Source organism: Seriola dumerili, unplaced genomic scaffold (genome assembly GCF_002260705.1).
Source record: "Seriola dumerili isolate Sdu_G_001 unplaced genomic scaffold, Sdu_1.0 BDQW01000189.1, whole genome shotgun sequence".
Taxonomy (NCBI): domain Eukaryota; kingdom Metazoa; phylum Chordata; class Actinopteri; order Carangiformes; family Carangidae; genus Seriola; species Seriola dumerili.
Window position 1 is genome coordinate 1487321 of NW_019174444.1, and position 144179 is coordinate 1631499.

Here is a 144179-nt window from a genome sequence, read left to right on the forward strand (position 1 = left end):
TTATAATGGAAATCAAATGAGAGAAGACAGAATATGAATTTACTTTTACTGGTCTTCAGATTTCAACGAACAATACATTCTTCACAGCTGCGTATTAAGTAAATTACACCCGTGTGTCTTCACTTCTGAGTCAAGTGAAAATGAATCCTCAGGCGATTTCTATGTTTTTAATTATTTATTCTTTTATGAAAGTTCAAGGAACAATTAGTTCAAAACAGCACAGTCTAAACATCACTTTAAAATTGTAATCAAAAGCCTGGAATCTTATTGTCTCATTATTGGAGTATTTCCTGTGGTTTCTGGTGTTGCATGCAGATTTCTCATTTAAACCCCACCATGGACTGTCTCGCACGGCAATGACTCAACTAACTAAGATTTTATGACAGTGAATGAACTTTAGCAAATGGCTTGTAGGGTAAATTTAATGGCCCACACGTCACAGACGGTATACTTGGCAACCACTCAAACATGAAAAACATGATAAAAACATGATAAAAATGGTTGATTTAACAGCGTCCTTTGACTCCAGCGCTCTCTGTACATAACCACCGTCCTATAGCCTATATCCCACTATAGAACGCGTAGTAAGGTCGATCTTCGCCTTTGTCTAGTCACCCCTGACACATGAGTTGTTAGTTCTTTTAGAACTATAGAGTTATCCATTTCTGAAGAAATAATGCATTGAGATCTGGCTGTGTGTGTGTGTGTGTTGTGCCTGTGTGTTTTAGTGTTTGTGAGTGTGAAAGTGTGTAGTTGTGTGTGTGTGTTGTTGTGTTGTGTTGTGTGTGCTGCATATTTGTTTTGGACCTTATACTGTGTGTGTGTGTGTGTGTGTGTGTGTGTGCGCATATGTTTGGTTGTGTGTAACACAAATGACTTTAAGCCAATGTAATGCTCCTCAAGAACATGATTGTGTGTCTGGTTATGTAGTCCGTGGGTGTGTATGTGTATATGTGTATATGTGTGTTTGTGTGTGTTATTTGTGGTTATGAGTGTCACAGCAAGTAAACATAATGTCAGCCAGCAATGATGTCTGTGATGTCATCCACTCTAGCTGCGAACTTTCTGCCACATACACACTAATGTAAAGAAGGTTCTGAACATTTTGACTTTTGAATGGAGTTTCTATCTGAAAATATGAAAGTGTAGAAAGGGTGGAAAATGCATGAAAAGTTGTGGAAAACTGGAGATTCCTAGCATTCATCTTAATGGAAAAAAATGTCAGAATGTTGAATATTTTGGAAAGTATGAAATATATCAAAAACTGAATACACCTGATAATCATAGTCCTTATTGAGTTGAACATTTTAATGTTTGAATGGAGTTTCTATGCTGAAGCATCAAGGAGATACGATTCAAAAAACATTGGAGTAATAAAGTGTTTTTGAAGTGAAGAAGAATAGTCCCACCTAATAAAATAATTCAGCATTCTCTGCAGGCTGTAATGTAAACAGTGGTGCTGATGCTAGTGAATTTTAAGTTTAATACAGTTGATCAGAAAAAAAACAAACAACAAAACAAAGTTCTTTAATCCCCTTTTATTGAAAAGGTTCTTTTTTTCTTTTAAACTGAAATCATTTTTAATAAAGAGAACATGCATAAAAATACATCTCTTCTCTCACAGCAACAGAAAACTTGCATTGATGTACACACTCCCTTTAATATTTACATACATGAGTTGTGGTTCCTAAAGCCACAAAGACACTAAGAAAGACACAAAGTCTGACCTTTGACCTGTGGGGATTTACACAAAAGAATATTTAACCTTTAGAATTTTACACCTGATTTGATAACACACGTTGTTCACTTTAGTTGATCTTATTGCTGATAAATAAATCATTACAGTGCTTTTTGCCTTTTTTTCCCTTGTTTTATATAAAACTCTGATTCATATTAAGCCAAAAAAAATGTGAGGGCCACTAAACTGCTTCAAACTGATTGTCAAGAGACTGAACATCCAAAAGTCCATTTGTTTAAATCAGTTCAGCTTCAGAGCTAAAACAGATGACATGGCACTTTAATACCCAGGCCTCATACATAAAAAAAAAGCAACCACAAAGGCCAGTATTGCACAGGAACCCAAAAAATTGCATATTTCAGTAAAAGTATTCGAGGGCAGTGAAGCCACAGTTCATGCACAAAAGGAAACAGGTCATTTAATATACAGGGAAATGAAGTAAAACTAAGAAAATGAATAAAACTTTTAGAAGCCAGTGTGAAAAACCCAAAATTCATTTGCACAGTGAGCGAGTGTTTTTTACTCTTGATGATTTTTTTTTTTTTTTGATTGTCATCTTGAGGGAAATTCAACAATAAAAAGATTCACAAATTTAGAAAAAAGAAAGAACAATAACACCTAAAGGATAAAATAAAATAAAAAGTGTGGTCCATTTTCGTAGTTACAAAAAATGAAATGTAATCTCTTGGACCATGCCCTAAAAATTAATTTCTCTCCATGTGTTACAGATTGTCTGACAGGTCACTGAAGGCAGCAGCTTGGCGACTCCAGTCTGTAACATGTGCTTGTTTTTTATTCACACTGATTTACTAAGATGCTGCTTGTCACAGCAGCTTCATCAGAAGGCTTTCCAACACTGGAGGTTAGTGTTTCAGCAGGAAAAACTGGGTTGGACCCTTTTTAAAAAAAAAAAAAAGAAAAAAAAAATCTTCAGAGAAGCGACTCCATATTTAACAGTAATACTCTGGAGTCTGAGGACCATTAAAAATCCTAAATTGGTGTTTTATTTGACAGTAAACGCGACAGAACATCATCTACCAGCTATATGACCAAACTGTCTATTGGTAGCTCTATGCTGTTTTTCCTCATATCAGTAGTCGGCCATTTTTATGACATTATTAGTACAATTAGGACAAAACAAAAACATATCTACTGTAACTGTACCGTCAGAGAGTATGGCTTTGTTTCCACAAGCTGCTCACACCACATGCAACTATTCTACACACTACCTACAAATACAAGCTTCAACAGAAGCTGAGAGGAAGCACTTTGCTGTTTGGTTTTGGCTTTTTTAAAGCCTCCTTTTTTTTTCCTGCTGGCATCAGGTGGGTTTTTGTTTCTTGGATCCCTGCTGAAGAACAAGGCTGAAGCTGGATTCTGATTGGTAGCCTCTGGTTTGCAAGTGTATGGGAAACTTAAGGGAGAAATTCTCTTTTTATGTTGTTTTTAAACTGTCAATGTCAAATAGGAAGTAGATGTCATATAAAAAGAGGGTTTTAAACCCAGTTGTTTAAAAGTATTTTATTGCCTAGACCACACGAGACCAGGTCTACATCAAAAAACCTGGACTAAATTGCCCATAAGAGCGCAAACACTGTTTCAAACCTGGTCTTCATAATTGTAGAATTTTCTTTTTTGTGTGAAAATGGGAAAAATCAGAAGTCAACTTCAGCTGAACTCAGACTGGTCTCATATAAATGAGAAAAACACTTCAGTTGACGGCCTCAACAAAACACCTACACACATTACACCAATAATAAACCAATTCTAATCATTCACATTGATAAACCATCATCAACCAGCAGAAATCTAACGACACAAACACCCATCAACGACTCAGACACTCGTCACTCAACTGAAATGTTTCCCCAGCCGATAAGAGAGCCAGCATTTCCTGCATGTTCTGTTTGAATAGGACATGATGATGATGATGATGATGATGGTGATGATGGTGATGATGATGAGGAACTCTGAGCTGGTGCACTACAGGAAGGCTGCCTGCAGGGGGCGCTGGTGGTGAGCAGGTGCCTGGACAGCAGAGGAGGAGGGGGAGGCGGAGGAGGAGGAAGTTTGGGGCATCATGACACTCCAACGAGGAGAGAAGGCGAGCTCACAGAAGCCTCCTCTGTTTTCACCTGGAAGAGAAGATATTCAGAGTTTAGCTTTAGGTTATTTCTGCAGAACTTCGTACATGTCCTGGTAGAAAATAATGGATAAAATGTTCCTTCAAATTAGTCGTTTCTTCCCTTAAAAACTGAAATAATTCCTTGTCACCGACACTCTCTCTTCAGCAGTTTGTTTTCTTAAATAATCCCTAACAAAACATGTTTTACAGATAGTTTTGTCACAAAAAATTCAGTTTATACAATCTCAACTTTAAGGTTGTGCAGTGTCTTTTCTCTACAGATTAAAAAGGAGAAGAGAACCTGCAGAGAAGGATGGAAAAAGTTGAGGAAGAGGGAGGGTCTAATTAAATTATTTGATGCACAATTTAATCAAATTAAATGATGTGACTCTTGGCTCAGTGTACACGTTACTCAACTGAGGGAAATAACATTGACTGATTCAAAGGGAATGTAATCTGAGAAGACATTTTCAGACTCGGTGAGTAAGATGATGAAGAAAGTGATGAAGGAGTCAAGTTAGCTGCTCACATTCCCTGTGAGTAATATATGAAACTTCACACTGAAATGTCTATCAATCCACACCATGCTAAAAAAATGATCTCCAGTGTAAATGGACCTTGAGCAGTTTTAATCACAGTCTCGTGCTCCTCCTCTTGCATGCACTACACATCCACCTCTGCAGCCAGGCTGTGTACATCATGACCGGATGCAAGTGTTAGTACAACACAACAGAGACTTTGTGAATGAAATCACTCCTCCATAGAGCCAAAAAAGGTGACTTTAACACTTAGTTTTTAAATATTTTTCATTATTGAAAGCAAGAAAAGGGTATCTGCTGATGTATTAGAGATGCTACTTTAGCCTCAAAGCCTCGGAGTGTGTTCGACAGCTGAGCCAACAGAAACAGAGGCATTAAGTAAGTAAGGACCACAGCTTTCAGCAGCTAACCTGGCAGATGTAGATGTTTCTTTTTAAGCTGCTCGTTATGTTACAGTTGATTAATTATCTATCCTGAAAGCTGACATTAGCTGTGCACCTTTTCTCTGGCTGATGTTCTTTTGATGGCACAAGATGCAACACAACGCATGTGTCCCAGTTTGTAGATATGGCAACATTAGCTAAAAGCTAAAATGGGTTTATGAAAATAAAGTCACTGATTTATGAATAGAGAATAAATCTTATTTGATTGGCTACATGCAGAAATCTTTTTTAATATCAGGATCAAATCAAAAAACAAACGGTTTCATCATGGTTTCAGAGCACTGCAAAGCCAGGGGACCGTACCTTTGACAGGCCAGGGGTGTGAGGAAGAGGAAGAGTAGGAGGAGGAGGGAAAAAAGGAAGAGGAGGGGGATGGAGAAGGAATGGAGAAAGAGGCTTCGCGAAGGGAGGAAATCCTGAGCTCGTTCTCCTGAGGAGACTCAGCAGGAGGAGAGAGGGAGTTACAGAGACAAGACGGAAACAGGGAGGTTCACTTTTAATGATCCACTTTAGTTTGTTTGGCTCTGCTTGTTAAGAGAAATGAGTGTGTAGCATCATCATCATCACCATCATCATCTCATCCAACACCTTAGTTATTGTCACCTGCTGAAATAAAAGCTTCATCAGGCTAAGCTCACCTGTAAGTTCGTCTTGGCCTTCCTCAAGACATCCCGTGTCCTCGACACTGTTAACACACACACACACACACACACACACACACACACACACACACACAGCAGCTGTGAGTCATCAGTTATACGTCCTTCAGTTAAACAGAACCTTTCAGATGTGCAGGACACAGGACCGTCTCATACTAACTACAGAGACACTCGAGGATCTCTGCTCTGGGTTGTAAAACATGAAACGAGCGGGAGGAAGGACGAGGAGAGAATTGAAACAAGTAGACAGAGGAAGATCACGCAAGAGAGTGAAACAGAGCTGCTGCAGATGACGATGATGAAAGATGATCATCATCACATCGCAGGATAATAAATCTTCCTCATAACTCCGATTGTCTGACTCTTGGATCAAAGTATCTCCAGTGAGTCATAGATTAAAAAAGAAAGAAAGCAATGCAAATAATGAAAGATGGTTTTATACAAGCTTCTGGAAATACTTAGGGACATGGGTGACTCACGTTGGCTGACTATAAAGTGCTCCATGCTATCTTTGGTGCGGTTGGAGCTCTTCACTCTCTCCATGGCGTCCTTTAGAGCCTGTTCTTGTTCTGAGAGCCTCAGACGGAGAGACACCACCTCCTCCCTCAGAGAATGGTCCTGCAAGCACACACACATACACACACATATAGTCAAGTACTGCATCAGAGCAGCTGCAAAAACTACAGTAAAAATGTCAGTTAGTCTAACATGAATCCCTACAGTATAAAGAAGTGGAATTATCTCACTCTATTAGCAGGTTTTTCCAAAATTTAAAGGAACAGTTCTACACTTTGGAAGAAACCCTTTTTTTTCTTTCCAATATATATAAATACTGTTTCTAAATGTTTTAAAATGAAATGATCTTTAAAAACATAAAAAAGTTTCGGCTTTTTTTCTGGTATTAAGGCCTATTACTGTCATGAGCCAATGATAGGAACTTTTACACACATGTTGTTTGTGCGCGCTAAAAGATCACATCCGTCTCTATCAATATCAAAATGATTACAACAGGAAGAGTTAAAAGGAAAAAAGTCAAGAGCCATATTATGAATCCACGAGTGATCTCTCCCCCTGTGTCAAAGAAAAGAGAAAAACTGAGCTTTCAGGTCAGTCCTGTACGTTCGATCGTTATCACTGAAAAGCAGATTTTCAGTTGGAAAAGATTGGGAACAACTCCTTTAGACTTAAGTCTTGTCTCATCATTCAGCTGCATCTTGCAGCCATGAAATATTATCCAGTGATAGTATACAGTATATAACAGTGTAAACTGCTCTCAGTAACATCAAGAAGTCGGACATTTAGACTTGTGGCGCTGGTCCTGACCTGTTTGGTTTCCTCAGAGTTTGGCAGAGCCGCCCTCCAGAACATCCGCAGCAGAGAGTCAGCCTCCTCCAGGATCTGTCGCAGGGTTTTAGTGTCAGACAGCAGCTTCCTCGCCGAAGCCGAGTCTGAGGGCTGCGACACAAAACACAACATGTTCACAAAATGACAATATGAGCCTTCGGAGTCACCGGACCTGGATTCCTGGACTTCTCACCTGGTGAAGACTGAACTCCTGCAGGGCCGAGACAATCAGGGAACGGAGGGCTACCTCCATCTTGGAGAGCAGAGCGCTACCCTCCAGGATCTGCTGCTGCAGAGCCTTGAAGTCATCAATGTGGCCAACGGCGTGGCGGCCGTGACGGCTGGCGAAGGAGCCGTCTGGAACTTGGCCCTGTAGTGCCGAGGCAGCTGGGAAGGATAAGAAGAGAATTAGGAATAAGAACAGGTGGGAGGTAAACCAGAGGGATTAGTTAACAAACATGAAAAAAGACTGTCACATGCAGATTTCTCACCATGATCAGTAGCTCCAGTCTCCTCTGCATGTTTCTGCACAGAGCGTAGAGGAGAGGAAGGACTGACGAGTCCAGTGTCTCTCACGGGTGGAGAGGGAACGTTGTCTATGGAGAAAGATTTCCATCAGTACTTCTTCATAAAACATCCTTTTCAGTTCCACAAATCTTTTAGTATTTTTTTCTTCAAGGTCTCATATAGTATAAAGGCAGATGTCCATGTCCTCTTTGATTATAGATCAGGTCTAGGTTCTATATTAATACTGTGAAAGTATCAAAGCTTCAGTCCTCAGAGAAATGCACACAGCCTGTATTCAGAAACTGAGCCTTAAAACCAGCTGTCAGGACTTCTGGAACTTTGTGATGTCACAACAAAGCAGGTACCGCCCTCAAGCCATGCCCACCTGGACCCACCATCCAACCTTGCAGGATTTGGTTTCTCTGAGTGTTTACCTGAAATCTGCTCTATTTCATTAGACCACTCAGAACAGTCAGCCAATCAGAAGAGAGGATCCTCCTTTCTTCTGATTGGCTCACCGACCTGTTGTTACTAGAGCTCCAGAGTGAAGCCTGAGAGAAGAGATGTAAAACTACAATGAGATAGTTTTTGGTTCTTAAAACCACAAATATATCTTCTTATGGATCAACACTTCAAATAAAACACTGGAGGAAAATATAGGACCTTTAGTTCTCATGTTGTGATCGGCTTTGTTCCATCTTATTTTCAGATCCACTTTGAGTGTCAGACTCACCGTTGAAGAGCTGCCTCCTGGTTCGGGGCTGTCCGCTCAGCTGCTGCTCCAGCTGAATGTGCAGCTCTCTGGGGTCAAAGGTGGCAGTGCTGTGTTCTGGCTGGACACTGTCACTGGCCTGACCTGCTGACAAACACACAATCAAAGATGAGTTACACAAAAAGTAATCAGTGTGTCTGGTGAGTGAACGTCTCCCACCATTTTAAAGAAGTAATTACAGGGCATTCCCAGGAAACTACATACCATGAATTCAGATTTTCTTATATTACACTGTATATTACACTGGCGGAGGAGGCATTCAAGTGCTCTCATGGTTTAGTGTCATGTCCCTGGATACAACCATAAAAAAACAGTTTTAGAGGCTCAAGGTGTCTCTGGAAGCGCCTCTTACCTGAGTGTGTCTTGGTGGTGACTACGCCCACCCTGTGGTACACCTGCAGCTCACACTGAAGAGAGTGGACCAGACTGCGGCTCTCACACAGCTGCTGCTGGAGGACGCTCACCTCATGCTGGAGTCTGTCAACACACAGTACACCATTGCTGTATACATGTATCTATTTATAAGAAGCATCACACGACCAAAACAATCAGCTCAATTGCACTTCTATACTTGTGAGGACCCTAATTAACTTGCACCCACAACCTTAACCTTAAAGAATGATTTAACCCCACCCTGAAGAGTCTGTTCCACCTCTGACCACAGTCGGCATCACTGATGGTTGGATGTGGTCAGCAGTAACCACATCCAAAAGTGATGTCCTCATGTACCGATAGACCCCACAATCAAGTCTTAACCCTCATACAGCCTTTTGAAGACGACCAGACTTTCTGAAACTGTCCTCAGGTTCCAAAAATGTCCTCAAAGGTCTTAAACTGGTCCTCAGAAAGATGGCAGCACACACACCTGTTGATGGTTTCCTGGTTCCTCTGTCGGTCCTGTTTCAGCTGCGCGATCTCCTGGTTGTGAGCTTCAGCCTCAGCTTGCAACTTCCTGCTCTGCCCCGCCCACCTCTCCACCTCTAGCTCCGCCTCCTTCAACCTGGCCCGCTCCAGGAGCGCCGCCTCCTTCAGCTGATCCACCTCCTTGCTTCCCTCTGCAGGGGACAGGTAAGCAGGTAATTTGACCTTGACCTGACCAACAACTGAGCCAAAAGCTCTGAATCCATATAATTACAATATTTATTTAAGTTTATTGTTGTGTTTTCTCCAGTTAGTGAACAGTTAGTGGTTGTACCTCTGGTGGCCTGCTTCAGCTGGTTTTGCAGACTGATGTTCTCCTCCTTCAGGAGTCTGATCTCACTGGAGAGCTGACCGACTGAGTCCAGACCCTGGATGTAGATGTTGGTAGGAGCACCTGGAGAGGAGGCAGACAGGGAGGAGAAAAAGGAGGGATAAAAATGAAGGAGGTGAAAAGTGAGAGCTTTTTCCTGGAAATATACTAACAAACTGACAGCTCCCTTCAAGGAAAATTATTGAGGAATTTTTTTTACTTGTTTTTCAACTGTTAATTAATATAGATAACATCTGAAAACCATGTCAGGATCCATATATTCCACGTTCTGTGACTGCAGTGTGTTGTTACCTTTCTCAGTGGCGGTGCGGGCCAGTCTGTCCTCCAGCTGCTGTCGGAGACGGTCGTTGGTCTGGATGGAGTCCTCCAGTCTCTGCCTCAGACTCCGTACCTCTCTCAGATGCTCCTTCATCAGGTCTGAACCTACAGACAGAAACACAGTTGAAAATCTGCTGTTAGAGATTACCGTTCTGTTCAACACCGTAGAATCTCACCAGAAATACCTAAACACATTTGAAATAGCACAGGAACTACTGTTTACTGCAGCTCAGATAAGCATTATGGTCTTCCTGTGGTTCAAACCTTTCCTACTAGTGGCTTTTCATGTGAAGCATGGGGTTTAGAGAACGTTCACCCATACTGATGCTTTAACTTTGTCTCTACCTGTGTGGCTGGCACCTGACTGGTACCCTGACGATCCTGACGACAGCTCAGCTCCAAGTCTCACGGGTCGGGTAACGTAGGCCGCATCCCACAATGCACTGCTCTCCAGCAGGCTGGCCCCGGCTTTCATGGCTAAGCTAGCATCCAGACTGCTGTTGCTCGCGGCGCTGCCGAAAGGAGAAGGCTGGTATCCGTGGAAGGAGAGAGGCAGGAAGGGAGAAGAGTCCGACTGCTGGTGGGCGAACGGGAATCCCTGAAGAGGTTTGGACTGGGGAGTGGAGAACCCTGCGGAGGATGAGATAATACAGTAATTAAAAAGAAACACTGATGAATAAACTGAACTGAGACGGATAAATACTGTGGATGTTCCCTCTGTTATAAAAAAAAAGTGTTAGTGAGAAACGAAGGAAGGGGAGAGTGACAGACTGAAAGAAGGATGAAGGGATTTCCTTTGACACAGGGAACAAGTTTGTCAATCAGTCAAACAAAATCTGTCTGGTTATCTGCGTTTCTCAAAGCTCCATCCCTCATCAGTGTTTTAAGATCACAGCAAATCCTTATCCAGCTGGAAGCTCTGGGTTCATTAGGCATCGAGTGGAGTCATTTAATGAGAGAGAAAGTACAGCGTGACAAAGATAAAGGCAAAGAGAGGAGGAGGGAGAGAAAGGAAGAGAGAAAAGAGAGAAGCGAGGGCCGATGGGGAGAAGTGCATTATCAAAGCTGGTCAGCTCTCACTCCATTTCACACTTTGTGTATGTACAGGCAGCAGCATCAACACGTGATCCTCATACTGATGGTGAGGTAGACATTTTTAAAACATTTTTAATAAGAAATTATTCAGTTGTTGCATTATTCCTTATTAGATGGAAGTTTGTAAATCCTTCCTTTACACTGTGGATCAATGTCACGTGTTTTCACTGAAAAACTGTGAAGAAACACCAGCACCATCTCAGACTAATCTCCACAGTGCTTCAGATATGCGAGCATGTTGTTTTTGGCTACAGTCAAATAGAATTAAACATGTCTGAAAGCTGTTGAAGCTTCTAGGACACCTCTCAATAAGGAATCTGACTGGATGACCCATCCTGAACGGATACGTAAGCCTAGGGTATTCCACCCTGGTACTTAAAGCTCCATATTTTCCTCTTCTCCTGTGTTTTATTTGAAGTGTTGATCCATAAGACGATATATTTGTGGTTTTAAGAGCCAAAAACCATCTCAATGTAGTTTTACATCTCCTCTCTCAGGCTTCTCTCTGGAGCTCCAGTGACAACAGGTCGGTGAGCCAATCAGGCTGACTGAGGCTGAGGCTGACTGTTTTTCTAAGTGATCCAATAAAAAATATAGCAGATTTCAGGTAAACACACAGGGGAACCAAATCCTGCAAGGTTGGATGGTGGGTCCAGGTGGGGGAATGGGACATGGCTGAGGGCTGTTACTGTATAGTTGTGACATCACAAAGTTCCAGAAGTCCTGACGGCTGGTTTTAAGGCTCAGTTTCTGAATACAGGCTGTGTGCATTTCTCTGAGGACTGAGGCTTTGATACTTTCACTGTATTAATATAGAACTTAGACCAGCTTTACGTATAATCAAACAACACATGGACATCTACCTTTATACTATATGGGACCTACATGCAATGAAAAATCTACAAACTGTAGCTCACAGTAAGCTGCACAGGATTCTCTGTCTTGTCAGATTCCTGCTTTATTTCTGTGAATGTGATGAAGTTTGAGTGTTTGCTGTGGAGAAGCTGGGGAAGACACTTTCCACTGACTCAGCTGTTCATTATATTCAGTGCCTGAGTGCAGAATAAAAGTTTCCTTCACTGATGATGGTTTGATTTTGTAGTATGTGAAAAGTCTCCATCTGGTTTGCTGCACAGTGTTACTGAACTTCAAACTGTTAGTTTCTCCCACACACACAAACTCATGCACATAGAGTCAGAGCGACGCACTCTCACTGTCTCCCAGCTGCCTCTGTAACATCTGCAGCTCCTGGTGCACCTCAGCCAGGGAGAAGCCCACTCCCCCGCTGCCTTGGTAACGGGTTCGCGGGGCGGTAGGATGGGGATGGTGGAAAGGCGAGGGTGCATTTTGGGTGGAGGAGGAGGAGGGGGGAAGGTGGAGGGGGGCAGAGGTGAAGACTGAGCCTGGAGCTGAGGGAAGAAGAAAAAGAAGGAAAGAGGAGAGGAAGTGTAAAACAAAAAGATGAAATGAAATGATGGGCAGAAACAGGAAGTTCTGCACGACGCAGCAGGTCAGAGGGATCGGGTGGAGATGAAATAACGAAGCAGAAAACTAATCAGCATCAAGGAAAATTCTAGGGTCTCAGTCTCAATCCCCTTCCTACCTGTCTGACTCTGCATGTCTGCAGGTTTGTGTGGCGAGCTGGGGCATTGCATGCTGGGACAGCTGAGACAGGACTGGGTACTGTGGGATGAGGTGATGGATGGAGGGACAGACGGACGGCGTGACATGGTGCTACTGTGAGAGTGGCAATCTGGGAATGAAAAGAGTCTGCTGTCACCACGGGACACGATGGATGGAATAGACTATACTGCTTCATGCAGCCGTGTACAGGTGAACACCTGAAGCTGGGTGTCACGCTCTCACCTGTGCCGACTCTGGTGGAAGTCTGTGTGTCCTCCTGACCGAGCTCGCTGGCGGCGTCCACATCAGAGCAGAGCTCCAGGTCCTCATTTGTGGATCCATGCTCATCAGACACATAGGAGATGCGATCTGATTGGTCGGTGGTGTCGGAGAGGGCGTGGCTGCTGCAGGGCGTGTCAGAACGATGAGAATGATGATGATGATGGTGATGCTGGTTTAGCTTTGAGCGGAGAGACTCAATGACTTTGTCCTTCTGCTGCAGCTCCTTGCTGAGCCTGTACACACACACACACACACACACACACACACACACACAAACACACACACATTAACACTTGTCCTAGTCTGTTTACTTTATTCCAGATCAAAAAGCCATTTTAATTTAGTTCATTTACAAAATCCATTTCATTATAGGTTTTTGTTTTCTATCCCAGGACCGACAGGATATATCTGTGTGGGGAAGGTGAAAGTGCAGCTATTGCCCCTCGCTTGTTACCACCACTGTGGTGCCCTTAAATAAGACCCTTAACCCCCAAATGCCCCAGTGCAGCTGCTCTGTGGATCAGACTGAGACTGGTTGAACTGGGCAGCTTCCAGGAGTGAATGTGAGGTATTTTAACACACCGGAATAAATAAAGGTTAAGAAAAGATTATGCATCAATAACTTTACATTAAGACAAAAAAAAAGATAAAATAATGGGTTTCTGTATTTAACAACAAAATAATGAAGTAAATGAACTATAAAACATAAAGAGCTGTCAGGAAACTTCATATGATCTCACAGAAGAATCTCTTGCATCAGAAAGGAGAGTCTGAGCTGCCTTGTGACTTCAAGGATAAAGAGCATTAATGAATAACGATGTACCAGGTGTGAGAGTCACCTGCCTGCTGATCTGGACTTGTCTGTATCGGCTTTGCTGACTGCATCATGTTGGGGAAGCCTCTTAGTGACTTAAACTACCGGTCAAAAGTTTCAGAACATTTTTCTAGCTGTTATTTTAATTTCCATAATTCAACGTCTCAGTATTTGTGAAATTAGAACAAGTAAATAATTGGAGATTTAAAAAAAAAAAAACAAGGAATCATGGAGCTTTGCTTTGATCTTAAACTTTTTCATTTACTTTTGCTGCTGCAGGAAAGATGGAAGTTCACCAGTTTATTCATCCCTGAAAAAAACCCTGTTTTCTATGAAGTTCACATGATTTTTCAGTTTTTGGTGACTACAGTGCATCACATCACACAGGTGAAAAACAAAAGGAGGGTGTAACCACACTTACACTGACATGATATGACTGAAGGACAGACGTGCAGAGAGGGAGGTGGAGGAGGGACAGCAGGACAAAACGACACACACACACATAATGACCCGGGTTGCGTATGCAGCGCGTCCCCTACAGCTGATTTAATTAACAGTGACATGTCGGTACACAGATGCTGAGTTGAAGGTCGTTCATCTAAATCAATGACGGGCTGATATACACACACACACACACACACACACACACGCAATAAACACAAATATTCACAGACGCACATTGACATAATCATTTCAATATTAACGTCAATCTCCAGTAATTTTCCATCTGTTGATGTGCACATCACATTCACAACGACAACATAATCTTCCCCCTGTATCGTGCAACTTAAAGTCCAGTAAAGTGCAAGCAGAACAAAACTTGAAGAAAATACGACGACATCAGTATCATGCCTGTGTGTTAAGTACAATGCTGGAGCTAGATGGCTTGGCTCCTTTATCTTAGCATAAATGCTGTATTCACGCACTGTGTGCATCCCATCTTTTTCTGATCTGTGATCGCTGTCGTTGAGTTTGTTCTATTTTGTCCAATCGTGTTTAATTGCTCCCCGTAAAAAACTTAAAAAACAACTTCTGTCTTTTAATAAAAGTGTGCTTAGCTGTGGACCTACATAGTAAGAGCAGGTGATGTGTTGCATAGCCTAAAAAGCTCATGTCAGGACATGGTTAGCCTAGCTTGGCATAGCTGGCTCTATCCAAAGAATCCAATCCAAATTAAAAAAATCAAAAAAATGTAGTTATGCTAAACCTTGTTTATTTAACTTAACAAACACAGGAAAATGTATTTGTAGTGTTTCATGCTGGAATGAGCAGTGCAGTGACTGCAGTGCAGCTTCTTGAAGGCTCGTTGTCAGTGAGGTTGCCAGGTTTGGTATCATCACGTCTGCACACTGCACACACCAAAGCCAAAACTTGTGCTTACCAACCATATCTGGCAGCCCTACGCTAAACCAGACACACTGCACAGAGGTAATGAGTGGATGGATACACTGTTGTTTGACAAAAAATAGTCCTAACATGTAACTCAGAACATGTAAAACATTTCACTTACTCACTAACTCTTGACAGACTCAAACTGTTTTTATGTTAAGCTAAGCTAGGACTCCAGATCCACAGTTAACGCACAGACCTGAGCCTTTTCAGATTTACTGTAAAGAGGTACTTTGTGAGGGGGTTTGGGGGTGGAGGTTTGTCTTACTTGTCGAGCTGTGTGAGCAGCGCCCTCCTCTCCCTGTCTGTGTGCTTCTTCAGCAGTAGCAGCTCTCTCTCCTGAGCCTTCCACTCCCACAGAGAGAAGGAGAACAGAGAGTCTCTGTACAGTGGGCTGCTCTTCGACAGCATGGCCTTCCACAGAGGAGCCATCACCCACCTTCAGGCCCACTCCCCTCTCCCCTGGCCAGTGGCGCTCTGTCCGGCTACTGACCGACCATGCCTCCCGTCCCTTCCAGTCTGCCCTCCTCCTCCTCCTCCTTTTCCTCTTGTTCAGACTCCTGGGTCGTTTAAACAGTTTAAACTTACACAGTCACAGTTTTTCTTTGCGGCAGTGTCTCCAGAAGAATCCGAGCGTGGCTCATTAGCTTATTGGCCGATGTCCTGACCCCTGAGTGTATTAGACAGCAGGTACAGTGGACAGGCAAGAGCGTGAGTGAGGGATAAACAGATGACTGAGTGTGAGGACGATCAGGTGAAAAGCAGAGTAAATCCCGATTAGGTTTAGGCTTCCCACGGAGATGGATTTTGGAGGCTCCCTTCACACACACACACACACACACACACACACACACACACACCTACACACAGATCCTGGGAGTGTACAGGCTAGGACTACAGGTGGTCATCCAAATGGATCCCAAATCAGATTTGAAGGTTGTTAAAATTCCAAAGACAAACATGTAGCTGGAGCCAAGTAATGATTTTTTTTTTTTTTTTTTTTTTTTACAATCTCTCAGCAGATTTAAAGGATTTGTGCATTTGCTCCAAATATTTTAGATCAGTCAAATGGTGAAGGCTGCCAGCTTAGATCAATAACAGCTCAAATAAAAAGCACAGTTTTGAGATTTTACCCCACCAGCATGTGATGAGATTAAGCGTGAGTTGAATTAAAAAATTAGTGATGGTTGCAGCTCTGTGGTGAACAAAAAAAAATGACTCAAAAGCCTGAGGAAAGCTGAAGCTGCACTCTGGATCTCTCTCTTTTTTTTTTGTCTAGCTCTGCTAAATGTTCCTTGCCCATCCCCAAATTAGTCTTTTTTGCAATGAAGTCTTGAATGGACACCTGAAAGGAAAGCCTCTTACTACCGTTTTGGACACAACCTCTCATCCCACCAGCAGCAGCGGTCCTGAGGGAGAGTCGCAGTGACGAAAGAGCAGGATGAGGAGGGAGGAGGGCGAATGAGAGATGTACGTATTAAAACGGATGTCCGGATCCCGAGGGCTCATGTGTTCACGCTCCACCAGCCATCAGAGAAAGAGAGAAACAGAAGCTTATGAATGAATGAACATCCACAAAGCAGCACTTCCTCTTTCTCCTGCTTGTCAGTGTGTTTTCACAACACATCTGTCCACCCGCACACACATGCAAGCTTCCTCTCTGGTGCAAGAGGGAGTTCACAAAACAGAGAGTGTGCTTCTTCCTTCCAAGATTTCCTGAGAAGAAGCTTCAAGATGATGCTCACAAAAGGAAAACTTCACATCCAGCTTCAGCTTGAGGAAAATCCAAAAAAACTGGTTGAGTAAGAAGACGGAACAGCAGACAAAGTCAAGTGAAAACCACACTGTCCTCTGTCCACAAACAAGGAAAAAAATCCAGGTTGATGGTGAGTAAACGTTACATAACAGCGATCAGAGCGCTGCTGGATGCTTAGCACCATGTGCTGCTCCTGATACAGAGAAGCAAACTGAGCGCTCTCTCAGTCTCAGGCTTCATCACTCTGCTGCCTCCCCTCACGTTCTCTCTCTCTCTCTCTCTCTCTCTGCGGTTAGCTGCTCCTGACCTATTTCCCTCCCCATTCGAGGTCTTAATAACTTAACCTGATTAGAGGCCATGTCAACATGGCCGAGCCCAACGCAGCCAGCAAAAGCCTCAGCAGCGTTACGCCATCAGCACAGTCACACTCACAATGCACACAGACATGTGGACATACACTTATCACTGATATGTGTATTTCATTTTACCATAGTGACATTCAGTTACCCCTTTTTTCCCCCCTTTTTTTAATGTATATATCATCATTATCTTTTTACCTTTATAATCTTATTTCCAATTTTCTATTCTTTGCTGTTACATTTCCATTCTTGAGAGAACAACTGTGACTTAACCGAATTTCCCACTGAGGATCAATAAAAGATTGATCGATAGTGATAGTATATTCTAAGTTTGTTAAACTCATCTCATTACACAATGTCTGACAGTAATTGAATAATTGACTGCAGAGCACAGTGCAGTGAGCTAATAGTTTTTGTTGTTGTTGTTGTTTTTATGGTACAAATTTATCACACTTGTAAAAGATGGATCTTGTTCCTCAGTATCTTCTGTCCTGGTGTAAATAAAGGTTGAATTGATGGATGATGATTAGTTTAATTCAGTGCTGTCCAGCTTTACAGCAGAAATAAACATGTTTACAGCCTGGTACAAAAAAACTGTTTTGGTGTCTATAGCTAGAGACATGAAAAATGTACAGCAGGTGCATTTTTACATGATTTACCTGTTTAATTTTTATTAAGGATTAAAGTTCTGCATAATTGATGGGGGTGAGTGACAGGAAGATGCTGTCACAGTTGGCTTGGTAGCTAGCTGTCTGCTCGGTGTCACCTCAGCAACGTTAGTGGTGTAATATCACGAGCTGGTTAATTGACTAACAGAACATGAGGAAGTCTGTGCTCCTGTTTTTTTAAGGTGAGTGAAATTCTGGTATCATATATATGTTAGCACTAATTAGCAGGTATCGGTGTCTGTGTTCACCACACCTGGCTTGTAAGCTTAGCTTCTTAACCAGCTAACTAGCCAGCAAATGAATTAGCCTTGGGTTAGCCTGCGAGCAAGACACCTAGCTGTGCTAACAATGCTAACAGGAGCGTATGCTTGCCATAGTTATTAAACAGAGACGTACCAATGTCTCAGCTCTGCACATGCTCCACCTCTTTGTCCTTTTTTGGATTAGACGGGAGTTAGGGGCAGACACTGCCAAGATGGCAACGGCAAGCAGCTGACTCTGTAGACATAGAGGTCTGACTATCTGATTCTATAAGTTGTGTACAGGTTCTCTTTATTACTGCCTACAATAATTAAACCCTGATCAGCTCATATTTGCCACCAACTTGTCTTTTCTATCAGGACACCTTGTCAGGCATTACCACCACTTGGTTGTCTGTACTTCTATGTATTTACATATACAATATGCCACACAGTCTCAGTGTGTATTAAGTTAATGTATAGGTTAATGCACAGGCTACAACCCTCCCTCCCCCCTCCAGAATCAGAGGGACAGGCTAAATCAGATGGCTGTCGCAGAAACCACACTCGATAATTCTCCTTCACATCTGGTCGGCCATCTGTGCTACAACAACATGATGTTAGATTACTGCAGGCCTCTCTCTCTCTCTCTCTCTCTCTGTCTGCCTCTGTGTTTCTCTATCTCACTGCATTGTTTGTTTAATGGGGTTTGACCCAGCACTCACCTTTTTCGACCCGACGACAGTGGTCGGTGTTAAAGGACCACAACCAGTGTTTTAGCTCATTTACTAATAAAAGATGTTTGCTTGTATACAGTGACTGTTAATCACCTGTCATCAGATTTATAAACTGCTTATTTCCACCTTTAAGGCAGCCATTTCAGTCTCTCCATCTCTGTCAGGTATGAAAATCAAAGAGCTGTGTTATGAAACAGAATTAAGTGTCGTGTTACATGTGACTAAACATCCAGGACGTCCATCACTCATCCAGAGGAGGCGAGTGCCTCAAGCTGTGCTTTAAGCCATAGCCTGTGTCACGTTTACCTCTAAGCTTCATGAAACTCTCTAATCAATGAGGCTGAAGAGGCTGTGTTTTACACATTCTGTGTACCAAACACTTTGTGTGATTATTCAGAGAAAGTGGGACAAAAGAAATTGCACCGTTTTGAGCATTACATACAGCATCAAACTCCAGTCACCTTAAATGTTTTTCAGGAGGTAGAACCTCAGCAGATAAAACTGAAACTCTGAGGGTTAAGTGAGAAAATGTGACTTTTTGTCATTTTGATCAGATTATCCTTTAACGATAAATAACTATGAAATGTAATCTGCCCATAACTATATTTCTTACATTTTAAAACTGTAAATTGATTTTTTTTTTGGCCACTTGGAGGTTGATGTGAAAACTAATTATTATATTGTCACAAAGTTGTCCCTTACTTACAAAGTTGGCTAACCACATACTAGCTAACCACTGACTTCACATATGCAGCAGCCACACACAGCAACACATAGTGATTTGATTCATTAATACAATAAAATATTGATTAGTGGAGCTTTTGACAACATGACATTTTCTCTAGTGTTGCCTCTTTAGCTCCACCACTAGTGTAACAATAAAATAAGATGTTGTTCATTCTGTGATACACAAAGACATACAGCAGCTTTAGACCCCTTTGTTCCTCTTGTATAACTCTGCCCTGATCTCACTTGTGCTGTCCTTTCTTTCCCCTCTCATGTGTCCCCTCATCATGTCTCTGCCTAATTAGCTGACCAATCAACTGCACAGTTACGGAACCACGCTCAAACATCAGCTGTGCCCTGCTGGTCACGACACCCTTCGGCTTGGATGAATGGGTGGTGGTGGTGGTGGGGAGGGTGGCCCAAATCGTGGCTCTGCCCTGCAGTGGTGTGATGTCAAAGGACTTTTGGGGGTTTCGCAATGCAGTGATAAGTCAGAGCAACTTCCCTTAACTTAACAAACCGCTGAAGGGGCCAGACGTCGAGCCAGCTGCGACCAACAGCGGGAAACGAGACTTGACGCAGGGTGTAAGAAAAATGATGAATAAAAGAAACTAAAAAAGGCTGCATGTGGGACAGAGAGCACAAAGATACAACATTGACTGACCTTTCTGTAGCCATTGGTTAGGTGTTGGGCATTGAAACGGTAAATGCCATACAGTATTTATACGGTACATGTATAAAGCAAACCGCTGGCACAGACACCAAGATGATAAACTATAAACAGATGTTGTGGTGAGCAGGACAAAAATGCAACATTCACAATAACTACTTGAAAACATAACATAAAGAGGCAACTGATGGTATCACTTGGGTACTTTTCTGTAGCCTTTCTAGAGCCTTGGCTGTTTGTACTGTATGAAGGTGATTGGTAGAGAAGACCACAACACAGATGTAATAATTAGCTTTAACTTTTCAAATGTAAAAACAATCACAAGAGGAACTAATTAATAAAATACGGAAGCAAACCAACCTCATGAACATTCATGAAAACCAGATTCAATATCCTGTGAATACAGCTACAGAATAAATTACTTTCTAATTTCTCTATCACGATCATGCCGCTTTTGTCATTTTTAATAATTATTTAATATTTCTTGATGAAATTTATCTAATCTTTAAACAATGAAAAATCATTAAATAACAATGTCTGTGAAAACAACATCAACTCAAATAGCCAGTGGTTGTAAGTTAGCAGTAATCATGCTAGATTTGCTCTTGACTAGCTACTGCTAGCTTGGCTAACCAAATTTACTTGTTTAAAATTTACTCCTCTATCAGTCCTCTCAAAACATCCATAAAGAGGAACATGCAGAGAGACATCTGGCCTGTCCGTGTCCTTCCGCTTCTGATCAGCCTCCCCGAACTTTTCCTCCCTCATTAATTAGCCAATTAGCTGTGCCATTTATTAGCCAGTGAGGTCTTCACTCATTATCGAGTGAGCATCTGATTATTCCGCCCTGAGGAACAGCATCACACACACCAATACTTTCCATTGACCAGCATCAAGCCTGCTGTTATACAAGACTCAACACAGACCACACGCACACGCACACACACACACACACACACACACACACACACACACACAGAGATAAGTGAATGAGCACTGACCGGATGGCGAGCAGCTCTGTCTTCTCATCTGGATCTTCAGGATGATCTCCTGATGTCATAATATCATTAGTTTTATATTCAGTTACACTTGAAATAAATCAGGCTATTGACTCCATATACTGGCTGTATGTAACAGCGTGTCATGAAATAAATAAAATCAGCTGACTCACGTCCACTGATCTTTGCGCTGACTCTCTGTGCCAGAGCGCTGCTCTGGGCCAGCTGGTCCCTGAAGCTCTGGCCCATGTAGTAGTCGATGTCGTTGGCTCTCAGCAGCTCCTCGAAGGCCTTGGTGGTGTCTCCCAGGTGCTGGGTGAGGATGTTGCACACGCCCCGACCCTCTCTCAGCCGCTGACGGAGGTGAGACAACTCCCTGGCCTGAGCCTGGATCAGAGTGTCGAATTTACTACAAAGAGAGGAAAAGAGAAATGACAGTTACTGTACATACAGTGACTCTGACAAGCTGTGAAATGACACATGAAAACTTTATTCATGTTTTTTTTAATATAATGGTAAATGGTAAATTATTCCAATGAACAACCACATTTTCTTAGTTTTCTTATGTCTAGTTTAGTTAGTGGATTGTCTAGTTTTGTAATGGTGCTTTATTGGCTGTTTTAAAACACATATAACCCCAAAACTGAGTCAGTCTCACCTCCTCCTTCAGCCGGGAAAGTGGAACATTTATTCTCTTAATTTCCTGCCTTCATCAACAATTCAGGACGAGAAGCTGTGTTTGATTCACAGGAACATTTTGCTTATACAGACCCTACAGATCCTGTAAAGACCCTGTTTACTTACACTGGGACATTTGCAAGGCATTATGCAGATGTGAGAAAACCAGAAGACAGTACAATCTGGTTTAATATACTCAGAAATGACTAACACCTTTTGATAGTAGATGTAAAAAGTGTAATTTTTTCTGGATGACTGGTCCCATTTTCTCAACAATTGAAAATCAGTAGAATTACCAATAAGCTGTGAGGCCCAGCTGGTGTTGCTGCCTCATCTCTGAACCGTGGGCTCAGGACTCCACGCGGAGTCACTTGTTGGAAGAGGAGACATTTTTCGGATTTGGTTTTAGGTCCAGATTCAGTTTCACAATGTCGGTGCTAAAGCTGCAGTGTAGCTACAGTTTGGTCGCACATGGCAAATGGGACAGCGTGTTCCCGACCTCGTGTTAGTTAATCCCCTTGGACTGTCGGGAAGCCGAGTTTACATAAAAACATCTGTGGATACGCCTGATGAACACAGACTGACACTGACGGAGAGCGACGGGACGTTTAATGCCTGCAGTGATTAATAGATCCACTGTACAGGCTGGACCATGTCAGTGAGAGGCTGAGAGGGGCTGTGAAGTTCTTCTTCTTCATTTAGGAATTGTAAATGTTTTAGCTCATTTATGTCGTATCATTTATACTGTAAAATCTCAAAAAAGTGGTTATTAAGTTATTCACTTATAACGAAGAGAGAAACATTTGAGACAGGCCTTTATTCCTTAATTCTTCTGTTTTATAAGCACATTTGATCATATTTCAATAAGATGTCTCTCTTGTTCTAAATGACTGTTGATGAAAACGCAACACTTATATTTATTTAGATATTGTTTTGATAAATTCATTTTATTTTCCACCTTTCATTCACTTGTTAATCACTCCTGGGCTATTCATAATCACTTCCTGCTGATGTTTCACATTAAAAGCCTTCAACTTGCTCATAATCCCTCCTTTCTGTGAAGGACCGACTTCGGTTTTCACTTTTTCTTGACTTTAAATGAAACTATGGAAAAATGCTCATTTATCTATCTAACAACTTTCTAAATAAATATGAGGATAAAAAGTCACTCACCCGGGCCATGTGGCAGACTTTCCGTCCTGGTCCACAGACTTCTTGCCTCCTTTCCTCAGCTGGTTCTCCAGAGCATCCACACGTGACACCAGCTCCTGCAGGCCCTTGTCTGGGTGAGGGTGACGAGGCGAAGCCAGTGGACCTCCGTCAGATGACTGCCAACCCTCATCATCCTCCGTGCCGCTCTGTGAGGGCGAGGCCTGGAAGGACCAGTTGACCTTGCGAGGTGTAGAGGGTCCGTAGTCGCTGGAGGTGGAGAGGGAGCGGAGGCGGCTCTGGAGCCCTCGGATCACTCCCTGAGAGCGGGACAGCTGCGAGCGAAGGTCCTCGACAAGACGCTGGAGAGACGACGCCTCGTCTCCATAACCGGAGTTCTGGGTGGTGGTTTTAGTGAAGGTGGAGCTGGTGCTGGTGGCGGTGGCAGGCCACCACTGGGACCCACAGTCGAGAGATGTACACATCTCCAGATCATCGAACTCTGTCAGGGACATACAGTAAAAAGTCTGAGTCATGATTTCTTTACTATCACAGACACTAATGAAGTGAAATACAACAGACCTACAATAATTCCTCCTTCGTGAAGGTTTAGTTTTTGTTTAAACTGTTTTATGGAGGTGTGTGACTTTTTTAAATCATGAAGTTTCTGGTGGTGCTGAAATGTTTTTAATATTTTATTCACAGTATTTATATCAGCGAGGTTCTGCTCACTAAAAAATGTGCTGTACACTACAAATGAAAATATATATTTGAGCTTTTGATCTGCTATTGCAAAATACAACAACAGGGTAATCACACACACACACACACACACACACACACACACACACACACACACACACATATATACATATATATATAGTTAGAATATTGGAAAATAAAACAATAATAATAACAATAAGTAAATAAAACACTATAGCACTTTGGCTGATGTCTAGAGGAAAGTATGGATGTAAACAGCTACATGTGTTAATGAGCTTCTGTGAGTCTTACTGTGAGAGGTTTATATATATATATATATAGTTAGAATATTGGAAAATAAAACAATAATAATAACAATAAGTAAATAAAACACTATAGCACTTTGGCTGATGTCTAGAGGAAAGTATGGATGTAAACAGCTACATGTGTTAATGAGCTTCTGTGAGTCTTACTGTGAGAGGTTGGCTTTGCTGCCCTCTGGTGTTCCTAAGACACCATTACAACTCTACAAGTTGCTGTTTCCAGAAAACGAATTGATATTATTTGATTTATTAACCCCAACCAAAAGATGAAATGTTTAGTTTCAGTTAGTTTTTGAAGAGCTCTCAGAGTTATGAAATACCTGGGCTGCTGGTGTCTTCCCTCTCAGCCTCGTTCTCGCTGCGGCCGCAGGTCTCGTAGCCCAGATCCTGCAGGTCCACCTGGATCTGCTTACTGTCCTGCTGTACCGTCGTCTCGGCTGCAGAGACACAGAAGAAGAAGTTTTTGAAAGTTGAGCCCACTAAAATATGGCATTTTTAAATCACTGACATATTCGTTTTGCTTATTTTTCAAAGGAAATAACACCATATATAAAACTTTCAGTCCACTCACTGAGCAGCTCCCTGTAGTCTTTGAGCTGCTCGGCCTGAGCCTGCACTGTGGCCTCGGACACCATCAGCCTCTCCTTCAGCTCTTTGCTCTTCTGCTGCAGACGGACCGTCCTCTCACTCCTCTCAGAAGACGCTGCGCCTTGCTGCAGCTCGCTGTCCATGTCATCACCCTGCATGATACAGGACCATTAATAAAGATTGTGATGAAAAATGAAGGACCATCAGTTTCATGGTCTAACAGCTCTTTAATAACAAAAATGTACCTGTACCTGTGAGGGGGTGTTGAGCAGGTGCAGGGGCTCGGGTCTGGTGGCTCTGGTCTTCTGCTCATCACTGGTTTGGATGTTGGTCTGCGACAGAGACGCCTCACTGTCCCAGGCTTCCCACATCTCCGAGCTTTCCTCCTCCTCTTCCTCTTCCCCTTCTATGGTCACATCCAGCTCCTCTTCCTCCTCATCCTCCTCCTCTTCGCCCCCCAACACTTTCTGGTCATCACTCTGTTTACCGTCAGGCTGCAGACCCTCAGTCAGCTGATGCTTTAAGTCTTCATTCTCTGCTTGCAGGCTGAACAGAGCTTTCCTTTAAAACGGAGAGAGGTGGAAGGATATAAATGAAGTTTTCATCAAACTGTTGAAAAGACATTCTTCTGGATTTTTCTTACTGTTGACAAATCCCACGAAAAGACCGTAACCAACAATGTATTAGTGTGTCTCTCAATCATTTTTGACTTCCGTCCTACTTTATTTGTCATTTGTGCAGTATAACATAACATCTGTACAATGACATGTTTAGACCAGACCCAGGGAAACTACTGCAGGTAAAAGGAATAATACACAATTACAATAACATAATATAAACTGTGGGAAGAGGAAGGTAATAATGAAGATAAAAACAGTAACAATAATAAAGAAAACTTCTATAGATGAGGAATAAATAATAGGTAAAAGAACTAGAGTATAAATAGATAAATAAATACTAAGGGGGACTATTTTCAGTGGTGGACTAAACCACAATTGGTGCTCTAGTAAGTATTTCTGGCAGCAGGACAGAGTGTGTGTGTGTGTGTGTGTGTGTGTGTGTGTGTGTGTTAGTATGTGAGACTGAGAGTAAATTCATTGTTGATTTGTTGACAATTAGAAAAATCTACAGAACATCGGCAGCCTTGTCCTATAAATAAATCTTTTCTTTGTTTTTCTTTTTTTTACCTCATCTGCGAGAGCGAGGAGAAGCCGGCCTTCTCCAGCTGAGCCTTCAGCTCTCCCAGCTCTCTCTCCACTGCCCTCTTCTGCTCCACCAGCTGTTTGACCTCCATCAGCCCCTGGCCTTCAAACAGCAGGTCCTGCGATAGAGCCTTTCCTGGACCTGCAGAACCCTGGTCAGACACAGTCAAAGTTTTTACTTGATATACAAGCAGAGAAAAATCACAGCTATGTTACTGAATGCTTTTGTTTTTTTTTATGGATTTATATGAGCTTGTGTAAATGGACCTGAGCTGCACACAGCAGTCACTGAGTGAGCGATAGGTTGCTTACAAGTGTATATATTATGCTATTTTTCATTTTATTTATTTATTTATTTTTAATTCTGGTTACTCTTTTCGCTGTTTAGTCTTTCGTTGTTCTTTTATTGTCATGAAAATAATTACTCACAATAACTAACCCACTATAATGTGTATGAAGTATTACATACATAAAAAACCAATTTCTAAAAGACGCTGTGCCCCAACACAGACATTTCAAAGTAAAAGCACAATAAATTGTTAAATAACAGAAAAAGTACCACACAGCAGATACTACTGTATTATTAGGTAAGGACAGTATTTAAGTTAATATTTAAAAACGAATGCTGGCAGAAAGACAGTTGTTACAGTGTCTTATTGTCTTAGTTTTTCAAACTTAAACTAATGGTGACAAGATTTAAATTCAAAGATTTTTTTTTCTTTTTTAAAGCTGCACAGTGGTAAAGATTCTTGCACATAATGTTGCTTCAGTATTTTATATGTCGCCTGTGGAAACCACAAACACAATCCAAACAGGCTGAAACTAATCAGAGCTTATCCAGACGTTCAGGTGAGTCGTGTTTATACCTGGGTGGTCGTCTCCTCTTCATCGATGCTCTCTGTGTACTCGCTGTTGAGATCTTCATCGTCGGCCTCGTCTTCCTCCTCTGTGCTCAGTTCTACAAGAAGAAAGGAGAAAAAAGTAAGAACTTTCACCTTAGAACAAATTCTTCTACATTTCTGTTCAGTTTTCTGTTCAACTCGTGACCTTGTGCAGTTCAGCAGCCGTCCCACTGAGAGTCACTGAGAAAACATCTGGTTGTCTCTGAAACAGCTGCTCAGACGGTCCAGCTGATTTACTGACATCCTTCACTTTCATGATGATGTTGGTCATTTTTAACACAACATCTGCTACACTGCTGAGCTTTAGACCACACGAGTTTGACTGTATGGACATATTAACAGCATCTATTAGCATCTATTAACCACCCAGTTTATTTACTGCGCTGTGACGTAATTTAACCTGCAACACAATGAACTGACACTTTGTGATCGGTGTCGAGCGATTTACACGTTCTTACACACCGATTCATGGCCGGGATTTAATCCAAGATATGAAGCCAATAAAAAGGTTTTATGGACAAAATGGTGGCTCATCCAGGAGTTTAACCAGAACAGGATTATGGGTAATCTGAGCCACATGGTGAGGTAAATCCTGGCCTTGACTTTTCGTGATTTAAAGTGAAAATGTGATGGAATGAATTAACGGCTGCCTCTCACTCGCATCACCGGTGTCCCATTTATAAATTTATACATTCATACTTTGTTTTATTGAATCATGTGACCCTCATGTGTTTGTCTCTGTGAGTTTTCGGAGACGTTTTCTTTCTACAATTACAGAAAAAAATTATGATTTTTAAATATTCTTCAGGATATTTATTTTATATGTGACTGTTTTAGGCAATAAATAAATAAATTAGAATAAAACAAGGGGATTTAATGTTTCTCTACCAGAATTACATTACTACCAGTGTGGAGAATTCTGTCCATTCAGACCATATGTAACCATATGTAGACCAAATATAATGAATTAAAGGTCGATGTTAAATGAATAAATATTATGTGAGTCTTAAGGAGACCAGTAAAACGTCTTGTCTCTAACATTCTGGCTCTGGTAAATCTGCAGACTGAAAACTAACCTCATGAGTGAAGTGTGAAGTATGTCATGTCATAATTGTGTAGTTTTGGTGCTTCAGTCAGACACACATCCACATGGCGAGGAGAGAAGGGTTGTGTTTTCCCCTCTATCTGTCTGTCTGTTTGTTTGTTTGTCTGTCTGCAGGTTTATAAAAAACTACTGAACCGGTTTGCACTGAACATGGTGGAGGGGTGGGTCATGGACCAGGGAAGAGCCCATTAAATTTTGGGGCAGATCTGGATCATTCACTAAGAGTTTGTATTTTTCTCTCTAAAGTCTAGTTTATGTTGTTTGACATTGGTTTCCATGGAAGTCTGTGCTCTCTGAGTGTACACTAATTATGTTAAGGAAGTGTATTCAGCGACTTGATCCTGTAAATATATGTGTTCATTCATGTAGTGGAGAAAAATGTACCATAAAGACGTCACTATAGAGGGGGGACAGTAATAAAACAACTTGGGGGCAGTGTGAAAATATACAAGTAAACAGTTATTTCAACTGTATGAACCATGAAACCCCCCTAAAATCATACATGCATGATGCTACATGTTTATTTAGTGTACTGTACTCTGCAAAGCAACAAATATGGATGAACTTTGTTTTAATGTTGGTAAAACCTCTCAGGCAGACACAAACTTTTTTCTTTTTTTACATTCTTCTGTTTTATGGGAAGAAGAAGAAGGAGAAAAAACATTCATACTTACTGTGCTCCAGTGTGACTATTGACTTTTATATTGTATTAATATTCATTAATATTGAACCACAGAATAACGGAACTGATGGCTGGCGAATTGCACAGAGTCTCATAAAGTCACAGAAGCAAATGTACATTTGAAACATGCGAGCTGTAAACAGGGTACACAGCATCAAAACAATAAAAACAAGGTGGACTCTGCTTCTATTTTCATATCGGTCAGTAAAACAAAAAAGTGTGCTGCGTTCAACTGCCAAACATTTTACAGCGTTCAGAAACAGGATCATTCATGCTGCTGATCATGCAGAGGCACACACACACACACACACACACACACACCCACACACACACACACACACACACACACACACACACACACACACACACACACACACACACACACACACACTAATATATTATGACTGATAATACAAAATAGACCTTAAGACAAAATATAAAACATAAATTGTGCAAAGTCACAATAACTGAACTGAGACATTAGCAAACCTATTCAATAAAATATTTTCAGCCACTTCCTGGTTAAACCGACCGTCACTCAGGACGACGCCCGGACTGAGGAGCTGAACAAGAAATGACTGAAAATGTTAATTTACAAAATTAATGAAAAAACAAAACTAATTCTTCACTTTTCAGACTAAAGTCCAGTTTAACTAATTGCATTTTGATTGATATCAAGAAATGAATTATTAATATTTCACTTTTTTGTGTGTACTTTTTATTCTATTATCTTTTTAGCGCCCTTCATCACGTCTCTTCTGCAAAGTGCCTTTTTTAGAGTTTATTATCAAAATATCTGAATTATACCAAACCAATTTACTGAGGCACAAACAATCTTTTTTTTTTTTTTTTAGAATTTCTTTTACTCATCAGCACTCCTGTTAGAAAACATGTCGGTGATGATGTTGGGATACTAAAATAGTTTGCACAGATAAAATGTGAGACTTTGTGCTTCTAAGTTTGTCAAGGCTGAGAGGAGATTGAACCGTAGGGCAGCCCAGATAAAAGAATAAACCTAACCCTAACCCTAAAACTGATTGTCTCATTAATGAAGCACACATTTCTTTCATCAGTGTTAAGAAGCATAATCTTGAAAAGAGTTTAGAAGACAAACGTCACTTCCACCACTGGTTACAATAAAAAACGTTGAGTGTTAGTATTTTCACCACAAAGTCCCATGGGTTAAACTTATGGTAAATTAGCTCAAAGACCACCAACACAGTGAGTCCCTCCCCCCGGACCCCCCCCCCCACAGCACAGTCGCCGCTCCCGGCTGCCGGGGGAGTCGCTGTTACAGATACTGTCCCATGCTTCTCTGATGCCCACCTCCAAACTCAGGCTGCCTGCTGTTGGGCCTGTCGCGGCCCAGGATGGGGCCTCTGGCTGGGAGACCCTCCTGCTGGACCAGGCTCTCCCTCAGCTCCTGAACCTCCTGGGTCAGTCGCTCGACCAGTGGGAGGCCTGAAGGATCCACCATCTGCCTCTGGAAGTCCTGTAGTACACAGGAACACACACACACAGACACACACACAGGGACATGAGTCTGGATTTATCAATGTTGGCCATTATACTGTAGTGTAGGTGATCCCTCTCTCTCACTGACCCTGATGAGCTCCTCCTTCACATGCAGCGTCCTGCTCAGGGAGTCCAGCCTGGCGGCCTGACTCCTGCTCAGCTGCTGGTTCTCCTTCTCCCTCCTCAGGGCCAGACGCAGCTCCTCCTGCACCGCCTGGAGCTCCACGGCCGAGTCTGTTCCAGAGTCGATCTTAGATCCGAGACCAGAGCTCAGCTGTCTGCGGAGCTCCTGGAGCCTGGACGTCTGCTCGGTCATCACCTCACTGAGGCGGCCCGCAGAGTCCTGGTGGGAGAGTATCGTCATTTCTTCTATATGTGACTATTTTACTGAGTCTAAGTGTTTGTACTGAGCTCCTCTGCTCTACCTGAATGTACTGGTCCCTGGAGCTGATGGCTGTGAGCAGACCCTGGACCTGGTCCTGGTGCTCCTGGGACTGACGGGTCCGGTCGGCGAGCACTTCCTGGAAGAGGCGGTCTTTGAGCTGGAGGCGGATTTTCAGCTCCTCCAGGACGTCGCTGGGAGCTGTCTGGATCTGAGCCAGCAGGGAGCAGCGCAGATCCTGCAGCCGAGAGAAGAAGAAGAAACGTGCAGAGATATACTCCCACATCACTGGCTGATGATATGATTAACTTATAACTGATATTAATATTTTAGTAAATGTACTTCCTGTTTGTTCCCGCCCCCTCTGTACCTGTGCCTCCTGTGTGCGAGTGTGCAGCGCCGCCTGCAGCTGGCTGATGATGGCGTCCCTCTCTCTCAGCACGCGGCTCTGCCTCTCCTCGCTCTCCTGCTGCTGCCGCTGAATGTTCCTCCAGGCGTCGCCCACCTGCTCCAGCTCCAGAGCTTTCCCTCGCACCAGCACCTCCAGGCTCTGACACACACACACACGCACACACACACACACACACACACACAGAGTGAGTGTTAGGAGCAGTCGACAGATCTAGGAGGTTAAATATGTGTGTGTGTGTGTGTGTGTGTGTGTGTGTGCGTGCACTCTTACAGTGATGGTCTCCTCGTTGTTGGCCAGGACGCAGCGCTGTCTCTCCAGGTCTCTCTCCTTCTCTCTGAGCAGCAGCTGAAGCCGACGAGTCTCCCCCTCTTTCTCCTCCACACAGCGGAACTTTTCATCCACCGCTCGCTGCAGAACGACCAAAAAAAGTGTCAATCATCACCGAGCCTGACAGTTTTGGTTCTGGACGGCTGGTAATCAATCTCAGCAATCGGGTCAACAAAGTGTGGCAAAAAAAACAAAACAAACATTATTATTCAACACAATAAAAGTAAAATGTTCATCAATATACGTTACTGAACAACAGCTGAAGTGTCCGTGGGCGCGTTTGTTTGTTTTACCTCCAGAGCTCGGTCTCGCTCCTTGATGCGCTGGCGGAGTTTCTGAAGCAGAGAGTCTCTCTTCTCCTTCGGATCCTCCAGCAGCTCACAGTAGTCCTGATTGGACGACAGAAAAATCCAGATTTACTCGGCTAAATGAGACAGGCTGACACGAGGGGCAGGGATCTCAAAGTGAGTCTGAGTTGAGTATCTACTGGTGATTAGAGGAACTGCAGCTTGCTCCACTCTCAGCTGTGTTTGCAGCATGTTTGGATTTGTGGTTTGAGTGCCTGTGATGTGACATAACTAATAGATGTTTGGTGTAGATCTGTGTTTACTGTACGCAGTGCGTTTGAGTGAGTCTGACCTCCACCAGCTGTTCTTTGGTCTGCAGCGACGTCTTCAACTCCCTGATGGTCTTCTCTCTCTCCTCCTTCTCCCTCTCTTTCTCTTCCTCATCCATTCTCAGCTGCTCCTCTCTCTCTTGCATGGCCGATCGAGCGTTCTCCAGAGCCAGCTGCAGCTCCTGAACGTCACACGCAAACACACACCGACATCACATACACGTCAGCATAGAGGTACGAAGAGCCGGGCGGCGAGATGGCGATCCTTTGCTTCTCTCACCTGGTTGTGCCTCTCCGTCTCCCTCCTGTGCTGCAGCGCCCCCTGCAGATCGTTCTCCAGCCTCTGCAGGGCGCGGCTCAGGTCCTCCTGCGCTCTGGCCGCCTGCCGCTGCGCCCGCTGGCCGGCCTGCAGCTCCAGCTGAGCCTGGAAGAGAGAGGCCTGCAGAGCCAGAACTTCACCCTGACCTCGAAGACTCTCCGCCCCTGACACCTGCGGGAGGAACCCCCGAGAGGGAGGAAGAGGAGAGGACAGAGAAATCAATTTGTGAGCGATGCGAGAGAGCTCCACTTTGGAGTCAGACTGTGTCAGTTGTGGAGGACAAACCTGCAGCTGCTGCAGCTGGTTGCGGTTGGCGAGCTCTTTGAGCGAACACAGCATCTTGTTCTGCTCCTCAATCACCGTATACAGCTCTGCAGCCTGCACACACACACACACACGCACACACACACACACACCACTGTTCAAGTCTGATACTGTGCATCCTTTTCATTTTCAGATTTCAGTCCTCCTCCAGTTTCCTTCCGTTCCCTGCTGTGTTCGACCTTTTCATCCCATGTCTAAATTTATTCCTTCCTGTCTCTGGTTCCTCCTTGACCTCCTTTATCCGCCCCTCTTCTCTTATCTCCTTATCAACCCATCCATCCATCCACCCCTCTCTACCTCTGCCTCCTTGGAGCTGACGTTATCACTGATGTTCTGGATGTTTCGCTCCTGCCGCTGGGCTTCCTCTCGGGTCGACCGCAGTTCCAGCTCCATCTCACCGAGGTGCTCCTGCAGCTTCTACACACACACACACACACACACACATACACATACACAAACACAATTGAAACACACACTTGACACACTAAATCTGGATTCAATTTTTCTGCTTTGATTCAACAGATGCAGATGGATGACGTGTAAGACTGTGGGTGGAAGGGGGAGGGGAGGGCGGGGAGGGGCTGATGTGTTTGTACCTGGTTCCTGGTCTCGCTCTCTCGGATCTTGGCCTGCAGCGAGCGGACCTGGTCCTGGGCCTTCTGCAGTTCACCGACACACTGGCCTGCAGCACTCTCATAGTGGCTCAGCTGACCCTGCTGCTCGTCAATCAGCCACTGAAACACACAGGAGGGGTCGCGTCATGTCAGTGCAGATAAATTATACAGGGGTTGTGGCAAAATCCTTAAATAAAAGTTTGGAAAAATTTTGATCAAACAGCCAAAACAATGAAATGACTAATCCAAACAACAGTTGGCGGATTAATCAGCGGTTTACAGTTGCAGCTGCAGATACACAGATACACAGTGTGTCATCCTCGCAGCTGTCTGTGTGGACGATTGTGTGAAAGTGGAAAGTGATGTCAGCTCACTGTTGGATGACTTCCTGGGGAAGCGGCTGTTGCCACGGCAGCGTGTTGTTGACTTCCTTGTTTTTGTTTTTATGGGACCCGTGTAACGACATGATGTAAGTCTGGTCCTATGGGACGTTATTAGTCGTATGTGCAGCCTCTTCTACAGCTGTTTCAGCCGCGATCCCAGAACCTCAGCGGGTCAAATTAACGAGCAGCGAAGGAGACGTATAAAAGAAATAAGAGCTAATGTTTTATTTTATGGATCCCATAACTTCCAAATAACCCCCTCGTTAGTGTCCTGAAAGGTTCTGGGCAATTTAGCGCTAATTATAAGGAAATAGAGAAAGTTTTTAACATAGTAATTCCAGCTCATGTATTCGGGTTTTTGAGAGGAAATCAGGAGATGAGTTCGGCCACTTTACACAGCATAGAAAGCAGTTGTTGATTTGAGATGATTTCCCTTGAGAAAACTACCCGAAGAAAATATTCATGCATTACTGGAAATTTGATTCTCCCCATTTGTTGAAGTGTGTGCTTATCTGGAGGACTGGTCTGGACGTGCACCAGACTTTTCCCTGTCATTAGTTTCCTTGCTCAGAATTTACAGCCTTTCAAGGACATCATTAAGAAACGGTGGGGCCTGTAAAATCAAGCAAGAGCAGATGGACAAAAAGCCTGTCCGATGGCATCACATCACCATCACATCCTGAAAAGATATAATCTAATTAGTTTTGAGAGCTTTATTCATCTTTGCTTTCTCAAATTACTTTATGAATGTTATCAATAGTTCAGCCCCAGAGTCTCTCTCCAGATATATCCATAGACGAGACAGTAACCGAGTAACTAGGAGCGTGGTGAATGGCAACTGCAAAAATCGTGAAACTAAATTTGGACACCTTGGATATCAGCTTCCTCCATAAAGTCCTGTCGACTCTGGAACACATCATCGACTGAAATCAAATTAACTCCAGATATAACCTGCTTTGCAACAAAGGTTAACTGCTGCTGAAAGCAAAGCAGAGCTGCACTCATTTCTAGGTAACTACATATCGTTAATTGTTTTTGTTTGACTGTTTGTAGCTCGTTGTGCTGTTGTTGTCTCTTTTTAGACTGTTCATCTGTATATTTGTAGCTAATTGTAGGATATTATCAATTGTGTTGTCTGTTTTGTGTTGTTTTTGCTGTTGTCTGTTTTAATTACATTATACAGGTAAAAGCCCAACCAGGGACAGGAGTCGAGAATTAGCAACAGCTATAAACTCTTTGTGCAACACATTAGTTTCACGCCCTATTTTGAAACTATGTTGCATTGCATTGTCTCTATCAAATAAATAAATAAACTAAAACTAAAACTCTACATTCATGCAGATACAACTTGTTGTGTTTTATTGTGTTGATGTCGACCACTGTAGTATGAACTTAATGTGAGCTCAAGCAGTCAGGAGATGAGACATGCAATTAACCTGCGTTATCACACTTTAATTAGATATTATCTGTTTTATAATCTGTGTTTTCATATCGTTTTCTACGGTGGCCCGGAGAGCTCAACGCACCGCAACTTAACACCTGGTAGAGCGCGTACCATGAAGGCATAGTCTAACTGCAGCAGCCCGGGTTCGAGCCAACCCCATGGCTCTCTCTCTCTCTCTCTCTCTCTCTCTCTCTCTCTCTCTCTCTCTGTCTTTGCATGTGTTTTCTGCAGTGCATTGAGCTCTCAGGGCCACCGTAGTTTTCTTATTATGTTTCTAAACTCTATTTTTTATGCGTCTTTTATTTTCTTTCAAGCACATTTATGACCTCTGTGTATGACAATGTGCTATACAAATAAATTGCCTTGCCACAGTGCAGACTAATTACACACACTAATTTTCTACTGTTGCCAAATCACGAAACAGACCTCGGGTCAGCAGTCAGAGAAAAGTCAAGAATCTGCTTTTAAACACTGTGGAGTCTTTCTCAGAGTATGAATGACATGAGTGTAACTTTCCTCATTCATACCAGTGAGAGGTCCATTATACATGCTGGTATATTTCCTTGTAATAGACTGTGACAGAGCCGCGCTCCGCTCCTGGCACAGTCAGCCACATTCAAACTAATCATTAACATAACAATAGACTAGTTATGAAGCTGGATCAGACTCAGGGCAGAGCCTTCACACGAGGGGCTGACCGCTGCAGCGCTTGGAGACTATTCCCATGACAACGGAAGCGTTGCTAGGATACCAATGAGGAAGGGTATTTATGCCCCCCCCCCTCCCCTCCTCGAGAGGGTAATCAAGGCGCTAGGCTGAGTGTGTTCAGCTTTGTCAGCGGTGAAGGAGATGAGTAAGACAGAAAATCCAGGGAGGTTTGAACTGCTTTGAGTCTGGACGGCAGACGCACACAAGCAGGGAATCAGCTGGTCGACCTTCTTAAGAAGTGGTTGTGGTGTTGAGTTTTTCCTCAGCTGGACTGAGCCTACGTCAGATTCTGCTGTGCTGTAAATGTGAGATTTGTGCCTTTGTGTTGTTTTTTTTTTTTACCAAGGATGCTTCTGATAACGTCATAACGAGTTAAGATCAGTGTCACTTTAAATCATCAAGAATTACTACAGGTTTTTTGCACTGTAATTTAGATTTATATAGCAATATAACAATTTTTGCCTGATTGATTTTTTTTCACCCGTTTTTCCCCTTTTTTTGTGTTCTGGTTAAAAAACACATCTTTCAGCCTCCACAAATCAGGTTTGTAATGCAGAGTTTCTGTTAAAATCTTTAGTCTTAAACCGAGGTTAACCCCAATGACATCGTTAAGTTTCCTCAGACTTGGTATTTACAGCTGTTTCTACAGTCTGAGCAGCATGACCGCAGCTGCACTGCGGCTGGTCAACTACCTGCTGGAAGCGGAAAGGCCTGCACTGAACATAATCATCCAGCCACTGCTCCTCCATCTCTGCCAGCTCCACCTGCAGGTCCTGCTGTGGACACGGGGTCACCACCTCCGGTATAGGCTGGTGGGGGTGGTACAGTTCAATGTCCGCTGCCCCCCCACCGGGTGACCTCAGCGGGATGGACAGGGCCAGCGAAAGGCCTTGTTCCAGTTTGGCTTTGACCAGAACTGGGAGTTTGCTGCCCCTTCGAGGCTTCACTGGCCGGTACTCCCAGCCCCTCAGGAGGCTCAGCATCATCTCAACCCCAGAGTGGGAGCTCTCGCTTGGGGGTTTGTCCCATGGAGTTTCCCTTCTCACTGGAGCATCCTCTGGATCTTTCTCTGGTTCAGTTTCTTCCCTCTCTTTGTGATTTGCAGGAGGACAACTCATGTCCACGGCGGTGTCCAGAGATTCTACAGAAGACGCTGGGCTGGGACTCGTCTGGTCACACATGGTCTTATCAGTGTCCAAATCAGCTGAAGGGGACTCAAAGGCAATGGTTGTAGCTTCAGATCCTCCAGAGGCTCTGGTGGGGTCCTCCACCCCCTGAGCACTGGCTGAGTAGCGAGTAGACGGGCCGCAGGACGTGCTCCTTCGCCCGACCCTGCGAGGCACCTTACACACCGCCTCGTAGTCAGAATCTGCTACACGCAGGGCCGCACAACCCCTGCACCTCCTTGGCTTCTGGCCGGAAAGGGAGTCTCCTCCTGGGCAGTGGTGGACATGGTGGTGTTGGTGGTGTTGGTGGTGTTGGTCCAGGGCGGGGTCTTCCTTATCAGCCCATGATTCATACACAGAGTAAGTCAGATCATCCTGGATCATATCAGAGTATCTCACATCCTGCAGGGCTGACAGATCCACCACAGGGGAGTCTTCAGACCCCACCTCTGTCCCAACAACCTCCACACTGGACCCGGCCGGAGCCGTGTTCCCATCCTCTGCGTTGTTCTTCCGGTACAGGCCTCCGATGCACTGCCTCAGCCGATCTTTCTCTAGCAGCAGCTTGTGGAGGCGCTCCAGAGACAGGGCCTCCACTCGGGCGATCACCGTGTCGAAGCGGTACATGCGGTCCAGCATAAAGGTGCACTTGGAGCAGGCGAACTCCCCGCGGCCGTCCCGGGTCAGCTCGTGGCCCAGAGCGTGGGACAGCAGCACCTGCAGGTTGAGCTTGGCCGCCGGGTGGAAAATCCACCGGCGTTGGTTGCCGCAGAGCTCGCGGGCACAGATCCTGCAGGCCTCCTTCATCTTCACCACGTCCAGCATCACAACAGCACGTGGTAGCAGAGTATCTCTCAGTGACACAGGGGCGCTTTAAAAGTCTTTGGTAGCATGTAAGAGGTGTGAGTTTCTTTAGGTTGGAGGATGAAATCACAGCTGGTCAGAGTAACTTTAAAGCGGTGATTTGTTTGGTTGGATTTTTGCACAGGTGTGGCCCAACAGTTCGCAGTTCCTTGTCATTACAAGTTTTGCACAGTGATGCTTTAATCTTAAATTTGAGGTTAAATTCAAATTAAACGTTTAAGATATGCACGTTTATTTCTGCTGCACATTTCGGAGGCTTTAATTAAATTGCATTAAACTGATTTCTGGGCATAAAGTGAGATTTGATGATGCAATGAATCACTGCAGAGAATATTCAGCTTTGATCAGAAGAAGTAAAACTGGGTTAGTTGATGATGGAGATCAGATGAAGAAGCAAATCTCGTCGGTTCACACTGACATTTCAACGCGATCAGCAGTGAAACAGATTTCCCCGCAGAGCGGATGTGAGAGGATCTCTCTGTCACGGGTTACATTTTCACTTCCTTGGTGGTAACACTGTGGGCATGTGTTGCCAGTTCGATCCCGTTTTTGTTTTTAGAAAAAAAAAAAAAAAAATCCCAGTCGTTTTTGTCTTCAGTGATTCCGGTGCAGAAACGATCAGCAGCTGATGTCACCGCTTTACTTCCAGGCTTTTAAATCAATGACGTCTATTTACATGACAGCATCTCCCCGCTGCAGCAGCTGCTCCCCCGTTATAATCCGACACGAACACGGAAAAAAACACAACAGCCGCTCTTTACTCGTCGACGGTTTGGATGTTTGTAGATTCACCGGAGTCTGTCCGTGTCCCCGCCCCGGTCTCTGTCCACCGGCGGCGGCTTCACCAGCGGAGGATGGAGGGAGAGGCTGTCAGACGTCCACCCGCTTTCAGACAACGAGGCAACGTTGACAGAAACCAAGATCCTCTACGTGCGAGAAGATGCCTCACTCCGACAATAGTGCAGTTTTAACTTTAACTCCAAGTGATTGGACTACAAGGATCCACTGAAAGCAGCTCAAGCAGCAAATATCATGTGTCTAAAACCATAAAAACGGTCTAATAGGTTTGATAATTTAAGTCACCATAAGTGTGTGAAAGTGTTATTAACTTTCTTATTAATTATCCCAATGATTCCTTGAAATCAGCAACCCTTAAAAGAGGACAAAAGTGTATGAAACACACAGAATATTATAATGCCAAATGTAGTCTTATTTCTATTATGGTTCATTATGACCCATGAGGTCTTATATTTATGAGGTCTTAATATTTGTAGTTGAAACTAAAGCGTGACGTGAACATGTTCTGTCATTGGACATTTAACAGTGGGTGATCCCCATCTTGTAAACTACTGTGGAACTTTATTGAGAACACGCTCAGGTTTCTAATCATTTAAAAAAAAAAAAAAATAAATAAAGATAATTTTTAGATTTAGATTTCCGGTTGCTGATATCACTGTAGGAGTGAGACCTCTTGCAATCGCCTCGGCTGAACCATTTTACTGGGAACGGGAGGGTCTCTGAGCCCTGCCCTTTGACAGGTCACTCAATGACTATTTTCTATGAAAACAAACAAAATCATTCTGAACTTAACAAATTAAAGGACCCATCAGTCATTTTGGGAGTGACAGCAGGTTTGTCGGTGGAGCTGCTCAGTCGTTGCCCCAATTTACTAAACATACTTTTCTTTTGTTTGTTTTATTGATTTAATTGTTTTAACACACTTATTTGTAATTGTCCCGGTTATACTTGTCTTCCTAATTGCCTCTCTGTGTCTTTTATTGCTTTGTTTTGTTTTTGGATATGCACAGCACTTTGCAACTCTGTTTTGAAACGTGCTATATAAATAAAGTTTTTATTATTAGTATCTACATTTACATTTGCCACATGGGTTGTGACTTTAAGACACAAATTAGGTCTGAAAATCAGTTTCAAAATGATCAGTTTAATAAGGTTTTTTTTTTTAAAACAACTTTTATCATCCCTAGATTTAATTGAATGAAACCTTTTTATTCTTTTTTCTTTTTACTTTTCTTTTTTTTTTTTTTTCTAATTTAATTTGTTTTGCTTCCAGTTTTGTCACTTGTGGCTGATTACGCCACCACCTTGGGTTGTAGCCAATGGCTGTTTAGACAGGACAAGCTTATTGTCATTTTGAGGTACCTTTTAAATGTTGTTCTTGAAATGATGTTTTGTACCTAATGAAACATTTCACATGTTTAAATAAACTAACTTTGCCCTCATTTTGTACATTTGCATTGGATACTTGTTGGTCACAGGTGTGTATATACTGTATATATGTACCTGTAATGTATATCATCAAATTACTGATATTCAGTGGGCAGAAACAGCTGATTAATCTTTCCTTAGTGTCAAAACATTTTGTGAGGACTGGTTAAATTCAAAATATAACTCTCTCTATTTCCATGAAGCTGCTTTGTGTCAGTGTAACTCTCTCTGTCTGTGTACAGGGTGTGAACTACAGGAAAAAAAAACAGTTCTGAGTGTTTTCCATCAGGTTCATTAAATTCTCTAAATTGTCAGCGTGGAATGAGTTCATGCCTTTCCCAGGGGCCCGGGGGCCCCGTGCAACCCTCGCATGCATGTCACACAGAGGAGGGGGGTGGTAGGGGAGCAGGCTCTCATTTCCCTGGAATTAGTGTCAGTGAATCACACGTCGCCCTCGTCGAGCAGCAGCAGGACTGTGCTCTTAAAAAGCTGATGTCACTTCCAACAGACACTCTCTGGAGCTTTTTCCCACAGACTCACAGATACACTGGTCTTCATCCGTCTTTTATTATCGCAGCAGGCTGGGTGTGTTGTTGACATGAAAGGTCTCATATGTGATTTGTTTTCCTCTCTCTGTCTATCTGTGTGTGTGTGTGTGTGTGTGTTTGTGTGTGTGTGGACCCGGACTGTGTCCACATTCGTCACCCCCTACAAGCCCCTGGAGACACGATAGCAAAACACTGATCGGCTGGAATGAGGCACGCAATCAAAAATCAATTAATCCTAATCAGAGATGAAGTGCCAAACACTGCTGACAGACTGCACCCAATGTTTACTTTCCTCAAAGTGGCAGAAATACCAGAGTGTGACAGCGGGGGGATTGATGTGGACGTAGACAGAAGAGGTGTCTCCGCTGATCCCCCCCCCCCAAATGTCTCACTTGTTGCTTTGCCAAGTAAACAACTGATCTACTCTGTGGAGGCTGCAGCCGTCTCATGAAACGAGTCTGTGTGGAGCAGCCAGCAGACAGAGAGCTGATTATAATTGTAACTGGCGTCAGTGAGGGAACTGAGGCTAAATTAGCAGGACTGTACTGTACATGTGAGCTGACTGAGCACCGACCCCGAGTCTCTGATCGCTGACCTTATATTAGAAGGAGCAACACATCAGACGCGGGGGTAATGAGAGGGCAGGACAGCCGCTGTGCTGATGGGACAAATGATTAAATGCATCCTTCTGGTTACTGTGGAAAAGTGGCTGAGACCAGGTCTGTTGATTCATATGTATGTACAAGTCAGCAGCTGAAGACAGTGTAGGCCTGCAGGCCAGGGAATAAGACAGAGAGGGGAGGGACTCTATTAGAAGGTAATGTGCTGTAGTTAATACTTAATTTAGCTTAGCAAGCTGAGCTACCAGACTCTCTGTTTGCAATGACATTAAATTGTGCTTTATGAAAAATTATGTATGAAAATCACCAAACATTGTAATGGCCTGAGCATTATGTTTGCCCCCATTTCCCCCCTAAAAGGAAAATGAGGGAAAATGGGAAATAGGAAATAATAATAGGAAAATAATAATAATAATAATAATGATTATAATAGGGAAATAAAAGCAGCAGTGCCAAATTAGGGAAACACCAAATTACAAATAAAAGCAAAAAAAAAAAAACAAAACAAAAAAAACTCTCATATGTTCGTAGTCATGTAAAATACTGCCTCACTCATACTGTGTGTGCAGTGCAGCTTAGGTGACACTAGGTGGAGCTACCTCCCTGTGAGTGAGTCGTAGTGAACTGATCACCAACAGAAACAAGCAGACAATCAGTAAATGTGTCGCTGTGAGAGTCCAACACACACTGAACCACGCCTGCATGACAAACAGAGCTCTCACTCCCACAGAGTGATGAGTAAACGTTCTTCTTACCTGCATCTGTGCGTTGACTCTGCGCTCATCCTGACTCTGTGGGGAGAAACATACACAGTCTAAAATCAGCTGTGAGGCTCTTACGGGACTGAAACTGAAATGAACAAGTTGAATGTGATATGAGGCAGATCAAATCCCATCCTGCCTCATTATTCACTGATGATGTCTGGACCACATACATATCAGCAGCTGTATCAGGTAGCAAGTGCAGTGTTTATTAAAAACTCAGTGCTACTGTTACACTGACAGTAATCCTCATTCCAACCCTGCAGAGATATTCTCGTCAGCCATAACGTGCATGTGTTTTTATCTTCACGGTGGCGTGCAGCTCTTCTGCTATGCCAAAGTTCCACTGACCCACATGTGGATGTAAAAACGGGTTGATATCTCAGTCTCTCAGCCTGTCTGGGGTTTGAGCCAGAACGCTTAGAATAGAGTGATGGGAGAAGAGGAAGGAGGAGGGAGGAGGGAGGAGGGAGGGGAATTTAGCCTGCACCTGGCTCACCTGACGGGGGGTCACGTTCAGAGCCTGGGTTTGAGGTCTTAACCAGAGAACCAAGAATAACTCTGGCGTTGATTTGATCTGTTTCCATTCAGCTCTTTTGTGGCACTAGATTTCCCCCCATTACAGGTTTTGTTGCTCTTACAGGTGAAGATCAGGACTAATCAGGACTAACTCCAGAACCAACATGGACATAAGACCACACTGAGCTTCTGTCCAGTCCAAGAAGACATAGATTCTGGGCTGCACCCCCTTTGCACATATGTCGCACATATCCTTATAACTACAAAGACAAAATGAAACATTTAATCTGAGCTTCATCAGGACTAATTCTTCATTTTTAGAGAATCATTTTATTGTATATCATTATCATATTGTTTGCTACGTGGTGTATAAATGCAGAAGAGGTGTGGACGGGGGAAAAAAGTACCTCAGCTGCCCGATCTTTCTTCTTTAGAGAAGAGGAAAGGCTGTGAACTTTGACCTCGAGCTCCTCGACCCGGAGACCCAGTGAATGTTTCTCCTGCGTCAGGTCCTCGATCACCCTGAGAGACAGAGCAAGAGAGATAGAGAGAGAGAGAGAAGTCACATATCTGGCCCAGACTCACTGTTGTGCTCAGTTACTGTATGTAGGTCAGAGCTCTGGCTCTTTGTTCCAGGCATGAGACTGTTTGACAAGGTCAGTGATAGCAGTGTCACCAGCAGTGTGTCAGCCAACAGAGCTGCTGGGACCAGTGACCGAGGTGAGGACTTCAGGTTTCTTATTTTTCGTCCAGAAGTCAACACAGACACATTCAACTGACGACGATAGGAGACAGAGAGAAACCAGTAAATCTTCAAACGTGTAAGTGCGACTCACCTGTCTTTATCGGCCAGGGCCTGCTGGGTAAACAGTCCAGCTGAGCCTCCGCTCTCCTCCATCCTCTCCACCATCTCTCTCTCCAGAGCCAGACATCGCTGAGACTCAGAGTCTGCCAGCTCGGCCATCCTCTCGGCCTCGCCTCGGGCCAGCTCGGCCTCCTGAACGCAACACACACACGCGCGACAAAGAGCTGCTGACCGCGTGACTGACAACAAGTCACTGCAAACCTGTTCAGAGGGTTTTTACCATTTCTACATTTTTGTAGTGTCAGCACCATGAAGCCCATGACTGAGTGTTTATGTGTTTCTACCTCTTGTAGCAGCTGAACTTTGGTTTCCAGGATTTCCTGCATGTGGCTGATCTCCTCCTGCCGCTCCGACAGGCGACGCTGCAGCTCTGCTTCATTCTGATTGGACAGGCTGTCTGCTGTCAGCCTATAGGGTTGCAGTGTTTGGAAAAAAACGTTATTTACGGAGGAAGCAGGAAAATAAAATGCTTGATCTGAAAGTGTAAATGAGTGTATTTAGATGACAGGGTTAGTTTAAGCCGACTCTGACGTCATTTAAATCATTTTTGGAGCTGCTAACTCTCTCTACTCTTTCAACCTTAAAGATATTATTTGTTACTGTGATAATCCAAATGATGGGGATCTTGAATATCTAATTAACTTCATAATTCTAAATGCTAAATTCTTTATCCACAAACAGAAATTTGCCAAATCAACTCCTAAATTGTTCCCTTTTCTCCTCGAACTAAATTCTTTAATCAAATCTCTCGGTTTATTAAACAACAAAAAGCTTTTGAAAATGTAAAGAAACTTTTTCCCTGTTACCTAAATAATATTTGTGTATCTATGTAACCCTGTGCCTTTTTTTTTCTTTTACATTTTTATTCATTTTGTTTTCGCCTGTTATACTTCTTGGCTCTCAGTGGGTCGTCTTCTGAACGGCTGAGAATGATGTGACGTGAACATCTTTTGTACATGTTGCTCAGTATTGAAATATTTGTAACTAGGTAGTGTGTGTATGCATGATCTACATTATCTACTAAGATCCCAGTTATCTTGTAGGACAGCTTGAATACAGACAGTCTAGTAGCAGAAAAGCCTGGAGTCAGTCAATAAGCAATAAAAAATCTGTCCTCTGAAGCAGATGGGTTTATTTCCCTGGCCTCCTTTCCCCTGTAGACAACAAACACTCATGATTTATTCATGTCTGGTCACTTATATTGGATCAGAGTATCATTAACAGGAGTCTTTCCCAAAACACTCCCAGGCTCATCTCACTGGCTCGTGATGTGCATAAACACTTTGGCACGTATTCAACTAAATCTGATACTTGGTTAGTTTCAGTATATGTGAGGCAATATGAGTTTCACAGGATGTTATTCTTGAATTGGCCTTTTTTTTATCACAGAGTCATCAGGTGTTTGAAATGTTACATGAGCCTGCAGGAGTCTGGAAAGTGGCATGAATGTGAACATATTCACGAGTGTAGAATTCAAACTAGAAAGAAACTCAATCTAAATGCACGTTGGAATTGACAAACATACAAATGACTGATGATTTATGGAGGTTAACTAAATCCTGTTTGGGATTTTTCAGCAGTATTTTAAGGATGAATGGTGAAGATTTTCAGTACAGCCAGAGTATTTAAATTGATCAGTGTGGTCTGGCAAAAAGGGGAATCATTTCTTTTCACTATAATTCCATCCATAAGCGACACAATGAGATAATGTTTGGTCATGGGTTTCAAACACTTTCTGTAATAAAACATCTAAAAGCAAAAATCCTATTAGATGTGGGTGGGCTGGGTCGGCGTGGGGGTGGGGGTCGAGCGCTATGATCTAAGAATCGTTTTATCTTACTACGATCTGTGGCTGAATCCTGGACGATGTGTGTGGTGTGTGTGTGTGTGGGGGGGAGGGTCCATTTGATCTAATTTGTGTCAGTTTAGGGATTCTTGATGTGAAAAAGTTTGAGAACCACTGGTTTACACTGAGTGAAATATTCAAACCCAAGACCCAAGAGTGAAGATTAGGTGAAGTCTGCAGAGGAGGACGAGGTGATCACAAATTGTTGAACCAAAGACAGAAATGTAGATTTTTTTTTTTGTCTGATTCAAAGGAATATTAGACAAAACACAAAGGGTTTCTCTCAGGGTTTCCCTTCCACAATTGTTTAGCAGTAGTGGTAAGCTACCCAGATCCAGATGTATGTCTTGAGTCATGATCGATTTAGTGAGTAAATGACAGCCTTTAGATTTTGTGGCGTTTGCTGTGTGTGACAGCATGTCTGTTTTCAAAGAGGAGGTCTGCATTTCTGGATCTGTCTCCACTCTAAAAACCAACCACTTACTTCTCGGCACATGGTCTAATTTGTTTGCACCCATATTTGAAATCTGTTCACTGATCTGTGAAATATGCTGCTGAATAACAAAGACACCAGTGGAGGGGAAAACACTCGCTCGTTGGCAGAGGAAATAATAAAAGGCTTCAGCAGGGTGAACTTTGTCTCCAGGGGCAGAAAAGGAAACATGGACACCCCCCCCCCCCTCTGAGGAACAAGGTGGAGACTATTATGGTGAAGCCGGTCTGTCACTGCTCCGCCACTCAGCACCTTCAACAGCCAGAAGGTCGCACTCAGCTTTTCCCTCCTCACATCTATCAGTCAGCCTCTGTTAATAGCTCTAATGATAAACTGTGGCCACAGAGTTTATTTGTGAAGCAGTGGGGCACAGAGAGAGAGAAAGAGAGAGAGTGAGAGAGTGAGAAAACGACTCCGCCCTGACCCCACACTCCTCTCCGACATGCCCGCGCTCACTCTCCTCAGAGGCTGGAATTTCTTCCCCCTCTCACTCTACACTGACTGATTGAACTAATCACTGTCTGTGGTGCATAATAACGCTGTGGTACCGAGCTAATGGTGTCGCTCCTACATCCATCTGTTAGGAAAGTCATCAGTCAAAGGTCAGGACTTTTTTACTCACATCAGTGTAACCGGGCTGAGCTCTGATGAAGGGAAAATAATGACACAAATCAACAAAATGAGATTTCAAAATGTCCCTGGGAGCGACAACACACGTTGCATTTTGCAGTTTTTGTAGCATGTTGACCTAAAAGACGCAAATGATGTGAGGAGTTTGTGGAACTGTAACGTTAACGTTGGTGAAAGCTCAAAGTTTAGTGGCCGCAGGGGACCACCGACATGGGATACTTGGTGGCCACTGAGTAACTTTTTGTGGCCCCAGGCCATCGGGCCATGGTTAATGTTGAACCCTGCAGAAAGTAATTCAACAAAAATAAGAAAGGTGGAGCCAATGGCACAAAGTGGCTAATTCCAAAATGTCAGTGATAAAAGTGCTGAATATAATGAAACCTCAAGGGTTCAAACTTGTGAGTAAAAAATTAGACCAGGACCACCCCCATTTTGTCCCAGGGTCGCACATTTGATTTTTGCTTTTAGATGTTTTATTACAGGAAGTGTCTGAAACCCGTGACCAAAATATTCATACATTCATAAGGTATATGTCAGTACTGGTGTCAGCATGTGTTCTGTTATCTGTACGTGCAGATAGCTTTGGTTTTATTTGTGCAGGTTTGGAGACATCTGTCTTCTCTACAACACAAGTAAGAGGAATGGAAATTCTTTTGTAGCACTAAAAGTATGGAAATGTGGCTTTTAAAAATCTTTCGCGCTGGTTCTGATCTACAGAACATCTCGTGAACAACCTTCCACAGGAGAGCGAGGACTGATATCTCAAAGCCTGGGTGAATCAAACAAAGACGATTTGCCTAGAATTAGGTGATAAAAAACGTGTTGCTTTTTTTTTTTTTTTTTTGGGACTGACTCTTTATTGAATCTGTTGGATCACTGGGAACCGAAAAACAATGGCAGTAAACTTTCAAAAACATTGTTATCGAAGATGTGGTGTGGTTCTTCAGGCTGTGAGGCGAGTGTTTGGCAGCGGAGAGGAGCTGGAGAATCTGATACAGAGACAGACAGCTGCCTCACAGACAGGTGCTGGAGCTCAAATAGTTCCTGACTCAGCAACACAACAAACCACGGGGGCACCTCTGCCCTTTTACTCTCCCCGCTCCCCTGCTCTCTAACACCCTCCCCTCCTTCAAAACAAAACCCACGGTCGGTCCCTCACCCGCCTCCCCTCCTCACCCTCCTCCCCTCTTCGTCCTCTGTCCCAGAACACAGAGTCACTTCATCCCCTTCAAAAGCATTTCAGTGCCGAGTCCATACACCGCATTCCTCCGAGCTTAGTGCGTGTTGTGATAGCTAGGTGAGTCTGCTGGGCCGGCGGGTTCGTGTGTGATGAGAGGCTGCTGGGTCCCGAGGGCGACCGCGCTCTGATGTACTGATGGGCTCGTGGGAAATAATCAAACCAGCGACGAAAAGAGTGTTTTTGTAGTATCGGGCAGGTTTCCCTAACGGCATCTGTGCAGCACAAGTGGCTGAATATTTGAAGCTGCTTTTGAGTATATGATTTTAAGACTGCTCTTAGAGATACGATATAGCATTTGGAGGTTCTCAGACCAGCGGAGAGTGAGAGGAAGTAAGAAACACGGTGGTTTATCTGTGCAGGAAGGAGTCAGATACTCACAGAGCTTGGTCCAGAAGCTCCTGTTTGTCCTCAAGCTCCTTTTTCAAACTCTCCACTTCAACCTTCAACTCAATGTTCTGGAAGAGAGGAAGGGTTGAGCAATTACATGTGTGTATTTGTCACAGTGCAAAACTAACAACAGGAACTGTTGTTGAACTGAGATGCATTAACATCCAAACAAAATTACCACAACTGTAAACATGGGTTTAGAAATCAGTGATGGTTTTAAACGCAGCCTGGTGTTGGCATGATAATGTTCCAGTGCAGGAGATACATGTAGTGAATGCAGCAGAGGAAACCACTATGTTATGCAAAACCAAAAACCAACATATCTCCAGTGTTATCCCACTTAACCTCAAGCAGAAAAATCAGCATTTCTTATGGAGTTCTGCACAGAACTGCAGAGAGGCGCTCACGTGCCGCCCCGTATCTCAATAGATCTATAAATAACTGACAGGGATATGAGCACCTGCTGTATCTGTCTTCTCCTCAACCCCCCACCGGAGTAATATCCGCCACCATCCCCTCAACTCCCCCTCCAGCACCCAGCAACACCACCACTTTTAACTTTTGGCTCTGAGAGCAGCAACAAGCTGGACTGAACTGGCCGTCCGTGGCTCACGTGCAGGTATCTGACTGCGGTGATTTATTTATTTTTCTGGACATCAGTGTGGCGTCCCAGCTCAGCGCTCCGGCAGCGGACCTCACGTCCGTGTGCAGCGGGTCGGGTTACTGACACACTGACACACAACACAGGTGTGTGGGAGCCTTTCTGCTTGCACCGTACGTAGAAGGGCACTCGCAATGCGACATGTATACATGAAATTAAAGCGGTGGCGCGCATGCACAGTGTGCACGCATGCATGCAAACAGCAGGCCTGAAGGCTCTCAGGCTCTCAGGCTAACATAATGTGGGTCAACGGGTCTACAGAGGCCGATGGAAAACAGGTCAGACAGTTACTGCAGAGGCAGTTCAAACAACCATTCTCTCAGCAGATGATATGTATACACTGCTCTGACTGTTGGTGTCCTTCATCATCCTGATAGGCAGCACAGTGGATTTAAAACTCCCTGTTTATGTTTGAGTACTTTTTCACAGAAGAAACGTTTGAGAGGAGCTGACGAATCTCAGTTCTTTGCTCTCAGGTTTTATGTTCTCATGCAATAAAAAGCGTTTTCCTCCTGAGAGTTCCTGTTTGTGGTAATCAGTGTTCTCTGGGTGAAGGACAGCTTAGAATTCACTTCAATTTATGGAAGATGTTGTTTATGCTGCAGCTCAATCAGCCTCCGTCCAAAATCATTCATTCATATCCTTATAGGGTCTTGGGGGAGCCGGAGCCAATCCCAGCGGACACTGAGCGAGGGCGGGGTTACAACCTGGACAGGTCACCAGTCTATCACAGGGCTGACACATAGAGAAAAACAACCATTCACACTTACGTGCAAATTTAGAGTCACCAATTAAGCTAAACATGCATGTCTCCCGTGATTGTGGGAGGAAGCCCGAGTACCTGGGGGAAACCCACACAGGCGTGAGGAGAACGTGCACCTTCTTGCTGTGAGGCGACAATGCCAACCACTGCACCACCGTGCCACCGTGCCACCGTTACCACAGTGCGGCCGTCAAAATCAAATTCAAAATAAACAGATGAACGGTAAAATCAAAAATCGTTTGTGCTGCAGAATTTATTTCCATTTGATTTTCTGCTGTTTAACAGAATAAATACATAGAAAATTCAACCTTTATAAAACTCATCAACATGAGGTCCCACTGTAAGCACATCTCATATATACAGCGCATACAGAACATCTTTCTCACGTCCAAAACCTCACTCAGATTTAGACACTTCTGGACCTCTACAGCTGTAAAACGAGCTGACATGTTCTATTAAATCGACGCTACCAGGACACGAAGGTGCACAGGTGTTACACTGGTGACATTCGATGGCCTGCAGTTGAACTATTCACATGATTTAAAACCTCTGTGGATTTTATAACTGCAGGCCGACAGAGACGTCTAACAGCTGATGGTCTCTCCTCTGTCCACTGGCTCAAGCTCAAACACATATTGTTTATTTGTGTCTTAATTCCCCAAAACCGCTGTGCTCTGTGGAGGAATCCAAACAAAGTTCTCATCTTCAGCCCTGTAGAAAGTGAGTAGCTGCTGATTTCGCTCTGACAGCACTGAGTCTCTCTGAACAGGCAGAAACTGGTGACTGACAGTTGGTATGAACTGTTGCAGAACAGCCTGAGAGCTGCTGTCAGAGCGAGTTACTGTCAAACACAAAACCTGCAGCTCTGAAAACAACAAGCAGCTCTGCACTTGAGAGGAAAACAACCACAGATATACGCATCACGTGCATGCAAGCGAAGTCATTTTCTCCGCATGTGTCGTGAACTCTCTGACTCACCCTCTTGTGCACATCGTCGCTGCTCTCCTCGAACTTCTGCTGGATCTTCTCCTCCAGGAAGTAGATCCGGAGCTTCAGGCTGAAGTTCTCCTTCTTCAGGTCGTTCAGGTGCTGCGAGATAGTGCGACAGCCGCGGAAACCAGAGTTAGACATGATGACAGGTACCTCTGTTTCGTGAGGGGCGTTGCAGCCCCGCATTTAGTTTGGCATAATATGTGTAAAGACACAGCTGAGGAGAAGCAGAGGCTGTGTGAGTAAAGAAGTGATGATACAGAATATAAATCAGGTGTCTGCTCTCTCTCCCCCGCTGTCTCATATCAACAGGCAGGAGCAGGAACAGACCGGTGGTCAAAACATAAAGTGGACGTGAGCTCCTCCTCAGCGCGGATTTGTTACAGGAGGGTCAGAGATGGCACACAGGCGGGCAGGAGGGGATTATGGGAGTGGGGGGGGGGGGGGGGGGGTGTTTCCTTTTTTACCATGAGGAAGTCATGCCAAGAATCTGAGACAGGAGAGTGTGTGTGTGTGTATGTTGATAACAGGCACAAGTGCTGAGCTACTGCAGGAGCTTCAGACTTATGAATGTGTGGGAGAGTTGATCAGTGTGTGTGTGTGTGTGTGTGTGTGTTTTTTAATATAACATTTGTTGACTTTACTGTCCTCATCAAAAAATTACAGCATTTATGCAAAAAAAACTAAATAAAAAGAAAAAACTAAAAAAAAAAGACTGTGGTCTCGTAAACGCATAGGCAGATGAAGTGTGGCGTTACACTCCAGCAAAAGGGAGTGGAGGTTTGGGTGCTGGATACAGCTGTTTACATCCTCCTCTTCTGTGGCCACCATTTTTCCCAGAGCTTAACCAAGTAGCTTTAGCTGCCTAAACTTTGCCAAACCTTAAACACAGAGGCGACAGATCTAAAACCAGTCACATGAATCTTTTTGTTAAGTCATCCTGATGATGACAGAGAAAACTCCTCATTTCATTTTGTATTTATGTTCTTGTTTGTGTTGGAGGACTTTTACTTTTATTTTCAGTATTTTTTTTCACTGCAGTTTTGTGACTTTTACCCCGAGGCAGGAGTAGAAACCTCCTCTACCACTGACAGGTGCGAGTTGTACTGATCCTGATGCGACACAAGCTGCTTGAATTACTATAAAAACAAGAAGATGAACCAGTGGAGCTTTTGTTAAAGACTAAAACCTGACAGCTCTGTCATGGTAAACAGAAATCATCGCACAGAGAGAAGGGACCAGTATATAGATCTAATAATATGATGGAGGAATGAAGCCTATAGAGGACAACTGTTGTGCAGTGTCCTTTTACTGGGCTGAGTTTGACTGACCACTGCGCAGCAAATATAGAGTCAGACGACAACAAAGAAAAGAGAACGAGCAGTTCCGTTCAAACAGTTCCAAAAAAATGTTTTCACCACCTTTCACCACCAGGCCAGGGAAAGATTGAATGCAGAATTCAAAAAGAAAATTCTGAATGAACTTGCACTAAAAATACAAAACTTCATATTTCTGGGGCTCGGAATTGTGGGATTGCAATGTCTCCTATTGTTTCATAAGCCAGTAAAGCTTTGATTACAGATCGAGGACGTCTGAGTGGGAGATGTCTGGGTTAAAACTGGGTGAAATCTGATTGAAAAGTGAACGTTTTTTAACATTACATAACCATTGTTTCTACAGCTTTTTAATGGCTGTATTTAAAAAGCTGATTAAACAATGATTTTTATGTAACCTAGACAAACAAAAAACATTTAACCTAGATGTCTTGACACCTGCAGACTTAAATAGACAAAAGGCACTGAGGCTTTAGACAATTAAAACATGTCAGTTCATTCACTGAAGCACATCCTAATTAAATAAAGTTTTCACCCTAGCAGAAAAAAGTCAATTCCATACAGTAATATTTCTCTGAATCCCCACAAATGACCCTGGTTTCTAAACATCTCATGAGTTCAGACAGCGTCTGACCACAGGGAGGCGCTAAGGCTCCACCTGAGCCCAGAGAACCCAAACGTCTCTGCAGATCTCAGAGAGGGAGCTGCAGCGATCCAGAGGCTATTTAAAGAAGCTGTTGCCCTGCGGCTGTCACTGAGGAATGCTCGATGGGAGACGCTGATCACACATGCAGGACCGTCCAGCTCGCTGTGAGACACAGTGTGAGACAGACTGACTGCAGATTACAGCTACACGCGAGCATATGGCCCGAGTGCAGCAACACATGCTGCTTTCACATTCTGCACATAGATGCACACAAGAGCTGGAGGACGACATACATGCACATAGTCTAGAGTGTGAAGGAGTCTGCATGCTTTGTGTTCAGAATTAAAGACACAAAGAAAATATACAAAGAGGCAGACCTCCACTGGCCCTTATGTGTTTCATCTCAAATGGCCCTTGCACAGTTTGTTGCAGGTAAATCTGTTTCCTCTGTCTATCATTCTTTTTTTGTTTCCCCTAAAAACTAAATTTGTGTAACACTGATGTCAGCCATTGTGACTATGAAACATAACCACATATCTGCTTCTCATAGGGCCCATATCCATCACTATGACAACAGTTTTTGTCATCATTTTCATCCTAATTACAGGCAGAAATTTTAGCCTTTACCAACATACTAACAGATAAACAATTGCTCACAAAACCTGGAAACAAGGAGGTAAAATCTGTGAGAAGTGAGGATTTAAAGATATTTATCACAGCTACACTGACGTATTTAGAATTACAGAGGGATTTTGGTAAAAAAAAAAAAAAAAATCAGCACTTGTGTAACAAACCTTTTTAAGAGCAATTTAACACCCTATTAAAGCTATACAGCCAGTTCGCAATGTTAAAAATGCATTCAAACACATTTGTTGTTTATTTTTGGCCTAAAGAAAGCATTACTTGATTTTTTTCCACATTAAACACCATAGACTGGGACTTTACATGTAATTTACCAAGTCAGAAAAGCATTAGGTTTCTCTTCAGTAAGTTATGACATGTTTTGTTTGACATAAAAGACACAATTACTCAAGATTTACACGGCCAATCAGAAGTGAAGCTGTGGGCACAGAAAGCAGAGAAATTTAAAAAATCAAACTATGCATATGTGGAAAAGAAAATGCAAGTTGTGAGCTGTTTATAATCTGATGATTATTTTTTTAAGATGAATTGATACGTTGTTAAAGAGACCTCTTCTTTTATTCAAGCAGCTGCTCAAAAGCCAAAGATATTAATGTTATAATGATATAAAAGAGAGGAAAAGAGCTAATGAATTGATACATGACTCTAACAAAATTCTGTCAATGAACTTGTCAATTAATGGCATGTGAGACACACGTGGGATGAACTGGACCAGAAACTGTGATGCTCAGGTGTCCAAATACTGTTGCCACATACAGAGAGTCCACAGGTTCACTCCTTCAGAGATCCCATGAGGAAGAAACACTCGCTGACAACTGAACGCATCATCCACGGACTTTTGTCAATAGCCAATAATCAAGAGGAGAGAATGAACCAGAAATATATTAATGATGAAGCCAATAATCAAGAACCATATTAGTGATGACAGCTTTTTATAACGAGCTCAGTCTTACAGCGTTTGGACACGAAACCACAATCACTCTGATAAAAATTGAATTCCTGGGGTTGTCATCTGCTTTGGGACACGAGGTGATAGGTGATTGAAATGGACACACACACACACACACACACACACACACACACACACACACACACACGCTATAGTCTGTTGGCCAACCGTCCTAGTGTTAGTCACAAGCGCATCACCTTCACTAAAACCTGAAAACCGGAGTTGACGAGCGTTGGAGGAAAGACGCCGACCGCAGCAGCTCGTCCAGAGGTCACGCACACAGAGACGACTGAATTTATTACAACACGACGTGTCTGTGAAATGAAATCATCCTAATTCTGCAGGACTTTTCCAGCGTCAGAGCATAATCCAACACTAGAAGAAGAGGAGGAGGAGGTGGGGGGGAAAAACTGAGCATTAGAACATTTTTCCAGGCTCTCGCTGCTCTCGCCTTTACCCCACTGTGTCTTATTATTCAGGGACAAACTTTGACTCCGACCATTAGAATCAGAAAGTATTAGGTCCTGATATATCCGGGTATAAGGGAGGATCCACATCGGATATTTTCCACTGTCCCTTCTCCACATTTTTGCCCATTCACATGCACCAGTGACTGCTGTTTTGTTGCCATGGCAGCGCGGCAGGAGGCAGCCATAACAGTTTACAAGCCCTCTGCTTCATCTTCGTGTCAAGGAAGGTTTAAAAACCAACTCTACGGGAATAGGAGCGTAATTGGAAGTTTGCATGTGAGCGCGCGTGCGTGAGTGCGTGTGTGCGTGTGTGTGTGTGTGTGTGTGTATGCTCTGGACTGGCAGAGCGCTGGGAGTTTTCCCCCCACTTTTACCGGTAACAGGAGCTCCTTGATGCCAGCTCGCTCGACATTTTCCAGCCCCCGCTCTCTGGCAGTGCCAAGCCCCTAATGCAGTTCTGCGGGGGGAATGTCTGATTGTGTTTATTGTGCTGCCACGGTCCACGGTAGACGTGGCGGTTAAAAAATTATAATTTGTAAACCTAATTAAATCATCAGGAGAGCCACTAAAAATATCCCCAGGAGCTAATTAAAATCATGGACACAGGAGGAGGAGGAATGATGCTCTGAGCACACTGCAGAGGGGAGGGATGAAGCTGCTGCAGCACGGTTTCTTACACTCGTCAGGTCAGGTATTCTTTATTTATGCAATAGTGCCTTAAAATAACGCTTGGAGAAATACGCTTTTCTTTGCTTGTTTCCAAGGGTGAGATAAAGATTGATATCAATCTCACAGTATCTCTGAAGCTCAAAGATTAACGCAGCAGCCTACATGTTATTTGTTTAAAGGTCCCTTTTAGTATAAAGGTTGATAACCATGTGTTTGATTATAAAGCAGGTCTAGGTTCTATATTAATACTGTGAAAGTATCAAAGCGTTCAGTCCACGGAGAAATGCAACACAGCCTGTATTCAGAAACTGAGCCTTAAAACCAGCTGTCAGGACTTCTGGAACTTTGTGATGTCACAAAAAAATAGTCATCACTCTCAGCCATGCCCCAAGCCCCACCTGAATTTTCATCAGGTATTTTACTTACAGTGTGTAGGTCATTAGAGCTGCTCAAAAGCTCAGCAGGTACCAACAGAATTATGAGTTAAGTCAGTGTAAGTAACCAACTGTGTGTGTGTGTGTGTGTGTGTGTGTGTGTGTGTGTGAGATCCAATACACAAGTAAATAAAACTTTTTCTAAAGAGATATTTCATGATATTTGCGTAAAAACTGCAGCATTTTGACGGAAGTGTGTGTGACGACTGACACAGGTGCTTTGACATCAGAATTGTGTGTGTGCTGGAGACAAAACTACAAATACAACACCTCACACACACACACCAACAGCTTCTATATTTGCTGTAATGTAATAAGTGTGATGATGTGAGAGAGTATTAAATCACTGGCAGGCTGATGCGGACTGCAGAGGTCACTCTCTCGCTTGTTATTAGTGAGTATGGCACAGAAACCATGAGCCACATTCATTCTGACCACACACACTGGATCTGTATAATTGAGGTTCACTGCAAATGTTCATAATAAAATTACACTCAGTGCCCAAGTCAGTGCAACAGATTTCATTAGGCTTCACCCTTAAAATAGATTAACAAGGGAGAGAAGGCCACGTGCTACTGTTCTCACACCGTTAACAAAAACTGAAGTTAAATACATCAAGAAACTTTTAACGAGCGTGTAAAAATAAGCCCGTTTATTTTTCTGAGATGGGACTGTATTTATTTCCATTTTTATTTTTCCAATGAATAATAATTTCTGCTCAAACCGCAGGACTCGTAACGATGTACAAAACATTCGGGCCGGCGTTCAGAGAAAACACAGCCCCACGTTTTCAGATTTATTTATTAGGAAAGTTTATCAAGCAGAAAATTTAAAGAGTGGGCTGTCTGCAGAGGGAAAAGCTGCTGCTGACTGCAGTGATGTAATGAGCTGCAGGCTGATATCAGTGGGGACTGTCAGCACAAGGAAAAATTTGATTCAAAATCACACCTGAAAGCACAAGATTGAAAAATGTAGTTATAATTAAACAATGAAAAGAATTATTAATCAAACCCTACTGATGAATTTCAGACTAGTTTAATACAGAGATTAATTAATTATTGAGCAATGGTGGCCTGGAATTCATTACATAAGTTTCTTTGACACCAGAAAATAATACATGTTGAAATAAAAAGTTAATATTGCATTAGGGCTGAATGATATGCAAAAAGAAAACATATTGTGATTATTTTTGGCAGATGTTGCGGTTGTGATATGAGACACAGTTTTAGTTTGAATGATCATTTTTTGTATTAAATTTACTCTGAAAAAAAACAAAGATAATGATGATGATGTGATTGTTTGTTCCCTTTCGAGTGGAAAATACAATCTGTGGGCCAAGGCATCTCTGTAACACCACAAGGTTCAGCAGGTCACAAAAACAACTTTCCAATACAATATATCTGATTGTTTCGCACTGCCCCCTTCTGTTCTTGTCCCTCGCCTCAGGTTCTACTGATCCGCACTGAGTTTGTGGCCCCGCCCACCACAGCCTATTTGAGGGAGGCTGGAGCAGAGGGAGATCTCTCTTACAGACTCAAGCAGCCCTCCCACTACCTGTTTTCTTTTGTTGGTTTGAGGATGGAGGTCTGGTAGACCTGTTTTTGGTTTTGTCTGTTAGTTTAGTTATTATTCATTCTTTTGTTCTTTTTGGCCAGCCTCCACACTATTTTTGGTTTTGGTTCAATTTTCTTGTCGTTTGCAAATAAAATAATCATTTGGTTAATTGAACTTCGGGTATGGCGTCCTATCTATATGTTGCTGTACACAGCAAGGCTAAACACATAGTTGCAGACCCCTCACACCAGCTACACTCATCTGAGTTTGAACTGCTTCTGTCTGGCTGTTGATTTAGGGCCTCAAGGGCCAGCTGGAAAACATATACAAGAGATAATTTATTCCCTATGCCATACAGGCATAGACAGACAACTGCTATAATACACACACTAATGGGGATCTAAATACATCTAAACCTAAATAGGCTGCAACAAAAGATTTCCCAGGTAACGAGACAAGAACTTTCCCAGGTTGGAGAAACAAGTGAGAGACAAAACTTTCCAATGCAGGTGAAGTTGCATTAGAGGAATATATATAAATTATTTTTATCATATCAAATATTCTCAAACAAGCTGTTTAAATCTGTCTGTTGTTTGGGACCAACACAAAGAAAGTGCAGCTGTTCTTGTGTCTGTATTAAACTGTAGCCATGTATTAAGCTGTTGCTATTGTGACTACAGCAGCTATATCTGCAATAAGCTAACATTACCCTTGCCAATGCATGGGTTGGGTACTACTGCACAGACGATAACCCTACAGGGGGTAAGTGTTGGGTTTTCAGTGGAGTATTCCTTGAAAGCTGAGTGTTTTTCTTTCTACAATCATGTTGACCAAAATGATGCCTTCAGGGACCATTTACAAATAAAATAACCAGATGTGAATGCATGTTAAATTATACACTTCATGTTGCTTCATTACTTAGATGCAAAAATCCCATAAATATTTTGCCATATAACAGTCACGCTCATTGATCTCCAGCTTCGCTCACAACGCTCTGATATGACAAGAGATATAAATAAAAATCAAAGAACAGCAAATAAAAATCTCTTGATTTTATCATGCGTGAACAGAAATAAGATACGAATCATGACTAAAGGAAGGAAAGTTCATTCAAAAATGCCATCTGTAGATCACATACTTTAAGTCCACTGGTAACCTGATGATCTAAGCACCATCAATGTGTCTGATAAAGCTTTCAGTCATGAAAAAGGATGCTCAGTTAGTTCAAACCACCAGGCAGCAAGATAAATCACTGCTAATAAGAAGTGTTCACTGGTAAATAAGTCTGAGTCTGAGGAGACTTATAAACAAAAGCAGATCTGTCTATGTGACAGTTCAAGACAAAAACACATTACAGGGGGTGGTGGATATCTGAACGTAGGCCTCATCCCTTCATCTCTCTCCTCTCACTTTCCTCCTCTCTTTGGATTTGATAAAAATCATTCCCAGATGTGGTGGCAGCAGCTGTATGTGAAGCATGGCGCTGTGTGTGTGTGTGTTTGTGTGTGTGTGTGTGTGTGTGTGTGTGTGTGTGTGTGTGTGTGTGTGTGTGAAGGAGGTGGCAGTGGTGGGTCAGTTAGCTTTCAGTGCCAGCCTCCCGTCGGGGTGTTTTGGGATGAAACGGCACCGATGGATGGAGGGGTTTGTTATGGAGGCCGGTCAATAGCTTTTCCAGTGTGTCTGCCAACTTCAATGTGGTGGAAAAAAAGAACGACAAAACAAACAAAAAACACCCAACTGTGTGACGTGTTGACTTTCAGTCTCCAACACTTCGACACCTAAAGTTCAAATGCATTTGCACACGCCGACGCTTGTTTTCCAGCCTTCTTTGATGGGGTTGATTAAGTCCAAAAGCGCATGTTACATCCCGTAATGTGCACGACAAGGACTAAATGTGTTGCATGTCAAGACGAGGTCAAGATGAGTCTGTTGCATGCAGCCCGCGGCGGCGGTTTCCTTGGGAAAGAGCAGGTCACATTGCTGAAAAAACCCCTGGCTGGCCTCAGTGTTTAGCTGCAGCCCTCTCTGCGTTTCCATGGCTATTTACTTTGCGCGCCATTGTTTTGCTTTAATGATGCCAAAAGAACAAGAGGCATGAAGCAAAACAGGATCTGAATCTCTTTAACAGCACACACTGAGTCCAGACGCTCAGATGCTGAGTGCGGCTGCAGAGCGAGGGCCCGAGCTGGAAGTGGATTATTCACCTTTTCTCCACAGCGGGGACGAGCAAGCACCCAAGCCAACTCCACTTTATAACACAGGATCAAAAGCACTCTTCATTTATATGAAACCAAAGCCTGCCGGCAAATCATCTCGGCTGACACGGAGTTCTGAATGAAATCACATTAAAGGCTGTTTGGGAGGAAGCAGCGGACATAAATAAGAAGTAAACCCTGTTTCAGCTCTGTAAGGTTCTGTGAAAGGTTTCAGGATACATGTCAGTGAACTCTGTGGTTTCATACCAGCCAAAGTTTTCATTTGGTTGCTATGTGACCTGAAGGAACCAGAACGTTTCTCCTTTGAATCTGAATTTGAAAACCTCCAGCACAACTAAATTTTACTTTTGCTATTTCTACATAACTAATGTTAGCATTAACAGTCTAGTAGAGTTAAGCATCAAATTTAATTCCTTTACTCGTTAAGAGCTGTCTCCAGAGGTGGAAAGCAACCCTCTTGTTTTGCTTATATTTCTATCACTTTTTTTCTTCTTCTGAAGTTAGAATGCTAACCAGCTAGCTATGGTCTGCACTGACCATCTTGTCACTTTCCAATACCGAGTGACTGTAGCGTCCAGGCTGCCTCGAAGAAGTTGCTCAGAGGACATATTATAACGTCTTGTCCTGTAAACACAATAATGGCTTAAGCTCTTGGCAAGACTGATACGTAAACAGCTGTTAATGCCAAGGCTATGTAGCAATAGCAAAACGTGCAAATAGCTCCTTTAATGGAACAGGCCCACAGCTCAAAAACACTTATAATTACCTGTCAAACCTTTTATTTGTTTTGTCCAATTAACTTCCTGCTTTATCCCTCCATCGCAAATCACAACCATCCATCCTTTCATCCCTGTTTCCAACCCCACCCAACACTGTGCACACTTTTCCCATGTGAATCCCCCACAACTTGTCACTTGATTTGCTGTCGATTTAATCATCAACAAAGATGTGTTTTTTTCTGTTCCTTTATTTTAACCCTGATTCTGTTTAATTAAATTATTAGCTTCAGCAAGACGCCTTGTATACAATACATCTGTTGCACTGCTAATCTGTATGTATGGACAATGTTTGTCTGAATGGTCGCTGTTACATAAGCAAACAGAGAAATAAATTTTCCTCTTTCCCAACCTCCATTACATCTGTCCCACACTTCTCCATGCTTCCCTTTTCATCCATCCATCCTGAACGTCCAATGCATCCCCTCCAGCATTCAGCCTTTAATCATGCACTGTTGTGCCCTGGCTCCTCCTAGTGAACTGACAACATGGCCAAAATTCTTCATCTTCAGTATTGTTTGAAATCTTTTGATCCCAGTGGCCATTTGTTATAGACACTAATATAAAAACTATACCTTTTTTTCAATGCCTTATTTTTCTATTTTTTCCGATTCAATTAAAATGCCGCCATTTCACTTAATCAGTTGTTTTCATATTGGCCCTTTTTTTTTGTTTTGAAGAGATTATTGTGCCCAAACAAATCAGTAGTGACTAATGTATCCGTCCAGCCAACATCAGCTGACATGGACGTGGCATCGGGTCCTACGAGCAGTTAATGCTTTTCCAGACGATTAGGAATATGTTGATTTAAAAGTTTTTATTTCTCTAAATCAACTTACAGCAACGTGTGCAGCTGCGTCAATCTCATCCACACTCCACATGAGAGGACACTCATTAATTCCGCCTACAAAGCTTTGACTCTCACGTGTTTCTCCAACTGGGGAAAATGAAAACGACCCCAGATCTAGGTGAATTACTGAAGAAGAGAAACATGTATGAATACACTTTCTATAGAGACTTTTAGTGATAAAATTTATCTTCACACAAACAGCTATAAATATTCTATGGTATTAAACTAGAAGGTCACTCAGAGAGCGCAGACCTCTGCCAAGATGCCAAACCACACTGACCAAACTTCAGAGAAACAAAATCTAAATTCTCAGTAAACTATCCGGATCGGCACCAAAATTTATTGGGCTCTTTCTTAGCTCATGCCCCATCCCTCCACCCAGTTTGGTGCAAATCGGTTCAGTACAGCATAACTTGCTGACAAATAACAAACAGATATGGTTGAAATCATAAGCTCCTTAGCGAAGGTAATAATGGTAAGAAAGAAAATTAGAAACAAGAACTGAAAACCTGATCCAGCACTCCGGCCCCAAAGTGGAAACCACTGCTTTCTATTCTTGACCAAACAGTCACAGGACAGAGGTTACTGCTACCATAGTGTGTGTGTGTGTGTGTGTGTGTGTGTGTGTGTGTGTGTGTGTGTGTGTGTGTGTGTGTGTGTGTGGAATTAACAGTCTATTTCAGTTTAAACCACAACTGATGTCATGTATTTTGTAGGGAGCAGAGAGTCATAAACACTGGATCTGATGCAGGGCTGGCTAGGTCATTTATCCCTGCTGCCTGACTGAAAGGCCTTCTGGGGCTAATCACCAAGCGGGCCCATCCATCGCTGCAGGAACTTGTGTTTTATATCACTCGCTGTACCTTCACCAGACATACAAAAATCACTCTCTGCCAGGCGGAACCTAAGCTGGACAGGTCCAATTTTACTGGACGAGTGACTTTAAAAGGCCGGAACTGACTCCGGGACAGACAACGGGAGTGGGCTCATTGGATCAGGATCAGATGTTCCAGTGCCACTGCTTCACTGACCCAGGCTGTCTGAGATACCTGACCCCCGGAAGTGAGTGCAGGCTGTGACGGATGATGATGCAGCGTGATACTCCCAGAGAGGGAGCAAGGAGAGAGGGGAGCAGGGGCCTGGACTCAGGCAGCTCCTGGGGCTAAAACACAGCTGCTGCCTCTGCTGCTGCTGCTGCTGCTGATGGCTGACCTGTCTGCCAAAGAGGAAATCTTGAATCTTGTCAACGCAACACCAATAGGTCCATAGAACCTGTGTGTCAATGTCCAAGTTTGCAGAATGATGGGCCTTCAGGCTGTTTTCCACTGCTATCGAGTGTCTACATATGCATATATCTGTGTTTGAGTGCAGTGGAGGGGTTTGCATACACATCCCCTTGTGTGTACATCTGAGCATTAATTGCGCTGTGATTTACCAGGAAGAAGGCAAGAGGCTGAAAAACGTGAAATCTGAGCCAACAAAACAGCTTTTTTTGGATGCAGATCTGACAGCCAACACTCTTTTACAGCACCCCTTCCATCCTCCTTCATTCAGAGGTGTGAGCGCTGTGAGTCAGCCAGACAGGAAATTACCTCATCCAGGGACTGAGGGGATGGGGGATCGACACAAAGATAAAAGCAGAGTGTACTCCAGGGGAGGGGGGAGGGGGGTGAGGGGCAAAAGTAGATCTGAGATCAGCAGAGGAGGGGCAGGACACACCAGCTTGATGCCAAGTGCACATGTAAATCCAAATGTTGTGCAAATTTTGTGCAATGACTCAATTAGTCGACAAGTCAAACAACCGAAAATCAACAAAGTCAGTCAGTTATCAAGGAAAAAAAAACATTCTGTGGTTTGTTGTTTGGTGTTTACTACCTGTAAACTTAATCCTATCAGGTTTTGAACTCAAGATGACAACTTTGACTCTTCACTTAACTGACTCTTATTTTATGTACAAAACTTCCACTAAAATAAAAAATAGATAGCTGAATTAATTATTTTAAAATTCTCTAGAGGCAGACCTGTCAAATTGTTCCAGCGGTCAAAAAGAAAAAAAAATGTTGATGTGGAAATCACAGATTGGAAAAACCGGCATGTGAATTGCAAAAGCCAGCACGGGGGTTAGAAAACTGTCAGAGACAAAAGATTTATTTTGAAATGATCAAACTGAATGAACAGATGTCCTGTGTGCATTAAATTTAGCAAAATAAACTCTGAACCCAACAGATCAAACCTACAAGTGCTTAAAATTACATGTTGAGCATTTATTTATGTGTAAACAATGTTTAATGGGTAGTTTTTTACAGTCTGCTCACACCAACTACTGATATTATCTATCTATATATCTATCTATCTATGGGCTTCCATCATCTGTTGTAGTCATAGTAAATCATCATAGTAAATGCTGGTTCCCAAATTTATGGTATTAATATATACATCAATAAATAAATTACATCATCTCCTCTGTCCATGCATACTGTGTAGTATACTGTGCAGCAAAGGCATGTACTGCTCAATAACAGCTATATATGGAAACTGTGTCTGCACTGAGAGTAAATAAAAAGGATAAAAAAAGAGGCAATACATGTTATAAACAGTTTTTAATTGCACATGCATATGTGCATGATAAAATCAGAGTCTTGTGCATAAGCATCAAACATACTACATCTACAGTGTGTGTAGGAGTCTATATGTGTGTGGGAGTCAGGGTCTCAATGGGAACACAACACACATTCCTCGCAGAACAAAGAGAGGATGACATCATGCTCTATAATCTCCTCTTGACGACCACGTCGTCAATCTCAAAGTCGTCCGTTTCATTCTCTGCCTCCTAACGCTCCCCCTCTCCACTTTGTGATTCAGGCTACATAGATTTGATTAGCAATTGATCAGTTGACTAGATGTGATGAAAGAGGCAGCTCACAATGTTACAGAATCCTGGGTAATTCATTGATAAAGGCTCATGTTATCGCGATTAAACTTTGTTTCTGAGAAATCATGTATTTCCATAATACTACAATACCCATGAACCTTGGCTGCCATCGCTATTGAGACAAAGCCAGTGAGACCTGTGAATAAGAGCTGTAGCAAATTCATATACGTAACTTTGTTAGTGCAGTTGGGGACAAAACCTGTCACAGTCATAGGTGCTGAGTTCTGAGTCTGCAGGTGGTATGATTTAAAGAGCTGAATGTTTTATGAGGTTTCTAAAGTGCAAACTTTAGCTTCAGCAAAAAGTATTTTTAGCTCTGTCATTGGATGTTTCTTACTGAAATACATGTTGGGAGCTTTGAGTAGTTGGCTTGTTCCATCTATTTTTATATCTGCAGGCCAAAGAACCTGATGATTTCTAACACAACTGTTCATGGTTTGTACAGATGATTCAACCAGGAGAGTTTCACGTCAAACACTTGAAGAGCTCCTGTGGTTAGTAGACTGCCCTGTAAAAACACTTATTACGACCCATAACTAAGTTTTATTGTCAGGTGACTTTTAGTGACCTCTAGTTGTAACTAGACCGATAGTCTGCAATGGGAAGAGGTTGGGGTGAATGGATGACCCGACAAATCAATGTTGTTTCTTTTTTCCATATCGGTTCGATCACCTTAACAGCGTGTTTATTATGGTAACCATGGTGACGAAGGTCCTCTAACCTTAAGGAAGTAGCCTACCACAAGCTTTTCCAACAACTCCTCCAACCTGAACAACCATACAGGTTTTCAACCCTCAAGAGGCAACAGGCGTACTGAACTTTGGTCGTCATGGTTACAATATTAAACACTCGGATTACCTACCTTTATCACCATGGTTACGTTTAGGAAAAGATCGTGACTTGGGCTACAATAAGTACTTCCTCAATTTTAGATGATCTTTGTTGTCATGGTTACAATAATAACAATGTGGTTGACTTTGTCAACGGTCATGGACAATAGAAATAACATAAACTGCTGCTTCCACATGGGAATCGAACACCGCTCTCCTGTGTCATATTCCCGTGTTTTGTTGAACCATCCATCCATAACAGCCTCTGTCTAACGTGGACTTTGTCTCTCTTTACACTTCGTCACCACACTTTTCCCTTTGCTCCTGTCATATTTACTACGGCCGCCAGATGTCGCCTAGCAACAAAGCATAACTATGGGTCATAATAACCTGGTGCACAAACCACCTATGACTGTTTTTTACAGGACAGTCTCATCTTCTCCTAAACCTAACAAAGCTCAAATCACACCACGACCAGTACGCCTGTCGCTGGTACACTCCTATGGGTCGTATCCGAGGATTGGGACCTGTGTTGTCATTTAGGTTGGAGCACTTGTTGAAAATAAACTCAACTTTTACTTCCAGAGCTCTGGACACCCAAAGTAACAGTATACACAATACTGCTAATGCTGACTCAGATACCTGCAGCCTCTACCTAGTGGGTGTTAGTGGCAGTGTATCTCAGGTCAATCTCTGCACTGGCTTCAGATCTTGACCTTGGCATTGGCCGCTGGACAGCAACACATTTTCTGCTCCACAGAACTGGCAGAGAAGTTGCATCCACAATATCAAACATCTTTCAGGCACTGCATGTGTTTGCTGACAGTTGGCGCTCAGACCGGAAAGACTTGATTTCTGCAGGTCTGACAGGAAACCATCCCGCTAAGATAATCTTCCACAAGCCTCCATTTCGCTCAGCAGCAGTGCCAGAGCTAATCAAGAGATGTCAACACACACATACACCCTCGGTAATGAGCACATGTAGAAACATTACATGTATAACGCGCAGATCCCCCACTGCACACCCAAACAGTTGAAAACAATGATTGGTGCAATTCATTCAGCTTCAGATCAACATGCACGCTCGACCTCAGAGACGAGGAGACCAGAGAGAGTCAGCACAATCTGCTCGTCTAAACAGCGAGTCATTACCAAACCATCTCCTGAGCAGAAACTAATACCTGTTCCCAAGCCTCTGCTCTGTACACATGCAGGCAGCATGGGCAAGGCCAAATACTTTCCATCAGTTTGTGTAAGCAATGATAAACATGTTACATCTAATCATAAGAGCGTGGATTTCATGTTATGGTCGGGGCAGAGCGTTTGCAGCCAAAACGCCCGGTTTTCCCATGGTTGTATTTCAGAGGGAGAGCAGGTCTGCGTCTGATTTCTGTGTGTTTATGGCAGATCTAAATTATGGTATCAAATTCGCCCCAAACCGAACCAACTGCCAACTGTCATGGCCGACCCTCCCATATAGGCCACTTTTGTCTCTGGGAAGTAGTGTAACCCAATCTATTCCCGAATTTCTGGCTCTCCGCTTGGATTCATTTTGCTGTACGGGGAGAGAGAGAGCAGACAGATCTGAGAAAACAAACACAGACCTTCAGAACAAAGTTAGTGGTTCTTTCTTTTTTTTTTAGTTTCTTCCCCAAATAGAAAGCAGAGGAAATGCTGCCGGCAGAGCCACGTTTTGTGAATGAAGCCCAGCTGACAAACAGAGGAGGACTTGGACTGTAAAGAGCTCAGGATGTGTGTGTGTGTGTGTGTGTGTTAGTGTGCGCGTCTGAATTTAGACAGCAAAAACACACACCTACACACACACACACACACACACACACACACACACACACACATACACAGTCACCAGTATAATGATATATCTCCCCATGTTTCTAAAATCTACAGTATAATCAGCGTCATTGTTTTGTCACAATTTGCGATTCACAGTTTGTCCAGGAGATGGCAACGTTACTGAGGACAGTCGGGTGTCAAAGAGCGTCAAAAGTCCTCACTCAGCAGGTCGGTCAGGACACGGTGACGGTCGCAGGGAAATTAAAACGATCCCAAACATTATTCTGAGGAAACTGCTCAATATAAAGCTGCTAAATCCTTTTTCATTTCCTCCAATGTAAAGACGGCTGAGTGAAATACAGCAGGATGCATATATACTTCTGTTCTGTTACATAAGCCTTTGGAAGACAAGAAAAACACTGAAAAATACAATGAACTTATTTTAAACAACAACACAAAAATGCTGAATTTTACCCGCTACCCTCCAAAATATATGCATTTAACAAATGTGAGCTTCTGTGAGAACAATTTATAATAGTTGCACATTTTTTCTTTTTTTTTTTCGATTCTCAATTTTCTCACATATGAGGAGAATTTGTCATTGTGCACACTGATGGTCAATGCCAATTTTAAGTTTTATTCATTGGACTGTGGAGAACAATTTATTTGCTAAGTCGACCTGCTGAGACAATCCATTACTAATTTTTTTAAATATGAGTTTTACACTCAAAACTAGAAATTAATGGAAAATAGCCTAAGCTCTGTTCCCACCAGCCCTTTTTACAAATGACGTGCCAACTCTGCACATTTGATGGACGACTCCCCAAACGTCCGCTGACTCTCAGCTCAGTGTTGTTTCTTCTCTCACAGGCTGCTGTGAAGAAGGGGACGGTAAAACGAGGCTGAAACCTGATTAATGTGATGTTAATCAATGTAAGCCACACTCCCTCCTGATTTTCTTTAGATCAATTAATCAGTGGTGACAGATCAGTTTACGCCTAGAAAAATCTCATTTAGAAGGTTCACACAGGAAACACAGAGTTTGCACCACCTCTGGCTTTAGTGAATGGAGGCGGGTTAGCAGGACTTTTTGCTCACTGTGACCTGTAACTAGTTAAAAACTAGAATCACCTCCTCATGGTCGTCTGCCTCCGCCACTCAGACTAGCTTCAGATTACATCCCTGTTTATCCAGAGTCATACAAAATATGAACCATTTGTGAAATTATCATAATTGCTGTGGGAAGTCTTGAGTAATGGCTAAAAAGTGTTTTGTGAGGTCACACTGACCTTGACCTTTGACCTTTAACCATTAAAATCTAATCAGCTCGTCCTCAAGTCCAAGTGAATGTTTGTGCCAAATTTGAAGGGATTCCCTTCAGGAGTTCGAGATATTCCTTTCACAAGGCCAAAATCATGTTTTGTGAGGTCCCTGTGACCTTAACCTTTGATGTTTGGCCACCAAAATCTAATCAGTTCATCATTTAGTCCAAATTAATGTTTTTGCCAAATTTGAAGAAGTTCCGTCGAGAATTTATTGAAATATTGTGTCCACAAGAAAGGGACGGACAACCCCAAAACAATATACCTCCGGCTCTGGCTGTCGCCGGCGCGGAGGCGTAAAAATGTCATGTGATCAGTTCAAGGCTGTATATGGATGTTTTATTTATGAAGAGCTGCCCTCGTGTTAGTGAGAACTTCACCGCAACAGTCAGAGAAAAGGCTCAACACACTTTAGCTTGCAGAGTTTCGGTTTCAGCGTCAGGTACAATCCACATGTGCACATGGTTGTTTATGCGCTGAGTGTGTATTCGCTGTCGGCCCGTAATGTCAAAAACATATGGCTGCTAATTAGCTGCTGGAATGTTTTTCTTTATTCCTGAAGGTTTAAGGCTTCGATCCAACAGAAGCTCTGACGCACGCACGCACGCACGCACACACACCGACGCACGCATGCACGCGCGCGCCCGCACACACACACACACACACACACACACACACACACACACACACACACACACACACACACACACACACAGCTGTGTCGAACAAGATGTTTGTGAAGGAATGTGAACAGTGTGACCAGTGAATGTCCACATGGCTGAGCATCAACTGTACAGATGTGTGTGCATGGATGGCCTCATACAGTAGACTCTACAGACTATGTATAGGCCTACAGTGTATGCGTAAACAGTACAGTACAGTATATGCGCATGTGTGTATAGGTGTGTGTGTGTGTGTGTGTGTGTGTGTGTGTATGTGTGTGTGTGTGTGTGTGTGTGTGTGTGTGTGTGTGTGTGTGTACTGTATACACTGGATGTGTGCCCTCGTTTCTGTTGTCTGTGGATAGAAATCAAAGGGACAGAGAGCGGAGCCCGAGGCCCTCACTGCACTGAACCATCAGTTGGCAGGATGAGAAGTGACTGTATAATGAGACAGAGAGGTAAGGGGGGGGGGTAGGGGTTGAAGGAGGAATGGATGACGTGATGGAGGGCAGAGGAAGAGGAGGATGGAGCAACAAAAAAAAATAAAAAATAAAGGGAAACGTAGGACTGAATCAGGGCAGAGGTCACATCAACCTCATTTCAGACGGCGAGTCAATCAAAACCAAGCCTGTCTCCTCTGGGTTGTGTTCATATGCAGCTCTGGTGTGTTGGGTGTGGACGGTGGGCTGATGGATCGGCATTTGCCTTCAGCGTGTCCTGGTTTAGTGCTGCATCTCTTACTAGTGGGCGGTGTTGAGCACTGAGTTTGGAGTCACAGCAGTGACAGTGGATTGCAACCAGTCCAGCTACAAAATTTTAGGTTTTTGGTGGAGTATTTCTTAACCTAATGAGGTTTTAGATGCCTAAATGTAACCATACCATAATAACACTGCTGCAGTGTCATGTAACACATTACACACAGTAACCTGACACTTACAGTGCAGCTTCAACATTTCAAGAAGTTGAGGCTTTAAAAATTTGTATTGTATTCTATTTGTCATCACAAGGAAGAACTATCACATGACAGTAAACACTGCGATTTAATCCAGTGTTAATATAAATATAATTGATGAGTAAAGACAATGGCAAAGAATATTTCACACATACAGCATCAATAATATCAACACGTGATATGTTGTAGAAAACTAACACATAAAAAAATAACAGTTGCTTGAAGCTTTTACTTAAGTGAAAGTAGCAATAACACTGTAGATATATTCTCTTACAAGTTTAAGTCCTACTTTGAACACAATGCATTTGAAGTATCAAAACTAAAAGTACTTGTTGGGCAGAAAGTCTCTGTCAGTGTTATATTATTACAGTAATTAAATATATCTATTAATTATTATATCTGGGTTACTTGTACATTTCTCAAACATATTCTTGTATTTCATACTGTGAACTACTGCATGTTGTACATATTTGTATTATTTTCATATTTTTATAATATTTTTTCACATTTTTGCTGTACTTTCTTTGCTTTATCTTTCTTCTTCTATCTTTCTTTCTTTCTATGTTTATTGTTATGCACCAAAAATCTGATTCTAATTCCGATTAACAAAAGAGCAGCATTTTAATGTTACAGCTGGTTGAGGTGAAGCCAATTGAACTACTTTATATACTGCTGGATACTTTAGTTTGCATCATATTTTATAAACTGGTCATGTGTTTTGTTTGGAAATGAATGTAGTGGAGTAAACTGTGTAGTAGTAGAGTAAAAATATGAAGTAGTACAAAATCAAAATCAAAATTGTAGGTCGACTGAACTATAAATTAAGTATTTTCATTATTTCATTTTCATTATTATTTTGTGTTCTGTAGGAACTGAGTTGTGACTAAGTTAAGTAAACTAAAGGATTAGAAGTCGGCTAGAGGCTACAACTGAATTAATATCAAGCTGATTTGACTAAGTTGATTTGTTTTGAATCATTACACAATTGCCTCAAAGCTCAGACAATAACCTTTTCAAGTTAAAACAAACAGTCTCTTTTTACAGTGTAAGTACTTATAAATTATTCTTACAGTACAGTGCAGAGTAAATGTGTTTATGAACAGCTAAAAATTCCTCTCTCATAAGATGCATCTTCGAGAGGCTGAATGTAGTTATGTCACTGCTTTTTATTTCCCATATTACATAACCGACTTCAGCTGAACAGAACTCAATGTGTCTGTAAAGCTGTGTATGTGTGTGTGTGTGTGTGTGTGTGTGTGTGTGTGCGTGTGTGTGTAAAAAGCCTGGTTTAACAGCTATCACAGTGTCAGTCAGTCTCTCTGTCTGACGAACACATAATCTATTCTGAGGACGGAGGGGACCTCAGGATGTCAACTCATCACTTGGTGGCTTTGACTCGTGTCAGGACTTCAGGTTTCAGAAAGGATCTGGATGTAATCCACGTTGCGTTGAGGGACACATCGACTTGCTCGTCTCCAACAATTCAATTTTTTAGCTTTTTCTTGGAGTGACTTGCATTATTACATTGACTGGCAAATAAAATCTACTTTTTCCCCTTAGACTTACTGCTTTTTTTATTTTTTTGTATAAAAAATGTCTCTGCAGTATTAAATGAGTCTAAAACCACAAACATGGGAAAACATTGTGGCACTGCCAGGTGAATTATGCATTCCCCCAGCGCCTGGCTGCCTGGCTGCCTGGCTCGACGCTGCGGCTGCACTTCATTAGCTATCTCCACTCTACCTTTCTCTGACAAATTCAATAAATGTTCATCTGGTTCCAATTAGGCCCTCGTTAGCAGTAATTGGCCTGGTATTTACTAACAGCATTACTCAACACTGGCTGGCGCAGGCCGGGCCGGTCTGATCCGAGCCAGGCAACACTCAGCCTTCTGGGTTTGTTAGTTACCTGCCAATCCTTCGTGCCCTGCAGAAACCTACTATCTCCAAAAGGTCAACTTTCCACAGCTTGAAAACCCCCTGCCTGATCTTAACAGTTTTACTACATTCGTTTCGCTTGGTGCCGGGATTCAGCTGCTGGAACTCCACAGGAATTTTCACCAATTGCAAGAAAGCCAAAACTACAGAACCTTACTTTTCATTTTTTTCATAGGCCGAGTGTTTCCAAAGATACCAAACATGTCAGGGTGAAGGATCTTAAGTTATAGAGAACAACTTGAATGTTTTAACGGTGAAACAGTTCATGTTGTAGTCCCAGTACATCCTGTTTGGAATGCGACTTTCCCTGTGTGTCAATCAATTAATTACTTTTGCCGAATATTGACCTAATATATTTCCCTTTCTTGGAAAACCATTTGCATCTAAAAATGTGTTCATGTTTGGGCATCACTGTGAGAAGTCTTGGTAATGAGCCAGATAACTATGAATGAGCCGGTGATCTTACAGACTGGTTGCTCCAGATCATTTTTTTTTAAAAAAAGGGTATAGGATCAAAATCAATTAACTCACAGTACAGGGGCCCTGGTCCACATTTTAGAAGTGTGAAATATAAATTCTGAAATGTGTGTTACCCAGAAAACACAGAGCTGGCGGAGCCTGTGATGACAATGTGATCTATCTTTTGGGTTTTGACACAGGACAGAGAGTTATGGATCGGACAAAATCAGTGGCCATGTCATTGGAAATGAAGCCTGTTTCAACTGTGCTCAACAGTATCATCACCCGCATGTCTACTTTTATTACTGCCTTCATGAACATATTTCAGTCAGTCCATTGTGCCAGACATGTAAATAAGCCCAAACAGTTCTCCAGGAATTATTCACTGCCCCAACAGTTGCGTTCACCATAATGAACCATGACATCGAACCGGGCAATTTACTGAATCGTGGAGCTTGTGTGCTGCTGCAGCCGTAAAACACTAAGTGCAATGTTAATCATTTAGTTCACAAAGTACTGAAAGAGTTTATTTTGAACGGACACTGTGTGGAAAAATGTTTTTGTAAACTACTGAAGGAGACATTCACGGGGAGGATCAGCATTCAGGAGGTTAACATATGTTGGATAGAGGTTGTGTTGGAGATACAAGGTTTCTGGAGAGCACTGAAGCAGCGCCGCTGTGAGTCCAGCTCCACTCAGCCTCACCCAGCGGGGGCGAAAACAGCAGGCTCTTTAGTGAAGGGTTTGATGGTTCAATTCTAATGTTTCATTGGCGAGAGAAAATATTTTCACTAGGTGGAGAGGGTACTCAGGCCGAAGCTGTTAAAAAGGGTAAGAGAACAAACTCCTGATATGTTTTTAAACAGGGATTACTGCCATTTAATGGGCTCATAGCGAATTTCTATTTTAGAAAAAAAAGAAGTGCATTTGAATAAAAAGAACAAAAAAACGAATTGTTTTTCCTTTCTTAACCTCATTACTTTGACCTTGCTGGAAAACTTCATGAGGCCACTTCATAATGAGTGAGGAAAAGACAAGCAGGACGCGAAGAACATGACGTTACCATGGGTGGAGATACTCTCTACTATAGAGAATAGTAGCAGCCTGTGGTGAACCAAAATGGATACATGTTTGTATTTTCACTAAAATCAAGCGAATGCCCGGTAATATTGGCGCTATTCAATTGTTGTGGGAGCCAACAACAGTGTGTTAGTCTGACCTGCCGGTCTGTGGCTCTCAACCTCTAGCCTGCTGGTTGGTGTTCATCTACTCTTATTCTTTTTTTAAAGGCTCAGTAATTTCCTAAGACAGCTTGTCACTTTAGTTTTTAGGAAATGTTACCTAAACCAGAGCATAGAGTGGATTTGTTTGGAACTAATTTCAGAGGCGGATTAATTCACATTTAGTGCTCTAGTGAGTATTTGGTAGCGGTGGGATGAAAGAAAACTGATTCACTTAAATATGGTATTCCTTTTTTTAAACAATTTTTTAACCGTCATGCTGAATCCTGAATCAATATTTAATTTATGATTTACAATGAGCTAGTGTAATCACAGCTAACACATAACAGTTAGCTCGGGAGCTATCTGGTTGGCCTGTTAGCATTGGTGCATGAATCAGAGAGTGTTTGTTTGTTTGAAAAATGGCCAAATGTTGGCAGTTTCCCGCCCACACTGAATAAGAAGTTTGACTTTCCGCTCACTGCAAACAGCTAACTGCTAACTGTTGTTTTCTAATCTTCAAGCTCACAGCAACTATGCTAATACTTCCAAGCTGAGACTAGCTTCAGAAAGTTTAAAAAGTAAACAAAAATGATGATAAATTAAAAAAATAGTGCATCACAATAATTAAAAATCACAATACATATTGAACTGGGAGATAAGGATATCGTCCCAGCCCCATAGTATTTGAGGCAGCAGGACGGTGTATGTGGGCATCTAGTCGGGTTTGAAAACATGTTGAAGGGCAAGAATGATCATGTAAAAACAGAAGTGGCTTAATATAGTGCTTCAACTCATAAAATACTATTGAGGATGTCAGTGATAGACAGTATAAGAGCAAGTGGAAGTGAGGAGTGTTGGGGAGAAACGAGGGAGAGAAACAGGAGTGAGGGACTGAAAGAGACAAGAAGGAAGATCTCAAATACGTAGAAGTGGCTGATGAAAATCAGGAGTTTCCCTCACTGCTCCCGGTCTTCAATTTCTCCTCTGCTAGCCATTATTCCATTTAAAGGCTCCCTCAATCACCGATAAGTCAAAGGGTTTTTACCAAAAAGCACCTGTCCCCAAAGTGCAGCAGACAAACTCTCAGTTTCAACACCCCTTTCTAATGCGCTGATTCCAGGAACCCTGCATTGGAAATAAATGATGACACATGGGTGCGTATACAGACCAGTTCCAAGTTAGGATTTTCTTTTCTTTTCTTTTTTTTTTTCAAACATAAATTTTTCCTCCCCTTTTCTCTGGCAAGTGGGTGAGTTTTCTCTGGTATGTGAAGAGGGAGGGAGGAAAAAAGGTTGTCTGTTCTGAGGTCTGCTCTGCACATGTCGCTCTTTCACAACCTTTTATAAGTTATCCCAACAGAGAAAAAGAGAAAGAGATTTAAAGAAGGGAAAGAAGAAGAAGAAGGGAGAGAGACAAAGTGAGAATCTGCAGAATGTATCTGTGAGAGAGAAAGAGGAAAGAGAAAGAAGGGCGGAGGAGAACAGATGAAGAGATGGCTTTGATTACACGCAGATCTGGCCATTACCAGCCCTGAGAGAGACTCTATAAAACAATAACAAATGGAGACCATCAGTCAGTCCATCAGTAATAAGCTACAACAACCAGCCGGCTGATGGGAAACACACCTACTAACATTTGGAACAGCGAGACTAAAAAGATACAAAAGGAACCTTGTAAAAATCTATATTCAATTTCCTTCTCTAATGAATAGGTGTTTTTGATAGAAAAGCATCATACTCGCCAGCTCTCCAGCAGTTTGGAGGATACCGGTCACATCTGTCCAACTGGTTGGCGTTCCCTTGGTTTCAGGAGAGCCGAGGTGGTGCATCAACATTTGATTTTTATATCCTTTGTGTTTCTTGGCCCTGGAGACAATTTGTACTTTGAGTGTTTGTCCAAAAGCTGTCTGAGTTATATTTGTGAAACATTAAGGCTTTGTCCACACTAATATTGATATTTTGCAAATTGAACATTTTCCTTTATGTTTTGGCCTCAGACAGTGCGGACTTTTAAAAACTCTGGTATGTGTGTATCCGTGGGGACATGTAAAACGGATTTTGGCACACGCTCATTACAAGCAACAATGGGAATGCAGGAATTGAGGTGTGTCGACATCACTTCCCAAACTCTCCCCCCACAAAATAAAAATGGGGGATAAAATTAGTTCACTTTGTATCCCAAGTGTTTTTATTTTTACGTTTTTGTAATTGCCACGCTGATTGTTGAATTTATTTACAGTGGGCTAGTAGAAAACAGTTAGCCTGCAAGTTAGCTGGTTAGCCTGTTAGCATCAGTGCATGAACCATGAGAGCTGTGTGAATAAATCCTCATGTTTAATGGAGCCACTGACCGGTAACGGTTTAACTTTCCGCTAACTGCTAACTGCTAACTGCTAACTGTTATTGTCTGACAGTGCGTTGACCGGATGCTTCAAGTTCACAGCAACTATGTTAACACTTCAACACAAAAAAGGTCAATAAAAATTGAAATTCTTCAAAATATTAAATCGCAATATGTATCGAAACATGTAACGCACATGTTGAAACAACAACAATGGTGGATATATTTAGGCTTCCAGTTTCTTTACGTTTGGTTAGCACTAGTGTCTACTGCATTTATTACTTGGACAACAGCGTCCACAGTTTTAAGTCCTCCACAAACGATCAGATCCAACTGCTCTTCTTGGGTTTTCATCACTTTGTTATATCATGACACTAAGACTGTTGGTTGTCCACACATATGAATCAGAGTCTGTTTGGCCACAAACCGGAAATAAAGGTGAAGAATCATATGTCAAATTTTAACGATTAAATAATTAGCTATTATTATTTTAGTTGTTAGGGAAATAAGCTCCCTACGCATGTTCACAATGTTCTCCTCTGGTATTTCAGGCATTGCTAATGTAGACTTTATCACCACTTGCTGGCCGGGCATGCTTGTTTTTGTAATTATTTTTGGGTTCTTGGAGATATTATGGAGATATTAGGAAACAAAGGTCATGTGGACGGATTTTTTTTTTAAAAGAGGGGAAATATCTGTATTAGTGTGCACACTGCTTGAGACCTACATGTTTGATTCCCCTGATCCTCTCTCTGCAGGGGAAAGAACAAGAACAGGACATTCTTCAACAGACAAAACTGTGTCTGTCTTTAATTTATTGACGCACACATAACTTCTCCTGAATGATACTCCCCCCAAAAACTGGGCATCAGAGCTCAGTACTTTTATTGGGACCAAAATGTGTCTGTAGCACCACGAATATGACTCAAACTTTGTTCTCTTCTTTTCTCATTGGTTGATCAGATAGTTCCCAACTTAAATCATATATTTATTTGACAAAAGCTTTTGTATGGTGGCTTGTGTTCAACACTTAAGATTTGCAAACTTTTGTTTCTTTTGTTAAATGAACGGGTTTTGCAGAGACTATAAATTACCATAAACAGTCGCCTTTGATTAACTCAACAGGAGTGAGAACCAGGCCTTCATTAGAAACAAAACTTATATTAGAGACATGTCTTTATTTCTAATTTCTTAAAGAGAAGTCTCCCTGTTTTATGATCTGCTGCTGTTTTAATTTGTCTATAAAAACTCTCATGTTTACCTGTTGTGTTGATTAATTCAATAGGCTGGACATGATCATTCCCACAGCATTAATTCCATCAGTACAACAGTCATGTCATGCTGTTCTCACTTACTAAAGGCATTTCAACACCAAAAGGGAAACCCCCCCCCCCCCTTTCCTGGCAGGCTTTTTATTTGTAACATGTACAGGAAGTGCTCCATTTTATTCTTGGTACATTAACACAGAATGAAGAAAAGGGGCTGCAGAAGCAACCAGAAATAACTGGTGAACAAAAACAGTATTAGAGAGGTGAGTAAAAAAATGACACTGTAGTTGTACTGATGGAAATAGTGCTGCAGAAATGTCCATTATATTGACTGTCTATATATTTATTTGGCACTGTGCCATTATTTGAATACAAAGTAAAACAAGGCTGTTAACATTTCCAATTAGCCACATACCTATAAAATCCCTCAAATCATCCTCAAGCTTCAGCAAAGAGGGCGGGGCATCTAGTGTTGTGTCCACTCACCTCTTCACTGTCGGGATCCAGCTGGACTGAAGAGTGAAAACAGGTAACTTCACCAGCACTGCGACAGATGACTAGCATTAGTGTTAGCTTATGTGGCTAGAACATACTAACCTAACATTTCAAAGCACAAACCAACAGTTTACATAATAATGACTAAATGAATATCTGTACTACCTGTTTACTCCAGGAAGAAGTGTCAAACAGGAAGTGGGAGAATCCAAAGGAATAGATGGAGGGGCCCAAGACTGTACTACATGGGGTTCAGCACAGAGGGGGGGGGTTTGGTGTTTATTGTGAAGGATGGTCATTGAATGTACCTTAAACAATGTGTACTGAAAATATTTTTGTTTTCATACATGTGTTAACACCGCCTGTGTGCTTCATCAGTGGAAATGTTGCATTAAATCACTAATTCATTTCAAAAGCACAATGGTTTGTCTTTGTGGGAGGGGCTTCTGTATAACAGTGGGAGGTTCAGTTCAGCTTGAAACAGCAGCTACAAGAGTATTCACCAAGTTTGGTGCCATTGTCTATTACCTATTTTAATTAATTAATATTTTTCATATTCACATTAAACTGCCAAATCTGTTCTTCCATGTTCTGGTGAAAATAATAATAAAAAAAGACAATTCAAATAATTCAAATTATAAAAAAGGAAGGAATGCACCAGCATGAGATGATCATGGCTGAGGAAGCAGTGTATTTAGCCAAATTTTATAGCAAACAAATTAGTGTTTGGAAGACAACATACTGATGGAAACCTGCAGGAGTCCGTTTAACTAAAGGTAAAGAAACAGCTGCCAACCACCGACCTTAAAGAAACATTTCAAGGCAACATGAGGTGAATGTTTTTTGATTTCAGGAATGTAGTGAAGTTATCATTCAAGCTTTTTCAGCTATTTTCTATCATTATAATATAATAATGTTAGTTATGATAATATATTACATGCCCATAAGGCCAAATTTCTTCATCTAAAGCCAATATGAAAAAGCTACTAACTAAAAGTAAAGGATGCAACACATTCATCATCAACTCTTTCTGTAGTGACGCGTCAGAAGCTCTCAACTCATCATGTGAGCATTTACAAACACACACAATGTACAGTTTGATGTACTGTAAATCAGTCTGTCATCATCTCTCGTGCTTTATTATGCATATCTGTGGGATTTTCAGCTGTTTTTATCAACGTCATCAACATTCATTTATGCAAATGTTTCAATAAATCTAAATAACTCGTGTATCTATCACATTTAAATACACAACACACACACACAACAAGCACACAGGCTATTCGACCAGATTCACAAAGATCCACAAAATATACATATATATATATACAGCCTATATATATATATATATATATATACATACTATATATATATATACATATATAAAACAGAACAGCATGACATGACTGTTGTATATATACATATATATATGTATATATACATATATATGTGTGTGTGTGTTTGTTTAAATTAGAAATAAGTCGTCTAATTGGTAAACTACAATATATATATACACTACATATATATATAAACATATATATATATATATATGTATATATATATGCTTTGTTGTTAATGGTAATTAGATCTTGCACAGCAGCTTTTTTGCTTCACATGACTCACTGTACTTCCTGTAGCTATGTGTGCACTTTGTTTTGCAAAACCATGAATGATTAAAACAGACATTTGGGTGCATTCATTGATTTATTATTAATTTTTTTTGCTTTTGGTGCTGTTTCCAGCAGAGTTGCTGCGTCCTCCTGCAGATCTTAGTGGTGATTAAAATGTTATCATAACCAATGGAGCCTAAAACATGATGGAAATCATTGTTTTTCTCTGTTCTCTAATAGTTTACATGTTTCTTGTCTTATCCTGAACAAGCTGCCATGAATAGTGGTTTCAGTCACGTGAACGTTACTGTAACGTTCACTGTCTTGTCTTGTACACCAGCCGTTCCTCCACTGGCTCAGATGTACAGAGGATACACAGTCTGTGGTTTCTGTGCCTCTCTGACCCCGGCATTAAAGGCTGACTATACTGTCAGGGTAATTGCAGGATCCGGCCTGCCACTAACTACAAGACTGATTCATAAAAATACTTTTTTTTAGTCTCTCTCTCTCTTCTTTTGCCTTTTTTGTTTGTAACCATTTCCATATGATCTGTGGGTTTAGTGCGGGGGTGTTGAAATACAGAAAAACACACAATGGATATTTCTGTAAAGCATGCAGAACAAACACACACACACATACAAAAATGTAAAAGGATTTCTACACACACATCCATGTGGGACACAAACTCACACACATTGCGTCAGAGATATGAAGTTATGTTGAGGTGCAGGAGATGATTTGCAGCCACGTCAAGACTTTTTTACACGCAAACATACGTATTCCTCCTCGACACTTTCTAGGAACAAAATGAGACACACTGACACACTGACTGTCAGGTGTTTCCAGCCGGAGCCTGACGTTAACAGTCAGAGCGGCTGTGTTACTGCTGGGAGTGTGTCGGGAGCAGATTACTGTACACTTTAACTGAACAATTATCATCCATGACTGACGCCGTGATCAAGTCAATATGTCTTCTCTGACCCACTGGAGAGGAGCACGAATTTATTGCACACGCCTGGGATCAATTAACTAAGTCGAGCTCAGACTACCAGCATACTACTCACTTAGTCTGTCTCTGTTTCTTAACAGGTGGTGGCGCTAGTGCAGTGCAGTGAGGACAGCCTGTATGGACTCAACACCAGTCACAATCCCTAAAAGAAAAATCCCCCAAAGGTCTGTGGACGCCACAAGGTGCTGATGACATCTTTATGTGAAGTAAGTAAAGATGATTATGGTCAAAATGCAACATTTTGAGTTCAGTCTGTACTGGGTTTTAAATGTTGAACTTGTAAAACTTTAGAAAATACTTGGGTCTAGATTAACCTGTTAGAAGACACCTTCCACACTCTTGACTCCACACATTTGATGACACCATCACTGCAGTTCAAAGCTCAGAAGCTTGTAAGCGTGAGTTTAGATTACTCTGTTACAAACAGTAAGATAACACAGCTCTGCTGGAACCTCCTCAGCTGATTTTACTTACTATTTCCCAAACAAATTTTATAATAATCAAATTATGACTAGTAAATACTGAAAAAATCAGCGACCATTGCGGACAAAACATGCTGACGTCAGAAAATATTTGTATCATAAAACACAGTCTGAAATAGTATCAACATGTCAAACATTGTGCAGCAAACAAGAAGTGAAGTTTTAGAGGCTATACAACAATATTACACAATAAAATTCCAAACCACATCAAGCCTCACACTGTATAATTGTTATCGAGATCTGACAATTGATTCGATACCATACGTTGTGCTGCAGATTACTGCTGGTAGCACTTTTTTAAATGACAAAAATGTGTTGTGTATATATTGTCATGTGATGTATGACAAAAGGACATTGTGTGTACATGCGTGTGTGTGTGTGTGTTTGTGTGACACTGCACATGCCAGAGATTTTAGGGTAAATGTAATAAAACAGCAATTTACATTCCCTTCAGCTCATAGTTAAAACTGGCCATTGAGAACATTTCAGTGTGTGTGTGTGTGTGTGTGTGTACGTGTGTGTGTGTGTGTCGGTGGAGGACAGCTCATGTGAGCAGATCTGCTGGCTGGCTGATCTGAAAGCTGAGCTGCTGTGTATTGATCTGCAGCCTGTCTGAGTGCTGCTGCGGTGAAAACTGACTCCTGTGCTGTCAGCACGTCCATTAACGCTCATCAGCTCCTCCACCGGATGCACTGCAAAAATAAATCTTGTTGTTGCGATCACACCAGAATCCACCATGTACGTACATGTAGTGAAGATGGGACAAGATGTATTTAAACATTCACCTCTTTCTAGCTTCAGTCATGTAACTGAATTTACTCCACAAACATTTTATATAAAGAAACATATTTTTCATCTATAAACTTCTGAAAATACTGTGAAAATCTGATTTGACTCCAGTTTTTTTTTGCAGTGTAGGTCAGCGAGGGCACAGACAGACAGACAGGCTGGCATCAATATCTATTCTTAGTGGGAGATTTGAGAAAACTCAAGAGGCGGAAATTGTGGAAATCTGTGTCATACTTCAATATCATTGAGCTGGTGTGGATATGGATGGCGTTTCCTGAAATAAAAGAGAATATGTGTTCGTACAAAAGCTGCTCAGCTTATATTTCCTGTTCTGCTCCCCTTTGATAGCAGATCTTATACCCGCTCTCTAATAACATGAACTGTACATTCATTCAATTTATTATTACATTATTTTCAGGTGCCTTTAGGCAATTTAGTTTGTTGGCATTTCCTGGTTTCCTAAAAGGCCAATAACATTCCTTGTTGGACTGGATGTTTGCAGCACATGTGCAAGTTAGGCTTGTGATATGATTATTATTTTTGCTTGTGAACGCTTCTGAATCTTCCCATTCTCATTCTTCCATAAGCGCTGTCACTGAAAAAAACCTTGTCTCACGGTTTAGCCAACACAAACGCAGAACGCCTTGGCAGTGGCTCAAGAAGCCATAGCAACTTAGCGCTTGGAAACACACTGCGATGTGGGTGTAAGCGCTGCGGTGGCCTAGATGTTAAGACACAAACCACATATTTGCCCCTGGTTTGATTACATAGCAACTAGTTACCGCTTGGCAACCAGTTAATGAATCCCTAGCTCGTCTCCACCACAGCCTCATGTACTAACCACTGGAAAAAGCGCTAGCAGCTACAGCTACAGCTACAGCTAAAAGCCTAGCCTCCTTCTTAGCAACCAAAGAGCTAACCCTAACACCATAGTAACAATTTAGCAGCTTTCTCCCAGACTATGCTGTTGTTATTTTCTCTCCCTCTGCTAAATTTAGACACATTTCCAGCTCATTATGTCATTTCAGAATCATGCTAAATGACGGAGCATCATTCTAGTTAATATTCTCCATCATGTGTTATGTGACAGGACATTTCTGTGTTGCCTTTGCCTTGCTCCTGTGTTTCTCCCATGCAGTGGTGGAGATACCAGCTGCATTAAAGCAGTGAATCAGCGCCAGCAGCTTGAGGGCTGAACATACAGAGGCCTACTCACGCACACACACTCTCCCACATTATTCTGACCTATTTTCAAACGCCACAACAAAAAAAACTAGGGGAGCACAAGAAGCGAGGAAGAGAGAAAAGACTCTGGAGATAAAGGGAATTAAAAGAAATTGCACATTTCTTTTTAATCGCACACTCACTTCATCCCCGCTGTCAGCTGCAGGATCGGGTGTTCTGTCTGTGTTTTGGTCTTTGTACGATGCTGAATGTGCTCCATTACTGCCACTCTGGTAATGGTAATCCAACTCTGACAGACCTTTCATGCCATGTGTGGCTTTTTTAGAAGTGAACACTGAGACCGAGGGCAAAATAACAGATTAACAACCCTAATTTGTCCTGAGGTTTTAATGGCCAAAATTATACGCAATCCTCCCCCTTCTTCTATCAATCTAAGTGTCTCTGTGGTCGGTTTGAATTCACATTTATAGGCAGCCATGTGCTTTCAATTTCTCCTGTGGACTAATAAAGGCCATTTGAGAAAGGGGCATTTTGATTGGGCGATTTTTTTTTTTTTCCCCCCTTTTCTTTTTTGAAAACCTCAGGACTACAGAGCGTGGATGTTTGACAGCTACAAACGCTGCTCTGGCAGGTTCATGTTTCTTCCAACCAGCCGGTGGGAAGATTGATCCTTTAAACTGACGCAAATGTGGAGGGAGGACAAACTGTACACACACACACACACACACACACACAGATTCAGACATAACCTGGATTCAATAATCCAGACTGCTCTATTAAGATGAGAGGACCAACATACGCTACCACTGTCAGAAAGACTTAATGTAAAACTACAGTGGCAAAAAAAGGTCAACAAACTTTAATCTGCTCCGTCAGAATGTGGAAATTTTTCAGACAGGACTCTGACTGTTATGTCTCTGCTCTATATTGAAAATCAGTTGTTTCCGTTTGTTGAGAGTCTGAACTGTAAATACTCCAGCCCACTGATGGAAATCAGATAAATCTCATTCTCAACTCCAGGCTGAAAGTCTCGCACAGAGTTTTCTATCGTTTTTTGCCAGATTTCTCAGTTTCTGAATTTTCTGCGTTGACGTCCATCCAGAGTCCATTATAGTAATAATCATATTTATATATATATATATATATGTGTGTGTGTGTGTGTGTGTGTGTATATATATATATATATTTAGATACACTTTTTTTGCCATTGTCAAAAGCCCCTTTTTCACCGGATTAGCTATACCAGGAAAAAGGTTTAGATATGATTGAGACTGAAGAGCCTCCTGGATGTGCACACTATCAAAACTTTAATGAACAACTTCCACTGCAGCTTCCACAATGTTTTTGTAAGAGGAAGAAAAAAACAGTAAAGATAAAGTTCCATGCAGTCCTTTCCAAACCGAGGATGTATGTGGAATTTGTTATTTTACAAGTTACGGACATGGAACATTTGCACGAGAGACTGAGGTTTATGAAGATAGCTTATCATCATCTGGTTTGCTGGGAATCCCAGAACCTTCCCACAGTGAAGTGCACTAATTTTAAAGTCCTGTCAAGGAACAGTGGTTCCTGTATGTGACAAGACGCAAATACACAGGGTTCTACTACACAAGCACATAGACACCACAACACCTGACAGCTATAGATAGGTTTCTTGTACACAAACAATTGAGTGTGCGAGCGCAGCCTCGAGGTAGAAATACGAACATTTTCACAATTTAGAAAAAAAGCAGCAGCTGGAGAACCTCTGGAATTACTGTTCAGAGGGGAATTTGTATGTGACACACTTTTAACCACACACCACCTTTGACAGACACCTATCAGCCCTGGTTAACTAACAAGATGCATGTTCCATTGACAAACAGCAGGAAACCAGTCTTATACGCCAGTTTGTATCCAGGTTACACAAAATGTAATCTACAGATTTCCTGACAGTCAGCAACAGCTTTAGTTTGTGAAATGGTAAAGACATTTAATATTGTGATTTTCCACTGTTTTCGTGACAGAAAAATATCTAATGTCAGTGACTGTAGCGTCATTAAACTGTTTAATGGCTCTTTTTAGACCCTCACAGAACTGGGTTCAGGTTATAGGGAAAGATCCTGGTCTGGTTTAATACAGACAAAGTTCACAGTGACTTCAGACACAAACTGTTGATGTATGTTTAACCAAAACCACCATCTCTCACTAACCTGAACCAAAGAGCTTTTTATTGCCTTAACGTAACCACAGACTGAACTCTGGATGTGAACCCAGGCCTCTGATGTGGAAGTCCCAACCCATCTCCTGTTCACTTTGCAGCTATTAATGAAAGTAGCACTTCGTTCATTCAAAATATAAACATGTGTCCCGAGAGTGTCACAGAAAACATCGATTCATATCCAGGAAATCAAGAGGTTAAAATTCGTGATTCTGGATACGAGTGTCTCCTGAAATAGCACCCCTGCGTCTGGCGTACTGGACCTCGGTTGTCATGGTTACAATAATAAACATGTGGAATAGTTACTATAATAAAGGTCATGGCTTGGTTAGGTTTAGGAAAAGATCGTGATTTGGGTAAGTACTTCCTCAACATTAGACGCTCTTTGTTGTCATGGTTACAATATAAACTGCTTCTTCCACATGGGAATCGAACACCGCGCTCCTGTGTCATATTCCTGTGTTTTGTTGACTCATCCATCCACCACAACCTCCTGCTAACTTGGACTTTGTCGCTCTTTATACTATGTCACGGCACTTTTACCTTTGCTCCTGTCATAATTACTACGACCACTAGATGTCGCCTAGCAACAAAACCTAACTATGGGTCATAATAGCCTGCTGCACAAACGACCTGTGGGCTGTTTTTTTACAGGAGGACAGTCGGTTAGCCTGTGTGTATCCTACAACATCAACTCACAGCACAAGTTCAAATCCAAAAGCACAGAAGCTTCACTCCTGACAAATCAGTATTATTGATCAGATCAAAGAGACTCTACTCTTTCATTTTAACAGCGTGACACATTTTCCATCCAAAGCCATGAGCCTGCTCCTCTATCTGCTTCAACACTGAAACTCTGAACACATGTCAGACACAGACAGTCTCTTATCAGTTGCAGTGCAACACGACCAGAAAATAATTTTGGCACCAAACAAAGCTCAGACATAATCTCTGTTATGAACGAGGTTACAGAAGCAGGATCAAGCCTCTGTGGGTTGTGAAACTGTAACGAAATACAAGGACATTTAAACACATTTACAACTGAAACCCCTGCAGCACTCTTTTACAGATATTTAAGCAATTCAAAATATGTGAAAACTCTGGTCTGTTCCTTTAAAGCAGTTTCACAGGTCTGCAACACATCGACTATAATCCACACCATCACCAGTCTCAGCCTATTTTTCCTCGTCCGTCCATACAAAGCCAGTGTTTAGGTTGCCTCCCAGGCTGGTGTCTGTGTATGTCTGCATATAGCATGACTCATCCCCTCATCCCTGAGTGGGAAAGCCATAGGAAAACTTCAAAGGAAAAGCTGCCGCATACTGTAATATAGCCTCCAAGCAGCCAGCCAAGAGTTCAGCTCTCTGCCTCAGCTTCAGAGGAAACACGCCTTCACCCTGAAATTACTTCTAAAGCTCCTAGAACAGTTTAAGTTGCATTTTTACCCACTTAACTTACACCCAGAATGTTATTTAATGAATAAAATGATCTTTATGTAGCAATATCATGTGAAACTTTAAACCGACATAGTCACCACGGCTGGAGACGCTCTCCATAAACACCTGGTTATTAACATGTCACACCTGTCCTGGTTAAAAAAAAAACACCAGTCAGTCATAAAAATGTTTAAAATCAGCACAGTTACATGTGGCTGAGTGCACCAGCTAACAGCAGGTTTCCACATGTTGGAGAGAATATTTTTTCCTCCCCCCCCACACACACACACACAGACACACACAAACTATACGCTCAGCTCTGCCATCTCTGCTGCTGTAAAATGATTTCTGCTCCCTCTCACTGTCTCAGAAAGAGACGTGTGCAAAGTTACTGATACACAACATACTGTATACACAACAAGTCCTAATTTCTGTGTGTGTGTGTGTGTGTATGTGTGTGTCTTTTTGTCTTGTAAATCCCTTGAAATGAACCTGTGTCTCTCCTGCAACAAGGTTGTGTATATGTTTATGCATTATATACCAGGAGATTGACCTTATGTCTACAAAGAAAAAGCCAGCGATACAGAGAAAGGCTGTTGCCAATCTTGTTCTGATCCTTCATGTCATATAAAAATAGATTTGTGGTAAAATGATCTAGTGACACACCAACAAAATTGTAAAGTTTTGGAGATGAATGAAAGAAAACACCAGCAGAGTAAATGTTTTAAGTAGTTTTCTCTGCTTTCTTATCCTGCTAAACATCGCTCAGCTCCTCAGTGGGAGGTGTCCCTGAGGTGTTCCCAGCCCCCACCACTGCTGTAACTAGAGGTCTTTACAGCTACATCCACACTGACACATTTTTATTTTGAAACAAAAATTTGCAGGATCGGGGTCAAACAAAAACAGTTTGAACAGGAAGAAGCAGTCTACAGTTTCTTAGTTGCACAAAATACTGAACGAGGAACAGCAAAGACATTTGTAGCGTAAATATGCAGAATTTAACAGAACAACAGCTGCTAGCAAAGACAACAAGGTCAGTAACTCTTGAAATTCCTTATCCATGTTGCTTTCACAACTGGTCGAGGCTAATGAGACCCAATCAGGGAGCGACTGAAGGGATCTATGTCATCATTTCCAAAGGTCTCTGTTTCTGTCTCTCCACACAAACCCAGAGACGGGTCCAGCAGCATTTCCAAAAGTCTCCATGTCAGGGGCTTGAAAACCTCAGTGTGGACGCCAGGCATAAACATAGAAAAGAGACATTTTAAAACTAAAACATTTTAGTATGGATGTAGCCTACGTCTAGAAAAAGATGACCAATGTGCATACATTAATTTTCACAAACCAGGCCCAATCTGAAAAGACCTGAGGACAATCAGAACTGATCCAAAAGGCTGTCAACCTGACCTGAGAACATTGACCAGACAGCAGCACGAAGCTCCTGCACTTCACAGTTCACACTCTCCAAAGCACAAACACAGTTTTCTCCTGTGGTGATGATGATGATGATGATGACGATGATGATGATGAAGAACCACATGATGAGAGTTGACAGAGCATGACCTCGGATCCACTCAGCTACTAGACATATTGACACAGACCTGAGACCTGCAGCTGTACAACAGATTACACTGAGCATTATATAACTAAGAGTGCTCTGATCCCAGGTCAGATCTTTTTTTATGCAGAGCAGAGAAGATGTATATATAGGTAGTGCCAAAGTTTAGAAAGTAAGAATGTAAAATGAGGTGTGATGCAAAGCCTTTAAAATATTTCCTTTTAATTCTATAAATTTCCAGCTGTTTAAAAAGTCAGAACAGCCTTAAGGTGAATAATCTGTCTGTTCTCTCTGCTGCTTTCTAACACAGAATCAATCAGAGAGTCTGTCCTGCAGGAAGACGTGGATTCATCCTCATCCTGTTGTAGTTTCATCTTTCACATCATTTGACCAAACCCTCCACATTAATTCAACATTATCACAGCCACCCCCCTCTCCCTCTATGGCTCTGTCCTTCACTAAAAGGCGAACAGAGTAATTGCAGCAAGCACCTCCAGAGTTATATCAGACCCACAATGCACCTGGCAAAGCTCCCAGAATCCATTACTCTGGCACAGAACCAGAACCAGAGGAGAACTATGCCTCTCAGACACACAGTGAACTGAGCTGCAGAATGCTTTGTACCAACTTTAAAAATATGTCGGCTCCATTTATTTAGTCATACATCTCATTTTTATGTTTAATTCTGTCTTTGTGTCTGGGTATTTGCCATGATCACAGATACTCGTGACAATATGGTAATTGCCGTTCAGTTGTCATATGTCATATGTGTATTTTTTCAATTTCAGATTAAAGTTTTTGCCTACACTAAGACAACAAACCTGCAGAACACTTCTTAAATCTCTTCCTCTCCTGGGGGGCGCCTCGGTGGCTCACTTGGCGGAGTGCGTACCACATAGGCTTAGCCATGAATGCAGCGGTCATGGGTTAAAGTCCGACCCGCGGCCCTTTGCTGCATGTCATCCTCTCTCTCTCCCTGACCTTCCTGTCTATCTCTCACTGTCCCTGTCAGGATAAAGGCAAAAATGCCCAAAAATATGACTAACTAACTTTCAGGGTTAAAGGCTGTTAGGAAATCAACTCAACGGTCATATTAAAGCTGCAATCTAGAAAACAGGAAATCTTTCTTAACGCATTATATTAAAATGGTAATTTGATTGTGGATAATAAATGCCAGCAGGTAACTACAAGAAACCGTAATCTGCGCCTTCTAAAAAGAAATCACAATTTTTAAATACAGCAGAAACAGAGGAAGATGTCGGCCATGTTTCTGAACAGTGGGTCAAACAGCAGTACAAGCCGTCAGGAATATGAATCAAGCTCTGTTTTCAGAGGGAAAACATCCTGTGTTGAATTCTGTTTCCCATTTAGAAAGTGTTTTGCACCAGTTTGGGCTATTAGGGCTTCTGTAGGGCAACAAAATGTTTCCACATTTGCCTAATGGTGACGTCCTGAGTTCATCCACAGGACTGCTAAAAGCATTTTTTTTAATGTAATTGGCTGCCCGATCCATTTCCTGTTGTTTGTTGAATGTTTATTGTTATAGAAATTAACTCGTTGCACTCTGGGTTTTCCAAAACACAAAATTTGACTTCATGAGAACACAATTTCCGAACACGCAGCGATGGAAGCAGCAAGAACACACACAAACTGCAATCGCCGTCGAGTAATCTGAGTTGAGACACTTTGGATTAAATAAGATTTACTGACATCTTCTCACTTTAATTACACATCTAAAATTGCTGTTGGTGAAAACTGCAACTGCTGAACTTAATAATGAAAAGCAGCTGTCCAAATCCTGTCCCAAGCTTCTCGCCAAAACACGCTCCATCTAACCCATATTGTACAAAATACCAAAGGACAATACAGAAAATACTACAGGAGTAAAGCTGTGATGAAAGCTGTAAGTCATATATTTAAGGTCTAATACAGACCTCTTACTGTGGACTGCGCAGCTGTATTAGTGTGTGTAAGAAATATGGATATCAGATATTAAATTTTTAATGACCTGGATCGGGACCAGCAGCATAATTATTATCCATGTAGGTGTGAATGCAGTGACAGAAATAGCACTATGGTTTGTATGAGAGACAGAATGATGAGGACAGAGGAGAGGAGGAAACTCTTTGACGCATGCAGTCCTTCAGTTGCCACGTCATCTTCCCAAACACACCTTACACAGTCATTTCCACGTAGCAGAGGCAAGCCTGGACACAGCTGAGACACAGCACTACACCAACATTAGCTGACCTCCATCAGTAATTTTCCAACACCACTAGAAGATCAGCCAGCTCTTCTTGTCACAACAGTAAGCATCCCACTCTTTAAGGGAGACTTTACCGTACAGCTTGTATCATGTGAGCCAAACCATGAGAACACAGCTTGTGTCAGAGCATAAGTTCTTACCTGTTCAAACTCTCTGAGGCTGTGCATCTGTACTGGTGGGCCTTTATCTGTTTCATCACATGAGAAATCTGCACAGATAGAAAAAGAAACACGTAAATAAGCAAAATTCAACTTTAAACTTTAGAAAGGAACGCTTTTACCAACATTTAACCTTGACCTTCCCAAAACCTGAAGTTTTAGAAAGTTTGTGGTTTTTACACAAAAGCTGCTTTTTCATTTAATTGTATTTTGCAAACTAGGGCCAGATATACATCAATAAAAAAGGGGGACTTGTCTCTGTCATAATTATGTGCTGTTTGGTGGGTATATATACCCAATTATTCATGACACTGAGAAACCCTCTGGTTCCTTCTGTTCCACTCCAGCACCATCTGATTGTTCCCCTGTCCACAAATACTAAATAATACCTAGACATCTCAGTTTGTCCAACAAGTGTTCTCCATTGTTCTTTACATTATCAAGAATTTGGAGGAAAGAAATAAACAGAAAACCTGCATTTAAACCAATCTAGTGGTGAATAACACCTTAGGATGAAAGAGGCGGTTCTTCAGATTGTCCCAACTAAGAGCAACCAATTAGAGGGTTATTAGTGCAGCCTGTTTACAGCCTAAGAGGCAACAGAAAGGTCAGTAAAGCAACTTCACTGCTGCAAGCATATGGTAACGACATACTGTAGAGGAGTGTATCAGTTTCCAGTTTTTCTGATCTGGCTTTTGGCGGACACTAAGAGGACAATATAGGTAAATCACATTGAAACTGTAACAGTGGAAGAAGTGAAAGGTACATTAGCAACTAGCAACTGGCAAAATGGTTGTTACTGTTGTATCTGTTGACACATTTGCTTGACCAATCATAATCTGAAAGTACGTGGAGTTTGTATTGAGTATAACCTCCTAAACTGCACCAAGCTCTTCCCTGAAGTGGACAGATAACAAAAGCGGAATGCTAATGCTAACAATGGCTACATGTCATGTTTCCTTAAATTCTTGCATTGGAAAACGGCCACAAATCCCTTTGTAATCCCTGTAACAGGGATGCTGTTACTGTATCTGAGCCAATCTCTGACAATGGAGGAGCCTGAAAATGGAGAACCAACAGAGTTCAAATAAATCAAGTCAAAGGTGCCATAAAGACATTCAGATCCAGATTTATTAAGATGTTTCAAAACCAAGTTTATTTTGAGCTTGGAGACACCAGTTGGCAAAACAATCTCCACTCAAGGTCCATTAACTCATTTGTTCTGGGGCTTTCAACTGTATCACAGATGGACTTCGCTCATTTGTCGTGGAACTGTAGAAACCATCATTTATTCTGACCACAGATTTATCATGAACGTTTACTTAAATTTGAGTGTGACAGTTCAGTCCAAATTATACCTGCTGATGAAGACCATCTGATATGCTTGAAAGCAAAGAAGTGGACCTTGAGTGGGGATTGTTTTGTTTATTTGAAGAACAAGAGCATCTTCAGAGCAGCTTAAACACCTAAGAGACTGGTGTAGTGGACTGGTGTTGCAAGTAAATGCACTTCATCTGTCAACAGCTTTGTTTGAAAACCCTCCCACATTAAAAATGTTCCAGTGTTACTGAAGATCATCGGTCTAACAGTACGGGGCTGAAGTCTAAACACCTCCAGGCTTTTCTGAGCAGCATCTCAGAGACGTCCTGATCAACCCTCGCCTCATTATAACCCTATTAAACCTGGATATATATGAGCCGTGTCCACACACAGCACCGCCACAGTACATTCTCATCCAGCTGAAACGCTTCCAGAGGCCTCAAGACGTCTCAAAGCCAAACTTCTCCTCTCCAGAGGGCCAGGAGCATTCCCAGAAAACTCCATACAGGAGGGATTTGGACAATAGTTCAGGTTTTATTCCTTTAAAAGCAGGGCCAATCAGTTTGCAGTATACAGGGGTGGGGGTGGTGGAGGGCCAGGTCCAGAGGGGTGTAATTAAGATGGCTTGGCAGAATTCAGATTTCTGACGGTTCTTTAAAATTGCAGCACATTAAATATTATTAAAGAGCTGCTCTGTTGCATGAAGGTGGAAGGTATTCTGGATCAGGGCCTGAGATGTTAACTACTGCAGCGCCTGCAGCAGGCCAGGGTACAAAATATTACACAACACTGATAGGAATGATGCACTGCTACAACTACACAAACACCCTCACTGGCATGTTCTGTGCAATGAAGCTGGAAAGTTTTAATGTTATCAGGAAAATAAAACCCAGGTTAAAAGGTAAGAAAGTTTCTGGATGGAGGCAGGCTAGCTGTTTCCCTTTACTTTCATACTTTATGCTAAGCTAACATGTTAAACTATTTCTTTTTTTGAAAACTACATTGTCACAAATCAGCAAATTAAATATTTCATATGAATGTGAAAAACGCCTGGTACACAATTGACAATGTCTTGTTTCTACCATTTGTATTGTCATTAAATAGACATACTCCTATATACGTAATTATATATACGTAAGTATGTCCTTCGAAATCCTAATAATTTCTTAGAAAGAGACTGGATTATTTCTTTTAGTTTTTCTTTCAAGTTGTTCCTGGAAAGGGCTTTAAAATTTGGTACTCCTCAAAGAGAAATTTGATTGATTGATTCCAATTATTTTCCATCATAACAGTGCACAGCAGGTCCGATCAACATTCAAATATTTAAAATTTCTCTACAGCAAAGCATACAATTAAACAAATATACAAATACAAATATTTACATGGGTTTTATCTGATTTCTGTCAGTGTTCAACAGTCGTTAAGATTTTGGGAGTTATTTTATGTAAATTCCTCTGGAAATCTACTTACAGCCCACATAACTATGGAACTGCTTTACATTTTTGTGGGTCTTTCCTTAAAAACTCAGACAAACAAGTTCTTACCCTCCTGCCAGAGTCTTGTCCTTACTTGCCCTGTTATTGGGACCGAGTCACATCGTTCTTTCAAGGAAATGTCAGAGGAAATTATAAGACATTTACCAGACGAGTAAAATTAGGCACTACCAAAAGAAAATCATGACTAATTTTACCTCAAAGCTCACGGCTGAAATGTGAAAATATTCACTTTATAAATCTCACTCATAAATTCTCACTGTCAAGGTTTAAAGACACTCACAAAAAGAGAAGTGTAAGAACACACACACACCTATAAAAGAAAAGGGGTGGTGTGTGTTACTGACACACTCAGTCATTCATAGAGTCATAGTTGCAACACACTGTAGCTCCTACAAATAGCCAATTAGTCAACACAGGAGCTTGTATCAGACCAAGGGTGATAAATGTTGTAATGAAGTGTTTACCTTGCAGTTAGGTGGAAAACACTCCTGATAAACAGGAAGAATAAGACAAGGAGGTACTCACCCATCATAGGTCCGATGCTCCTTGGCCTGGCCCGTTTCTCTGCACCGCAGTGCCTGAAACAAGAGACAGCGATCAGCCCAGCACCCTCAGTCTTAACACTGTCCCATGTGTCCACAGCAGCAACCGCACACACGCTGATGTTTATCCCTGCACTGAAACCTGTTTCTCCAGGTTCATGGTGATTAACTATTTTTTCCACCTACATATATCCAACCTGCTGGCATCCTGCCTGCTTCATGTGCCACTGAAAAATGGTGGTTAATTCTCCAAAGCACAGAGGGTCAAAAATAGTCCAGAATGAGCAGAGCTGGATGGAGAGGTGTGGAGGGGAGGAGGGGGGGGGTAGCTTCCCACTGACATGTCAGAGACAGGAGGCACACTCACACACTGGTGGTGGAAACTGAGTCAGCGCATGCTTTAAGTCACACAGCCATCACTCACCGCTGGAGACACAGTAAACAAAGACAAAGTGGAAGAATCCATGAAATCCTTCCACCGGCTGGTCAAGACTATATTAACAGAGGAAACCCTGAGGGAGTATTTATAATAAAGACTGTTAGCAGCAATAAAGAGATTTCATTGGTTAATAAAGTGAAGTTTTTTCTTTTTTTTAAGAAATACTTTTTTGCCTTTAACAGAACAAAAAACAGCTGTTGTGGCTCCTGAGATTCACTTATCCACTATTTCAAAGTGGCATCAGAGGAACGTGGGCTTGATTTTTTTCTCCCCCATTAGCACATCATCTGAGTCTTTCATGAATAATCAATTGGAGAGATTAAGTCAAAGCCGATCGCACCGAGCTGTAAAGGCCTCGCTTATTAGCTAAAGTGAGGATCAGGCAGACGAGGGCGCTTTCACATCAGGGTGAGAATGTAATGAGCCCAACACATTGTCTCTGAATGGAGCTGGGAATCAAAGGCTTTCAGTGGAATCAGCGTGTTTTACAGCATCTCGACCACCTAGGCGCGAGTGTGTGCCAGTCGGGGCTACGGTGACCTCCATGCTTGCCTGGAACACATGAGACGTGCAGGCGAGGACAGCTGGTGGAGCAGACAGAGCTGCAGGAGATGTGAGGTGAATGTGTGACAATAGATGCTGAGTAGATGACACAGTGAAGGCCTCCTCAGCAGCAGCTGTGTGGCAGCGGGCCACCAGAACACTCGTCAACAGGCTGGAGCTGTTGTTTCGCGTGAGAACAACATTTGTGCTCTCATGTGTCGGCGCTCGTCATCAAACCGATGCAAATCTGCTCCCTGTTAACTGATGTTTCGACATTTCAACTGATGCAACTAACGGTTGCAACACACCCCAAACCTGGGCCACAGATTCAGAGATGACACTTCATAAACTCCACAGGGGGAGGCACACATGTGTGAAGACATATTATATGCCAACACTGTGATTAGTAGATACGGGTGATAAATCAATTATGAACAGATTTTCTTCAGACGGTATTTAAAGTCATACCTGAATTACTCCGACATTACATCTAGAGTAGGTGGTTAGTCGACTTAGAATTCATTCAGTGATGCCTTAAGGCTTCTAAAACAAAGACTAGCTTGATTGAGTGCGCTGCATGCCTTCGGGTGTTTCAGCTGTTAGCAAGAAAAAAAAGCAACGGTCAGGGTGCTGTTTGTTTACTAGTAAAAGCTGCAACTGAACACACCAAAAACAAACAACTGACCAGTTGTCTGTGCTTCATATCTAAAAATAAAAAAAAAAGACCATGGGGAAGCAAACAAGTAAACTAGCCAATTAAACTTGAATTAAACTGTTTGAGCATATGTTTGAAAAACCAATTTAAAAAACGCCTAAAAAAAGGGATTGTAAACTTTTATTTTACTTTCCCCTGACATTGTGGTCTTCTGATTGTAGAAGAAGAAAAACAGAGGCATTAAATAAAAAAGCAGCCATGCTCAGTGTGTCCTGCCCTGTCCTGCTCGACCAACCATGAGCTGCAACGTCCCTCAAATTCCCTCCAGCCAAGGCCCTTTGTTTTATATTGCTCGACTGTTGACTCTTGAATTAGGCAAAAAAAAAAAGATGTCCAAAAAGTATTTATGGGACACGCCACAGATGATCAACAGCCAACTGTTACTGTGCTGCGAAGAGTCATGCTCCAGTTCTGGAAACTTTTAATGGTCATTTGTAATTATTGTTGATATTTAGAGACTAATTGACCAATTATGCAAGTAATTATTCAGACAAAAATATATGATGACTGATGATACTGTACACTGACTGACATGCAGGGGTGACATATTTGTGTAGGCCAACCAGGAAGTTAGCATCACACTGGTTCCTTCAACAAAAGGCCAATGGGATTTTAACATTGGCTTTTGGATCAATGCAGAAAATAAACTCTGTGACAAACTTATGTTTATGATACTGACACATTTTGTTCAGGGGGATAATCTTCACAGATTAACACCATTTTATGATTTTTGAAGGATAAATACAATCAGCAGAAGTAAAAAGCTAATGTTACGCGAAACTTTCAACTTGTAGTTTGATTGAGTTCTGACCTCTGCGACAAAAGCCTTTCCTCTTACACAGTTAGTAACAGTTTGCAAGAGCGCGGGTACAAACACAATGAGGTCGTAAAGAGGGACTGCATGGTGAGTAGATCGGTTTTCGTTTTCAGTGTGATGATGTGTAACGTCCCCGACAACCTGTGTAACGTCATTTAGCCTCTGGTTAGCAACCGGCCTTTTTTAACACACATAAAAGCTTAAATAAATCACAACTGGGGTATTTACTGACATATTTTATGTCATAGAATAAAACCTAAAAATGTCTTGAGCTTGTGTTAAGACCTTATTTCAGTCATCTAACCAAAACCTCCTTCAACTAACCCCGAGACTTCAGGACAAGGGAACTGAAAGTGCTAAAATGCTAGTTTATTTCCAGGTTTTAGGATTCATTCCTGCAGAATTCTATTAAAACCCAAAAAGGATATTTTAAATGGCTGCACTTTTACATCTAAACGAAATTCTAGATATCACTTAATATAGGTTATCAACTGCTTAAACTTAGCTGATCAGCTTTGAGGGTAAGTGATGACAAACCCATGCTGTTCAGGCACAGCTTGTTCAAACCCACCCAGTTTAGTTTACACTGCACTAATACTGTATGTCACACTGACCTGTAGGTAGATGTGTTTAAATGCCTTTTTTGCGTCTGATAAATCAGATAAAACTGACAGGCTTGAAGAGGTTAAAACGAGAGCAGCCAACTCAGGCTTTTGCTTTGAAATGAGTGCATATTAGCTCAGCCAATAGCTGCCTACCATGCAGGTATTCCACTTGTGGGAGTCAAGGCTTCGTGGGTTCTTATGTAACACTGGCACAAAGGTCCTATTTCCTACTATTAAGTGAAGTCTTTTAACTGTATTTATCTGTATTCACTGCAGAGGAGAGGCTTTTCTATTCACATTACATTCATGAATGCACACCCACACACACAAAGGCAACCGCAGTTCACAAACCACACACATTCACCAAACGACCCCATGACTCATCACAAGAGCTGTTAACATCCAAAAAGCCTTACCTTCCCCTATAGAGAAATCCACTCATTTTTCAGCTGCACGGATAATAAAAAAAAAGACACTTCAGATTCAAAGCAGCTCCAACAGCTGCTCCCCCAGTGTCTTCTCAACCGTCAGGTGAGTCCTCAGTCTGACTGCCTCCACAGACCTGAACACATCCATTTATTTCCCAACTGCCAGTAGAGCTCCAGCGCACAGTCAGACTCCAAAATACCAGCCAGAAAAAAAAAAAAAAAAAAAAAAAATCAAAAGTTCTGAGTTGGTCTGAAGCTTTGAGCCAGTTGTTTCTCGCTCCTCAAAGCCAGAGCAGAGTGACCACAGTCAGACGGGCTGTTCGGCCGTGAGGCTCCCAGAGGAGCGAGCCAAGCACCCAGGCAGTCATTTGACGTGGCAGAGAGAGCAGCAGTGGAGAGAGGAGGTAAACACCAGTGGGGAGCAAAGGTACACACAGACTGCCTGGTTCAGCATGAAAGAGTGATCTGTTTCAGCATGCTCCAAAACAGACGCTTCACTAGGTGTGTGTATGTGAGTGTGTGTGTGTGTGTGTGTGTTAGCATGTGTACAAACCACACTAACGTCTTTCTGCCATTGCTTGTAAAACAGTCACTGAACTGTCAATTGACTATTTTGCCTCTGGTATTTTTTGAAGGCAGGGTGGAGCAAAAGAAGGACACCTGTGTGTGTGTGTGTGTGTGTGTGTGTGTGTGTTATGCACCCCCTCCTCTCCCTGCAGGTGTGTGTGAGACATGTTGGAGCAGGTAAAACAAGGTATGAATCCAGACACTAATCTCCAACACGAAACACTCATCAAGCTGCTGCTGCTTTACATTTCTGCCTGCTCGTCTGATCTGAGGATCTTTCTTTATAAAACCACATTAACCGAGTCCATTATCACTCTCTTAGAGAAGCATTTCAAAGGGCTCCCACTGCAGCACTACTGACTCGATTCAAACGGACAAGCAGCGCATTGAGGCCGGTGGAGGGAGCTCAGGATTAAAGGCAGACAGCGGTGGGGCCCGGAGTCAGCAGCAGAGGTCTGGATCAACGTCCATGGAAATTCTTCCTCAGTGCTTCTCAAAACAGGAGGGTGTGGTCTGATGGATGTGTGTGTGTCTGTGTGCACGGTCTGGGAAAAAAAAATAAAAATCCTGATTTGAAAGTGAGTTGGTTTGAACTTAGAAGACCTTACTGGTGGTTTTGGGCGCAGCAGTACATTACCATAAAGGATCAAATAGTGCCTTTATTTACCTCAACTACAAAGACACAGACCTTTATTGGAGACTGAACTAGTGACACACCTCTGCAGGTAGAAGTGTACTTGATCACAATTTATTAAGAAGCCTGTTTTAATTTTCAAATAATTTGTAGTTTATAGTAAATACAAACTATATGTAATTTGCATTTGTGGCGAGACTTGTAATTCAGATCATGGTAATGGAGTTTTTGGAAGCCATTTTGGAAACTTCTTCCTTGTTGGTGTGTTTGAGGAGGCTCTGAAACCCCAGATTTCAGGGTGAACTGTCTGACAGAAACTTTTTTCATCCAAAAGATGTACAAAGTCAGTCAGTCACAATGTCTGTTTGCTCACTGATTTCTGAGTTTGGTTTTCCTACGTCATATCTCACAGTTGCCATACTTCTCAGCTCATACATCTCCAATATTACATGTTGAAGTTGACCTTGAATGCACCACCAAGATTCGCTGTATGGTCCCAGTGCACTGAAATGATCTGAAACCAATGGCCACCTGGATGGAAAGATGATTACGTGACAGCTCACTGGAGGCTTCACAAAATGGTCAGAAGTCATGCAAAGTTGACATGATTTACAATTAATACACTGACCTCAACATGCACTCAGAGACCGATGCCAGCGATCACAAATCACTTTAATGAATCTGTACGTGTGAATGAGGCTTCAAACTTACAAAAACTGTGGTATGGCCCTTTAACTAGAACTAGATGTTTCAGAACACAAACACCTGCAGCATGTAAAGAGTAAAGCTTTTGCGAAATACATTCCAGATTCAGGACTTTGTGTTACCCACAGTCTGTACAAACAGATACATCTGCTGCTGGCCTGCGTTACAATTCAAGGAATCTCTCTCTCTCTCTCTCTCCCTCTCCCTTTTTCTGTCTTTTCCCTGTCTCGACCGGAGCCGAGGTATCCTCACATACCTGCCTCACATTCCACACATGCAGCCGGTTCACCCAGGAGGGGCCGAGGGGCTGCGGGACGGGAGGCGGCCTGCAGCCCTGCAGGTCTGAACAGGGGAGGAGTTGTCAGAGGTTGGACTGAGAGGCTTCCCTCTGCTGAGCCAAACACGTTATGCAACCAGCCAAAACAACAGCCCGTCACTCTCTGTGATTTACTGCTCAGGTCACTTGGACTCCTGGATGTTAATCATTGTATTTTCATCTTCCTGTGTTAGGACAGCGGTCTGTCCCACATACAGTGTCTGAGACGGTGGTTCAGAATCTGGGAGAGGGATCCCTAGTAAATGTGAGGGCAAGGAAGAAGAAAAACACATTTCTGCAGCACAAATGATGGTTATTTTTGCTTTTTAATTTGGGAAAACCTCAGGATGAACTGAGGAAACTTCTGTAATCTGTGACAGAGCATAGAGTAGACACTGGTTTTTTAAGGGTCACAAGTCCATACAGTAGTAAAATCAGTACTCTAATGAAGAGTTTTCCGGGCCAGACATTGAGAACAACAAGAACTTGTCACAGTGGCTTAAAAGGTTCCCTGTTCATACTTCTCTTTGTGAGTATTTTTTATTTTATTTAAGAAAATTTACGACAGGCGGTTTCTATTTGGATTTGTATCCAGATTTTGTCCCAGACAGATCCCATATGATGTTGGTAAGTGTCTCATAATCCAGCTCCAGTGACGACGGGTGATCTCTTGTGTTTTCTCCACTCAATAAAAGGCTGCATCATTCCTGTGCAGTGTTTCTATGCAGTTTGTCCTTGTCTTTTTAAGCACTATTGTTTTCATTTTACTTTACTGATGTCCATCTTGGCTGTCTCCAGGTAAACCTGTTCTCTCAATATGCTGAACTGCCATTTAGCCTCGCTGCTTTGGACTTCTGTCAGTGCTGAGTCATGTCTTTGACTCTGTTTTTCACACATGACCACCGTAGTTAAAAGTCAGAAAACTAGATATCATATTCTCCTGGATGAGCTACCATGTTTATTTTTAGCAGACCGGTTGTAATTAGATAACCTGAGACAGACTGTGTTTCTCTGAACCAGGTCAGTTTGTGCAGGATTTAGACTCAATTAGACTTAATTCACCACCGGAGTAAATCGAGATGAGTGATGTGAGATGATTTCAGTTTCAGCTCCCTGACGAAATGAAATAAGGGAGGGATTTACAGTAAAAGAAGAAGAAAAAGTAGGAGACAGGACACAGACAGCAAGAGAAGAGGAGGGTAGAGTTTACAGACAGTAATCTACACTCACTGTAATTATCCTGATCACACCTTTCTTCCTCCTCCTTCCTCTTCCCACACGCCCTTCCATGCCTATCTTCCTCCCTAACTAACGTCTTCCTTTTCTTTCTTTGTTTAGGCAGCTGTCATCAGAGAGCAGCAGCACTCACTGACGCTCTGCCACCTAAACCTTAAAGGTCCCATATAGTGTAAAGGTAGCTGTCCATGTGTTGTTTGATTATAAAGCAGGTCTAGGTTCTGTATTAATACTGTAAAAGAATCAAAGTGCTCAGTCCACAGAGAAATGCACACAGCCTGTATTCAGAAACTGAGCCCTAAAACAAGCCGTCAGGACTGTAACTTTGTGATGTCACAACAAAGCAGTCATCGTCCTCAAGCCCCGCCCACCTGGACCCACCATCCAACCTTGCAGGATTTAGTCTCTGTTTGTTTACCTGAAATCTAATATATTTTTATTGGAACACTCAGAAAACACCTGAGAGTTTTCTCACCTGTTTCTCGACCTGTTCCTGACCTAGAGCTCCAGAGAGAAGCCTGAGAGAGAAGATTTAAAACTACACTGAGACTGTTTTTGGGTCTTAAAACCACAAATATATCTTCTTATGGAACACTTCAAATAAAAGGCTAAAATATGGGACCTTTAAACTTTCAGAATAAACACCTACTTCAAAGCTGCACTGGTAATTTGACACAAAAATAAATCTAGAATGTGCTATTTGTAGATGGAAAGCACAGTCGACAATCTACAATTGGGCATCACCAAACAAAAGTAAAAAAAATATAAAACATCTGTAAGCTCTAGCAGCTCTATCTTTAAATGTTTCTCCTTTCCTGTAGGAGTTGCTGTTGCACTTAAAGCCATCTAACTTCCCTTGCTGGCTTCAGAAATGGCAGCAAGAAGCAACAGTTTCAACATTTTCAATGCCCCTGAGCCAGAAATCCTGAGATATTCCTCATGATTGCCAACGTGGAGCTGTTCTCTGACCAGTTAATACCAAAAGGATAACAAGGGATGAGATGTTTAACTGATTTCTATCAGTTTCATATTTCACCCAAAAGTTTTGACACTGCATGGCGCTGGAGAAGATTCAAGCAACCGCAGTCGACATCAGAAACTCATTTGAGAAAATCTACAACATCTGACATACGTGTGATGTCTCTTTTGCAGCTACATTTTGTGGTTCAGGTACTTTTTTTTTTCACATAATCTCAGCTGGATTTTCGGAATCTTCCTTCACCACCATCTGTAAAGAATGAGGCACAGACCTCCTCGCTCTCTGATTAGATCCAGGGCCTGTGCACCTTCCCTCTGTTTTGGGAGGGATGCAACTCTCTAATTAATGCGGTTGTGTCTGTACAAGCTGTCGATGAGGATCTTTCAGACTGTGCGATGTGTTTACAAGGCCAAGAGTCTGTCAGAGGGAGCTGGAAAATGACAAGTGGTTTGTCAACAGCGTGGCCAAAAACATCAGGAAACATCACGCTGGTGTAACGCTGATTTTACGGAAATGTGATGATTCACTGTTAAAATCTGCAGCAGAATCTCAACATAAACAAATACAATGTGATTTGCAGAACTTTGTCTGATTCAGTGTGAGCATGTGGCCATCATTACTGTCCTGCATGTGACATGTATTTATTATTAATGAACATCTTATTGACTCCCATCAAAGGCTCATATTACTTAACACGACATTTACAAATAATCAGTAACTCTGTGTGCTGTGTTTGGCTCAAATAATAACAATAACATGAAAATCATCAATCTCCATTTTTGTTGATTTTTTCTTTTCTTTTCTTTCTTTTTTTAAAATCTTACTTTTAAAAACCCACAGCATTGTCTAAAACAACTGTGTTGGAAGTAAACTTTAAAGGACCTATTTGTAGGTTACATAACCAGCGTTAGCATTAACAGCTGTTTACTTACCAAGGGTGGAAAGCAACACTAGTGTTAACTCTCGTCTCTATCATGTCTTTTCTTCTACTTAAGTTAGCACGCTAACCAGCTAGCCCTGGCCCGTCTCATCACTTTCTGACAGCGACTCACTGTAGCCTCCAGTCTGTCATGAAGACGTAGCTGCTCAGAGGGCTGAGGCCTATTATAAACTCTTGTCTTGTAAATGTATGACCAAAGCTACACTAAAGAGAAAACCTCAAAATAGCACCTTTAAAAAAAAAACCTTAAATACCTGCAACATCATCTTTAACAACTGGATTGGAAAGTAGGTTTAGTTACTTTTTCTTTTTTCAGGTGAAGATGACACTTTGACTGTTTCCATTGCGAACAAGCGCAAGCAGTGCTAAGGTTCATGACTAACAGCACCAAAATGTATGTGAATCTTCAGCTAACTCAATATCTCAAGTATCTATTGAAAGAACAGTAAAGTTTACTTATTTTCAGGAAGGAAAGAAAATAATGAAATAAATATGCAAGCTGGTCTAAGCAGACCTGTACCGAAGCAATGCACTTAACTGCTTCTGTCTCTAACAGTAGTGGTATTAAAGTGATGACAAAAGCTGTGTATTTTCTTAAAGCAGAATAAAATGTCCGAAGACAATGAAAACAGTGAAAGCTGTTTGGTTATTGAAATCACAAGTAGGAAATATCATTTGTGTGTGAGGTCTGGGTAAATATATTTCAAGTACAACACAGAGGCGACTGAGCCCTGCATCAGGACAACAGACTGGACTGAACCTCTGCTCACACACCAACCAGTCCACAACTTAGACACAGTTAATATTAAGTTAAAATCCTGCACAGGCTTTTTCATTGATCCACTTCATGTGATGTAGGCCTACCAATCAGTCAGTCAGAGTTGACAGGCTCAGTCTAAAAGCGGTGTCAGTGTGGACCGGGGGCCAGAACACAGATGTGGTTTTTAAGTTATTGTTGTTGTGAGACACTCTGCTCTGTCTTGTCTGCACCTTACCATGTGTGAATGCTTTGTTTGCTGCTTGCCTCAGAACTATATTATATATATTATCCCAGTGAGGATGACTAACTCACTGTAATGACATTTGCATACGACCTCACAAATGTATTCTAATACTTAAAATGTTGTAGAATTATGCAATTATGTGGCTTTAAAGTGTGTTTTGCATGTTTTAGACTATGCACTGCTGACCCCGTAAAAAGAAAAAATAACAGTATGGTCCTTTAAATGGGGCCATACAGCACAGACAGAACTCCTCATACACAGTAGGCCTGCTAGGTGTCACCATGCAACTCAGAAATCAATAAATCAATACCGAACAGGAAGCAGTTATTGGCTGAGAACAGTCAGACACCCCCTGCAGACACATCAGACAGCTGTCACCCACATGACCACGTCAACGCACTGGCAATTGTAAACCGTGCAGGTTTACAATTAACGTCAACACAACACACTGTGAGTAAACAGAGCCATTAACTCTGTGCAGGTCCGCTGCAACTTGTTTAAAATTCACCAATGCTATTATCACTCCTTGAATTAATTAATATAATTATATAATAGCATGTAAAGCTTCTACAGTGCGGCGCACAGTGAATTACCTCTCAGTTCCTGATTAGTGACAGCAGCGGTCCCCTCTCCATCTTCTTCTAATCACGTCGACGGGATCCTCCGCGCACATCACCGGATCACCGGTTTTCCTTTGCTTAACCATCCGTCATCCAGCCCCGGTTACAGCGGTGCGGATCCATCCGCCAGCATCCCTGATTATTACCTCAGTCTGGAGTCAGAGATGCTGATGCTCAGACGCCACCGCCGATGCTCCCGTTTCAGCTCATTGGTCGGTAGCAGAGAGGGACCCCCCACCCTCCCCTCCCTCCACGACCCAATAAACGGCAGACTGGATTTTCACGCTTCAGATGCTCTACCCCCCCCCCCCCCCCCGCCTCCCTCCCAGCGGTGCGGCGTACCCAAACATCAAAGGAAGAGCCTCGTGATGCGGAGGGGAGGCCCGTGCACTCGTTTTGGCGCACAACCATGTGAGGGGTTGATCAATCCGCGGGATAAGACATGTTAATTAAGGCGGGTCAGGACAGTGATCAATGCCTCGCCCTGAGGGGTGACAGATCTAAAGGTAAACAGACGGGGGGAGTCCCACACCCAGGTAAACACTGTAGCCTACGTCACACAAGGTGGGAAAAAATAATCATATAAGTTCACGTGTAGGACACAGTGTCTGTGAAGACTCTCATTCATCCAGGTCATGGTATCTCTAAGGAGACAGATGAGCATTGAAGGAGACCTTACACCTTTAAAGTTCTGGATGTGGACCCTTAGATAAGATTTCCTCAAGCAAACCAAAGGATCAGCTAATGAAAAGATGACAGGAAAACTTGAGTGCAAATGATGAAACTGTATAGTTCCTGGAAAAGCAAAACAAAAACCAGAGAGCTGATAATAATTTATAGTATCTGTCTGTCGTTCTCTGTGTGATGAAGGATTTCAACTGGTTTTTCATATTAAGTGTTGTGTCCCGTGTCACCTCTCGCCATTTCTTCTATTTTATTTTTCATTTTTAGTCTCCTCTGCCCCCCCCCCCAGCAGATCTTCCTGCTAGTGACTCTGTGCCAAACTGCTGTTATGTCACCTGGTGGCCAAATGCTGAACTACAGCTCTGTTATTCTTGCTCTGCTCTCATATTTTGTCATTCAAGGTGGAGTGTTTTTTTGTTTTTTTTGGAGGACTTTACACACACACACACAAACACAGGCATACATGCATGTCTTAGGCTCTATCCAAAGTTCAAAAATAGACCAAACCAACACCTCTGAAGCTCGATAATTAATGTGAACGAATGTTTGTTTAATCTGTGCAAATGTTAAAGCAACAGTTTGAACATTTTGGGGGAGTTTTATGTTGGGACTATTTCTTGGTGAATCACATAGCTGCACTTAAAGGAACAGGCAGAAATAGATAACAAAGGTTGTCACTGTGTTGAATTACTTTAAAATGTTTAAGATATAGGGGAAATCAATGTGCATGTGCGTGCATGTGCGTGTCTGTGTCTGTGTGAGCACAGCCCCATTATATATTTGCGTGTCCTTGCATGAATCGAATGTGTGTGGTTTCCATGTGGATTGTGTTGGTGAGTGACATTACGTTTATGTTGTAGAAAATACTCAGCCTACTCTTCGGTTTCCTGCTGTGTTTGTTTGAATTTGTCATAATTGTGTGTGACGTGCCGGCTGAAGTCAGGACGTTTCAGCTGACTGTTAATATTAGCTCATTCCTGCACTCAGAGCTGATGCAGTGATCAAAAACTTCATCGCCAGGGGATACACAAGCTGGCTGTCCCGGCCTGGCACTGATCATCTATCAGAACCTCAGGTGGGTCCATCAGCACAAACACATGTTGCACAGCTGTTCAGCATCTCAAAAACTTGCTGGAGATTCCAAATATGTGGTGATATTTGGTTTTGAATCCCTAGAACATATGCAAAGTTCTACTCAAAATAAAATGGCACTCTTACTTGTATGATTGAAACTATTTCCATCATATTTTGCAGCAGCCACAGAGGAACAGGAACAGGCTGAAATGTAGTATGGCAGCACAGACGATCATGCAGCAGACAGAGGGAAAGTCATTGGTGAATTGTGGGGCTTAATTAGGCAACAAGGGACAGATGTGGCTCAATCAGGGAATAACCTGCCAGGAGCAGCAGCAGGGTCATGGTGAATGACAAAGGGTGGGAAACTCAGAGGACATCTGGGGGAGGGACAGTGTATGACAGTGTCCCCAGAGAATACAGAGATTAACAGAAGGAATAAAGGGAGATAAAGCAGGTGTCACCATGACAAAGTCATCAATGCAAGTGGGAAAAAACTGTCAGGATGTGATTCCCACATTTTCCAAAACTCTCCCAGCTAGAAAATGAGCTACAGAAGCAGTTACTTCACACAGTGATGCTAAAATAGCTGTAAAGTTACTATAGCCAGCAGTTTCACAGTAAATAAAATAGTAACATTAATATTAGTTATTAGTTGATCCAGCTGTTGAAAAAGAAGCTTCATAGCCCACACATTTTGTTCTCATTACACCACCACAGATACACCTTATAATACAGGATGATTGTCTGTACCTCCCACTCTGCATCATCACATGCTGAATGTTTGCATGATAACATACTGAATAGTACATACAAAACATTGACTTACATTCTAAATGTGCTTTTTACATGCTACATGTGATGTATTTGATCATATAATTGAGGGCTCATTTACATGCCTATGTTATTCTATGTTAATATATTTTTGCTTAGCTAGGCTAATGCTGCATTCTCACCATACTGTAACTAGCTGGATTGATTGTATTGGTATTAATATTTGATTTTATTTAGATGATACTGATATCGAAGCTGTCGAAAGTCCTTATTAAGTCAGAATTACAGTTGAGAGGCACAAGCAGGTTTTCCCACAAGTTTGAATTCAGCATATTATACCAATTGTATTTTTTAGCTAAATGGTGCATGCTAAAGTCAGCATGTTAACACCTAGTAGTAGTTGATGTGTGGCAATTGTAGGCATGATAATGTTTAGTTTCACTTTGCTTGAGGTTAGCAGTCCCCATGCTTCCAGTCCAGGCTAGGCTAAATGCTAAACTAAATTACACAAACCTTCTCATGTGACTCTGAGTAAGACAAGTGAGACAAGAAAACAAATCAAGTACTTCCCCCAGAAATAAACAAATGTTTAAAGGAGCTATATGTATGTTTTTGCCATTGCTACATATAGCTAACGTTGGCATTAACAAGCTGATTACTTACCAATCTAGAAGAAACGTGAGTCCGTTCCAAGAGCTGTATCCAGCGGTGGAAAGCAACACCAATGTTAGCTCTTGTCTCTGTCACTTCTGTCCTTCAAATGAAGTTAGCATGCTAACCAGCTAGCCCCAGCGCGTCTCGTCACTCTCCAATAGTGAGTCACTGCAGCCTCCAGTCTGCCCTGAAGACATATAGTGCTGCTTAGAGAAAGTATTATAACCTCTTGTCTTATAAATGTAAATCTTTTGCTTGTATTTCTATCACTTATTTGCTTCTACTGGAGTTAGCATGCTAACAAGCTAACCCTGGACCATCTCATCACTTTCACACCACATTCAGCAGCAGAGAAAACTTACTTCTAGCACATTTAAATGGCTGTGGTGGTAACTTTTGATTTTTGTTGATAAAAAAATTTGTTGTACTTTTTCAGAAACTGGGCCACCAACTTTTGCAGCCATGATGCAAAAATCTGTGTTTTTTGTAAGATAACAATGTAACATTAACATTAATGGATATGAGAATTATTTATAAAATAAACCGTGGGCCTTTTGTAGTGGGTCAGAGTTGGGTTTTGTTGAACCACAGTGTTTTTCTCTCATTTTCTCTCTCCCTTCTGTCCCCACCTCATTTTCTCCCACTCCCATCATTCCTGCTGTCTCTGTAGATTTAATATGTTTGCAGGGCAGGCTGCCTGCCTTTGCTGAGAGGGAAAAGATCCTGCACAGCACAATAGTGCAACAACACACATAATGAGTGGAGAGGGGAAAATAAAGATGAAGAAGAGTCGTTCCTCAGGGGAAGTGAGGCGTCAGCAAGATTTCATGAGACCCGCTCAGGCTGATGATGAGTCAAAAGAAAAAGAAAAACAGAATTCCTCAGAATGAAAACTGCAGAGCGGAGGAGCGGGACGTCCAACAAAGAGATTTGGACGAGGTCTAATGATAATGTCGCTGGTCGAAATGTATTATCATGGCATTGTTTTAAATCAGATTCAACTTTCTCCTCTGCCAAGTTGGTCTCTGTCATGGAAACTTGAAGTCTTGTAATTACAGCAGATCAGAGCAGATGAAATTTGGAAACTGCTGTGTCAGAGCTTATTATGGATGCTTGGCTGAACTTGAAGCTTGGTTTAGTTTATCATGCTCTATGTGGACTGAAATCATCTGTGCTTTCCTGTGCTTGTGCAGCAGAGCATGAGCAGTGGCTGGATCACAGGACGGATCCACTCTAGAAGCCCAGAGTCACAGAGAACAGGGTGTAACTATACCAGTGAGGACACTGAGGTGATGTCTCTTGTCATTTTTCTATGAATTCTGGGATTTTAGCAAAGTGGGAGGAGTTTACTATTAAAAGCATACACATGGTGGGTATGATACAGGTTCATACGTTTCTATTTGATCAATTTTAATAACTAGATAAATCAAGTATTCAACTTCAATCAAGTTTGAATAAATCAGAACTAACTGGGAATTTTTTTTATTGATTCAAACTGAAACCACGCAGGTCAAACCTACACTAACATTTCATTGTGAAATTGAGGCGGTTCTGTTCATTCACAGTGACTTTGTTGCTTTATTTGAATAACTCAGAGAACTGTCACACGGGTGGTCCAGATCTGATGCCAGAGGCTGTGCAACCACTTGATATCACATGAACAAAGTTTTATACTCGTGTATGAAATACATAAATGCATTTTTTTAAACAGCAAAGGGCTTTACCTTTGTTCACATGATTTCCTTTTATGGTGTTAAATATACTGTTGTCATAATTATTCACTCAGCACGGCACATTATTTTACTCCATTTTGCATTAATGAAGAGCAATTGTCTAGTTTAGTGATCAGTCAATACAACATGTTTTTGATTAAGGGACACATCTATCTTCAAACTTGTCCTTCATTTTGATCTCAGCTACACACCTGTAAAGTTTCATGATTGTATCTTGCACAGTTGTGAACATCTGTCCACAGACAGACAGATGTACACCTGCCAAAGTTCTCAAAACCACCTCTGTGGTAGTTCCTGCAGTGGGTGTCTTGGGGACCACATTTTTCCATAATGACAAGTACACACACACACACACACACACACACACACACACACACACACACACACACACACACACACACACACACACACACACACACACACAGAGGGAGAGAGAGAGAGAGAGAGAGAGAGAGTCAAAATATCAGAAAAATAGTTCTTACACTCAGCTGAGATGGAAAAGTTGTTGTGACTTGGTGAATAAATGATGAAGCGCATGACTTTAACGTCACTGAAGAGACGAAAACATCAGATGTGTGTGGAGCGATGAGGAAACTGTCACCTTCCTCACATTAACACATGAAACAGCAGACAACACAATCCCCTGATTTGGGATTTAACTGGAGCGATTTTAATGGCGTCATCATCTCGTCGCGTCCTCTTCCCCTTCAATGGCACAGACTGGATGATTAGCTTCTCCAGCTGTTTATCTTGATGCACCAAACTCCTACAATTACATATGCATGGAAAATGCACAAAAATTTGCAGTTTTTTCTTTTGCCAGTTTTCCACTAATTTGGTCAAAACTTCCGCTTTATTTGGATGGAAACTTGACCAGCGACAACCAAAAGAAACTAAGAAAAATATGACAATGAAGAGTAGTTAACAATAGTTGCTTTTTGCCATCTGGGGGAGATGTCCATTGACTCTGACTCATGACCTCAGTATTTTTAAAATCCTGGCTACAGCCGTGGGTAAAAACTTCATCAAACAAATAAAAAAGTATCTAAGATCTCATGAGAATAAAGTTTCTTTTTGTATGTTAATCACAAATCTCCATTAATTCCACTACATGAGTCTCTAACACTGAACATGTCCACACACAGATGTGCTCACTAAATATATTCCAACCTGGCTCTGGCCGAGGCTCATTGCTCAGAAGTTATGAGAACAGATTCAGAAGTTGTGTCCCTAAGAAAAAAAAAAAAGAAAAACACTCCAATAGCTAATTATAGTGAAAACAGATTGTGTGTGTCTGTAGAAGTTGTGATGGTAGGAGGTGATTACTGGAACTGGGAAAACAAAGAAACAGAGCAGCGTCAGAGCCAGCTGTCTCAAAAATCTATTTCTCACTGGTGACTCACTGCCGCTAATCAGGTATTAGTTTAAACGCCGTTGTTAAATAAGGACGATGCAAACATTTCCTCTCGGCGTGGAGCACATCAGGCACCTGCCACTTACACTAAATGGATAATTGAGAAAAAAATAAACTGTGGGGTCCACTTGCTGCAGGCCAACTAGATCTGCAAGTTAGTGTGTATGTGTGTGCGTGTGTGTGTGTGTGTGTGTGTGTGTGTCTGTGTGAGAGAGAGAGAGAGAGGTCTCTTTTTCTTTTGGTTTGCTTGTGCGTGTGAATGAGAGAAAAAGAGTTGGAGGGGCGAGCGCACGCACAGCCACCAGTGGGGGAAAATTGAAGGCAGATTTTCCACGGCAGGCGTCGGCTCCAAATTGCTCTTTCTGGACGGGGGAATTTGCTCTGGCAAGAGATGTGACAATGATATTCATTTCAGAACTCGCCCCCATTTATACCGAGCTGAACACACACTCTCTCTCTCTTTCTCTCACTCACTCTCACACACACACACACACACACACACACACACACACAAACATACACACACATGCACACGCACGAGGCCCGGCTGAACCAAAACTATTACAGAAAACTCAAACTGCCTTCAAAGGAGAAAAAGAAACATTCCTCATAGCCTCAAGTTTAGGCACTGATCAAAAGGCACATGCATAAACTGTATCCCTCTTTTATACTCTCTCTCTCTCTCTCTCTCACACACACACACACACACACACACACGCATGCATACACTTCTGTATCCCCTGTTCGGACGTCTCCATTGCATGCTCGGACCTGTAACGTGCCCACATTGGGCCGATTTGATCCAAGCCCAGTGTCATGTTTCTCCAAATAATCATCTCCAACTGCTCGGTATGGAGTCCATTAAAGAAAAGTCCACTACAGATGACGGAGCAGGGTTTCCTCCTCTCCTCTCGGCCTCAGTCAGCAGCACAGAGGAACACGGGCTCAGTGAGGAGAAAAATGACAGAGATAAAGACACGCAAGCGTCATTTATCACAGGCAAAGCCCAGCAAAGAACCGCAGCTCCTCTCAGTTACAGAGCAGCAAGGTCAGGGGAGACTCTTGATGAACACGTCTGATTTGAATAGATTTAACTTATTACTTAACTAGAGCTGTGTGTCAAACCTCAGAAGTTTTGTATTCTGACTGAGATGTGAGTAACCTGCATCAAAGTTTTCTTTTCTTATTGTTTAACCAGATATTTACTGATTTAGTCCGAATTTTGCCAATTTTTTGACTAAGTTTGGCTTCTTCTCCGACACAAAGAAAGGGTTTCGTTGAAAAAACAGTTTGCATAAAGTTATGTTCAATCATCACAAGAAATTTCCTTCTCATCAAGTCAATTTTTGTCTGTAATTGACTCTATAAAACAGGGGTCCTCAACAGATGGCTTGTGAGCTACCGATAGCTCACCCTGCATTTAAGCGTGGCTCACCTAAAGGTTCAGAGAATATAGTTTGTACAAACATGGACGCATCGTTCAAACTTTAAGCAACACAACCTCACTCAGTGAATCTGCTCCCAGTGCAACTAAATCAAAAGCCCCCACCTCTTCAAAGTTAAATCATTATTTGTCAGTCAAATGAGTACATCAGATATGTTGTAGGCGACATACAGTGATAAAATAAACAGGAAATATGTTGCCATGGATACAATGAATTAAACTGTGGGCTACAAGTTGAACCATTTTGGGGTTTTTTTCTTGTTTTTTTTGTTTTTTTTGCCATGTTTGTTTACATTTTGGAAACTCAAGTGTAGTGAATTATCTATTTTAAGTTGCCGTTTGTTATGTGCCATTGGATGAACTGAAAACTATCACTGATCACTGACTGAGGAGCTTCTTTTTTCTCTGGTCTCTAATCAGATTCATGGAGGTTTATTCACAGTGATGTTTTCATGTCTGTGTGTTCAGGTCTGACTGAATCATGACTCAAATTTTTGTCTGATGTGAGTTTCAGATATTTTTGGTACAAAATGTTTGCCTGACGCCTGTATGTGTGTTGAGAGCTATATTTGCCAATACGGCTCTCCTTGTGAAAGGTTTATCTAGAGACATTTGGTTTGTTGAATTTCTGTTACTGGTTCTACTTTGAGTTAATGCTTGTAAGATTTAACCTGTATGTGTTAGTTTCTGTTTTGTGGTTTTCTGTTTCTACTTAGGTTTGTCATGTTCGTTGTTTTGGCCTGGGCTCTCCGTCAAGTTAAATTTATGCTTCACTTTCTGAGTAAATGACTCCTCAAGTTCCTCATCTAGTTTTATGTTACTCCCCTTTCCTCCTTAGACCAGTTTGGGTTTGTAACAGTCACTTTCCTCTCCCTGGTGGTCAGTAGCCTCTCCTGTGAGGACACTCCGTGTCCAGCAGAGGGAGTAAGAGTGCCTGTAAAGGTGACACACGGACACCAGAGACAGTCCTGGGTAAGCAAAAGTCATAGTTGTCCCTGAGGAAACATATTCTGATTATTAAACTGATTCCGGTTGCACTTTTTTAAATTTTTTTTTTACAATCTACTTCCTGTTGAAACTTCCTTTCACAGTCAGGTGGAGTCGGAGCCGTCGGGCAGGATGGGTCTGCAGCTGTGACCCTCGCTTCATGTCTTCAAAGTGAGCTGAAAGAGCCGGGGGTTTGGAGAGTGTATCACACACTCGACACCAGCTGACAGGTACATGGGATAGTGGGCACTTAGGCTCTGGTTATAATCTAACAGTCTGATAAAGCATTTTACTGCTTTTCGTGGGTCACGAAAGAGCTAGTTTTAAAGGCAGAAACCCGAATGCACTATAGGCCCCCGCTGGATGAATAATGTGATATTCCCTGCGGTCAGAAATGTCTGTGCTCTGGAGACATCTTACATATTTCCCAGGTCATACACGTGTTCTCCTGCGAGAGGCCGAACTTCCTGTAAGAGACGGACAGACTCCTCCAAACACTTAAAATAGTTCATGTACCATAAGGGAATATGAACTCTGGCGATGATTATATAGCGATGATGTCTGGGAGCTCACGTCATGTCACTCACCATAATTGTTGTTTTGATTGTTGCCCTGCTGGACCTCAGCGGGGCCCGGAGAATTAAAATCCCAACTCATCCCGGACCAGAACGGTCACAACAGACGTTTAAGCCGAGCCAGATGCTTTTTATCACACCATAATTAAGTTACATCCAGGACGAGACAAAAAAACTATCTTTGTCACTGCGTCACATGCAGCATGGGAAAATGCAGCATGTGACATTTAAGTTCGTACTCCCATCCTATACTTTTGAATCTTCACAACTGTCATTTGGAGTAAACTGCACAATGGGCTCAAAGAAACAAAAAGAAAAGAAAAGAAAAACAGAGCTTTCGGGCAACTTTCATCTAAATGCCAAATCATCCCAATCACCGAGAACACGGCAACATCACTTAAAATAGGTCAGGCGCTTTCATTTTTACTTCTAAATGAATTGGTTCAGATAAATCTGTGTTAACTGATGGCTTGATTCCAGCAAAACCCTGCGTTACACTTGACGGTAAAGCTTTTTGATGGTTAGTTATTTTAATTATTTTAGTATCTGCAGATGACGACAACATGGTGGTTTGGCAAAGGTCGTGGAAATGGCAAATAAACTGTTGTTAAAGGCTGGGGGGGAAAATATAGTGGCTACAATTTAAACCAGACGAGGAAGCCTACAGTCACAGCAGCAGCAGCTCTGTGAGGTTATAAAAAATACCAAACTGAAGATTTGGACAAAAGGAAAATCTGATGTGATGATTCTGTTAATTAAAGAGTCAGAAGATCACCAGAGATCACAAAAATCATGGTAATAAAATCAAAATTTGTTGGTGGTGCAGCAACTGATGAACGCCTACATTCCTAGCTGCTAACTCTGCTAAAAGAAAGAAACATTACAAACTCATCTCCTGGGTAAAAGTCAGACACGCTACATCACCAAACCTCCACACCCTTCAGGTCTTAGTCTGCTTGGCACAAACTAGTTCTTATAAGGCAAGTCGTCCAACCAAATGAAAAGGTTTTCTACCTGTCCTGCTGTCACATCCTCGTCCCGGCTGCGTCTCACTGCCTCCCTGATCCAACAACTTTCAAATCACCTTTCGCACTCAAAACAGTCAAAAAAACTGAGCGTGAAACACTGGCCACTTCTCAGCTACATGGCGGAGGGACAAGGGAGGGTCCATCAACGTATTTTTCAAACTTGTGGAAATGGTGGCCCGAGGAAGGAGCACTCCGTTGTTGGCACCGATGATCACATGAAACGAGGGGCCACACAGGAAAGTATAACGTTCAATCTCAAAGCAGCTGCTGGACATTTTCTTTGGTGACAATCACGGTCAAATGTTGCGACATGTCATTTTGATCTTGTTTCATCTGAGACGACACGACGTCAGTGAGTGCACAGTGTGCACAGTGTTCTACATGTCAGTGTCCGAATTAAGACACAGCATCTTTCCGTGGCTCTGAAGTCTCGTCATACGGCTTTGAGACAGTCATGGTGTTACCTTGACAACATTTTTTTTTTCCAGGAGCTTGAGAGTGAAATTCAAACCCCCACCCGCTTCCACACCTCCACCACACACCTGGCTAATCTCTGAGTGAAGTGGGTGTAATCGTTGGATCCACTGTTTCAGTTACTACACTGTCAGAAAGGTGGATTGAGACGCTGTTAGAGGATCAGACGAGCACTTTGTTTGAAACATATACGGAGGCCCTGAATTTCTGCCTCGCCACGTGCTATTGAACATCAGCACTGCACAAAAACGCGCTGCAAAAAACATCCGGTATGAATGTAATTCTGAGAGATTCTGCTTTCTGGCCCTCATACAAAAATAAGACCCAAGATGTGATAAAGCAGAGTTATCCTAAAGCAACTCATGGCCAAGTTGTTGGCGGCCCACATCCAACAGCGTAACAATACAGAGGCCAGATAATGCTTTCTCAGAACACTTCTTATTTTGAATCCAACAATCGAACATTCACGATTGAACTGAAAGCAAGGGAAGGTCAATTTTTCTTCTTTTTTTGTCTCCGACTCTCTTTCCTTTTAGTTCTTCCTGTTGCTAACCAGCTATTCATTTTGATACTCTAGTTTTTGCAATGAAATGTTTTAGCGCACACATCAGACTGAGATATCCTAAAGTTTACATGGTCTTCAAGTTCTAAGAGAATTTAATGACTTTTGAGGCCATTAAACCATTGTGAAATGGTTGTGTATACTTTTAAAAATAGTCCATGTTAATCAGAAAAAGCAACCTTCTTTTAATGAGGAAAAGCTGCCAGATTGTCTCGGTGCCTGAAGAGGAGAGAAAAAAAAAACAAAAAACAACACCCACTTGTTGGCGATGGGAGAACAGTACATATGGTCATCAACGTTAACCTTGAGATGGCAGATTGAAGTTAATTATGTTTCCTTTACAATCCAACAGAGGGTGTATTCGAGCCCGCATCTGTGTTTATGAAAAGTGTGTAATAATAGTGACTTAATCACACAAACAGTGCAACCTCTCAGTCAACTTGACTTTGCGTGGAAACTCCACATCTCGGGACATTCTTTTGGTTGTTCACCCAAACCACACACTGTTAACAGCTGTGCAGTATTTCACTCAGACTGCTCGGAGATTTTCTCTTTTTTCTCCGCCGAGCTCTTTTCCAAAACCACTCATTAATAAAGTATTTGTGATCATGTGGCACTGACAGCGAGACAAAGATCACTGCGGGCCGGGAGAGAGGGAGGGGCGGAGAGCGAAGGAAAGGGGGGTGGAAAGCAAAAGTTAAGAAAGAAAAAAACAAAGAGAGAAAAAGGGATGAAAGAGGAAGAAAAAAAAAAGGTGGATGTTTTAGGGGAGAAGGGTTAAGAAACGCTCTCTTTCCCGCTCTCTTGCACATACACACTCTGCACTCAGACTCCCCGCCCCTCCCTCACTCTTACTGTCTCCTCTGTAATGAGCTCCAGATGTGCTGCTGAGGATGGGGGTGGGTGGGTGAGGGCGAAGGGGGAGAAGGAGGAGCGGTGGTGGTGATGGTGATGGTGGTGGTGGGGGGGGCTGCCTTGTATGTCATGTGCTCAGGCGAGGAGAGGACGCTGTCCGAGGGGACGCTGTCAGCCTGATGGAGTGGCTGGCCAGGGCCTTGGGGGTTAAAAAGGGGAGGGGGAGGAGGAGGGTGTGTGTATATGTGTGTGTGTGTGTGTGTGGGGGGGGGGTCAAAAAGATCTCCACATCTGGAATCACTTCAGGTCAGCCCAGGCCCTGGCCGTGAAAGGTGAGACCGGGCGCCTGGCAGGGGAGAGGGGGACAGGGGTCTGACACTGGACATACCACAGTCAGGGATCAGCGATCAGCAAAACAACCACCAGCAGAAAATAAAACGGCTGCAAAGAAAACAGAAATATCCCTTTTTTTTTATGTGGCATACGAGTCAGGAAAACCCCTCCAGTCACATCAGTGAACCTCCTTGTTATCAAAGCTAACCCTCGCTCAGCTCACACACACAACTGAGGAAACTTAAAGAAGCCAAAGAAGCCCTTAAATCTTTCACTTAATTAAAAATGACAATACCGCGCTTCAAAAAAAAAAAAATGATGCTCTCTTACTAGTTAAAGTCCTACAATCAAAATAAACAAATTCATAACAGTAAAAGCATCTAAACTGGAGACAATGAAAGGATGAAAAGATTTTCCTGCTCTCAAGCAGATAGAGGATCACGAGCCAAATTCTCAGATTTCAGTCTCTTTCTAAAAGTCTTTACGAAAACTCAGAAACAGGAGTGACATCAAGCGACAACAAGGCTGATTATTACCGAGCAACATGGACATTTTATGTGCTTGTCGCATGTTGAATGTAAAAATCCGAATCTGACACTGTCAGGTCAGAATAGTCAAGTAAAAATACCACTATATCAAAGCCACACTGAACCACAAATTCCACTAAACAGGACGATAAAACACTGAATAACCAGAGAACAGCAGCAGCAGCAGCAGCAGAGAGACCAGAGCAAACAGCAAACTGTAAAGACAAAATGAATTTTGAATTCTTGCCGAATTTAGCAGAATATGAGAATATGTTATAGACACCATTTTAACAGTGTATATTATATTTACTATTGTCAGAGAAAAATGAAACTTGAGATTTTCTGAAGGGAGTTTGGTTTATGACAAAGAAGCAAAATCATTTTTCTTGTATATTTGTGAGTTGCCATCAGTAAACCTCTGTAAAAAAAAAAAAAAAAAAAAAACATTTCCTCAGCAATTTTTCCTTCACAAAAATCCAAACAGCACCATCAGCTGCGATTTCATACTTTTACGGCCCTCGTGCGCCGTGCGAGGACAACCGTCGACATGTGTTTGTTGACGGTGAGGGTTATGAGGGGCCAAGGAGAAGAAACACCTTGTGTGACAGCCGCGGGAGTGAAACGAGGCCCAGGGGCCCTCCATATTAAGGAGAGGATTTCCCTGCTCATAAATATCCTGTTTTTAAGATGAAAATTTCAGGTTGCGGTAATGAGAAAAAAAAAAAAAAAAGAAGAAGAAAAAAAAAAAAAGAAAACACACAAAGCAGGAGCAGCTTGAGGTTTCTCTGAAGGAGAATCTGTTCTCGAGTTGTAAATCTTCTCTTTTATGGGGCGTGCACGAGGTCCAAGATCATTTTGCTTTCCAAGGTCTGAACTATAAACATACTTATTTCTTATAGTTTTTGAAGCAGAGTTTAAGCCTGACTGGATTGTAGCAATCATATATTTTTTGTTATGATAAGTTACAAATCATCCAACCATAAAGATTCAGTCAGAGTTTGTTCGAGGACACAGTTGAAAAACTGGAGGAGTGCTCCAAAAAATTGGGAAACTATTATGGAGAACTATTTTTCCCCCTTTTTTTTTCTGAGATCTGGTGAAGTGGACACTTGCTTGAAATGCATTTTTATTAATATACAAGTTTTTATTCTGTTACAGATAAAGGATATCATAGGAAATAAGGAGAATCTACTGGTTTTGGATTCAGAAATACATTAGCCTCTCCTTTATATTGGACTATTACATGAAAATGAAAATGAAAATGCGTTGAAAATGTTTGCATGTCAGTGGTATAACATGAAAAGAAATGTGGAAAAAAACAAAACTATCTTTAAAAAAAAAAAAAAGTTGCATAAATGTGGAAGTCCTTGTCAGTTTTTTTGTTGATTTTAAAAAGGAAAAAAAAAGGAGTCGTTGATCCCAGTTTTGGTGTGTAATTTCATCCAACACCACATCCAAAACGGACAGAGGGAATTCCACGTAGTCCGTACATGAGTTTCCGTCGAGAACAAGATCTCTGATTTAAAAAAAAAAAAAAAGAAAAATATCTTTGAGGATCTCGCCCTCCATTTTCAGTCACAATCACAAATGTAAAACTATGCAGATATTCAGCTACAACATCCAGTCTAGATGTCTGTTTGTACAAAGAGTTTGATGATGCTCAGGACAGAAAAATAAGGCGACTTAGGGAAAAATCCTGACACCACTCTGCGTATAAATGTAGTAGTGCGCCATCAAGGCTGCTCCAGAAAGGAGAGGAGACGTCACGATCCAGGTTGCGTGAGATGACGCTCATCCCAGAGATGGTGTCCGACTGTGGAGAGGGGTGGGGGTGGGGGGGGGGTGGGGTCCAGCAGTAGAGAGGGTCCCCTCCCCTCCTGTGTGTGCGAGCCCCCAGGCCTCCCCTCCGCTCAGTTGACCGTGGGCACCTGGTTCAAGCTGTATTCCTTGGCTTTGAGCCGCAGGTTGGCGATGCTGTTGGCCATGTTCATTCCCTGGGACGTGTTGGTGTTGGAGCAGGTGGGCGGGTAGGTGGCCATGGCGCTGAGAGACAAGAGGAGGAGACAAGAGGCGAAAAGGTCACGTCACCTGTGGCTGACAGCGAGCTAAAGCTCAGCATGAGCTGCAGCTGTGGAAATATGGAGCTGAAAAGGTTGGACTGATCATGTGAAGAGATTTAAACTAAATCTGACGTAAAGACTCAGAAACCCAAAAAAAAAAAAAAAAACCCCCAAAGGAACTTCGCCAGTGTTTTTGCACCTTAACCTGATGGTAACATCAACGTTCTTCAGAACATGTAAGATTTGTGAATTACGAACATTTTAACTGCACAACTGGTGCTTAAAGCCAAAGCTGACTCAAGTCCTGCCTGGCAAACAATTTAGAGAAATGTCTCTTTTGTTGAAGTACTTTTTGTTTCTCGGATAAAAATATGTTTTTGAGTTTTTATCCAGAATCCCAGAGGAAACTATTCTTTTTGTCCAGTCTGCTTTGGAATGCTTTGGAATAACAATCCCTCCTTAAATCTGTTAATGAACAAACAAAGTTCATACTTTGCTGAGATGAGAGGCCAAGAAAGTCGTCGTCTGCTACCAAAGAGCCTCCAACTCAGCCTCTGTGGCAAATCTGGCAGCTCATCTGTGCTCATCTTGATATTTAGTCTTTTAAAACAGCCAATCCAAGAATGCATTAAGTCTCACAGTGGAGCTTTAATTACTTAGAAGAAATGCTAAGCTCACAATTAAAACGTTTTGACCTATATGCCATAACCTTGTTGCAGAAAAGTGAGCTGATGTTTGTTTCTGTTGTTACAGTGAAGTCCTCCTCTCTGTTCCTACGGATAAATGCACATCCACGTCCTTCGGAGCGAAAATGAAACAACGTGCGAACACTGCCCGCCCCTTTATCCTGCATGAATGTGACAAGATTGTCAACATAAAAAATAAAAAGAAAAAAAGTTGACAATGTTGTCACGTCTATGTAAGGAGACATCCCAGTGTGCTGGTGTTGTTTCATCTTTTTGTGCAGATTCAATTGAAAACACATTTGTCGGCCGGCTTGTTAACTTCTTTTTCTTTCCTCATCTTTATCAGTCGTGAGCGCAGACGGATTTAAACGGTCTGCACTACATTACCACAAACTGATAATGTGACTTTGATGAAAACAAAAGCAGAGGTAACCCTCTGATAAATTCTACATCTCAAGCATATTTTAATTATCGTTATCTACTGGTTTTACTGGACAGAAATAAATGAATGGAAACAACTGTCAGCTACAGGAATGGAAGAAGTTCTGAAACACTCATTTAACGCTTTTCAAAAGGCCAGGTCATGGTTCTCCAAGAGGAGCTGAATGGAGGGCAACTTGGACTTGGCTGTAGATACTTGAAGACTTCTTCAGGTCTAAAACTGAAGAAGTCTCTTAGATGAGAGGGGAAACGTCTTCAAGTCTCCACAACCAAGTCCAGTTCAACTCTTCTTGGATGCAAAAACACTGCAAAGATCCTTTAAAGACAACAACAGAGAACTCGCTGTATTTAAGTTAAAGTGCACAAATAACACAAAGACATTTGCAAAAGGCACAAAAAAAGGAAATCAGAAAACATCTTGACAATTCTAAAGAGAAATCAAGTAAGGATTTGGAAACAGTAAAGACTAAAATGTGCAAAAACAGCGGTATGCTCCTTTAAAGACAATAAGAAAAGAACTAGATGTAGTAAAGTGAAAGCGTACTTGTTCTCTGAGGGCAGCATTTTCTGTGGTACTCGCACTGGCCCCCCCTCCGGCATCGGATACCAGCTTTAGGATAATATACAGTGAAGTGTTAGCACCACATAGCATAATTCCTGCTTCACAGAAGATTTCCCTCGCTGCCCCGCGTCCGGCCAAGAAAGCTCAAGAGTTTGAGTCTGAGCCGCGGCCGCAGGCTTCGACATTTTATACTGAGTTTCATAACGGAGGATTACTGTAAATCATGACCAATGTAACCAGAGTCACAAAAAATGTTGCCCGGTAGAGCGCTGTCTCTCTGAGCAGCGTTCATTATCTGGTGTAGTGTAGCAGAGAGAGGTCACAGGGGTCAGCGGTGGATTTAATACGGTTTGTTTTCACATTATCACCTCGTCAGGAGGGTCATGAGATCTGTCCACGCCCCCCAACCCACCCACCCCCACGCTGGTCACGCTGGTCACGCTGGTCACGCTGACAGAGGAGAGCAGTGGGGGGGGGAAGTGTGTGTGTGTGTGTGTGTGGGGGGGGCTGTTTTGATTCAACACAATTAGTTTGGAGTTAGATACAGTGTGTGTGCACGGAGGACGGTTCTTTATGCTGAGAGGAAAAATGTCTGCAGGGAGGAGGACAGCAGAGACAGAGGAGGGAAAGGCAGTAACTTAACTATGTTCCTAATAGAATTTAAAATGATCATTATCAAATAATCAAATAATGCATCGATCATTTCTTTAAAGATTAAACAAATAGCAACAAGAACAAAATGAATTACAGAGAAGCATTTGAAATGATGTAAAACTTCTTTGTGAAAGTCTGAATTTGTAGATTAAATCTACTGTGGCCTCAAGTCTGACTTTACTCAGACTTACACTTTACTTTATAGGAAATCCTGAATTCTGGTGACCGTCAATCTTTAGATATTTTAATGATATATTTGTTGAAATTACAAGCCAATAGGCTACTATAATGCTACAATGCTATAAAGCCTGAAACAGTTTACTCTGCTGAGGCCTGAGCGTGTGATTTAGTGTTTTGCACTTTGTACGTGAGCGCAGCAGTTTGTGTTTAAACGTTAAATGAAGCATGACGCTTTTGTTGTTGTAAAAGTTGAACCAAAGCAACAGAAAGATACTGTAAAACCACAGCGGGAAGATTCACAAGCTTTTCAGTTCTTTACTTATCTAAAAACGGGTAACAGGAATCATTTGTTTCTCTTTGTCTTTGCTGAATACATTTTGTTAGTCTTTTAAAATGAAAATATTTTTTTAAAAATCATGTTATAATATTTCTTAAAAGTGTTTGCTTGTTAAGATTAGACAGAAAGGGAAAAGAGATCGTGCACAGCTGTTTGTCTGAAAGTCGCTTCACAGAGCGTCTGAAGGTTTTGACCAGACAACAGGACAACTTATCTCAGAAACCTAAATCTGAAATGTGAGCGGTGACTCCACCTGTCACATATGTAGTGGAATAAAAAGAACAAAAACTACCCTCTGAGCTGTAGTGGAGAAAGGTAAAAAGTCTCATAAATAAAATTCTGGTTCAGCTCATTACTCTGAACATGTGGTCTGGTTATACTGGAGTGAGATTAGCTAAGAGACAGAGCAGCAGCACCTTCAGAGAGAAGCTGAATTAACAGAGCGACGCCCCCTGAGCGTGTAGACCTCCAATAGTTAGAGGAGATCCACACTTTACCTACATTTAGGAAAACTCAGCATCTCAGGTACAAATCATGATCAAAATGTTTTTCTCCTCCTGGACTGAATTGCACAAATGAGTTGACTTCACCTGCACCTGAATTGGTTTTGATAGTTAGCTCTGACTCAGATTATTAAAGGATCAGTTTGTATTTATTCTATATTTTTCTTATTTTCAGCAAATCTCATGAAAAAACCAAAACCAACAGTGTGTTATTCCGTCTCTCAACACTTCCCTCCTCAGCTCCGAGCTGATTGGTTCCTACTGAAGATGGAAATTCATAAAAACAGTTCAAATATATTGTTTCATTAAAAAAACAAAAAAAAACAAAATAAAAGTAATTTCCTTACTGTAGTTTTATCAAATAAAGAGCAGGAAATAGTGCATTTGTTGGGGACTATTTTCAGCAGCGTATTAATCCACATCTGGTGCTTTAGTGCGTATTTGAGGCAGCAGGAAGGTGTGTGTGTGTGTGTGTGTTCATGGTACAACATGGTGCACGCACACGCACACACACACACACACACACACACACACACACACACACACACACACACACACACACACACACACACACACACACACACACACACACACACACAAGATTAGTTGGAGACATTGGCTCTGCACATGAGATTTGCTGATAATAAGGAAAATGGAGAATATCACTCCTGCACTCGTCGTCCTGTGTACTCGCTGTGTATAAATAAAGGTTGAGTGTATGAAAGGATTTCAATCAGATGGTCGTCCTCACACCGAGGTCTGACCCGGTCTGAGTCCAGGTGGATCACAGGAGATGAAGACGGGCAGAGGAACTATGAGGAGTATGTGCAGGTAGAGGAAGAGGAGGAAATGAAACAATAACAGAGAGCGGTGCCAGGGTCACCGTGCGTGTGTGTGTGTGTGTGTGTGTGTGTGTGTGTGTTATGGTGGTGTTAACACATGGTTATTGTGGTCTCAGCTTGTGCTTTTTCAACTGGATACACTTGAGTGATTTGATGTTCGGCCTCTTTCTTTTCTTCCTCCCCCTTTTACATGTTAACTCTCTTTCTTTCTTTCTTTCTTTCTTTCTTTCTTTCTTTCTTTCTTTCTTTCTTTCTTTCTGTTATTTATTTGCTAATGTCTTTCCCATCTGTCCTTCCTTTTCTACATTTCTTATTCTTTCTTCACTTCCTTCTTTTTCTGTCCCGTCTTTCTTCACTTCATTCCTTCTTTCTTTCTTCAGTCCCTTCTTCCCTTATTTCCTTCCTTCTTACTATCCTATCTACTCTTTCCCTGCCCTCTTTCCTGAGTCCTTTACTCCTCCTTCTCTTCTTCCCTTTCCTCTTTCTTCAAATGAAATAAAAAGTGGAGATATGAGGATTTTAGCCAGTGAAGCTAAACTCTAGTTCCTCCTCCACCACTGCGCTGCAGATCACCGGTGTTGTGCTGTGTGTTAATGAGGAGTGAACCTCAGGTTGTTGGGTGGTGGCGGGTGACAGCGGACTCTACCTGTAGGGGGCGGCGCTGCCCCAGGACAGGTAGTCGTTAGGGCGTGGCGCAGGGCGCGGTACAATCGGCTGCTCCACCGCCGTCACGTCTCCTGAGTAAGATTTGAGGAGCGAGGCGTTCTTGCTGGCCAGCATGGCGCGCTCGTTCCTGCGGAACTTAGCTCTCCGGTTCTGGAACCAAACCTGGAACCAAGGAGAGAACAACAGCATGAGCCACGTGACATCACAAACACCTCAGTCAACTCTTCTTTAGACAAGTCATCAAAGCTCTAAAGATACCAAATATGTTTGGTCAAAGTTGGGACAAAAGGTCTAAACTCATCTAGAATATTTAGATTTGATAGAAATAGAAGAACCAGCCCAGTATCATCAGGAGTTACGGTTTCTACTGGATGAATCAGCAGCGCACAGTTCACATCCAGAGCCAGTGAGACGTGTCCTTCATGTAGAGACAGTGAGGCTCCTTAACAATCAACACTAAGGTCCTCCACTGGAGCTTTCAGCCTCATCTCATCTCATTCATCATCCCGTGACGCATTACAAGAAACACTGACACTCTATCTAGCACCAGTTTGCTGACGAAGACTGTGCGAGACAGCTGAAAGCTCCTAAAAGTTAGTGGGCCTTGAATATGCAACACATGGTCCCAGAGTGTAGAATGAACTTCTCTGCTCACGTGCTCTCACATTCATAATTAAGGGTTTTATAACTTAACTTAAATTTCAAAAAACCCTTAATGACAATTTAAGAGGAATATGAGCCTTTAAATGTGGAGATTTAAGGCGGTCTGAGTGCATGGACTCATTTAAGGCTTTTTTTTGTTTGTTTGTTTTTGACTTTTGGATTGCATTTTTTTTTAACTAAGATGTAACTTTGTGTTATTATTGTTCATCACAATAATTAAAATACATCTAAAGTTGTTCTTTCATTATGTGGCAACCGATTTTTTTTACACTTTTGCAGTGTTGGTGACACAATGGGAACTCTAACTCTCTTCTTCTGTGGTGGAGTTGTGTGCGTGTGCATGCAGCAGTTACTGTTGGTTAAGCATGTGACACAGAATGTACAAGGAATCCTTAATATGGTGATGATCAGTAAAGACGTATTAGTGATGTGTACATCAAAACAACCCTCCACATGATAAGTACATAAAATAATATCAGTATTGGTATTGCTGATTGTTGCCGTGGTGATATTGCCTACCTTTAACACAAAACAACAGAACAGGCTGTGTTATCACACAGACTCAAACAGAAGGCGTCCTGCTCGTCAATTAAAGGAACAGAGGCCTTAAAAACCATTTAAACAAACGTTTTTTTTTCTAAATGATTCTCTAACCCTAATCAGCAGCACCTCCTGAGGGGAATGGGTGTGTGTGTGTGTGTGTGTGTGTGTGTGTGTGTGTGTGTGTGTGTGTGTGCGTGTGTGTGTTTAGGGGGGTGCTAATGTTGTTCCTTGCTGTTACATCGAATCCATTATTAGAAACGGTGAGCGCTCCTCACAGGGGCGCGCTGTCCGCTGACGCACAGCCTCAGGAATGGGCCCAAAGTCTCTTTTATCAAAGGATTTCTGCGTCGCTCTCTGCTACACATTAATCACAGATGTGCTGCCTCTCTCCCTCCATCACCATTTCCTCTTTCCCCTCGCACTCTGCCCACAGAACAAATACTTTCACTGCGTCGATTGAAGAGAGGGCAGAAAAATATACGACAAAAAAGGCATTATAGATACGTATTTATCTGCAGGAGGATGTACTCTATTGCTTCTCATGTCATATCATTGTTTAGTAAGATCTGTGCATTCAAAACTTTTTTCTTTGTTTATTAGTTGACAAGCTTTCGTCTAGTTTCAGTGTTTATCCAGAGCAACCAAGGGCATTTAGGGACCAGGGGTGACATGTTTTTCCTCCTATTCCTTCGGTTTCACAGTTTAACAGTTGAGTATCTGGTTAAATCTCTGGTTAACTGGTTAAATCTCCTTAAACAGCGTCTCTGTTCAGCTGCTATAATCTAGATGAGCGAAGTTCTGAGTCCATACAAATCCAGATACAGAAACTGCCTTCACTTCCTCCTCCTTCTTGCCCTGGGTTTTGTCTGTCAGGCTACAAGCTTGACGGGGCAGTAAAGTCGGGGCTTAAAAGACTACACCCACCCACTGCTGCATGTTTCTAAAAACAAAAAAAAAATCAATACATTTATCTATTTATTTATTCTATACCGAGCGAACCTGAAGAAGCGGCAGACGAAGCGTGTTGTAGGCTCTCATTAAAAGTCACAGTGAGGTCATCTCAGTGTGCAGTGGGTAACTTTGAGACGTTCCTGCGACCAACCACCACCTGATCGCTGATACTGGCTGTGCATGGGGAGTTTGGTTCACATTTAAATTTTGATTTTACAGGAGATGTTGATGTGATTAAATTTTTGTGTTGTAGAAAATCCAATAAACAAATTTGGGGAGAAAAAAATGTTTGGTAGCTAAAACATTTCTGCGGTTTTTATTTTATTTTAGTAATTATTTCATTTTATTTTTGTGGTTTATGGTTAAAGACGTAAAGACTCATTTAACTTCACTGAGGTTTCTCTCAGTGAAGTCTCTCAGTTGCTAATTTAACTAAAACTAAAGCAACGTCTCTTCTTCTTTTCTCTATCAGACTATTGCGCTATGATCAGTTAAACTGTGTTATGTAGTTTGCTAGATGTTAACACAACTGTATGTAGACCGAGAAAGTAGCATTCACTTTCTGTGTGTGTGTGTGTGTGTGTGTGTGAGAGAGAGAATGACACCAAACCCACACCCAATGCCACAGCTGCCAGTTTCACTAAGAAATATTCTGGTTGCATTAAAAATGTAAAATCCACATCATATTTGTCTGATTATATCTGCATGTGTGACATCCTCCATTTGGCCAACTCCGTCATCATCATCATCATCATCACCATCATCATCATCATGTGTAGCTCCTGCTCCGCTGCAGCCTCATGTGTTGCACACTTGCAGTTTATCACTGATCTGTAAACCGCTGAGGAAATTAGACGTCATTACATCCACTTTTCTGATCAGATCCAGTCCTCTGAGGACTCTACAAACTGCTCACAGACTCTATCAGTAAACTAATTATTCATGTGATCATGTGAGTGTGATATAAAGTTTCTGTAATGTGCTGACAAGTTCTTATCAGTCCAATTATGGAACGGCACAATATGAAATCTAAACACGCTAATAGCCCCTGATAACTACGAGCTATTAACTAAATCTGCGAGTGTAAGAGCAAACAGATGATGTGGAGACGTGGGGGGAGACCGGGCGCCCTGCTGTTTGTCCCTTACGTGTGACTGCATGTCTTCGTGTTTCTTATAAAACGTCCATCCAGTCACAGCCTGTTGCTGCTGCCCTCTGTCCAATATGCAAACAAAACATTTCAGGAATCATTTAATAACTCCCCCCCTTCCTTAAGAAGCTCCCGCAGGTTTCGCCAAAACTTCAAGAACCATTTTTGAGTGAGTTAGTTTCACAGCTTCTATCTTCTTTGATCAGGAGCTGAACCTGTCTGATAAATCACTGCTGCTGCAGGGAAAACCTCCAAACTTCAAGGAATCATGGCTGTGTCAAAATAAAAGTCTCTGGATGTGGTTTATATTCGACAGTCAGCTGTGACGCCCTTGTTTCGTACCTGGACTCTGGCCTCGGTGAGGTTGACCCGGCGGGCGAGGTCCTCCCTGACGAAGGCGTCGGGGTAGTGTGTCCTCTCGAACACTCTCTCCAGGGCCTGGAGCTGGCTGCTGTTGAAGGTGGTCCTGTTCCTGCGCTGCTTCCTCTTCTTTTTCTCCTCCGTGTTCATCTGTTCATCTGCAGGAGAAGAAGAAGAAGAAGAAGAAGATGAGGTAGGATGGGGGTTTAGGTAAGTGCTTAGGTTTCAGCTACAGACACGGAGGTATTTTCTTTGCTGGAGGGGCAAAACTAAAGCAAATAAGAGGTTTAAAGCTCCGTGTCGGACCACATCAAATTCTTAATAATAAATATTATTCATACCCGCACTCAAACAACAACAACTGTTCTGTCCTCAGACTTAACAACAGAGCTTTAAAATACACGAAACTGATGTTGACGATCGATCATTGTGAAGAATATTCATTTCTCAATCACAATCTAAAAAGCTGCGGAGCTGGTTTCCCTACAGCAGACTGATCACACATTCATAATTTTGATAATAATAATTCAGGTCTTCACTTGTATTAAGTTACATTAATTCTGCAGATGCTTTTGCCCACAGCATGCATGCGCACAGGAAGCCCGGAGACTGGGAGCAGCTGGGGAACCCTGCTCTCTCCCACCTGACCTGCAGCTGCTGCCCAGTGCTTTTATTTTGATATGTGACAACAGATTAAACTTTTGTACTTCAGCATAATGACAGTATTAATGCATCATTTCTACTTGAGCAAAAGGATCTGAACACAGTTTCTTACTCTGATCATTTGAAGATGATATCGCAGCTATGACTAAAGAGCGCTTCTACCGACATGCATCAAAACATATAAAGCGACCAGTCGACCTGTAGAGCGGCCGAGCAGCTAAGACGTGTACGACGGAAAACTACAACTTCAATGTTTGAACCCGGCCCGAGACTGTTGTCATCGTCATCCTCCCTCTCTCTCTCTCACTCTCTCTCTCCCACAGTTCCTGTCTCCCTCTCAACCCTCTATATGCACAAAGAACCACCATGATATACATTTCTTATAAAAAAGTATAAAAAATTGTTAAAATGTCCAAAAATATCTTTTCTCAAAAGGACCATTCACCCAAATTAAAAGGTAAGGTTGGAAAAAAGAGGCATTGCAATAATTCAGTTGTGGCATCTTTTTTCCAAAAACATTTCCGCAGTTACTCTGACACAGAGCTTCCCGAGGACTGTCACCAGAAACAGAGAGGGAAAAAGATGCTGCTGAATTTTGTCAATGTCATTTTTTGAAAGCTCCATTCACTTTCTTCGTTCTGGTGCGAAGGCAGAAACCTCAGAGACAGATAAATAAAACCAAAACAGAGCAGTTTAAAAGTTTCAAACATCAACTGACCCTTAAAAAAAAACAAACAAAAAAAAAACAAAACAATCATGGATTTGTACCATAGACAAATCACTTGCTCCTTGCTCCAACAGCCTGACTGACAAACAAGCAGACAAACGCACAAGTGAACAAGCAAACTAACAAAACTCCTCCTCCGCAGAGATAAATAAATAAATATATAATCCAGCTCGGCTCTGGAACACCGTCCAGCTCCGAGTGGCTGGATCAGTGCTGCTGCCACAAAATAACACTTTCATACAGGGAAAAAGAAGAAGGCGCTCATCCATGGTCCTGCCTAATCACACACACACACACACACACACACACACACACACAGATCTATATATACAATCTGTAGCTACACACATGCAGAGAAAGAGGAGAACTCTACATCATGTGTTGTGGTTCTTAACGAGACGTTCCCTCAGTTCAGAGGCAAATATTGCCCTTTTTTTTTTCTTCTTCACTTCAGTTTATATCACATCTGGAGTTATGAGTTAACATCTGGAGTTATGAGATTCTGATTCCTTTTTTTTGCCCTTAATCGCTGCAGCTCGACAACACAGTGACTTTTAGACACGTACGCACGATAACATTGCTGTTGTTCAGTTATTTATTTTGTTCGACTCAAGTGTTTTTTATTTGTATTCAGCGAAGTTGGTGCCAACCCTGAAAAACTCTCTTTAGAGTCGTTCTAATATTAACATTTTGTTAAAAAAACAGAATTTAAATGTTTTAATGTCACATTTGCTTCCGTTTGGATAAATGTGATCCACCTGAATTTATTTGCAGGTTGACTGTGTGTTATGGCGTCAGCTTGGGTCCGTGTGTGTGTGTGTGTGTGTGTGTGTATGTGAGTGACAGAGAGAGAGAATGTTTCTCTGTTTGGTTTAGTGTGAATATTTTCACAACGCATTGAAACTGATGATTCCCTCTTAAGTGAAAATGTAAAACAAAGTAGTTTCATTGCCGTATTGATATTTTTTGCTTTAAGGTTTTTCCAGAGCTTTCAATCCTATCTCATGGTCTTGAGGTTTGCTCAGTGAATCTAAATAATTAAAGATGTGATCTGAAAGCTAAGAGATATAAGAAATCTGCCTGAAAAAATTGGAGATATGAGGTTAATGTCAGGTGAAAACATTGTATCTACAACATTTGATTTCTTCTTTTTCATTTTTAATTTGTTGGATTTTCATTTCAACCTTAAAGATTCTTTACAGCGAGTTCTTCAACTTTTCACACATTTCACTGCTAATTCTTCACTTTAAATTACATTGTAAAATATGTTTTTTCCTTCATCAGAAAACACAGTAGAGACCTGACATGAAATAAAGAGAAAATGTCAGGTCAAACTCTGCAGGTCAGTGAACATGTATCCTACCACTGAAACGCTCCGAGGTAAAATTCTTACGGCTGAATTTTTAATAGAGTATATATAGGCTATATAAACTTTTATGGTATTAATACTTTTAAAAGATTATACTTTCTCCACACGCACAAACACACCCTGACAGTCATGTGTCATCGCTGACTCTCAACCAATCAGGAGACAGCTCAGAGTACATGAAATATAAACTCGATGGTTCCCAACTTTCCGGAAAAATAGAACAATATCCACTGGTGACCACTGACATTAGTTTATGTTTAAAAACGGTTTAGTTTTTGTGCAGTTTGACCAACAAATCATTTTTGATATTTTTTTAACTTGAAGGATTTTTACAGGAAAAAACAAAAAAAATGAGCATAACTTGGTGTGAAATGTTTCTCGCTCTATAGGAATTTAATCAGGACCCGTTTGCGAATCCAGAGCCACAGGTTGGAAACCATGGACTGGAGTTTTGATGCAAATTTTAATAATGTGGAAAGAATTTTCTAATATTCAACCTGAGTGAAATGATCTGTAACCTGATTTTAAATTGTGCAAATAAAAAAAAATAAAAATCTTACATTTGAAATTTTACATAAAAGTATTGGACCTTAACAATTTGAGTAAAAGTGTTCATTTTAGTTTCTTTAAGCCTCAAACTAAATCACTGATGAATTCGGGCTCCAGGTGCACCAGGTGTAAATACTGTGGAGGAGCTTAAAGAAGCTGCTTCACAATCTTTTTGGCCTTTGACCTTTAATTAAGATGAAACTTGCAGCCGCTTGCTGCCACTTTAACTGAAAAGCTTTTTTTTTTTTTTCTCCTCCGACTGATTCATCAGATTTTTATTATTATTATTTAACAAGAAAAAAAGAAACATATTTTCTTTCTTTTCTCCTGTGCTTATTTTGTCTGTTTGAAAATCACTAAATATTTTCAGGCTAAAAGAAAAAATAAACCAATTTTCAGCTTCTTCACAGCCCAGTTAATCATCATGTGACCTCTCAGATGTATCTCAGGACCCCTCTGTGGGCGACCCGAACCCCCCAGGGCTGAAAACCAACAGATTAAACTTTCTGTCTTCATGATATGTTTTTGCAAGTAACATGAAAATCTGCACAGTAATCAGTGACTCAGCTGTCAGAGAAGGGGAGAAGTAGTTCGGTCAATGTTGCATGTTCTTGTATTTCTTATAGATGATATGTGATTTGCTGCTTTGTGTCATTTAACAAATCACTTTGAGTTTATTTATTAATGTGTTAAATACAGAAAAACTGCATCTTGTCTGCATCTGAAATGTGTTTGAGGAAAAGAACCAAAACCTAAAACGTGTGTGTGTGTGTGTGTGTGTGTGTTAAACTGAGTTGAGGCCACTTTACATTGAGACGTGGTGTTTTTTTTTTTTGTTTTTTTTTTTTAAATATATCACATTCCTGCTGTTGTGGATGCAGGTTTATGAGGAAACACTTTAACCGGCTGAAACCATTTTTAGCACCAAAAACTCTCTCATCTGATTCTGACTTCCATCTCGTTTCCTCCCGGCTTCCCTCTGAGCTTCTCCCTCCACAGTTTGGGGCCTGAGCGGAGTTAAAGAAGCAGGCTGAAGTGAGGAGCTGTCGCGGAGACGGACGCAGTAAACTCCGGCTGTAAATGCTGATGGCAGCAGCACATGGCTAACCAGCGACCGCGCATAGTCCCCCCCCCCCCCCAAACCCTCCCTAAAAAAAAACAACTGGCGTTTTACAGGCTGGAGGTTAAAATGAAAATCATGACGCTGGTCATATAGTCCGCCTGTTTGTGACGTGACAACCGGAGAAAAGTGAAAACAACACGAAGACAGATCTGTGAAAATAGTTATTAAATAGTAAAAGAAATTAGTTAACGTAACTGAAATTACATTCAATCTGTTATTTAATATGATAATGAAAAAATATATTGAAAAAAACTGATTACAGAGTGCCAAAATGAATTAGACATGTCACGTGTCAAAATAAAAGTATTTAGGGATCAATACTTTAGAGATTTTTCTTTGTATCAATTAAATATTTTTTAATATTTTATTTTATACATTTATAGCCCACATATATATATATTAAATTAAATAGGCTATTTTATCATCTATATTATTCAAAAGACAGAAATGTGGCGCTGCAGGTCTGACTGGAGAAAAAATTGCGCGTGAAGTGCAGATTTAATTTTGTTTTTATAAAAAAAAAATACATTTAATAAAATCTTAAGGAATTTCTTAAAAAAAAAAAATAAATATCAATAGCAGCCTCAGATGAGATGGATTTATTTTCTGGATCCCGGTGCCATTTTTTTCTTGCACTTTCTTCCAAGTGGATAAAAATATCTAAATAAAATCCAAATCTCGTTTTGCCAAAGATAGACTTTAAAACCTCCGGACTGTGTTTATTTGAACGGCGGTGCAGAGCCTGAGCCTAGGCGGCGGTTTGGCCTCCGAAAGCTTTTAATTAAGCCTGCAGGGTGACATTTAAAACAGCAAATCAAAGCCATTCCCGCCACCTTCATCATCACCATCATCATCATCACCCTGCAGCTCCAAGTGTGGCCAACACGTGTGATTAGACTGATCTCATTAGTAGCAATCAGTGAAAGTCAATTAGTCCTCCTGCCAGAAGTAATTAAGGAGAGGAGTGGTTATTGATTCCTAAAACAATAACAGGTTTTTTACACAATAAAATGTCGTTTTATATATTTTAAATAAACAGGACCTGTAAAAATATATTTGTGCAACATAGAAAAAAAACAAAAAAAACATTAAAATGTCCTAAAATGTTCAGGCCAACTGTTGCCTTCACGTTTCTGTCAGTAAATCGGAAAAATAAAGCGCCGATTGTGTAAATTAGGAGTCAGCACTTTGTTTGTTGTTATTTCTGTCTGAATCTTTCATGAATGTGGAACAACACTGTAACGAACGCTTTCTTCGACATTGCGCAACAAAAGCCCGAAAAATCACCACAAATGTTTCTCCTCATCAAACCAATATTTGCTTTCTGAAGCCGTGCTGATGAATTCCGTCTGCTGCTTTTAAAGTCATCACACCACAAAATAAGAGCTGATGAGACGCTTGTTATTTGATTCCTTAATTGTTGGAGCGAGGACACGCGCGGTAATTATGACAAATGATTAGGCTCCGATATTCTGAAAGTGTTTGACAGGCCGAAAATAACCGTGAATTAACGACGTGACCTGGCCACTTCCTCCCGCATATTTCTCACACCCGCGGCTCCGATTTTTTTTTTTTTTTTTTTAGCTTTTTAAAAAAAAAAAAAAAAACACCCTTAAAACCCTAAAACTTAAAATAACAATAACACTCATTAAAGCCTATAACGTTTCTGTCAAGCTCTGCAAATGGCCCTTTGAGTAGAAGAAGAAGAAGAGGAGGAGGAGGAGGAGGAGGAGGAAGGAGGAGGAAGGAGGGAGCGTGTATTTACTCTCCCAACTGCGCGCAGGAGAGTGCGAGTGGCGGGTTTCATCCAAGTTATAGTCGAATTTCATGAACGCAACAGCACGCTTTAATACAACAGGTCTATAAGAAGGTTTACCTTCAGGGTGGACCATCAGCGGCCGCTCAGCGAGCAGCACCCGCCACTGAAGTCACCAGACTCCGGTTACATTGGCCTCATATTTGCGCACACACACGGAGGAACTCTGGTTGCTGAAAAACTGGCCTTTCTCATTATTCATGATAAACTACTACAAACTGTCATGCACGTGGCGCAGTCATCGCGTGACTCACTCTAAGTTTTTTTCAAAATAAAATTTTCCGGCCTATTTCGATTTTTCCTCTTTAATAATAATAATAAAAAAAGATCTAAAACCTCACGATTAAAAAAAGTGGCCTCATCTGGGTCAACAGTCATGAAAGAGATTTATTACCCCCGAGTTTGAGTGGCGAGGTTACTTCACTGACCATGTCCACCAACATCACCATACCTCACTGACATCAAAGTGTTAATGGTAAATTAATGGCCGTTTTGAGGGGGGAGGCCGTCGGGGATGATGCATTGCCAAAACTCACTAAAGGATTCCTTCCATGCGCGCTGCTTTTCTGCAGAGCCCCATTCATGCGCTCCGCACGCGGACACGCGCCAGGACATAATGAAAACAAATGAATTTAGTTTTTGTTTTTTTGTCATTAGAGCGACGGTTTGTGTGAAATGTAGTCTACGGTGTTTTCCACAGCTCGTGTGTTTTTCACATCTGCTCTAAAATGCACCGCGGAGGGATTTTAAGATTTTTTTAGTCACAGATTTAGAAGGTTTTTCCTGATCCTCCTCCGCTCAGTCCCAGTCTGGGTTCAAGCTCTTGCCGATTTGCTTTTAACTTACTCTCCTGCTGGGTCGTGTCGCTCCCGCTGGTCAGCCCCGGCGACTCCAGCATACTCCTCCCCGCCTCCCCGACACTCTCGTCCGCCTGGGTGCCGACCATTTCCCCGGCCTCTTCCAGATCCAACAGGTGGCTGACCGAGAAGTTCTTTTTGGCTTGCAGGTTGTCCAGGTTAGACGTGATCGGACTCTCCAGGCGGTTTGATATCGTCGCTTGCCTGTCCATTACATGTGCATAGCTAGAAGTCATGACGCAAGTGGGGAACAGCGGGAAAAAACGGAGCGGTGAGTAGAAGAGAAAAAAGAACAACAAGCGAGCCAAGTAGATCCGTGCATGCAGAACGCGCAGGCAGCGGTGTCCAGGAACCAGCCGGAGGGAGACTCGGGTCTTCCGAGCAGAAAGTGGGTCTGTTCAAAATCCAAATCAGCCGCGGAGGTTTCTCACACACAAACTTCAGCAAAGTTTTCTCCTCGCCTGCTTTTCCCGAACAAAAAAACCCCCAACTACAGCCAATCCATTTAGCGCAGCGCGTCAGCGGCAAACAAGAAGAAACGGCTTCTCTTTCTCCTGCGACGTTGACGGAGGTTTGTCAGAGAAGTTCCCCGAAGAAGTAGAAGAAGACGAAGAGCTCTCTTCCCACTCTGGTTGAGTCACATCTGAGCAGGAAGAGCTGCTGCTGCTGCTGCTGCTGATGATGATGACGACCAGATGCGCAAAGCTCCGTGTGTGCGCAAAGCTTGCTCAGCGGCAGCTAGGCGCGAGGAGGCAGGACGTTACCGCCGCGCCTCCAGGCTGCAGACTCTCTCTCTCTCTCTCTCTCTCTCTCTCTCTCTCTCTCTTTCTCTCTCTCTCTTTTGAAGAAACTTTGCGGCCCCTGCGAGGGCGGACACACACTCTTACACACACTCATAATAGGAGCCCCGTAATTACGTGGCAATGCCTTTATGCTGTGTCTGACGTTTCACAGGCCCCCACCGCGAGCTGCCCCCCCCCCTCCCACCCCCCTTCAGCAGAAACACCATCAACACCCTGCTCCTGCCTGTTTTTGTCACCCTGGTTGGCAAAAACCACCTCACAGCCTATAATGACTGTGAGTGTGAGGGGAGCAGGGACACACACACACACACACACACACTTATCACTGTATGTGTGTTGATAAACCCACCCTGACTGTCCCTGCGGTCTGCCACCAATTAAATCCGTGCCAGTCAGTCTCTCCACAGATGCGTCCACATGAAGAAAACTGAAATCTGGATGCGCCTGAATCCACCATTTAAAATGTAAATGATAAAGTGTCATTGTGACTTTAAGCAAACTATAAGCTGCCACTGATTAGGGGCCGCCAGGGGCCCCCCAGGAAAGTGCAAGTTACACATCACTGTTGCTCCAAAAATGTCTTTTTCTTTTGGAAATATTTTGGTTTCAGTTGATACTATTTTGACATCGTCGTGCAAAGTGTTTTAAAAAGGGTTTGATGAGCATGTGGAGCTGAATGTTTCAGCTCACAGAGATATGTGTCTTGATACATCTAGTCCTTATTTGAAAGTTTGAAGAAAATTGGAGATACGAGTCAAGTTGTTCACCCGTCTGACCTCTGAATTGAGTGAAGTCATGTTATAGATGTCGCGCTGAGGGACCCTGATATTGTGGGTGCACGCATGAAGACATAATTACAAGGTGCAGTTTACACAAATTACACAAACGAAATCCTGCTTCACTTGCTTCCAGGCGGCTCCAGTCCTGCACATCGTTTTGGAAGATGCTTTAAACAGACTACCATTATAAAGGATTAATGAATGGTTTATAACTAGTTTATTAATTAGCTCGTTAACACTTTATAAATATTTATAAGCTGTTATAACACATTAGATAGAAAGGGTAACAGTGAGCTGTTGCTTGCCAAATAGTGAGCCCACATGTATCTGTACTGTTCAGCCTCATATGTCATTAGTTACTGAGCTTCCTCTGTTTTCTCCATCCTCCAGCATTTGTACCTGCTGCCTCATCACATGTTTGTTAACTTACTAGTAATGAATCACCGTCAGCATCTTAACGGTCGAAAGGTTTCATTTGACAGATCAAATTATGGCAGATCAAATGACCAGATTCATCATCTGAGCTACTATTATTTATAACTGGTAACTCATTAATACAGTGATGGGTTTTACACTTAATAAGACTCCCTTCTACCAGTTATAAATGGTAGCAACTCATTAGTAAGAGTAATGAATGTTAAGCATTAACTTGATCTATCTTGCCAAATAGTGACCATGTATCACTGTATCAAAACTTTGATAACTTGTTTATATCTTCTTATTTAGGATTTATAAAGTGTTAGCAACCAAATTAATAACCTAAACATTTTTCTAAATCCTTCATGAGGGTAGTCTCATTGTGAAGTGGTTCAGATCATTTTAGATTAACAGTGAATGAAATGACATGCCGTACATGTGATGTGAAAGCTGTCACCCACAGAGGTTTATCACCACGTCTGCAGCTCTGCAGGACTTTTTCTTTTAGCTCCTAATTTTGCTTTTGCAGCACATTTCCTGTCTGGTTCAGTCTCTTTATTAGGCCTCATCAGACTGATGATTGGTGATGTCATCTACTTTATTGATAATCATCAAACCGGTTGATCTAAAGGGGTTTCTCGACCTCTATAGTCATCATCGCAAAATGTGGCTCCTGCACGAGGTTAATCTAAGTGAAGTGACAGTTATCTGTTCATGCACCTCTTGCTCATCATCCAGCAGCTGCAGTTGAAAGGTGTGTGTTTCCCAGGTACTTTACAGCGGCTCATCCAATCAGAGGTGGAGGAGCGTCAGGGCTCTTCACTCCATCAACTGACGCTGAAAAGTCCCAATTACATCTGACTTTGGCAGGTGCTGAAAGAGAAATTAACATTCATTTTTCCAGAGTAAAATGTTTTTAAATTACAGCATCGAAACTATAGTTTCTCTCTCAAAGTGTTATGGACGTAAAACTGGAGATATATCCGATGTTACGTCGTGGTTTCAGATCAGTTGAAGGTGGAAGAAAAGGAGCGAAAGAGAGAAAGACGAGAATGAGGGGTCAGCCTGAACGCTGGATACGTCTGCCTCTTCAGGCCTTTAGAAAATGCATCAGGTGAGAAGGAAAGTCAGTCTTTGGTCAAACTGCTCGCGACTATAACAAGTCCTAACTTATGGTGAAGGGTCACAAGTGGACGTTACTTTCTTTTAACAGATAACAGGACAAAAATGTTTGCGTTTAAAATGCTTGGTGTCGTATTTTAGGGGCTCTTCTCTGAATCTGTAATGTAAAGAGTCGCTCCAACTGATAAATGTAGTAAATGTAGAAAAAAAAGGAAGATATTTCAATCTGAACTCAAGAGCAGAAAGAACAGAAAGTCTTGAAATGAAAGTAAAGACTTCTAAACTCTCCACGTCCAGCTCACTGTTGGTACTGAAGTGTCGGTTAGTTCAGTTTGGGGAGGTGGTGGGGGTGAAAGAATGAAGGGAGTTGGATGGTGGAGGTGATGAGGAGGAGGAGGAGGGGGGTGGGGGGGGGGGGGGTTCAACTGTGTTCAGTATGGCAAGGAGTCGACTTCTGGGGCTCCGAGCTGCCATAGACATCCCGTAGCTTCCAGCCCCCTGATCTGGGAAAAGAACACTTGATGCCATCAAAGGGACGCGGATTGAATCCAGATGTGGCTCTCTCGTTCTTTCCATGTATTTAATGAAGGCACAGGGATAGAGTAGACTTTTTCATCATTAGTTTTCCCCCCAGATTCTCTTTTCCTGCCTACAAGTCCATTCCAGTGCCAGCTAGGGCAAAAAAGAAAAAGAAAAAGAGAAAAAAAAAAAAAAAAGGCCTCCCCGTGTCTCAGACTCACAGTCTTCTCCTCCAGGGCCCCCTGCTCTTTGTTCAGCGCTCGATGTGAAAGTGGCCTGTTTGCTCCGGCTGCTACAGTTTGTCTGTGGCGAATGGAAACGTCCAAACATCTCTGGGAGGAAAATGCCATCCTGCAGAGCTGCATGTGAGCAGCAAGAAGAGGCTGAAGTGATAAATATCCCCAGCAGGATGACAATGAGTTCAGTTTGTGCATTTTTGTGGGTTGATTTAGTTTTGGACAAAATAACAGCAGCGTTGTAAACTTCACGACAAAGAGCTGATATTAAAGGTTGTTAAAGCTACAGACAGATGAGCTTCATTTACTGGATTAAACTACATCTAAGCTTTCACTTCTGTAACTTCTGTCCAGTTAATTACAGCACAACAGATGTTGAGCAAAGTGCTTTACAGAGAGAGGATGATTACAAACAGATCAATAGGTAAATGGATAAAAGGCCGATGACTCAGTAATGACAGCGGAGGATGTGAAACACGGTGTTCGTGCACATTAAAAGATCACTTCAGAGGTTCACAGTTAAAGTAAAACACGATTTTAGGATCATCTTCAAGACTTCAACTGAACTGTCATGTCATACCGGCCTAACATCTTGCATGGGCCGAATCCGGCCAGAGACCGGAGCTGCTTAGTCTGTTAATATACTGAACCTTCAAATTAACAACGATCGATGTGACCACATGAGGATCAAATCTGCTTCCAACCTGCAGGATGTTTCAACTTTTGCGGGATCTAAAAAGGAAGCAACACACACAGGGGTCAGTGCGGTCGTGTCAAAGTGTCACAAACTCAGCTTCACTTACAGCAGCTCAAACATATGAATATGTAAATAATTTAAATCTTTGCATTTTTCAAAAATAAAGCTCATTCTCACACGCACACACACACACACACACACGCACACACACGCACTCACACTAGACGGCCGGAAATCAAGAGAATCTGACGCGTGGTTGTTAAGATGTATTGTACTGAAGTGTCATGATGTCAAAATTACAAGAATAATGAGTAGTAGGGGTACAGTGTTAGCACAGCAGCACTGGTTTTCTGTGTCTAACAGACATAAATGAAAGCCTCTGAGTGTGTGAGTGAGTGTGCATGTGTGTGTGTGTGTGTGTGTCTCCAGATCTTTGCATCAAGCCAATTAGTTATTTATTTGTCATTTTTGAAACATTTGAACATATTTTGTAGGAGGCAGCGTTGTGTTTCTCATCTGTAACACAAAGTATTTGACTGTATTTAATCACTAAATCTAAAAAAGAAAAAAGAAAAAAAAGAAGTTTATTAAAGGCTCCAAGTGTTTCAGCAGTGTCAGAGTCTGACAGGCAGGTTCTGGTTCTGGGCTGATATTTAACTCTGACAAAAGTGCATCACATAAATCTAAAAGACTGATCCTTCTCTCTCTGATACAGGATTGAACTGCACAACAGGGATGATCGTAAATTAATACAGAGCTTCACTAAATTGGTTTTTGCGAGTCTTGAGGTGGAACGTGATCACAGAGTCATGAAACTCCACACTTTAACTCATGTCAGGACTAAAAGCCTGAACAGGGATAATTAGGTTTAGTCTGTGCTGGTTTGTAATCTGGTCCATCATCGGGGGGGGGGGGAACGCTGAACCCACAGAAAACCTGCTGACCCTCTGAGGTGAGATGTAAATCTTAATGAGGAGAATTCAGCGGGCAGGTGAGAGCACATGTAAGTGCATAATGTTTTTTTTTTTTCTTTGTACAGGAAATGTTTTTACAGTAAAGCAGGTGATCCAGGCTTCACTGCAGTATTTTAGCTTCCGGTCAGAAATGAGTGAGTAACATCAGAAAAGGACTGAACTGGAGATACCCGTTTGATTGATCATTGAGTCTTTAAGGATAAAAAAATAAAACATAATAAACCTGAAGTATGTGCATATATATTGTGTATTTATTACATTTATCTGTCAGCTGTAGCCACTTTACAGATTTAGATTTACACAAAGTTTGCTGTAGTTTACATTTAAAAGATGTAGCTGCAACATTGAAATGATACTTCAATGTGAAAGTACTAGTGATAATAATCCAGTAATGTAGCCTATCTATAGCACTGGGTTTTATTTTGCACTATGGAGTTGTGAATGCAGAGCATTCGGTATTTTTGTCCACATTTCTTCCAACGGACCCGTCAATCAAACTCTTAATGTGTTTTCTTTCTGCTGATTCTACATTAGCTCAGTGCCTTTGTGCAGTCCTGGCTGGGGCTGATGATGATGATGATGATGATGATGATGATGATGGCGGTCCCGGGCTGCCGCCCTGCCGCCGCTGTCCAGTGACCCCTGGTGCTGATTGGAGTAGCGCTTTGGCCCCTGTCCTGTTTTATTTCCCTAATTGGAAGTAAATGGCCTCCTTGTTGACTCTTTACATCCTGTGCAGGGAACCATATGTTGCAGTCACGCCCCCGCCGCCTCCCCTCCCTTCTCTGTCTGATTGCAGCGGTTGCATCGGGATTTCTCATCGCACCGACCGATCGACCGACCGCCGCTGAGCCGCAGATCTCCCACACAGACTCGGAGTTGGTCGCAGCTTTCAGGCTGGAGAGTCGGGACTGGACCAACAGCCTCAGAACGACAACTGCATTCATGTCAGACCTGGTTCAGATGTCCGGCCTGCAGGTATCAAGGCTCTTAAACCTGCACAATGTGCGGGAAATGACGCAATCCTTTACTTTTCACATTAAACTGATTAATCAGTTTAATGTGAAAAGTGAAGGAGTAAAATAAAGGCTATATTATAGCACTGAAAAAAAGATGAAATAGCACTGTGCATAAACATTTCTGAATAAATATATTACAGCTGGAATATTAGCAAAGCATGAATACACCACTTCTTATTATACTACACTGGTTTATTGTTCGTTCTGTGCAATTGTTTGTCTGTATATCAATATACTTTATACTGTCACATGTTAAACTTATGCTGTACTTTGTGCAAGGTCATTTAAGTTGAATTTCTTCTCATTTAGCTCTAGGCTACATTTAAACACACACTGCTTTTAACGTTATAGTTAGGCTTTCAAACTTTCTTGTACCACTGTAATACAATCTTATATTGATCTTATAAAATATAAAGATATATCTCAATTGCTATTTAATAATATAAATCTTATTTATCTTATCTTGTTTAAGAAAATTCTTGTAGCCTATGTCTAAACTTAATTTGCAAACACATGTGATTCTGACATTTCCATTAAATTTTATGAGAGCTTAACAAAAAACAACAAACTTTTAATTTAGAAAATAGCCTATATATTAAGATTAAAATGTACTTAATGAAAATGTGTCTTTCAATGTTAAATTAGTGATGCAGCCTATGCTTAAGTATCAATAGCCTATCAAAAAATGTACTTAATATAAATTGATTATGTCCAAAATTTGGGGATACAGGGTTTCCCCCTCAACATGTCAGAAAAAAGCTTAAATCACATGGTTGGAAAAAAAAGTCTCTATAAGTTCCGTCACTGTCATCGAGCTGCAACCAAACTGTTTGATTCCAATGTCACTGAGAAGTTGATTTCTTCTGGGAGATACAAGATTTTCACACGAGAACACAGATACAGGCCTGAGCTCTGATTGGATCCCAGCTGTCACATGAATGTAAATACTGCACCGTCACTAATTGTAGTTATTAGTGAGAGAACGCAGGTCCTGCTTATATGAACTCTGTGTTTGTGTGTGTGTGTGTGTGTCCTCTTTGTGTTTTACGACTGCTTGTGTTTCTATTGTTGCAGGCGGCGAACACGCTGCACTGTTGTAACTGTAAACGGTCTGTGGTGTTCCGACATAAAAAAAAAGCAAATCTGCTCCTGATTAAAACAAGTTTACAGAGCAAGTGGCCGTGTGAAATTAATTCAGCTGCGCTGATTCTCATTATTACCCCCCCCCCTTCTAAAAAAAAAAAAAAAAAAAAAAAAAAAAAAAGAAAAAGAAAAGAAAAGCCCACTCAGAGGAGGCGGTACAGCACCGCAACCAGGGGCCATTTACAGCTGATCATCACAGGACACAGGCTCCATAAATAAATCCATTAATTTGTAGTTTTTTCTCTTTAGGTCTTGGTGCAGATTGACTATTCATGTGTTGAAGGCCTGCTTCATTTTATATTTAAAGTTGAACTCTATTTTTATTTATTATGTCATAGATTTCTTCATCTTTGTTCACTTGTGCAAGAAGTGCATTTATTCTCCAGCAGTTATTCACGCAGCCGATTAGAGGAGTCAGATTCTATTACAATTTCTTTAAATGTTTGGTTTAAAGGGTCTAATTTTCTAATAATAATATATTTTCTAATGTTGAGTCAACCAGTGGGTTCTTATTTGAAATGAAGTTAATTCAGCAACAATCATGGACTAAATTAATCTGGACAAAATGTTGTTAATTGCCAAATTAAAAGAGAAGGAAGAGCAGGGAGTACAAAATTCATCCCACCCTACAGGACTTTTTAAATCACATTAGAAACAGTTCGTTTTGACTGATTCCGTTATTTTTCGTTGATGGAGGTGAAGCTTGGCGCGTCCAGATGCTCAGAGTTTGAGAAAAACTTGATTTGGTTTTTTGTGTTTTTGGTTTTTTCTCTTCGGCTCTCGGACTTCTCGGGTTTCAGGGTCTTTCTCGACCTGTCGGGGGACGCCAGCGCCACATAAATCACACTTTACTTTATAAACCCTGCGCTCTCTGAAGTCCGGCCCAACACACACACACACACACACACACACACACACACACACACACACACACACACACACACACACACACACACACACACACACACACACACACACACACACACACGCGCGCGCGCGCGAGGATGGAAATGTATTTCCAATGTAGAAGCGATTTCTGCAGTTGAAGCCCGGTTGGATGCTTTAATCTCCGCAGCCTGTATCTTCTCATTTTTCTTTGTCGTAATCCAGAGCACATTTCTTTTCTCAAGCATCCCGCTCCCAGGAGTTCTCTCGAACGATCGTGACAATTGTTATTACTCTCATTTTAAACTTGAGCAGTGAGGTGGATCATGGGAAGATGTGGAAGAAAATAAACATCCGCGCACACAAGATTGTCCAAGTTCAAGCTGCAAAACGCATTTCTACATAAATCCACCGAGGGACTTTAGTTAAAATATTCTCAAATTAAAGACCTGCAAAAGTAGCAATGGCCCCTTTCTGAACAGATTTATTGATTTTGATTATTGATGTATTAACATGTGAGCAGCATTTTCCTGTTGTAGCCAGTGGAGGTGGAGTCAATTCTAATTACTTTATACCCTCAGGAGGACAGATGAAGTCTAAAACCTAAAACCTATTTTCTTCAAGGATCTGGAAAAATAAGGATGTTTAAACTTATATCTTTAACCTAGATCAATAGTTTAAAATATTTTATTGATAAGTGAATTAGACGGAAAGAGGAAACTGGAATGTTTTACCACACTGGCAGATTTTTTTCACTTTAAAAAAAAAAAAAAAAAAAAAAAAAAAAAAGATTTTTAGGATTCAATAACTGACTAAATTGACATGATATCCATTTTATGCACTAATGCATAATTTACGATTCATCTTATTTTAGAAAAATCTTATAAATGTGCCTGTGGTGGAGTAAAAAGTTAAATATTTCCCTCTGACATGTAGAGCACTAGCAGAAAATAAAACTTCAGGAAAGTGTAATTGAGTAAATGTACTAATCCCACCAGTGAAAAAACAAAGAGTCGAGTAGAAATGACGTAATTAAGTTTGTTTTACCCCGAGTACATTTTGAATTTGGATATCGGGAGGTGAAATCTGCTCCTGAGGACTTCAAACGTTGACCTTGGGAGTCTCAGCGGGGACAGACGGGACGGTGGTCACTCTCCCTCTCTGAGCTTCTACCTCCCGACTAATTAAAAAAGCTGCTTTTACGGCCTCTCCTCTCAGATGGCCAGATGTGACCAGAGCGCTGTAAAATCTCAAAGCAGTTTACAGAAACACTTACTACACCTTAAAAAACGACTTGAAAAAGCCATGGGAGTCCCAAAGTGCCCCCCCACCCCCCACCCCCACCCTGGTGTAAATACTTTCCAGGACCACGAGCTTCAGTCATGCAGTTAACTTATCATCTAAA

At 42.0% G+C, this 144179-nt stretch overlaps 3 protein-coding genes across 4 annotated transcripts; all 3 read right to left on the reverse strand.

The window, feature by feature from the left end:
• Window positions 1-3721: 3721 nt before the first annotated feature.
• Window positions 3722-37595, reverse strand: LOC111227491 (myomegalin-like). The gene is made up of 36 exons (XM_022753012.1): window positions 36121-37595; window positions 32876-33013; window positions 32577-32696; window positions 32241-32333; window positions 31917-32126; window positions 31660-31818; window positions 31314-31409; window positions 30964-31101; window positions 30652-30831; window positions 30325-30519; window positions 29988-30242; window positions 29711-29876; window positions 26562-26653; window positions 25681-25847; window positions 24745-25054; window positions 24477-24645; window positions 24226-24342; window positions 22905-23382; window positions 21227-21462; window positions 21057-21105; window positions 12659-12930; window positions 12396-12545; window positions 10043-10327; window positions 9671-9802; window positions 9323-9442; window positions 8993-9182; window positions 8480-8604; window positions 8089-8211; window positions 7340-7444; window positions 7042-7235; window positions 6828-6959; window positions 5984-6122; window positions 5484-5530; window positions 5192-5275; window positions 4143-4164; window positions 3722-3873 (listed from the first exon to the last, which is right to left on the reverse strand). Exons 1-36 carry the CDS (start codon window positions 37417-37419, stop codon window positions 3722-3724), a joined length of 6939 nt encoding a protein of 2312 aa, XP_022608733.1. The 5' UTR covers window positions 37420-37595.
• A 5369-nt stretch (window positions 37596-42964) lies between these two features.
• On the reverse strand, window positions 42965-96390 carry LOC111227485 (myomegalin-like). The gene is made up of 7 exons (XM_022753001.1): window positions 96348-96390; window positions 92796-92848; window positions 89437-89504; window positions 49996-50106; window positions 47585-47661; window positions 43282-43405; window positions 42965-43129 (listed from the first exon to the last, which is right to left on the reverse strand). Exons 1-7 carry the CDS (start codon window positions 96371-96373, stop codon window positions 42965-42967), a joined length of 624 nt encoding a protein of 207 aa, XP_022608722.1. The 5' UTR covers window positions 96374-96390.
• A 21998-nt stretch (window positions 96391-118388) lies between these two features.
• prrx1 (paired related homeobox 1) lies at window positions 118389-134464 on the reverse strand. 2 transcript variants are annotated; one of them, XM_022753099.1, is made up of 5 exons: window positions 134170-134464; window positions 127059-127234; window positions 123390-123571; window positions 120210-120275; window positions 118389-118521 (listed from the first exon to the last, which is right to left on the reverse strand). In XM_022753099.1, exons 1-5 carry the CDS (start codon window positions 134414-134416, stop codon window positions 118389-118391), a joined length of 804 nt encoding a protein of 267 aa, XP_022608820.1. In that variant the 5' UTR covers window positions 134417-134464. The 2 variants fall into 2 exon arrangements, with proteins under 2 accessions (XP_022608820.1, XP_022608821.1); XM_022753100.1 differs by lacking the exon at window positions 120210-120275.
• Between the last annotated feature and the right edge of the window lie 9715 nt (window positions 134465-144179).

Excerpts from the sequence above, each read along its gene's own strand:
- LOC111227485 (XM_022753001.1), bottom strand. The coding sequence starts at position 96,373 with ATGAGTGGATTTCTCTATAGGGGAAG. Across the intron at positions 50,107-89,436 it reads GCCTCAGAGAGTTTGAACAG|CACCTGAACGACCTGAAGAA; the intron begins GTAAGAACTTAT and ends ACTATCTCGCAG. Across the intron at positions 43,406-47,584 it reads GAGCTTCTGGACCAAGCTCT|GCTGACAGCAGACAGCCTGT; the intron begins GTGAGTATCTGA and ends GCAACCCTATAG.
- LOC111227491 (XM_022753012.1), bottom strand. The coding sequence starts at position 37,419 with ATGCTGGACGTGGTGAAGATGAAGGAGGCCTGCAGGATCTGTGCCCGC. Across the intron at positions 31,819-31,916 it reads AGACGGAGAGGCACAACCAG|GAGCTGCAGCTGGCTCTGGA; the intron begins GTGAGAGAAGCA and ends TGTGACGTTCAG. Across the intron at positions 8,212-8,479 it reads CACCACCAAGACACACTCAG|GTCAGGCCAGTGACAGTGTC; the intron begins GTAAGAGGCGCT and ends GTTTGTCAGCAG.
- prrx1 (XM_022753099.1), bottom strand. The coding sequence starts at position 134,416 with ATGACTTCTAGCTATGCACATGTAATGGACAGGCAAGCGACGATATCA. Across the intron at positions 127,235-134,169 it reads CGACACGACCCAGCAGGAGA|ATGAACAGATGAACACGGAG; the intron begins GTAAGTTAAAAG and ends CTTCTCCTGCAG. Across the intron at positions 118,522-120,209 it reads ATGCTGCCCTCAGAGAACAA|CGCCATGGCCACCTACCCGC; the intron begins GTACGCTTTCAC and ends CTTGTCTCTCAG.